The sequence below is a fragment of the Drosophila sulfurigaster genome, chromosome 3 (assembly GCF_023558435.1).
Source record: "Drosophila sulfurigaster albostrigata strain 15112-1811.04 chromosome 3, ASM2355843v2, whole genome shotgun sequence".
NCBI lineage: Eukaryota > Metazoa > Arthropoda > Insecta > Diptera > Drosophilidae > Drosophila > Drosophila sulfurigaster.
In genome coordinates this window covers 6,751,354-6,868,921 of record NC_084883.1, presented here as the reverse complement: position 1 = coordinate 6,868,921, position 117,568 = coordinate 6,751,354, and the positions used below count along the sequence as shown (strand labels likewise).

The 117,568-nt window shown below is 37.9% G+C and overlaps 26 protein-coding genes, 1 long non-coding RNA gene and 1 other non-coding gene across 48 annotated transcripts; 10 read left to right on the top strand and 18 right to left on the bottom strand.

Annotated features, from left to right (window-relative positions):
• The first annotated feature begins 278 nt into the window (after nucleotides 1-278).
• Nucleotides 279-26,510, top strand: LOC133842684 (protein dissatisfaction). 3 transcript variants are annotated; one of them, XM_062275885.1, is made up of 6 exons: nucleotides 279-398; nucleotides 2,093-2,538; nucleotides 23,020-24,074; nucleotides 24,135-24,568; nucleotides 24,646-24,737; nucleotides 25,488-26,510. In XM_062275885.1, exons 2-6 carry the CDS (start codon nucleotides 2,389-2,391, stop codon nucleotides 25,611-25,613), a joined length of 1,857 nt encoding a protein of 618 aa, XP_062131869.1. In that variant the 5' UTR covers nucleotides 279-398; nucleotides 2,093-2,388; the 3' UTR covers nucleotides 25,614-26,510. The 3 variants fall into 3 exon arrangements, with proteins under 3 accessions (XP_062131869.1, XP_062131870.1, XP_062131868.1); XM_062275886.1 differs by lacking the exon at nucleotides 279-398 and adding an exon at nucleotides 414-681; XM_062275884.1 differs by lacking the exon at nucleotides 279-398 and adding an exon at nucleotides 796-832.
• Nucleotides 7,652-8,615, bottom strand: LOC133845292 (uncharacterized). Its single transcript, XR_009894724.1, has 2 exons — nucleotides 7,966-8,615; nucleotides 7,652-7,909 (listed from the first exon to the last, which is right to left on the bottom strand). It is a non-coding gene; the product is annotated as an uncharacterized LOC133845292 (long non-coding RNA).
• On the bottom strand, nucleotides 15,763-20,164 carry LOC133844763 (pancreatic lipase-related protein 2). Its single transcript, XM_062278965.1, has 6 exons — nucleotides 19,819-20,164; nucleotides 17,320-17,419; nucleotides 17,103-17,257; nucleotides 16,556-17,029; nucleotides 16,346-16,499; nucleotides 15,763-16,284 (listed from the first exon to the last, which is right to left on the bottom strand). The coding sequence occupies exons 1-6, from the start codon at nucleotides 19,868-19,870 to the stop codon at nucleotides 16,101-16,103; spliced, it is 1,119 nt and encodes a 372-aa protein (XP_062134949.1). The 5' UTR covers nucleotides 19,871-20,164; the 3' UTR covers nucleotides 15,763-16,100.
• On the bottom strand, nucleotides 26,019-27,876 carry LOC133842686 (lysozyme 2). Its single transcript, XM_062275887.1, has 3 exons — nucleotides 27,773-27,876; nucleotides 26,872-27,048; nucleotides 26,019-26,814 (listed from the first exon to the last, which is right to left on the bottom strand). Exons 1-3 carry the CDS (start codon nucleotides 27,858-27,860, stop codon nucleotides 26,558-26,560), a joined length of 522 nt encoding a protein of 173 aa, XP_062131871.1. The 5' UTR covers nucleotides 27,861-27,876; the 3' UTR covers nucleotides 26,019-26,557.
• Nucleotides 27,877-28,096: 220 nt separating this feature from the next.
• LOC133842687 (lysozyme) lies at nucleotides 28,097-28,711 on the bottom strand. The gene is made up of 2 exons (XM_062275888.1): nucleotides 28,468-28,711; nucleotides 28,097-28,366 (listed from the first exon to the last, which is right to left on the bottom strand). Exons 1-2 carry the CDS (start codon nucleotides 28,709-28,711, stop codon nucleotides 28,098-28,100), a joined length of 513 nt encoding a protein of 170 aa, XP_062131872.1. The 3' UTR covers nucleotide 28,097.
• Nucleotides 28,712-28,946: 235 nt separating this feature from the next.
• On the bottom strand, nucleotides 28,947-29,679 carry LOC133842688 (lysozyme-like). Its single transcript, XM_062275890.1, has 2 exons — nucleotides 29,541-29,679; nucleotides 28,947-29,483 (listed from the first exon to the last, which is right to left on the bottom strand). The coding sequence occupies exons 1-2, from the start codon at nucleotides 29,608-29,610 to the stop codon at nucleotides 29,125-29,127; spliced, it is 429 nt and encodes a 142-aa protein (XP_062131874.1). The 5' UTR covers nucleotides 29,611-29,679; the 3' UTR covers nucleotides 28,947-29,124.
• A 1,095-nt stretch (nucleotides 29,680-30,774) lies between these two features.
• LOC133839905 (invertebrate-type lysozyme 3-like) lies at nucleotides 30,775-31,522 on the bottom strand. The gene is made up of 2 exons (XM_062271542.1): nucleotides 31,378-31,522; nucleotides 30,775-31,314 (listed from the first exon to the last, which is right to left on the bottom strand). The coding sequence occupies exons 1-2, from the start codon at nucleotides 31,457-31,459 to the stop codon at nucleotides 30,899-30,901; spliced, it is 498 nt and encodes a 165-aa protein (XP_062127526.1). The 5' UTR covers nucleotides 31,460-31,522; the 3' UTR covers nucleotides 30,775-30,898.
• A 260-nt stretch (nucleotides 31,523-31,782) lies between these two features.
• LOC133839906 (invertebrate-type lysozyme 3) lies at nucleotides 31,783-34,939 on the bottom strand. The gene is made up of 3 exons (XM_062271543.1): nucleotides 34,735-34,939; nucleotides 32,261-32,431; nucleotides 31,783-32,184 (listed from the first exon to the last, which is right to left on the bottom strand). The coding sequence occupies exons 1-3, from the start codon at nucleotides 34,814-34,816 to the stop codon at nucleotides 31,952-31,954; spliced, it is 486 nt and encodes a 161-aa protein (XP_062127527.1). The 5' UTR covers nucleotides 34,817-34,939; the 3' UTR covers nucleotides 31,783-31,951.
• Nucleotides 34,940-35,070: 131 nt separating this feature from the next.
• On the bottom strand, nucleotides 35,071-36,013 carry LOC133839904 (probable elongation factor 1-beta). The gene is made up of 2 exons (XM_062271541.1): nucleotides 35,837-36,013; nucleotides 35,071-35,723 (listed from the first exon to the last, which is right to left on the bottom strand). Exons 1-2 carry the CDS (start codon nucleotides 35,914-35,916, stop codon nucleotides 35,132-35,134), a joined length of 672 nt encoding a protein of 223 aa, XP_062127525.1. The 5' UTR covers nucleotides 35,917-36,013; the 3' UTR covers nucleotides 35,071-35,131.
• A 352-nt stretch (nucleotides 36,014-36,365) lies between these two features.
• On the top strand, nucleotides 36,366-38,178 carry LOC133839902 (protein preli-like). Its single transcript, XM_062271540.1, has 4 exons — nucleotides 36,366-36,703; nucleotides 36,795-36,975; nucleotides 37,033-37,246; nucleotides 37,335-38,178. Exons 2-4 carry the CDS (start codon nucleotides 36,875-36,877, stop codon nucleotides 37,764-37,766), a joined length of 747 nt encoding a protein of 248 aa, XP_062127524.1. The 5' UTR covers nucleotides 36,366-36,703; nucleotides 36,795-36,874; the 3' UTR covers nucleotides 37,767-38,178.
• Nucleotides 38,179-38,633: 455 nt separating this feature from the next.
• On the top strand, nucleotides 38,634-42,685 carry LOC133839901 (chromatin-remodeling complex ATPase chain Iswi). The gene is made up of 6 exons (XM_062271539.1): nucleotides 38,634-38,814; nucleotides 38,949-39,166; nucleotides 39,225-39,479; nucleotides 39,536-41,648; nucleotides 41,724-41,884; nucleotides 41,949-42,685. The coding sequence occupies exons 1-6, from the start codon at nucleotides 38,767-38,769 to the stop codon at nucleotides 42,220-42,222; spliced, it is 3,069 nt and encodes a 1,022-aa protein (XP_062127523.1). The 5' UTR covers nucleotides 38,634-38,766; the 3' UTR covers nucleotides 42,223-42,685.
• A 1,073-nt stretch (nucleotides 42,686-43,758) lies between these two features.
• LOC133841708 (proton-coupled amino acid transporter-like protein CG1139) lies at nucleotides 43,759-52,969 on the bottom strand. Of its 2 annotated transcripts, none has more exons than XM_062274390.1 (7): nucleotides 52,543-52,969; nucleotides 47,236-47,342; nucleotides 46,938-47,166; nucleotides 46,033-46,154; nucleotides 44,979-45,459; nucleotides 44,794-44,921; nucleotides 43,759-44,542 (listed from the first exon to the last, which is right to left on the bottom strand). In XM_062274390.1, the coding sequence occupies exons 2-7, from the start codon at nucleotides 47,340-47,342 to the stop codon at nucleotides 44,194-44,196; spliced, it is 1,416 nt and encodes a 471-aa protein (XP_062130374.1). In that variant the 5' UTR covers nucleotides 52,543-52,969; the 3' UTR covers nucleotides 43,759-44,193. The 2 variants fall into 2 exon arrangements, with proteins under 2 accessions (XP_062130374.1, XP_062130373.1); XM_062274389.1 differs by lacking the exon at nucleotides 52,543-52,969 and adding an exon at nucleotides 49,562-49,711.
• A 3,319-nt stretch (nucleotides 52,970-56,288) lies between these two features.
• On the bottom strand, nucleotides 56,289-57,784 carry LOC133841709 (methylglutaconyl-CoA hydratase, mitochondrial). Of its 2 annotated transcripts, XM_062274392.1 has the most exons (3): nucleotides 57,363-57,784; nucleotides 56,625-57,223; nucleotides 56,289-56,402 (listed from the first exon to the last, which is right to left on the bottom strand). In XM_062274392.1, exons 1-2 carry the CDS (start codon nucleotides 57,694-57,696, stop codon nucleotides 56,646-56,648), a joined length of 912 nt encoding a protein of 303 aa, XP_062130376.1. In that variant the 5' UTR covers nucleotides 57,697-57,784; the 3' UTR covers nucleotides 56,289-56,402; nucleotides 56,625-56,645. The 2 variants fall into 2 exon arrangements, with proteins under 2 accessions (XP_062130376.1, XP_062130375.1); XM_062274391.1 differs by lacking the exon at nucleotides 56,289-56,402 and having other exon boundaries at nucleotides 56,432-57,223.
• On the bottom strand, nucleotides 57,288-57,359 carry Trnaa-ugc (transfer RNA alanine (anticodon UGC)). The gene has a single exon. It is a non-coding gene; the product is annotated as a tRNA-Ala (tRNA).
• Nucleotides 57,785-58,087: 303 nt separating the features above from the next.
• Nucleotides 58,088-61,207, top strand: LOC133841627 (proton-coupled zinc antiporter SLC30A9, mitochondrial). Of its 3 annotated transcripts, none has more exons than XM_062274241.1 (8): nucleotides 58,088-58,228; nucleotides 58,469-59,318; nucleotides 59,381-59,507; nucleotides 59,568-59,974; nucleotides 60,031-60,359; nucleotides 60,421-60,495; nucleotides 60,557-60,670; nucleotides 60,734-61,207. In XM_062274241.1, exons 2-8 carry the CDS (start codon nucleotides 58,493-58,495, stop codon nucleotides 60,776-60,778), a joined length of 1,923 nt encoding a protein of 640 aa, XP_062130225.1. In that variant the 5' UTR covers nucleotides 58,088-58,228; nucleotides 58,469-58,492; the 3' UTR covers nucleotides 60,779-61,207. The 3 variants fall into 3 exon arrangements, with proteins under 3 accessions (XP_062130225.1, XP_062130223.1, XP_062130224.1); XM_062274239.1 differs by having other exon boundaries at nucleotides 58,106-58,376; XM_062274240.1 differs by having other exon boundaries at nucleotides 58,106-58,391.
• A 269-nt stretch (nucleotides 61,208-61,476) lies between these two features.
• On the top strand, nucleotides 61,477-65,558 carry LOC133841628 (arylsulfatase B). 2 transcript variants are annotated; one of them, XM_062274243.1, is made up of 7 exons: nucleotides 61,477-61,761; nucleotides 62,537-62,704; nucleotides 63,244-63,403; nucleotides 63,466-63,553; nucleotides 63,984-64,375; nucleotides 64,426-65,164; nucleotides 65,220-65,557. In XM_062274243.1, exons 2-7 carry the CDS (start codon nucleotides 62,570-62,572, stop codon nucleotides 65,416-65,418), a joined length of 1,713 nt encoding a protein of 570 aa, XP_062130227.1. In that variant the 5' UTR covers nucleotides 61,477-61,761; nucleotides 62,537-62,569; the 3' UTR covers nucleotides 65,419-65,557. The 2 variants fall into 2 exon arrangements, with proteins under 2 accessions (XP_062130227.1, XP_062130226.1); XM_062274242.1 differs by lacking the exon at nucleotides 61,477-61,761 and having other exon boundaries at nucleotides 61,997-62,704; nucleotides 65,220-65,558.
• Nucleotides 65,559-66,306: 748 nt separating this feature from the next.
• LOC133843642 (pro-resilin) lies at nucleotides 66,307-69,159 on the bottom strand. Of its 2 annotated transcripts, XM_062277279.1 has the most exons (3): nucleotides 68,055-69,159; nucleotides 67,610-67,744; nucleotides 66,307-67,487 (listed from the first exon to the last, which is right to left on the bottom strand). In XM_062277279.1, exons 1-3 carry the CDS (start codon nucleotides 69,075-69,077, stop codon nucleotides 66,771-66,773), a joined length of 1,875 nt encoding a protein of 624 aa, XP_062133263.1. In that variant the 5' UTR covers nucleotides 69,078-69,159; the 3' UTR covers nucleotides 66,307-66,770. The 2 variants fall into 2 exon arrangements, with proteins under 2 accessions (XP_062133263.1, XP_062133262.1); XM_062277278.1 differs by lacking the exon at nucleotides 67,610-67,744.
• Nucleotides 69,160-70,614: 1,455 nt separating this feature from the next.
• Nucleotides 70,615-71,977, bottom strand: LOC133842119 (vitamin K epoxide reductase complex subunit 1). Its single transcript, XM_062275047.1, has 3 exons — nucleotides 71,494-71,977; nucleotides 71,323-71,435; nucleotides 70,615-71,269 (listed from the first exon to the last, which is right to left on the bottom strand). Exons 1-3 carry the CDS (start codon nucleotides 71,907-71,909, stop codon nucleotides 71,052-71,054), a joined length of 747 nt encoding a protein of 248 aa, XP_062131031.1. The 5' UTR covers nucleotides 71,910-71,977; the 3' UTR covers nucleotides 70,615-71,051.
• A 2,448-nt stretch (nucleotides 71,978-74,425) lies between these two features.
• On the bottom strand, nucleotides 74,426-76,053 carry LOC133840998 (actin-like protein 53D). The gene is made up of 2 exons (XM_062273236.1): nucleotides 75,759-76,053; nucleotides 74,426-75,696 (listed from the first exon to the last, which is right to left on the bottom strand). Exons 1-2 carry the CDS (start codon nucleotides 75,844-75,846, stop codon nucleotides 74,549-74,551), a joined length of 1,236 nt encoding a protein of 411 aa, XP_062129220.1. The 5' UTR covers nucleotides 75,847-76,053; the 3' UTR covers nucleotides 74,426-74,548.
• Nucleotides 76,054-76,138: 85 nt separating this feature from the next.
• Nucleotides 76,139-80,392, top strand: LOC133840999 (superoxide dismutase [Mn], mitochondrial-like). Its single transcript, XM_062273237.1, is given in 4 exon segments — nucleotides 76,139-76,220; nucleotides 79,435-79,497; nucleotides 79,644-79,887; nucleotides 79,889-80,392. Coding segments are annotated over 3 exon segments (651 nt in total). The 5' UTR covers nucleotides 76,139-76,220; nucleotides 79,435-79,462; the 3' UTR covers nucleotides 80,261-80,392.
• Nucleotides 76,170-77,206, top strand: LOC133841000 (superoxide dismutase [Mn], mitochondrial). Its single transcript, XM_062273238.1, has 3 exons — nucleotides 76,170-76,220; nucleotides 76,287-76,349; nucleotides 76,496-77,206. The coding sequence occupies exons 2-3, from the start codon at nucleotides 76,315-76,317 to the stop codon at nucleotides 77,109-77,111; spliced, it is 651 nt and encodes a 216-aa protein (XP_062129222.1). The 5' UTR covers nucleotides 76,170-76,220; nucleotides 76,287-76,314; the 3' UTR covers nucleotides 77,112-77,206.
• On the bottom strand, nucleotides 77,954-78,605 carry LOC133845419 (uncharacterized). The gene is made up of 3 exons (XM_062279875.1): nucleotides 78,386-78,605; nucleotides 78,160-78,330; nucleotides 77,954-78,103 (listed from the first exon to the last, which is right to left on the bottom strand). Exons 1-3 carry the CDS (start codon nucleotides 78,584-78,586, stop codon nucleotides 77,954-77,956), a joined length of 522 nt encoding a protein of 173 aa, XP_062135859.1. The 5' UTR covers nucleotides 78,587-78,605.
• An 832-nt stretch (nucleotides 80,393-81,224) lies between the features above and the next one.
• Nucleotides 81,225-82,652, bottom strand: LOC133845663 (uncharacterized). Of its 5 annotated transcripts, none has more exons than XM_062280172.1 (4): nucleotides 82,325-82,652; nucleotides 81,868-82,225; nucleotides 81,642-81,812; nucleotides 81,225-81,585 (listed from the first exon to the last, which is right to left on the bottom strand). In XM_062280172.1, the coding sequence occupies exons 2-4, from the start codon at nucleotides 82,066-82,068 to the stop codon at nucleotides 81,436-81,438; spliced, it is 522 nt and encodes a 173-aa protein (XP_062136156.1). In that variant the 5' UTR covers nucleotides 82,069-82,225; nucleotides 82,325-82,652; the 3' UTR covers nucleotides 81,225-81,435. The 5 variants fall into 5 exon arrangements, with proteins under 5 accessions (XP_062136156.1, XP_062136155.1, XP_062136154.1 ...); XM_062280171.1 differs by having other exon boundaries at nucleotides 81,868-82,088; XM_062280170.1 differs by having other exon boundaries at nucleotides 81,868-82,088; nucleotides 82,411-82,652.
• A 514-nt stretch (nucleotides 82,653-83,166) lies between these two features.
• LOC133845784 (uncharacterized) lies at nucleotides 83,167-84,242 on the bottom strand. Its single transcript, XM_062280346.1, has 3 exons — nucleotides 84,019-84,242; nucleotides 83,785-83,955; nucleotides 83,167-83,728 (listed from the first exon to the last, which is right to left on the bottom strand). The coding sequence occupies exons 1-3, from the start codon at nucleotides 84,217-84,219 to the stop codon at nucleotides 83,564-83,566; spliced, it is 537 nt and encodes a 178-aa protein (XP_062136330.1). The 5' UTR covers nucleotides 84,220-84,242; the 3' UTR covers nucleotides 83,167-83,563.
• Nucleotides 84,243-95,626: 11,384 nt separating this feature from the next.
• On the top strand, nucleotides 95,627-97,532 carry LOC133844313 (ataxin-1). Its single transcript, XM_062278242.1, has 2 exons — nucleotides 95,627-96,317; nucleotides 97,471-97,532. The coding sequence occupies exon 1, from the start codon at nucleotides 96,029-96,031 to the stop codon at nucleotides 96,275-96,277; it is 249 nt and encodes an 82-aa protein (XP_062134226.1). The 5' UTR covers nucleotides 95,627-96,028; the 3' UTR covers nucleotides 96,278-96,317; nucleotides 97,471-97,532.
• Nucleotides 97,533-97,592: 60 nt separating this feature from the next.
• LOC133844305 (kinesin-like protein unc-104) lies at nucleotides 97,593-110,870 on the top strand. 9 transcript variants are annotated; one of them, XM_062278228.1, is made up of 25 exons: nucleotides 97,593-97,720; nucleotides 98,724-98,872; nucleotides 98,942-99,024; nucleotides 99,085-99,509; nucleotides 99,577-99,832; nucleotides 99,978-100,141; nucleotides 100,202-100,341; nucleotides 101,197-101,313; nucleotides 101,368-102,147; nucleotides 102,211-102,377; nucleotides 102,435-102,625; nucleotides 103,041-103,295; nucleotides 103,595-104,004; nucleotides 104,390-104,567; nucleotides 104,633-104,723; nucleotides 104,786-105,082; nucleotides 105,142-105,504; nucleotides 105,560-105,749; nucleotides 105,860-106,252; nucleotides 106,309-106,420; nucleotides 107,651-107,677; nucleotides 107,765-107,954; nucleotides 108,018-108,154; nucleotides 108,212-108,313; nucleotides 108,380-110,870. In XM_062278228.1, exons 2-25 carry the CDS (start codon nucleotides 98,773-98,775, stop codon nucleotides 108,474-108,476), a joined length of 5,265 nt encoding a protein of 1,754 aa, XP_062134212.1. In that variant the 5' UTR covers nucleotides 97,593-97,720; nucleotides 98,724-98,772; the 3' UTR covers nucleotides 108,477-110,870. The 9 variants fall into 9 exon arrangements, 8 of the variants coding, with proteins under 8 accessions (XP_062134212.1, XP_062134206.1, XP_062134205.1 ...); XR_009894594.1 differs by lacking the exons at nucleotides 97,593-97,720; nucleotides 98,724-98,872; nucleotides 98,942-99,024; nucleotides 99,085-99,509; nucleotides 99,577-99,832 and adding an exon at nucleotides 100,537-100,578 and having other exon boundaries at nucleotides 99,959-100,141; nucleotides 101,182-101,313; nucleotides 108,380-108,698; nucleotides 108,767-110,870; XM_062278222.1 differs by lacking the exons at nucleotides 97,593-97,720; nucleotides 98,724-98,872; nucleotides 98,942-99,024; nucleotides 99,085-99,509; nucleotides 99,577-99,832 and adding an exon at nucleotides 100,537-100,578 and having other exon boundaries at nucleotides 99,959-100,141; nucleotides 101,182-101,313; nucleotides 105,560-105,740.
• On the bottom strand, nucleotides 106,896-107,473 carry LOC133844312 (accessory gland protein Acp62F-like). Its single transcript, XM_062278241.1, has one exon. It carries the CDS (start codon nucleotides 107,432-107,434, stop codon nucleotides 107,063-107,065), a length of 372 nt encoding a protein of 123 aa, XP_062134225.1. The 5' UTR covers nucleotides 107,435-107,473; the 3' UTR covers nucleotides 106,896-107,062.
• A 2,383-nt stretch (nucleotides 110,871-113,253) lies between the features above and the next one.
• Nucleotides 113,254-114,354, top strand: LOC133844959 (uncharacterized). The gene is made up of 2 exons (XM_062279253.1): nucleotides 113,254-113,711; nucleotides 113,775-114,354. The coding sequence occupies exons 1-2, from the start codon at nucleotides 113,377-113,379 to the stop codon at nucleotides 114,106-114,108; spliced, it is 669 nt and encodes a 222-aa protein (XP_062135237.1). The 5' UTR covers nucleotides 113,254-113,376; the 3' UTR covers nucleotides 114,109-114,354.
• The last annotated feature ends 3,214 nt before the right edge of the window (nucleotides 114,355-117,568 follow it).

Here is a 117,568-nt window from a genome sequence, read left to right as displayed (position 1 = left end):
ACAGCTGTCCAAATGTGATGACGTTTTGTTTACGAGACTGAGACTCACTCAGTCAGCTCGAGTCCCCATCCCCTCGATATAGTATAAACAACAAATTGGCAAGAACTTTGAAGCGGGCGCTCAACTGTTATACCAAATTGCCGGCTAACTGGCCTCTTTTTCACGTTTGCGCAGTGGCTGCTTTTGGTTTTTTTTGCTTTTTGCCAGCTGGAAGTCGTAATCCTTGCAGCAGCAGCAGCAGAAGGCAGTCTGTCGGCACCAGACAAACAGTGAGCAGTCAGCAATCGTATGCGAAGGCGCCAAGGCGAATGTTGCAACATACGCGGAACACGCGACGTATACGTAACGCTACAACGTGCCCCGTGCAGTTCGTGAGTTGAGGGCGCGCGCAAATAAAGGTCAATTAATGAAATCATTTGTCAGCGCACAGCGTGACAATAGACAAAGAATTGCGTGTTCGCACAGTCATTCAATTAGACAACAATGCAGACAACAAAACAAACGACGAAACAAAAACAATGTAACGTGTAAAAAATAAATACAGAGAAATGAAAAAGCAAAAGCAATAGTAATAAAAGAAAAGGAAAACTAAAAGGCAACCGCGTGCTGCGAAAATAAACAACCTGCACTGGAAATGCTCAGAGACTCCACCTCCGAATTGTGTTTGCAAGCATACTGGAAGTGCGTACACACATATACACACACAAACACACACACACACAGATGGGCAGACAGACACGCAGCTTCCAGGATGGTTGCGTGGGAAACTGCGAAGCTTCTGTGCGACATTCGACGTTCTTCGTTGGCCATCGACGCACGTGGCCCACGTAAAGTAACGGACTAAAGCTAACTAAGTCGTGTTTGCTCTCATTCCTCCTCCGTTTCCTCCCTCTCCTCCTCCTCCTCCATAGCTGCCTCTTTGTGTGCAGAACTTCGTGCGTGTGTCTGCGTGTGTGTGTGTGTGCGAATAATTCTTAAAGAAATAAAATTTGGCGTCAAGTCAAAACTAAGCGCAGCGTATAATCAGCCATAATTTCAAAACCAAAAACTCTGGCCCTCCTCAGACAGTTGCCAAGTAGTAATAAATGTGTCTACTATGTGTGTATGTGTGCGAGTGTGTGTGTAATTTCTAATTGAAATTAATGTGTGTCTTCGCCATGTAATTGAATGCTATGAAAAGCCCAATCATAAAATCCGAAAGTGTTATGCCATAGCTTGGCAGATAATGATAAGAGAACTTACAACTGAAAAACAAATTAAAAAGGACAGATATATGTAAATATATATCAGCACTTGAGCAGCATGGACAAAAACCAATTATCACAATTTTGTTTTTAATTTAAAGTTTGAAACTTATTCCTTTGAAATGTAAACGTTTAGTTTACATGCAAATGAAATGCAGTTCATTAAACTTTCTTGTGCTATCCAAATAATAGTAAAATGTAGATTTTGTAGACTACAAAACTTTATTTTCTATTTATTGAAAGTTGTTTTTATAACAAAAAAATTACTAAATGAAACTTTTTAGAATTTTATATTCGTCACATACGTGTATGTGATCCAAACCTCGAATACTTTATCAATTCTACTATACTTTTTCAATGTTTACTTAGGCCTTCAATATTATTCATCATATAAATGGATTTAATATTTATTATATATTTTATATTTTTTTTAATTATTTATTTTATTTGCTAACAACATAAATAGTAATTCAAAATTATTCATCAAATAGATGATGATTGGTTTTCTTTATTTGTTAACAACATAAATAGTAATTCAACATTATTCATCAAATAGATGGTGATTATCTGACAAATTGACAGCTGATCAATAATTTGCAGATGCATCTATAAATACTTGAGCGAATATGTTTTGTAGAAATTTGGGTCGAAGTCAATGTTAGAAACACAGCTCATCTGCTCAAGTGTCTGTAAAAACAAACAAACATGTGTTCATGCTGCTGACTGAACTGAACTGAACTAAACTGAGCCCTCGGGATATGAAAAACACTTACAACAGCTCTCAAAATCAAGAGAATTGCAATCACTGATACGAGTCTCAATGGTAAATGGTTTTGCATCATTTGCAGGTGAATTGCAATCGAATGCTAAGTGATTGCAGTCTATCAGCATGCGCAGAAAAAGGAAAAATACGATGAAATACAAAACTATGCGAGTCGAGAAGTAAACAAACTGCTGAATATTTGGCTACTAAGTGTGTACTGGCAGTTCTCTGTTGGCTACAAAAATGTTAAGATCATGTTCGATAATCGCTGAAATAACGAGACACTAGTCAAAACTCAATTGTGTATAATCGACAAGCAATAATTTAACACTCGCCAGTTACAAAAGACTCCCCCAAAGAATCCAAAACTGATAACCAACCATGCCCTTTGGACGCAAGTCACCTTTGGAGGCTCTCGCCCTGCCCGGCGTCATGCTTGCCTATAAGTACAGCCAGTTCCGGCAACGCCGTCGGGAGGCAGCTAGTCGACGTGTCACCGAACGGGAGCTCTCTGCGCTGCATCATAAAATTGTAAGTAAATCTCAAGCGAAAAATTTTTAAATACACTGACAAAAATAATATTACCGAAAGGTATTAAAATCCATGAATATTTTTAGAATATAAAATAGTAATATTTCTAAAAATTCAAAGTATTTTTAATATATTATTGGTGTGAAAATCACGCTTTGTGAGATGTCTGATTTGTTCAACTCTTCAATCACGATCACGACGGTTTAAATTATTCATTCGGAAGCACAGAGTCTGGTATAGAGAGTTGTCAAGAGAGATTTGTCAGAATAGATGAAAAACGCAAAGTTAATATGTGCGTGTAATCATTATTTAATAAACTTTATCGTTAAATTTAGCGAATCAAATTGTTTTCTCAGCATTGCATATAATTGTTGCTACTTCTACCTTAGAAACTTTTTCCAATTTATGATCTATAACATCATCAGTTTTTGTCTTGAGAAATCAGCAAGAATCAAGCGGCAAAAAGAACTAGCAAATTTTAATTTGTTAAATGTTATTTGGTCTCTTAGTTCAACTATTATTAAACAAATATAGAAAATTATTTGAATTCTTTTAGTATTCTAGCATTACATTTTCTTGTTTATCTAAATAATAAAATATTACCACTAAACATCAAACTTCATTAAGTGCTGCCCATTGCAAGACTCTATGCATTACTTTTCTTCAGTGTTTTCGCAGTTTTATGCTCCGCACATAAAACATGCAATAAAACCGAAGACCGATGTCCCGGGAAGCTTGCTTTTATCAAAGCTGCAGGCATCATTAGCTTTAGCTATGGCTTCAGTCATAACAACAACACAAGCAACAACTACAACAAGTCTCCTAAAAGCAGCCGAGCATTTAAGTGCCTACAAAAAAAGTGAAGGAGCAAAGCGAGTGCTCTGCTTTTGCTTCTGCTTCTGCTTCTGCTTATGTTGTTGATGTTTGTCGTTGTCCCTTTGACATTTTAAAACGCTTCCTGTTACGTTACGTTGTTGTTGCTGTTTTATTTGTTTTTTTTTTCTCCTTTTTTTGTGCTGACTTTGGTCTCCCATTTGACGACAGCAAATAGTTCGTAAAAATACGTATAAGAATCGCCAAAGGTGAGGTTTAGCTTCATTTTTACCATACACCAAAAAAAAAATCGTCGACCATAAAAAGTGCTCTAAATTGTGTGACATTTCGAATGTGTGTGGCACACATGTTATGTGGTTGTGTATAGAAAGTGTGAAATAATTTGCATATCAATGGTCTAATACTATACAACACATTTTCTTTATGCGCCATTTGCCACAGGATGTGATGAATTCAAATATTTAGTAAGATTTCAATTTGAATAATGTTGGCTAATACAATGAAACTTCCTCGATGGAAGACTCCATTAAGAAATCCCCTCCTAAGATATATCAATATAACTTTCCTGACTTTTGGACATAATTAAGCGAACTTGAACTAAAGACCTGACAGTATTAAGAGACTTGAATGAACATAATTATGTAAAAACTGAATAAACAACAAAAATTAAATCAAATTTCCCTGATAGATTTTGTACATAGAATAATAACTATATTCTACATGATACTGAAAATTTGGTTTTCAGTTTCTGTATCAGTTTTGTATAGGGAAAAACTCCTACTTACCAAGTTTTATTATTGCGGTATAATCATTTGGTATATTTTTAAATACTGTTTTGCTTTCATTAAAAATGGGAAGCGGGTATCTCACAGTCGAGCACACTTTACTTAAGCTTTCTTACTTGTTTAATTAGAATTTAATGTTATTTAGGAAAATGGGTATCGTGTATTTCACCGTCTGTAGTGTCGCATTTGTTTATTTTACTATACCCGCAGCCCATGGATTTATTACATTTTGTTCACGCCCACTTTTTCTTACACAAATTGTGAAACGTATTTTTAAAGCTAAATTCAAATATAACACAATAATAACTGCAGTGTTTGTGTTGTTATGTTATGTTTCCGGTATAATTATTTGGAATATATTAATAATATAATAATATCTCACAATCTCGAAAACTAAATTGTAGCTTTCTTACTTATTGGTATATTAATTTGGTATATGTTAACGATAATACCACTTGCGACTTTTTGCTTCTGTTGATAAATATTATGAAAATTATTGTTAAACCTTTTAAGTTTTGCAACTTTGGAAGATATTTTATAAAAATGTATACATTTTCAGCTGCTAGCTCAATAGTCCTTCAAAAAATACTACGTTATGTTCTAGTTGCTTGGACTTGTTATCAACAGCTCTATTCATAGACTTCTCTCTCGCGAAAGTCATATGCATATCGCAGAACAAGCTACTTGAAAGGAAAAACAAACATTTCTCGTTGCTCATTTACATGGCACTAGCAACAACAACAACTTGAGTAAAATGAACAACGCGACACTGGAAAATGCTAAGCTTACTTGAGATTTCGCAAGACTTGTTTGAAATTTATGACTTTCTTAAAGGCATAAGCATGAGGCACACACACACACACACACATACACAAGCACACTTCTACTTGTATAACAACAACTTGGCAATTGCGAATGCACAAAATACTTAAAAACTGAGCCCGTTCACTGTTTTGCATAAAATCTGACGCGTGACTGTAATTTCTTCAGGCGACCTTGAAAGCAACACCAACAGAACACACATATACATGCACACAGATACGCACACACACATACACGCACACATACGAGAAAGCTTTTATGTAACATTAAAAAAATAGAGAGAAAAATGGCGAGTTGCGTATTAAAATGCTTTTACAATTAAATGCGAAACTAAAATTGCCCTTTACCTGTCCGGCCTAACAATTAGGCTAATGCCGAGGGCCATGTGCCACTTTTTGGGGCCATCAAATGGATACCCAAATTTATGCGCAACGCCTCAAAGTGTACACAAATGAGGCAGCTTGGGAATGGTTCGTAGAAAGCTAGTTGAAATGCCAAATGGGATGTGAAAGGAGGCTTCTTTCTAGCCAAAACAGTTGGGTTCTTTACTGAACTGCCCATTTAATCAGCTGACGACGAGACGTGGCAAATGGGCTGGGCAAACAGTGTCCAGTTCAGCAGTGAGCTCATTATGGCTATCTAGATACTTATATCATAACGTTGGCCAGAATATCCCTCTGCTAGAAAAGTATATTTCGTTTTCCTGCTTGTAATGAAATCTTTCTAAGGTCACAAGCAGTAAATAAACAAATTTTTATTATATCTGCTTATCTGATTAACTTAAAATAACATACGTAACCAGATAATATGTTAATATACTTGCTTTTATGATTCATATTTGTCTGCTGTGCTGAAAATTGTTTTTCTTTTTATGGGCTTCACATATCCAACTTTAAAAATTGTAACCTTGAAAACTTGCTTGCTGTCCCACTAGAGACCACTTTCATAATGATATTCAATATAAATTCTGTCAAAATAAAACAGCAATTTGAGAAAGGCAAGACAATAACTTAAAAAGCGAGAGCTCGCAAGTGTCATTGCCGCTGTGCTGTTAATCCCCCAAAGTCTGAATCGTTGCGTATACGACATGTTGAGCTCTGTGACTGTCGCTTGACATGGCCTGAAATTTGTTGTTGGGATAGTAGTAGAGACGCAGCTGATTGCCAGCGTTCATGTTGTCTAATTAGGAGATGCTCATGCGAGATATGCATAAAAATGTACTGTTACACGCGGCGTATGCGCGATGTGTTATTAATGCTAACTCGCATAAAATATGATGAATATATGTGACGCCCAGTGTGTGTGCATCCTCGACGAAAGCCCTAGCCATTAAATGTTGATTAACTAAGGGGCGTGGGCGTGGCGTGGCGAGAGCGCTAAACGTTGCGAGGTGGGCAAGGCCTATCTGCCTACTTAAAAGCAGAACGCTGTCAAATGTTAACAAGCTACGGAATTTTATGTTTGCTAGTCGCGTGACATTGAAACATAAACAATCAGAGACAGAGAGAGGCAAACAAAAACAAATACAGCAACAACAACAACAAGAGCAGCAAGTAAAATAATAATAATAAAATACAAGAAACACGCTTCACACAAATATTTTCCATACATTCTTCGGACAGCTATAAAAGCCTGAAATTTATAATTTAGTTGAGCGGAAGTTGCAAAAAAACCACGAGGACTCGACTTGACATTGAAAATGGCCTGGAGAATTAATGATTTGCTCATTTCAAAGAATTGTCCTCGTCGCCTTTGACGAATTGCACACGAAAATTGTCGAGCCATCATTGCTGATTATTATTAGGCGTAGTTAAAAAATTGCTTCGTCCTATGCAATTTGCCAGTGGCCAGCTGAGCAGCAGTTGCTGCAGATGCTTTTATACAAGTCTTGCCAATAAATGACCACACAATTTGACTTGGCACCAGCCACTAGCCACTAGCCAGTTGCCAGTTGCCATTCAGCAGGCATTTTGGGCAAAAATAAGCTTAGTCATCCAAATGCCAAAGCATTTCCCAGGGCTTGGCCAGTGTCAAATGCGAGAGTATGTGTTCTGCGAGTATGTCCTAGGCCTTACCTTGCTTCGCCTCGCTTTTTTGTGGTCTGGTCTGGTCTGGTCCGGTGCACAGACAGTCAAATAAATCACACAAAGCGTTTGAAAATAATTTCGTTTTTAGTACCGACGTCCTCACATCTACTGCAAGCTCCGCCCGCATAGTTTTCCTAGAATGTAGTACAACGTTATAAATGCGATTTTGATGTCTCGCTTTGGGTCTTCAAGTGTTCTTTTTTTTCGTAGCTGTTTACGTAAGTCGCTGGCGCTTTTTAGCCAGGTTTTGGCAATAAAGCAGACTGAAGTTAGCCGTTTGACGGCTGCTGAACAGCAGACGCGAATAAATAAATCATTAAAATCAAACATTAATCAACTTGATGACCGTTAAACACGGTCTCTTTTGGCCGCGCCATGCGGTAAAACACACGCAAACTAAACCGGATATCCGCATGGCGGCCATTGCTTTGTTACCCAGCCAACGCCAAGTGGTTGAACCTTAGTGTCCTCTCATCACCGCCGCGTCGCACGCAACGCAGTCGCACAAAGGAGCATTTAACTTTACTTAAATGCTTCTGCACTGAGAGAACGTGCGCGAATGCCTTAAAATTCAGATGGCATATTATGCGTAATAAAAAATGTAATTTATTAATTGATTTTAATTGCACAATTAATCTATGAATTTAACATTAAGTTAATAATATAATTGCTTGCCATTTAGAAAACACTTTGAATGTATCTTGTGTCTTATTTCTGCGAGTGTAAAGTTTAAAATTGCGCTTTGATGACGCACTTTGTCGCTTTGTCGTCTACTCGCTTCCGTCTAGTGTAAAACTCACCACCTCTTCCCACTTCCCTCTCTTGGCACTTTTTGTGCAGCCCCTGCAATTAGAGTGCATTAAACTTTAGTGTTTACGCACCGAGTTCAAGTTGCAGACATTTTTGTGTTGTGTTGCTGTTGTTGTTGCCATGGTTTCATTGTTGAATTCCTTTCACAATCGACTTCGCCATCGACTTTGACTTCACGTGCTGCACTCGACGCGCGAATATAAAAAAGGATTACACCCCATGCCTCCTCGTCGACTCCTTGGCCTCGTCAACGCCCGCTCTCATAGCTGGGTGTGGCAATGCATTAGCACAACTCACGCGATGTCTGGGCCATTATATCGTAGTATATATAAGTATAACACGTATAGCACATATCCATATGAACATGCTCGTTGTGCAATTGTTGTTGTGCATTTACTTTAATTGCATTGATTGGAGAGTTTAGTGTGGGTCCTGGCGGTCCTCTAAAATGTACTGCACTGAATGGCGTTTCCAAGGCGTGTTAAGAATCATTCCTGATAAGTTTGCTATGTGACATGATTTGTTAAGTGTGCTTCTAAGCAAAGCGTTCGAAACGATTGCCTTCTGACTACGTTCAGCACTTTTGGGAGGTATTTAGTAGCGTTGAGTCGTTCACAAACGAAAGAGCACCAATGAACTATTCAGTAAAGTGAGCAAATAAGTTCATGTTCATCATTCTTTGTTGTTAAGTTGTTCAATTTTGTTTTTCAGTTTGTTCCTGTTCAATGTTTAGATAAAATACGTAAAAAATCGAAAGATTAGCGAAATGGAACGAACGAATTGAACTACTGAACTAAGTTCACTAATTACAAATGAACAAACAAACTTATTTAGTCAATTTAACGGACTTTATACAGCACTACATAGTATTAAGTTCCGTTGCCTGCTTTCACGTGATTCAAATATAAAGCTTGTCTTGCCTGCCTTTTTTGAAAGCACTAAAATTAAATAAAAACATTTCTAACTGCGAACTTAAACTTTTCTGTTGCCATTTGCATTGTTAACTTAAACCAAACAAAATCAGTTCCATTTTATCTATTCGGTTTTCATTCTCTTGTAGCATATTGTTCGTTTCTGTCTTTTTCTGCCAAGCAAAATACAATCTGTTGTGGTAGATGTTCCCCGTTGGGCTGTCGTTTCATTATGCGCTGCAAGTTTAAAGCCACAAAAGTTGCAGCTATCGTTTAGGGCAGCATTGACAATATCGCCATATAACTCAAGCCTGCTGCACAAACTTTTCCTGTATAACAGAAACTCTACTCAGAATACCCTGTGAAACGATTGATTCTCAACTGATATTGAAATTCGATTCTAACAACGAAAATTAATTAAAAAATAAATCATTAAATTGAATTACATAATACAAATAACGTTATATTATATTGGCTTTATAGTTTAGAATTAGAAAATCTCTACAATGTATCCTACCTTACTCAGCTCAACTTATCACAGAGACTCCTAGGGTATTGAAAATCGTTGAGAAAAAGTTTACACAAAAGTAAAAGCTTGGAGTAAAAATAACAGGAAAATGTCATAAATTTGCAATGTACGCCGCCGCAATGCCCGGAAATAGGAGACGCGAAATTGGAAAAGCGCCCGCAAACCTACAAACACACACACACACACACACACACATACCCACAGCCACCCATTTTTGTAAAATGCAGAACAATAGCTGTGTACAACTTGATTTTCTTTTTTTTTTGGTTGCTTTACAAAAAATAACAAAAATGCGTTTGCTTTAGTTGGTTTTCTGTATGTTCCCCCAGCTTTGGTCCAAAGCCACATTTCAATTAAATCTATGGTTGTGTCTGCCAAAAGCAAAGAATCGAGCTACCATCGCGTTGGAGACAATTGTTTTAAATGGGATGAGCCCAACGCCTACGGAAGATTCACTTTGAGCTGCGCCCCAAAGTAGGCAACACTTTAGAGTTTTTGTTTCACTCGCGGTCCATTTAAAAGCTATTAATGCTGACAGTTGCTGTCTTTATGCAGCACTTGTCACACAAGAGCACACTTTTAACTTGTTGAGGTGGCGTCGATGTTCTCACCCCACCAGCTACTGCAATTCATCGTTTGCTACATGACTCAACACGCCACATGGCTGCCCCTAAATGCACGGCAACTGCACATACACAAAAAAAGCAAACACCACATACTCATTCTATACGTGAATTACAATTCAGGCTTTGCTTTTAGCAAGCCCCTTTCATATACCTCAGCTTTGCCTTTTACAACTTTAAAATATGCAATTTGCTGAGTCACACAGCTAACTAAGTTAACTAGTATATCATTTACACTCCGGTCCCGTTTCGTCACCTCCCCCTGGCTCTATCAGTCACTCTCACTCTTCCTGTCAACTGCTTTTCAATGAATGAACCAAAATGGCATCGCAGCGGCAATTTACACTTTTCACTTGCTCGTTGTATGTGCTAAAAGCCATAATTACGCTTGATGAGGCTGCTCTATATGTATGTGTATAAGTGTTTGTGTGAGAGTGTGTGTGTCGCGTATAAGTTGTACGTATGAATGTGTGTGTGCTGTCTGGTTGGCAAATTTGACACTTTTGTCGCAAATTTCTATGGTTGCACTTTAGTTTGCAGTCTGAATGTATGTGTGTGTGTGAGCAGCCTGTAAAGCCCACATTGTCATTGTCATTTATGTTGCTGTTGCTGTTGCTGTTGCTGTTGCTGTTGTTGTGCTGTCATTGTTGAGTATGCTGTTAGTTGGACTTAGTTTGCAATTAGCCAGCCTGCCTATTGATAAATAACAGCAACAGTGGGCAATAAATAGCATGAACAAAATGTATTATAAATGTTATATTGTCAATTTGAAAAGGTTCACTTGTTAAGTAATACTTACCAAACATTTTACAATGTAAGGCACCTGATATTTAAATTTCAAATATGCATTATTAAAATTATTACATAATAAGCATAAGTTTACTAAATTAAATTTCTTTTAGTGTTAATTATTAAGTAAAGTGCTTTATTGAAATATAAAAATTTTAGTATATTTCTTAAAATACAAATAAAAAGAAAAAAAAACAAATTTTTGGAATTTTTTTATTGTTCTGCAATCATTTTGCACTACTCAACACTTAACTATGTTATTTTTAGCGCTAAATAACTCTAAAATGAATCATTACTTCATTACTTATTCAACATTTAAAGTAAGAAAATATCGATAGGAGAAGGAATAAATTATTGAATCGCTACTAAAGCGCTACTTGTGAGTGATCCACAATTAGGTAATAACTAATAAACTTTTTAACAACTAAATATAACAAAGGAAAATAAATAAAAATAACACTTTTCAACAAGTTAAAATATTATTTTTTTTAGTTATTAGAATATATATAATATTAATATATATGTGTATAAAAATATTTGCAAGAATTATATTTAATTAATATTTTTCGTGACACGAAACTGTCTAAAATATGCGTTCTGAACACAATTAACATTGGTTCTTTCCCATTAAGGACTTCAATTAGGCGGCATATACATACATAGATTTGTATGTTGATATGGTTTTAGGTAGTTAATTGGATTTTAATGTTGGCAGCAATTAGAACGTTCTAATTGCAGCCAGAGAGTAGCCTTTATTTAAACTCTGTCTCCTCCTGGTCTCTCGCCTCGGTCGTTTTAAACATAGTTGCTGTCCGCAGTTAGCTTAAGCTTCTTGATGTCCGCCAATATATAGAGCTATATAAATAGAGTTACGTTCTGTGTGACATGAAAAGCATATTAAATGCAATAAATTCACTTAGCGACAACATCGCATAGACATACACAGCTATACCAACATACATGGATATATGTATCCATAAAGGCATATGAGAATGCTGTCACGTAAATGTAATATATGCAATTTTCATGACAATACTCCGCCCGCATGTATGCAACAAATAGGCACACAGACAAGAAATATGGCACACAAACAAAAACTAAGAGAGAGTAAAAGAGAGAGTGAGATAGAGATAGAGGCTTCTGGATGCATACTCGTTGAATAACTTAATGGAATTGTTTATCGTCTTGCTTTCACTTACTCATCCTCCATCAGATGCTCTCGCTCGCTCACTATTCTTATGCACACCCATTGAAGGCAAAATGCATTAGAGGCCCAAGCACCAAGTACAGCACAGTAGCTCAATGCAACAATGCTGAAGGCTTTCTAAGGAGATATTCTGTAAATAAATATACGAATAATGCAATCAACAGCAGTTGTGTAAATGTTGTGAAAGAATGTTTGTTTAATAAATTCCTAGAAAATTAATAAACAAACTAAGTAAAACAGCTTGTTGGTTTTCTGTAAAACAGGTTCGTTTATTTTTATACTAAATTAATAGAATTACTTAATATAAATATTAATATATAATAAAGAAGGGTAACATTTTCATATTAATATCTATTTAATATATTTTTTAATAATTTATGTTTTTCGGAATGTTATTTCTCATATCGATTGCACACAATCGACTAAGTTATCGATTCCTAATTTCTTCCTTTTTTTATCTTACCTAATGATTACTTAATTTAAGTGATGACTTTAAGTTTTGTTTGGTGCTTAAAGACTATCAGATAATGAAATAAAGTGAAGCAACACTTTAATACAAATACATATTTTTAAATTGTTAAGATATATAAAATTAAACATAAAAATAATTCTCTAATAATTCTAATACATTTAATCATTATTCAGTTCTATGAAACGCAGCTAGAATGCCTTTGATTATTGAATTTTTTCGAACTACAGTTAAACCTTAGGTTAGCAATAGCATGCAGGTAACACATAAAAGTGACGACGAAAGCCAAAGCGCAAATCCCTATCGATTTAATTAATTTTGTGAACCCTCGTCGGATCGAGGGCATTGCTATTAAAATGTAAACTTCAAAATAAACACTCGATGTCAGATTGACTGACTAAACAACTGACTAACAGGCTGAGTTAAGTAATACTTCCAAACTCATGTTTTGATTAGCCTACTTTTAGGTGTCAAAACGTCTGACACACTTATCATCGCCAACGACGAGAAAAAAAGTATTAAATTTCACGAGAGTTGAGCTATAAATAAGTTATGGATACAAGCCAAATAAGAGGAGGAAACGACAGCAATAGCAAAAACAACAATCAATTTGAACATCAATCAATCAATCAAGCAGTCAGTCAGTCTGGCTGTAAAGTGGCAGCTCGATCTCAATGCTCCCACGTCCGAGACTCCGTATTCCAAATTCCAATTCCATACCCTCAGAAGGTGCCCAAACAGCTCATTAGGCAACGCCCATGAGTCAGCGTGTCCTGCACGTCTATGTCCCATGTGAGTAAGCCACGTCCATGTGTGTGGGCTGCGGACTGTGTTCGCTTATCAGTCCGTTAGTCAGTTTCATTTTGCACGTGCCTGTCTTGTTTATAAGCTATTGTCATTTGCGACACGGTCGTGGCATGCCACACAGCAATAGCGAAGGTACCCAGACCCCAGCCTTAGACCGAGAACGAGAACGAGAACGATAATCATAAGCACAACTCTCACTCCATTGGCCTACTTAACGGGCGCTTCCATTGCTGGCCACAACTCGACCACAAGCCTGCAAGTTCTGCTGCCGCATATAATTGATATAGCAGTTAGCTAACAAATAAGGAACCTCACAAATCAAACGACTCAACGACTGTACTCGAGCATGCTTGGAATTGTGGTAGCTTAAGTAAATTAATTTGATTTCTCAATAAGCAAATTGTGCTTATAAATAACATTAATTTGCTTCCAATCACAGGCTGTAATGCATTTTCCTTCGGCTTTTGCTTTTTGCCTAGCAATCAGACGATTTTAATTTGAGCCCGCATTTAATATTATTTGCATGACCCTCGTCACAGACACGTTTTAGTTTTAGCAGTGACTCAAGCCAAAAAACCAAAAAAAAACTACAACCCAAGTAATTTAATTTAGTTGCCCGAAAGCCGAAAGAAAGCTAAATAACTATAAACTTTTCGAATACTCTACCAAATAATTATAAATTATTCACAAAACCAAACTATGTTTATATAAAAATATACTTAAACAAAATGAAGCTGATGAACTCTGAAAGTAACTTAAAGCATTTGAAGTGTAAAATTCCTTATGCCCTTTTTGTTAGGGTGTTGAATAACCAAATGTGACATGCAAAGTGCTTTGGGCAGCGACGATGACGCAACGGGAAACCTTAGAAAGCAAAAGGCAGCTGGAAATGAAGAAACAAAAAAATAACAAAAATATACATATAAAATTAAGTATACGCCCCAAGGGCAACCAGCAAAAATATTTGTACTTCGGTCAGGCCAAAAGAAAACACACACAACAGAAATTCGCCAAAGCCAAGACTCGATACTATCCCCAAATCGCAAGCGTAATTAAAACCTGATTAATTAATAACGCTGCGAGCGCTGCGAGAGGTTGCACAATAACAAATTCCAAATTGCTTATTAGCCACCTGAACGCTCCTCACAAAATGCAAGCGCCTATAATTATGGTGAAAAAAAGAAAGAAATGAATAAAAAACAACAACAACAACAACAACAAGAAAAAGCCACAAGCATTGCAGACCGGCAGGATGTGCGCCATAATGTGCAATGAGCTGAGGCAGCAGGCGATTTTCAACTCATTTCATAGGCCATCGCTTAACGAGCGGAAGCCGCGGCAAGTTCCAAAGTGTGGCGAGGGATGGAAAATGAAGCCAGTTCTTTGCCACGTGTGTATTGATGCCACCTACGTATGAGTGAATGTGTGTGTGTATGTGTGTGTGTGTGTGAATTCGCCTGTGATGTGTGTTGCATTATTAATGAGAACTTTGGCTCATGCCTCACAAATGCTTCGTTGCAGATTTGCAAACATCGACGAACGACGCAAGTCACACGTGACAGCTTTACTGCAGTTGCAGCGCCACTTTAAAGCGGCAGTTGTAGTTGCAGTTGCAACAACAACATCACCTAGAACAGTTAGCGTTTGCAACATTTTTGCAGTTTTGACTGCTGGGCAAATATAATCCGTTCCATTTGAATGATTTGTGAATTTTCTTTGCCAACTCTGCTTCAAATTTTACTGGGTCAGCACTAAGGAAGAAAAAAGCTGTGGAGCAAACGATGAAACGAGGTAGCTGGCATCTGAAAGCCTCATCGAATTTATATTTTATGTAGCAGGTGCCGCCATTGCGAATGACTCTAAAATTGCTGATGAAGGATGTAAATATTCTTGAAAATCGATACAAGCCTGCGAGGAAGGAAATAAAATCAACTTGTTTATTTTACGGCTACTTTTACGGCATTCAAAAGAGCATCGATATTTAAGAGAAGAAGCATTTGCTGAAGAAATATTTCTTGATATTAAATCGAGAAATGCTTTAATAGTTGGCTATACCGAGTTTAGACTGGGCTGAATCATAGAAATTTCCGTTAAGTAGAACGTTCCGCTTTTTAAATGCCCTCAGTGATGCACAAATTATTAAATTGTTAATTTCCGGTTGTTGTTTCTATTGCTATTCTTCTTTCTGAGTTTACCTCTTCTATCCCTAAACAGCTCTTCACGTGATGCGGTAATAGAACTGCATCATTAAAGTAGATTAGTATTAGAATGTGTTGTAAATCATAATTAGCATAAAACAAACTTACAAATACGTTCTATAAGTTCATTATATATATTTAAAACTAAATCGATATTGTGTATTTTGTTTGAAAACTGATATGGACAATTAAATAGAATGTTAGTCAATAAACCCATAAAAACTGTAGTCAAGTGCATACTACAAAGAATTTTAGACAAGTGACACTTGAGCAACGAAAAAGTATTCATAACAGTCCAATTCCCATTCAAGCTACTTAAGTGCTGCCACTGAAGAAACGCCCAATAAAACAGCTTATGTTTAATACTATTTGCTTTTTATGTGCGAAAAAGTGAATAGAGAACAAAGAAACGCTGCTTACGTGCTAACAATACTTATAAGACAGATCACAAGAGAACTTACAACAACTTACATAAGTTACAACTACGACTACGAGTTACAACTACTACAACTAGAGAGTTAACTGTGGGGAACCTTCAACTTTGCGTAAGTGAACGTCCAAAATCACGCAGCTCACATAAATCTCGTGTTGAAAGGGCGTCTGAGGAGGAGTCGAAGGAGCATGATGAAAAGATAGACACTGAATGGAGGGAAGGAGGTGCAGTTTCCGTCTGGTTGTTTTCGACATTTTGTCACGTCAATGCGATGTTGTTGCTCAGCATGTTGTTGTCATCCTCCTGCAGATCCCTTGTGGTATTCACTGGCATTTTATACGAGATGGGCAGCTGGGGCGCAGTGGATGCTGCTCCTGGGCTCTGCCTGTGCCTGCCAAATGGCTTGGCATCGTTCGTCTCCAGATAAAACTTGCCGCGCAGTCTGTCAAGTAGTTGACATAAATGTGTCAAAGTCGCTTCCATATATATCGCCTTAAACTCACCTCGGATCTGCGCCGTAGCCCATGTAGGCACGTTCGTAGCCAGTGCCGCAGTTGGCAACATTTTGCGATGGCTCACAGCGTTCGCTGGGAAAGGCCAAAGGTTGCTGGATGCTCTCCTCAAAGTACTCCCAAGCTCGCTGATGACTGCAGCCAACTACAATGAGAATCAAGTATTATTCCCGATAACATTTGACTTTACGCTGCACTCACTAATAATGTTCAACCAGCGATTGTTAGCGATCTCCTGGCGCGCACAGCCCGGCTGCAAAGGTCGCCCGCCATTCGGGTAGAAGTCCGCATGTCCCATGGCCGTGGGATTGCCCAGAATGCCGCCATCAGTGTGTATGACATCCACGAAGCGAGCATCCTTTGGACTCAGTCGGCGATTGGAACTGTTGCCCTCGAAGAGCGGCAATGCCGGATCCAATGCCGTAATCCTAGTCAGCTTGATGCCCCACTCCTGCAGCTGCTTGCCAGCAAAACCTGCCACCTCGGCGCCCAGGCTGAAACCAATCAAATGAATATGCTTCACGGCATACCCACTGGTCACCAGATAGCGCAGGAAGCGGGCCAGATAGCGTGCCGTCACGGGTAGATTCTCCACAGCATTGGAGTACCAGGGCACTGTCACCATGGCGCTCCAGTCGACGAGTATCACATTGTAGTTACCGCGCCGCAGAAAAGCTGTGGCGAAAGCAAAAGGATGCTAAGTGCTAAGTGTGTGTTGACAGCGCCTGAGGCATTATGAGCTACCAACCATCCTTTAGCTGCTGACTGCTCTGCTTATCCCCGGTGGCCGACTCAGAGAAGCCGTGTAGATAGATGGCCAGCGGGTAATTGAAATTGAAATTGCTTCGCGCCAGTCGCGCCTCATCGCTCAGTTGTAGCTGCTGTGGCGCGTTGCGGTTTTTTCTGCAAAATGTTGCATCAAAAATGATCCACTAAATATGCATGAGATGCCAGCCAGCACTCACCTTGTGTATAACAGAAACTTGATGTCCTCACGTTCGCGTATCGTGCAGCAGCTGCTGCAGCTGCCACGCGGTGCGGCACTGTAGAAGATTGGAGAGCCCGCTGCAAGCAACGCAATTAGAAGCTTCAGAAGATGCGAATATTTGATTGAAAAATTTGCAATTTAGCATGTGAAAATGTGTGAGAAATACCTGTAATTATTTAGAGCTAGCTAATTGTGTTATTAACGAGCTAATAAGCTAAGCCACAGCAACAACAACAATGGCTTCGAATAAAACCAACTCCAAATGAAACCAGTCAAGCGTCGCTTTGCTTGGCTTAGCCGTGAACTTGAATCATATACATTTTTTTTGTGTTTGTGGCCACCATAAAAAACACAAGCGACAACAGCAACAAAAGCAATAACAATAACAACGCTGACAGCTAAAACCAGCAGCACGTGACGTATACGCAGCGTGTTACGTCTTTGCAGTCACTCTGTATGTTAAAGTACACAAAGGCCGAAAGCTAATGAACTGCGACAACTTGTGCATACTCTTTGTAAGCATACTCGAAAACTAGCTCGTTATGGTAATTTAATTTGATGACTACAAATTGAAATTCAAATACTTTGCGAAACATGGCAACAAGAAATATGTAAAATTTATATATTGGATTTGGCTATTTATAAATAGAAAAGGGAAGAAGCGTATTATAACTTTATGCCTGTAGGAAATATATGTAACACACATATACCTCTATGAATGAAGTATTATACCAATATACCAAAAATAACGTTCTGTATGTTTCAGTATTTTTACGGTTTTATTTGATATATTTTAAGAATAAGTAATACCCTAAAAAAAAGATTAATGATAAATAAATAAGGAATAGAAAAATTTTTAATGATTTATTTACGAAAATTGCAAGATAAAAATATAAATTTTAAACAATTCAAAGTGATATTCTAATTTAACAATTAAATTAAATTTTAAGCCAACATTTTTATTTTCAAATTTTCTTTTTAATTGCTTACCAAGTTAAATCTTTAGTTTAAAATCAAATTTTTATTTGTCATTATTATAATTATCTTCACAACAATAATAATTTCTTCAATTAAAATGTTCGTCGAATTTATAAATAATATGATTTAACAAGCATTAGCTCCACTGTATTAATTAAAAGTCCGCAAATTGAGTTACTATCAAGCTATTCTCGCTGTCAATATGTTCAATAAAACTCTGTAATGGGAGGCGGGGCACTAGGTCAACAATGCAAAGTCAATGACATCGCAGTTACTGCATATGAATGTTTTCCTCTTGCTTTTTGTTTTGCTACACAAGTTTAGCGTTGATTTTGAATTGATTCCACTTGATGAGATGCCAAATGGTAGCAACTAAAGTACAACAATAATAATATCACGACCTTCGGCAAGGACAAATTAGTTTGCAGCTTATGGTTTGGTCAACACTTTCCGTTTCGCGGTTCAGACTCAATTTTATGTATGTAGTTTAAATATCTTTTATTTATGTAAATTTACTACCAGTTTTTTTTTGCTTTGTTGCTGGCTGCAGAGCGGAAGACTTTTTACCTTATGCTTATGTTAAGTATGTTTTTTTTTGTCGTAGTTGTTGTTGTTAGTTTTCTTTATTTTGTTTTGTTCACTTTTGCTTCCACATTTGCGTCACGTTGTGCATTTTATTTAATTATTACGTTGTTAACTTGTTGTTGTTAATTTAAATGTGTTTTAATTTTTTGGCTCGCACTTATATAACAGCCTTTTTTGTACTCGTTCTTTAATGAATTATCACATCGTTATATGACAGATTTATATACGAATAAAGATTCTTGATATGATTTGTTATGGCATTGATGCGACGGAGCTATCAAAATGATGTTAATAATGAAGACTGCAGTTGAAGGAAGAAATGACAGATGATATATTTGATTAAACTGATCATTAACTACTGTTTTTAAGTAATGATGACATAAATATATAAGTACTATTTGGTAGTAATCAATTTTAAATAGAGTCATTTATCTTTCAATATTTAATGCGCTGAATTTTGCAAACTCTTTTTGAGCGGCAACTTGGCCCATATTTTATATAAACCTGACATCAATCGAGCGAAGGTAAATAACTCAGCCTTGAATTGTTGTACAACTTAATACAAGTACGTCGATCAGTTGTGCCATTGTTCAATCGGTTGCCGGGTCGGTGCCAATGAGACCTTACTTCATGGCTCAGTAAGCTCTCAAGCCCAAAGCAAATTCATGCATCAAATGTCAACAATATATCCACATGTCTTATCCACAAACAGATCTTGCACTATTATTTACAACCAACCCACAACACCTTGAACTTATGAACAAATTTGGAACTAAAAGCAAAAGTAAACATTTTTTGATAGCAAGAAAAGCAACAGCTTAGTGCTAAGTTATGATAACAAGCGCTAATTGTCGAAGAACACAAGAAAAGGTCTGGGACCACAACCATGTTATATGTTCAAACACAAACTTACCGAGCAAAAATGTAAAGACATTGCACAATGTTGAGGCAGTTGGTAAAATCATTGCAAATTCAACTTGAAGTTATATTTATCACCGGTTTGTTGATTTGTATCAGGCAGGGCCAGTTGATATAGACGTTCAATGAACTTCACACATTAACAAAATCGCAAAATATATATCGCACTTTGATAACTATTTAAATTTCGTATTTGATTTTGATAGACGCTTCCGCATTGGCAGAGCAATAAAACAAACAGCAATAACACATTCACTCTTATTTGGGTGCCGCCTTTCGCATTTACTTTGGCATTACCGACAACAACGCTCTGTTCTGGCCGAGTTCCGTAGACGAACTGAACGCCGCAGCTCAAGCTGCTGGCTGGGAACGTTGCCTAGAAGTTGTCGAGTTTCGCGTTGTCTTATCGTGTTGTATGCGTAATGCTTGTTGACTGTCGTCGGCTGCCGTCAGTCGTCTGTCCGTCTGTTTGATAAATCAATTCGCACGACCCTATGCCAAAAACAAAAGACTGAGGCAACGAACTTGATCGCCAAGTGTTCCGCCTCCAACATGTGCCAAATATTTAGATTAGCTAATCATGCATGCCAACCATTCGTTCGCAATTGCTGGACACATTTAAGGGACGCAGTAGGCGGGCGACAAATCGTAAAATTGTATTTTAATTTCCTCATGTCGCGCGCCTGTCGCCTGCAAAGCATACAAATTTAGTCAACTACTCAGAAGATCCCCGGGAGTAATTACAGTATAGGGCCGATAACCACATAGCTGTCTCAGACTCAGCGAAACTGTTCATTATTTTCTGGTTGACGAGCCAGATGGAGTTGCGGTAAGATAAGATCACTTTTATGTTCGTATAGAAACTACTAAGCGAAGGAGATGTGGGTCACCCTGGAGTGGACAGAATGGAAATTAAATTAGTTTCAAAAACATTAAAGTAGTTAAGTAAAATATACAGCTCCGAAATAAAAATATTAATTCTTTCAAAATTGCTACGCAATAAACAATAATCACCGGCTTAACATAGCATCACAATTTAACTTTTACTACATTAAAATAAAAAAAAAATATAAATAATACTAGACAAAAAAGAACAATATATAAATTAAAGGTTTTCGTAATTTCACAAGTGTATATAAAAAAATACATAAATGTTAAAAAATACTATAAATTAAATATAGAATACAATTTGAATTCCTTTTTTTAAATTTAAATTGAATAAACAGTAAAATTATAAAGATACAATACACAATTATTGCTATAATTAAGTGTATATGGCTAGTTCAAAAATTTCTCTAAATAACTGAAGCAAAGTGACAAATTTAATCGCACCTGAACTTTCTTTCAAAAACAAAGCTCAGAATCTAACATAGCTTTATGTTTCAACAATATTGATTAAAAATATTAATTTAATTGAATTATTGACAATTCAATTATTGATTATTAACTTAAGACTGGAATGTTTTGTATTTTCTACGGTGTATAACTTCCAGCCTGCTCACCTTGACCGAATGCTGACTTTTGGGTTTCATTATGCCAATAAAATGCTCTCAGTTTCAACAGCTAGTGATGCTTATCGCCTTTCGTTGACCGACACCACCAGCAACAAGTCGGAACAACACCAACAGCAACAGTGAAAATACATATTTATACACTCAAACATACTTGTGTATACTAGTATTTATGCTTCAACCGATTCTGAGTCTGACCATCCTCAGTGCCGGGCTCTTCTCTGGTTGCGGGTCAATTAGTGAGGCGACGAGTTTAGCATTTTGAGCGCATTAATCATTCAAAATCATTTAGCAAAGTTGCGGGCGTGCAATTTAGCGGTTATGGGTGTATTGTTAAAGCTGCTTGATTTATGCAAAGATTGAATCTGATGTTGAATCTCAATCTGGCAAAGATAAGTAGTCGGAGCAGTCAGGGTCGTAATGATGCACAGTCTACGACTGCGAGTAAATGCCATGCAGTTTGGCATTCGAAACTCGATTGCGATGCGAGAAACCTCAACTCAGTTGTAAAATTAATATCTAATTGGCAATTGCAAATGCGCTTGTATAATATTGGGCACCTTGAGCCTAGCGCTTATGCTGTTGGCCATGAAAGCCGCCAAGTGCAAGGTCCATTCTGCAAAAGTTCTAGTCCATATGTTGCTCTGAAACCCGTCGAACAACTTTAGCTTGAGTCATAGCGCGTTCTTTTACGACTTCCTCGAACCTTGAAAATTGATGACGATCTTAAAAGTACATTGCACAGCAATAATGCAATTGTTTATCAACGATTTAAATACAAGCACGAGCTATCTACAGTTGTTTAAAATTAAAACCGGCAACTCATACAACAATAATACATAATAAAAAGTTGCTGAATCACAACACTTAATGACCCACAAAGCAACAAACAACAAACAATAATAACTGTCAAGACTGTTGAATGAAACAATTCTTAAAAATTGAATAAAATAGCCTTTGGTCTCGATGAAATTATAATAAAAAAGAGTCTGAGGTCGAACACCCACCCAGTTGCAAATATAAACAAATGCAAACAATAAAGCGAACTGACCTGCGCCATTGGCCAATTCTCATTTCAGCTCAGTTCAGTTTATTATCAATCGAAGCTGACAACACAAATCGCACAAAATCAGCCATCAAACTGACTTGAAAGAGGCTAATTTGCATACCATATAAATACAGTTAGTCAATACGCAGATTGTTCGTTGCATTAATTATTTATCCAAATTGTCAATATGAAAATCTCAATTTTATTGACTCCAATAAACAGTGTTATATTTATAGGCATGCCAAACGGCTTCTGACTGCGTCCTTGGCCAGCCATCAAATTGCCTCCGTTTGTAATGCGGTTTCATAAAGTGTTTTATATTCACATTATATTGCCAATATATTTGTGCTATAATTAATGGCATGAGGAAATTAGATTAACACTTGAGCAATAAATCAGCACATAGGAAATTTGAAGACCAAAAAATGTTCCCACAATAATTATTCAGTTTGATCTTAAAAAGTTGAATACTCAGTTTGTAAAAAAGTGTAGCATACTTTTAAACAGACTACTAATATTCCTTACGTGAGCTGAAGACACAGCTAGTCAATGGATTTTAATAGTTAAAAAGTATTGCATACTTTCAGGCCGAAATTAATCACTATCAATACTTATGAATACTTATTTGAACTTGCAGGACAAGCTGTTGAGTAAGCTGGAAGAGGAGAGCGAACCGGATCCTCCAACCTCACAGGAGGATGAGTGTGTCATCTGCATCAACGCACGTGCCACAATGCAGACATCGCCCTGTGGCCATCGAGTAGTCTGTCGTCGCTGCTTCGTCAAGACCATACAGAGCGCGGTGGCCCAGCGATTGCTGCCACTGCGATGCGTGATCTGCAGGGCACGGGTGAACAGACTAACGTCATCATCGGGCAGCTGGCGCATACAGGAATCAGCCAGTAGCTACTCCATGGGTGCCAAAAGCTGGGCCTCAGCGGGCGTGCACGCCGGCGGCGTGATCACCTCGGCCAGCTCCTACTCCATGAACGATGCGCACAGCGAGCACCATGCATTCCATCAGCCAACGTTGCACACGTCTGCCGCTGCTCGTCATCACTATGCAGCGCCACGTGGCGCCCATGGTCGGGTGTCGCAATCGGACAGCCTTTACTCGATGAGCTCGACAGGCTCAGCGGGATCGAGTCTGTCGGGTTACTCGCATTATTCCAAGACGTCTTCCATATCGAGCAGCGGACCCTGCTCGCCCGCCTCGCCAGCGGCGATAACCGGGACAGCTGCTAGTGCCAATCACCTGGCGCCACCATCGCCCAATGCACACCATCATCAGCATCATAATCAGCATCAGTTGATCTCACCCTCTGGCTCCTCCTCGTGTTCCTCGGCCAGCGTTGGCTCGCTTTCGCCGCGTGACACTGGTGCCCATCATTCCCATCATGGGGGCTGCCCCAGCGGTTGCTCTGGCGCAGTGCCACGTAAACCGCTGCACATGCTTAGCAATTCCACCTCCGCCTCTGCCTCAACATCCTCATCCAGCAGCAGCAGTGGCAGCGGAAGTGGTAGTGGTAGCGGCGCCATGACGCCGTTGCCCACCCATACCTATCCAGGGCGGCGACACGTGAAGAGCCGCCTGCTGGATCTCCAGAATCGACTGCCACCCATCAAGGAGTTTCGCAGTCCTGCCAAAGTGCCACATCCTTCGCCCGTGCACGTCAGTAATCCACGTTTTCGGTGAGTACAGCAAAATGATCAACGATCCGTTCCTCAATAATTTCAAGAATTATTTCACAGCTACGCCTCGTATACGAAGTCAAGCGGCCATGAGCTGGCACCGCTGCTGCGTGAATCGGCATCGCCGCCTCCTCCACGTCGGCCCAGTCCTATGAATATACAATTGAGCTGCACGGCATTAGCACCGCCGCCACTCAAAGCGGGCGGCGCCAAGATTTGCCCGGTAACCTCCAAGAATTCGCTGCCCAAAAATGCCTATGTGATGCCCAAGGATAAGAAGCCCCAAAGTGCGGGAGGAGCAGCCAATAGCAAGGCGCCAGGTAGCAGAAGCGCACCATTGGGTGGCAGCAACAGTTCCGCATCGAAGGTCACATCTGCAGGTGCGTCGGGGAGCTCTGGCGTCAGCTCTGTCGCCGCGGGTGGCAACTGCAAACCACATTCGAGCGCTTCCAGTCGCAGTTTTCCCTTATTCTCTAACAGCAGCAATAGCAGCAGTAAGTTGATCTCGTTGCCTGATAGATGGCGCCAGGGATGCCAGAAATTAATTAAGTTCCGCTCGACAATTTTACAGAAGAGAAAGCGGACAACAAGAAGAACGAGTCTATGGAGCGCAAGAAGAAGGAGGAGAAGCTCAAGATGAAAGCTGAAAAGGAAGCCAGAAAGGTAACGCCATCACTCTTCCACTCACTTAATCAGTGCATAGCTCTATCTTGCTTTCACATGCTGTTATGCGACTTTATTGTTTTGCCACCAGGGGGCGCCACACGGCGCCCATTCGCATTGTTTGTAATTGGCCTCGTTTGCTTCCGCTGCCTGCAAAGTTTTTCATTAAACGTGGGCCGAGCGCGTCTTTTGTGCTGCGGGGCATAAATTTCAACAACCCACCGTCTCATCCCCCTCCTATCTCCACAATCCATAGAGGGTGGTGCTGGGAATTGCTGGTGCAAAACAAAAAGCAACTCATAATCCGCAACCTCTTTTTGCATTTGATGCACTTTTTAAGCTTTCTATTTATTGCATGTTAAACAAGCAAACATTCCGTAATCACAGGCAGACACTTCTAAATACTCTAGGAAAAACTTTGAAATTCAAAATTTTATTCATTAGGAAATAATTTAAAGTTGTCTATTTATAATCATTTCGTTTTTACTATTCATAGACGAGAGAATTAGGATGTGTTTATTATTAGCAGATCTTTTTTCCACTATGTGGAATAAAATTTATCCTTGGTACCAAAATAAACTTTAATTCAAATTAAAGTACAGAGAGAAACTCTATTCAGTTTTACACCTTAAAAATAGAATTACGTCATTTCATTTATAAGAAGTGAATGGACCCGCTTCTAGAGTAGATATCATAATCCAACTAAAATAAGGAAAATAAACTTTTAATATTCGCTTCATTTCATGACAGGAGGAGAAACGGTTGGCCAAGGAGGAGGAGCGTATGGCCAAAATACTTGCAAAGGAGGAGAAGAAACGCGGCAAGAAGGAAGCTAAGGAGCTATTATTGGCTAACGACGGCAATAATAAGAAATAAAGTTAATTAATGTGCAATGTTTAAGTCATAAGAAAGAAAAGAAGAATATATTGCATATGTATTATATCAGAGAAACACAAACACACACTAACACATGCATACATACCATAAGTAACGAGCTTGATTGTATTTATGAATATTTGTTTAATTATCCGTATAAGTAATATGAATAAATTAATTTTCTCAACACAAGAACTAACTTAAAAGATGAAACACAAACAAAAAATTGTTTTTTAGTACAACACATTTAAAGAACAAATTTTTTGTTGTTTTCTTTAATAGTTTTATTTTTATTAATATCTCAAAAATATATTTCATCAACTTTCGTGACTCTGCTTAGATACAGAGTCTCATAAAAAGTTACACTATTTTATAAAATAATTTTTGAATATCATTAATACGAGAAAACTCTCATCTGTCTCATAATTTGAAAGGTTGTTTTTAAAAAACATAGTATGTACGAATAATGAATAATATGTAAACAGTTTAAGCAGTTTAAAGTTTAAACAGATTCTAAACTTAAGATTCAAGTTATACAATGAAACAAATAGAATTCGTTTCATTCAATGATTTCTTCAATGCCTAATAGATTTTAATACCAAACCAAATCGTATCTGATATGAAACAGAAGCTATATAGCAAATGGGAGCACCAATAATCGGGTTATACTTATGTACTTAAGAACTCTTTGATCCAATAAAAAAGTATTTAGAGAACGTTAACAAATTGTTGAAAGATTCTAAAGTAGTTTTCATATACCTAAACTATATATTACTTAATTACAAACATATATATACTATACTATATTATGTATTGTACTACAACTACAACATCTATATCTATAGAATCTATATTGGAAACAGTTCAGATGCAAACGTAAGCAATGTGTATTAATAATTGTTTTCGAAAAACATTCCCAACCAAATAAAGACAAAGTTATTTAGTTAGATCTGTGTCAGATCCGATGATCCATTTTTGGTCTTTGCTTCTTGTTGCTCCTTTCGTTTTAGGCATTTATTAAATACCTTGGCGAAACTGTACGGCAAATCAGCACGACAATTGAGATTGCCCAACTTATGCAGTGCTCCGAAGTCCTTGCAATTGATCAGATCATCGCCATTGCAATCTTGGCCATATTTATGCATATAATTCTGAATCGTATTCGCGGCACAGTACGGATCATTCACGCAGTTGATAAAAGCTGCTCTTGGTAACACAAACTAAGGATACGGATTGATTGATAGCTGAATGAACTTACCATCCACGGACAGAGAAGTGTCGTTGGGCAGCGTCAACTGGCCTGCCTCGATCCAGAAGCCCAAGGTTATCCGAAAGATGCCACACGCCCCATTCACACAAATCTTTGAGGCATTGCAACCGGTCTGCGTCTCGCATAGACACTCCAGGCAGTCTTCCGTGACGGGTTTGTTTACAACTAAGCGAAAATACATTGAAGGAGGGTGCAGAGGAAGTTGTTGTTGTTTAGCACATTCTATTGAAATCGTCGAATTCTATTGAAATCGATATACTTAGTATATAAACTAGCGAGTACTGCAGCGAAGCTTATTCACATTATCATAATAATAGACTAGATAATGTGTCTAGCAATAATTATCCCACTCTACCGCCGCACAGTGATACGCAATGCAATAAACTAAGATTAAATTAAATTTAACCAACTTAAGTAGTACTAAACTAATCGAAAAGAAATTTAATGAAACATGTAAGAAAGCTAGAGTCAAGTCTATCAAAATAGAACATTTACCGAACAAATACTAAAATATACGATATTGCATTGCACTGCATTAAAAATATACCACAGAGTACTCAATATACCAGGTTGTCGACCAAAGCTACCAAGATCGGACAGCAGCAGACAGACTGATTAAAACTTTATGGAAATCACTCCTTTTGCCTTTTACATGCATTTCCTGAAGTCAAAAGCAATAATAATCTTCTAGGGTTAGAAAATATTTGACATAAAAAAAAAATTAAATAAGATCCAAAAATTAAATAATTTATTTTGTAAAAAAAAAAAAAATATAATACAACATGAAAATAACTAATATTCTACAATGTTGTAATTAAATAGGTTTAAATTAAATCCAATCAAATCCAAATTTTCCGCGATAGACAATCTAAATTGTAAAATCCCTTACCATCCTGTGCTGTGACTCCTCTCCAAATACATAGGAAACTCCACAATCCAAGGAAACTAAACAACAAAATGGGACGATAGGCAACCATATTAATCAACTTTCGATTAACCGAACTCGATTTTTGAAAAGCTCCGAGATGCAGCCTTCCCTATGCTGGAAGCACAACTGAGCCAAGTAAACAGATGTTAAGATTTTAAATGCAGCACTAACTGGAAATGCGGAACTTCATATACTACTTAGTAGTGTTAGTAGTGAAAACTATATTCTATGCAGCCAATCGAGCGTACTTTCCTAGAATAAATAAAAACTATTAAATCTAATTAATTCAAGCCGGTTGTTTTTGCTCTTGTTGTTGTTTCTGCTGCTGCTGCTTCTCTTCTTCCTCACGTTGCACTTGCTTGATGCACTTTTTGAAGGTGTGCTCATAGTTAAAGGGCATATGCTTGCGACAACTGAATGGGCCCATGTAGTGAATGGCATTATAGTCCAGGCAATCCTCCTTGTCATCATTATTGCAGTCCTGGCCATACTTAACCATATAGTTCTGCAGGGAGTCCGCCGCACAATGTGGATCATTTGCACAGTTTATGAATGCTGTGGAAATTCCATAAGTATATTTAATAACTCAATTATTACAAAACATTAGCATATTATTATTACATGCAAATATAATTCTAGGTATTTTCCCTACTTACAGCTTTCTGATAAGGGCGATTCTCCGGCCAGTGTCAAGCGTCCACAATCGACCCACTGATCCCAGGTGAGTCGAAAGATTCCACATGCTCCATTCACACAAATCGCAGTATCATTGCAACCACTTAATGCCTCACACATGCAGGTCAAGCAGGATTCTGTGATGGGTTTCTTATCCACAGAATACGCAAATATTGCAGTCAAAACTAAGCAGCCACTCAACATAAAGCTTAAGTTTCTCAACATTTTAAATTTAGTTTTTGTATGCACTTGTATTAGATTCGATATGTTCAACAGTTTCAAAGCAACTGAAAGTTTTCCACGATTGTTTATTCATTTTTATTCGCTGTCGCAAACGGAAACAAGCTTGTCTATTTATAGAGTTTGTTAATAGTGTGCGATCCGGGGAATTACATCGGACAAATTATTTAACCGGTTTAAATTAATGCTGTCTAGCATTGACAAAGCAAATGGCTTTGTAAAAAACGATTTATTTCCGATTTAACCGTTTGAACAAGTGCGATTAACAATACTTAAATTAAGCTTGAAATCAAATGAAATAAACAACAATATCTGACTTAAAAGGGACCATCTGCTCTTTTTACTCAAATCCTTGATCCTCGTAATTCTCAATGCATTCCTCGAATGTGCTTTGATAATTATAGGGTAGATCCCCCCTTGCAACTATAAGCACCCAGCTTGTGTATTCTCGCATAGTCAAGACAATCCATTTCACCATCATCATTGCAATCCTGATTGAACTGTTTCATGTAATTCTGGACAGTGTTTGCTGCACAATGTGGATCATTGGCGCAGTGGATAAACGCATGCTCTGACTCAGGAAGTTCCCCATTAATAGTGAGTTTTCCGGCATCCACCCAATAGGCCCACGTTATGCGAAAGATGCCACAAGCGCCCTTCTCTGGATTGATGCAAATGGCAGTTGCATTGCAGCCACTGATTGCTTCGCAGATGCAGTTTAGGCACAGCTCAGTGACGGGTTTATCAAGCACATGACCTTGAAAATAGTTATTTGATTAGACCCGAGATGAATTAAAGTCAAATTTAAACTTACCCTGCCCACTCACCAAACTTGGCCACAAAATGCAAACAAAGCAAATGGAAAAAAGCCCAGATATTTGCATTTTAGCAACTAGATAATTCAAAGCACGTTCTAGCAGCTTCACAATTGAAACGTAAATGCAACTAAACTCAAGTTGTTCAGTAGAACGCAGCTCGAAAAGATTTGTTATACCGGTTTCTGGGGAAAATGCGACAGTTTAAAAAATATTGTAAACAGACCTATTTCTAGCACCTCGACTTTTAACTGAAGCGTCATATTCACGGCAATAAAATAACATTAAATTAATACTACAATTCTCTTCAATATCAAATTTAATCTTAAGCATATTAAAATCTATACAAATACATAAATATGTATATTCTAATCGCATATATTACTTCTCAAGAACATAATTTCAATTGCTTTGAAAACGTTATTTTATTCGCGTGGAACTTGTTCCGCAGCTGTAGTAAAAGCTTTTAGTGGTGACACAAACCTATCGACTTCAAAAGGCAAACCGTTATATTTTAACCATTATATACTTCACATTTCCGATATATAGTTCACATTTATGATACATAAAACATAAAGTTATTATTATTATTATTTTATTGATATAATCAGCCAGAGCAATTTAGCCCTTCAGGATGAAACATAAAGTGAAAAAAAGTTAATCAGAGTAATAAACTTTATTTTGGATAATGCATTTATTACAGCACGTTGATCCCTGTTTAACTGGTCCATGTATTCGGGGTGATGGGATGTAAAAAATGTTGGAGCATTAAAACAAATTCATGTATTAAAACAAGCTATACAATTAATAAAGATTGTGTGTTTAAGATTGACATAAACAGCTGCGAATTTCCAGTCCATATTCCATACCCTCAAACCGAATAAATCAACTAACATATATTTAGTATTACATACATATACATATTTAATAATCGATATAACAGAGAAATCATATTATACGATGAGAAATTTTATTTTATTGAGTGAAAACAAATGTCGGATGCCTCAGAATCAAACGCACTTGACTAACAGCTTTTATCTTGTTATAGGTCACTTCAAAACGGGATTTTTGAATTTTAAAAGCTTGTTAATATGCGAATATGTAGAATATAGATTATATAACCGGTTTAAATAGTTGCATTTAGATAGTTATGTAATTACCCAACGTTAAAAATTTTATTTCTATGTTAGGACTTTATAATCGATTAGCAAAAGATTTTCCACTCATCAGAGATTTATTGCTGGTTTTATTTTAAGACAATTAGCACAAAGAACAAGTTTGCAAATTATCTAGATATTCCACATTAATTTTTATACTTAAAAACAATTCCAATAATATTAATACTTCGTTATTGCTTTCACTCGAATCCCTGTTCCTGATAATTCTCAATGCACTCCTCAAACTTGCTCTGGTAAAAGTACGGCAACTCCCCCTCACAACTAAAGCCGCCCAACATGTGAATTCTCGCATAATCATGACAATCCATTTCGCCATCGCCATTGCAATCCTGATTGAACTGTTTCATGTAATTCTGGATTGTGTCGGCTGCACAATGCGGATCATTTGCACAGTTGATGAAAGCATATTCCGTGTCGGGATGTTCCCCATTGATTGTTAATTTTCCGGCATCGACCCAATAGTCGTTGGTAATGCGAAAGATTCCACAGGTGCCAATCTTTGGATTGACACAAATGGCAGTAGCATTGCATTCAGAGAGCGCTTCACAGAGGCAGTTAAGACAGAGTTCCGTTACAGGTTTATCTAGCACATAGCCTGGTAATCCGAAATCCGATTAAATTCATTTTTGAATTACTTTTAAGTTTAACTTAAGCTCACCATTTCCATTACCAAGCACTGCACTTGGTAAACAAACACAAATGCAAAGAAACCAAATGAAAAATAGCCCAGGCATTTTCATTTTAACTAGATCAGCCAGAGCACGTTGTAATAACTTCAGCACTAGAACGCAAATGCAACTACCTGAGACCGGTAAGTCAATCATAGCGCGAAAAGATCAGTAATACTGGTTTATAGGGCATCAGCGACACATCGGAAATAGAGGCAAGTGTTAATAGCAATCAAACAAAACTGCATGAGATCCATCTAATCAATGCAGCTACTCGTAACAAATTTATTGAGACCCGCGCATACATTAACAGGGTATTTAATTGTCATCATCTTTGCAGCAAATAGCAAAAGCTTTTAGCAAAGACATGAACCCAAACAATGAGCTACAATTCGTTACTTTTCAAACGTAATTTTATTAATATATATCAAATACGTGTTATTTTATTTTCAATATATTTCGATTGTTAATAGTTTAAAATCGATTTTGCACAATTCAAATGATTCAATATAAGTTCCAACTCAAAACTGCATATAAATAATTAATATATATAGAGCTAAGCGATTAGAATGAACCGCGAACATCCAGACCCGAGAAGGTTGCTAGGCACTGATCGAGTGTATTCTTATACTGATAGCTCAGTTCGCCCTTGCACCCGTAACCACCCAGCTTGTGAATAGAAGCATAATCATAGCAATCGACGCCGCCATCTCCATTGCAATCCTGACCGAACTTGGTCATGTAGTTCTGAATCGTGTTGGCAGCACAGATTGGATCGTTCACACAGTTGGCAAAGGCTGAACATATTAAAAAAAAGAAGATTAATAATAAAATAAAGATATTAATTATTTATTGCTATAAAAATATATTTACCCTCCTCAGATTGTGGACTATCGTTGCCCAGGGTCAACTTGCCGCCATCCGCCCAGTAGGCCCAGGTAATGCGAAACAGTCCACAGACGCCGCCACCGCAATAATGTGTCTGATTGCAGCCGCTGATGGCCTCGCAGATGCATCCAAGGCACACATCGGTCACAGGCTTATCTGTAGTGAGGAGCAACAAGTCGAATCATATAATAATATGCGTAATACACGTACGTAATGTATAGAACTTTTGCGTAGCCTGATAAGACATTTGATTAAATGACCTATAAATTCACGACTACGATGACGATTCAATGCGAAACAAACGAGACAAGCTTTTGAGTGTTTCCAGAACCTCAACAAAACTGGAATTTCGTCTCACATATTTGACTACACATGTCATTATTTTAATTTGGATTTGGAAATAATATTTTAATTGTAAACAAACAAATAAAAATGTGAGAGATGTAAGTCGAGCCAATAAAGTATAACGTATGAATATTTTTAAAGATTATACTAAATGAAATACAAAAAAAAAATATAAAAAAAAGTATTATTGAAACCCATTCTGATGCGTGTACGCCCATGAACCTTAAGATCCGTTCCGTTCCGTTGTATAGCATCTGTCATCTCACAGCCAACGCCGAACTAGTTTTGCAACTTTCAATGGCAACATTGAGGCTTCTACATTTTATAAGATCTCTGTATTTTGATACCCTGTGTTCACATTATGATGGAGAGTCTGTCTGTATTTATGGTATTTTCGATTTAACAAGGAGGTAGTAATTAAATTTATTACAAAGAAATCGTATTCCGGTATGCTGTAATTTTGTAATTACATTGAACTTCCTTTAAATTAAACGGAGTAATCATTTAAAATTTAAGTTATTATTTATATTTATACCAACTATTATTCTGTCATTTATTTTTACGCAATTTAAATCCGGGGTATCTGTTGGTCGTAGCATTTTGAATGTCTTGGTAGTGTTCGATGAGTCAATTCTGTGTTATCAAAGCCCACGGATTCAAGCGAATCGCAATATTCTCTTCTTATTTTAACTGTTTCTCAATTTTTGTTTTTTTTTATGTTTCTCCAAGGTTACATCAGGGTGCACGACAATGTTTCTTTTTAAGTGGAAAAATTAATTTTAACACTAAAAAGCCATATTTGTATGCAAAACGCAAATCGAACCGGCTTGTCAAATGCCCAACTTGATGGATGTACTCTGGACGTTTCTGTTTGGAGTGTGATTATATTCATATTTCTGTAATACTTTCTACACTAAGCAAAATTGTATATTAAAAAGCAATTTCAACTTATTCTTAATTTTAATTTTTTAATGAAAAATATTAAAAAGCAATTTCGACTTCTTTTCATACCCAAGATATTAATAGACAATTTACAAATTCTTTTCAATTTTATTGTTAATTTAAGAATATCGACTGTTTTGTTGTTGTTTTTTTCGCCTTCCCTTTATTTTCTATTCGCCCACGCCCGAAGTTTGACTGGACTTCTCTTTGTCTTATATTCTTTTGTCTTAGGGTTCAACAAACTACACATCTTTTTGCCATTAATTGGGTCGAAATTTGAATTATCAATCTATTAACTAATTAGCTGATATATGAAATAATAGTTGGGGAACTACGATGACTACCTGATCACTTTAATAATTATCAATCAATTAGCAAATTTATTTAAAAAAAAAATACTATAAACAAAAACTATTCCTGAAAACTAGCAAGATCAGATAATAGTTGTCACGAAGGGTATGTCGCAGAGTACGTCATTAGAAATTAGGGGTATTTTTCAATGATCAGTGTCACACAACATATCCGTAAATTTCCCCCGGATTTAATAAGAATTTCACCCAAACAATAGTAATAATATATTTATCGCAGATAGAAATTCACGAAGTGTAGTTCAAGTATTAGGTACTATACAAATTCACTTATCAGGTTTTTGTTTAAGCTATCTGCGTAATCTTAACTTAATCGATGATATAAATTGTTTATTTAATAATGCGATTAATTCATGGCAATTGAACAAAGTTATTCAATTTGTTAAAACGCAAAAAAAAACTATTTATTTCACTTAGTTCCGCTTCATGAGTTATCGGAAGTGCATAGCAAATGCCCGTGTAAATAATGGGAATCTCTGTCTGTCAATGCCCCTAAACATCATTATGTTGCGAGCACCACCTCAATAACAATAGTCAATTAAATGAATTACTGAAACCCACTATATTTGTATAACACCTAACACCTAACGCATCGTAAGAATTGTCTAAAAATGGAATTTCCCATATGCTCGGTTAAAATGGCTCAATAAAAGAATCTTGTATTCGCTCGATTGCTAATTAATGTTAATTAAATGCACGAATCTGGTGGACAGGTATTTCCATTTCGCATTTGAAACAAATTTGACAAATTGTATGACGGAATCTCTGACAATGAAATTCACTCATTCCAAATGTTTCACTTACTTTGAGCTTGTATCAGCACCGCAAATCCCAGACAGAGAATGGCACCAAACGCCAAAGTGCAGCTCAATTTGTTGGATGCCATTGAAAATGTATTGATTCAATATAATTTGTTAATAAATTTCTAGAGAAATGCAACAACGCGATGAGAAAAACACTTTGTGGAGACAACTATTTCTCAGTTGAACCAAACGCTTTCGCGATTCGCGAGTAACTAAGCTTCAGTTCGAATAACAATGCTCTTATGTCGAGCTCAAGCTTTCGCTCAAACAAATAACTATGGACACGAACTTGAGCGAGCTTACAAGCACAGAAAAGCACGACAAAAAGAGATGGGTATAGTGGTTGCTTGAGTTTTATTAAATTTGCATCGAGTTATTGGTTGATTGGTACAAAATGCTTAGATCTTGTTGAAGGCAGCAATATCGACGGACTGAACAAAGTCCTCGAACTCCTCGATCTTCTCCTGCAGCAAATCGATGGAGACCTTGTCGTCTTCAATGACACACATAATCTGCAGCTTGTTGATGCCGTAGCCGACGGGCACCAATTTGGATGCACCCCAGAGCAGACCGTCCATCTCGATGGTGCGCACATTGTTCTCCATCTCCTTCATATCGGTCTCGTCATCCCATGGCTTCACGTCCAACAGCACAGACGACTTGGCAATCAGGGCGGGTTTCTTTGACTTCTTGGCAGCGTAGGCAGCAACACGTTCCGCCTTTAGACGCTCGGCTTCCTCATCCTCCTCATCATCGGAGCCGAATAGATCGACATCATCGTCATCGTCAGCAGCTGGCTTAGCTGGAGCAGCAGCCACTGTGGTCTTGCCACCAGCCAATTGGGGCAGAGCAGAACCGCCCCAGGCAGAACGCTCGCCGGCTTCGAAGGAGGCGATGTGACGGTACCAGCGTGCAATATGTGCGTATTCACCAGCTGGTGCCTTGGCCAACGCTTCGAACACGGACAAATCGGCTTTGGAGGGCGAGTAGCTACAAATTAGAAAATAAAAAAAAAAACAATTTATATATAGAGCTTACTTCACATGCCGACGTGGTTTCTGCACATAACCTCACATCGAGTGGCGCATGGTGATAATGCTTACCCGCTGATGTAGCTGTTGTCGGCCAAGAAGTTGTTCAGCTCCTTGAGTCCCTGTGGAGTCTTGACATCACCGAAAGCCATTTTAATGCGTTTACTGTTATTAAATTCGCTTTAAAATAATTTGTACCGTGCGCCGTGCTGCGTCTACGATGGGAAAGTCTGTGGAAAAGAGCTTCGGACCAACGTGACCGCAACTTGAATTTCAAACTGCACTTTCTAGTGCGTCAAAATATACCAAAAATGTTTCACACTTTGTTTAATTTTTTTTTTTTATGTATATGATATAAATATACAAAAATGTGAGTAGTAAACAATTTTGTGATTGCTATTTTTTTTTTATTTTATTAGTGATTTAAAAATGCGGAACTAATCAAAAATTATTTGTACGTTTGAAACAAATAATACCAAACTTTTCGATGGAAGTCACCCATCTCTAATAATTGTGTGACCAAGAAGATTTATGATTTATTTCAAAAACGAGAACAGTATATTCATATTTGCAATACAATGTTATTTTTCGCAATTGAAGCTGCGGGCACGCTACTCAGTAGTTAAATTGGCTTAATTCGAGAAATTACATATAGCAAAATATGTTGCAAAACAATTAAAAGACAATAAACATAGTAAATGAAGGCTAACTCCAGAGTCTGCAGAGACGTGTAATTCAAAAAACTGCTTCAATTGGCAATTGTAGTAGCTCATCAGGCACGGGAAGCACCCTGTGCGTGACGCAGTTACACAACGCAAAGAGAACACAAAATTCTCAGTCTGGACGAATAGGCCTCGAGGGGGGCAACGATTGGGGCGCAGATACAACACAACGGCAAGAACAACAGTCTATTGGAGCTGTGCAGGCGCTTCAAAGAAGGTACGTTTAGTGGTACGACACACCCGATTGCTATTTATAGCAATCATGCGAGCGGCTATTGATTTGTCTTCGGGTTTCATTTAAATATCAGTTCAGGGTCGCGGTGCACATGCAGTGATTTCACTTTCATTCTGGCAACACTTCTAGTATTCTTCGATCAGTGTTGTCATCATGGTTGTGACCGCATCAACATGCCGCACGGAGACGGTTTTCGACTACAGTTGGAAGCATGTGGTTAGCGCCTACTGGAATCGATATCCAAATCCGTCCAGGTGAGTACAATTTGCTTATCTTATCAACTCCAATCATAATACCATATCATGTCATAGCACTCATGTTTTAACCGAAGACACCATTAAGCGGGAGGTGCGGGATGGAAAGTTATACTCGCGTCGCTTGCTTTCGAAGACAAATCCTGTGCCCAAGTGGGGTGCGCGGTTCTACAACAATGTGCCGGTCAAGATTGTTGAGGACTCTGTGCTGGATCCAGTGAAAAAAACATTTACGACATTTACCCGTAATTTGGGAATGAAGAAAATAATGGTAAGTGAACTTTGGAACACAGGGTGATTCGTGCATAGCTCATATCTTTTGTTGCCCATCATCATGATCATCGATTTTTGATTTGCAGAAAGTTGACGAAATTGTGGTGTACAGTGAGCAGAAGGACGGACGCACTTTGGCTGTACGACGAGCGTACATCAGTTCTCAAGTTTTTGGCTTCTCTCGTGCGATTCGCGCCTTTGGCATTGAACGCTTCAAGGCAAACGGCAACAAAGCGTCCAGTGGCTTCAACTACGTGTTGCGTCGCATGTTCCCACAGCATCAGATGGCGGCGACGTCAACGCCAACGACGACATCCCAACAGAGCACACAACCAGCCGTAACAACATCAGCATCAACTCAATATAGTGACACGGCTGTGGCAGTTAATCATAGCAGCACTAATAGCAACAGCAGCAGTAGCAAAACGGAGGCACTGAAAAGAACAGCGAAAATCGGTTACGAGTTTTGCAAGTGTCATGCTAGTAAAATTACACAACTGTTCTCCGTGAGAAACTAAGCTGTCAATGAAGTGGATTGTTGGAATGCTGCTGGTTTTATGCTTCTGTTGACGTTTTAACTGTGCCAAGCGGCCGTATATACATGTATTCCAAAATACTATACAATTTGATGCATTTCATTCCGTGTGTGTTGAGTTAGACGGACGGACGAAAGGAAGCGGAGCATGCACAATGCTCATCACATACATACATATGTAGATGTAATCACAGAAGAAAATGTCATTAATTTTAGATCGTATTATGAGTACCAATTTCATAGCAACACACGCGTGTAAAAATTTGGTTTTTATGTAACATACTGTAAATACATACATATATTTTATAAAAAATATATATAAATATAATAATTTGTAGGATAAAGGATGATTATATATAATGGTCATTATCACCTAATAAATAGTTATTACTGGGTTGAAAACGGAACTAAAACTAAATCATTTGTGTTGGATACAGTCTTCATCAAATCAGCAGTTGTGCCGCCTTTTCGGAACGAAGTAGCCAGGTGTTCGTTTAGAATTGGCGCGAAAAATGTTGTTTACATTTTTTTAAAATTACGTCGAACTATACCGATAGCAGATAGAATTGATCGATAAGCCGGCAAATACTAATGGGTAGTAAAATACCAAAGAATTTTCTAGCACCTGCATATAAAATCTTCGAAAAGGCTTAGGGGATTTTTTTTAACAAAATAAAAAAGTCTTTTAATTTAAAACTGAATAAGTTGGATAATTTTTTACAAAATCTCACCGTTCTCAGCACAAATAAAGTGTGACCAAAGTAGTCATTGTGAATGTTGTGCGGGTCGGGATGGTATTTTTCGTGGTAATAAGGTACTATATTTGGAAACTAATCGTAGCGCTGTCCCAACGCCACTTTTTCCCGCTGTCGGTACACTTACTCACACAGACGCAACAACGCACAACGCTCGTGTAAAATAATTTGGAAAACTCAATAATTTATAATTAAACCAACAAAAAGCAACCTTGCGACATTATAAATATGTCGAAAGCTGAAACAGCTACAGTAGAAGCCACCGAGGAAAACTCGGTAAGTCTATATTCTGCGAATTAAAAAAGCTGCAAATTTTCCAGCACAAAGCCTGCAAAAAAGACGCCGCATGCCGCTTGCGGCAATTAGGCAGATGTTAAATGCGAAATTAAAACAAATACAAATTTTTGCAGAATGAGACTACCTCGGAGGCGGCAACCAGCTCCTCTGGAGAAAAGGAGGCCGAGTTTGATAACAAAATTGAAGCCGATCGCAGCAAACGCTTCGATTTTCTGCTAAAGCAAACAGAAATTTTTACGCATTTCATGACAAACAGCACAAAGAGTCCCACGAAGCCAAAGGGGCGCCCTAAGAAGATCAAGGACAAAGACAAGGATAAGGATGTTGCTGAGTAAGTCGATTTAAAAGAGAATGCATAGGTAATCCTACAATGTATCATCTCATAATAGTCATCGTCATCGAAAAACGGAGCAGGAGGAGGACGAAGAGCTACTCGCCGAAGACTCTACGACGAAAGAGATCATTCGCTTTGATGCATCGCCAGCATATATTAAGAGTGGCGAAATGCGAGACTATCAGATTCGCGGCCTCAACTGGATGATCTCGCTTTATGAAAACGGAATCAACGGAATTCTGGCTGACGAAATGGGTCTGGGTAAAACGCTGCAGACAATCTCATTGCTGGGCTACCTCAAGCACTTCAAGTAAGTTAAATCACTACAGCCATTTTATTAGTTTTAATATGTCATCTTGCCCATAGAAATCAGGCTGGTCCGCACATTGTTATTGTGCCCAAGTCAACGCTGCAGAATTGGGTTAACGAGTTCAAGAAGTGGTGTCCCTCGCTGCACGCAGTTTGCCTCATTGGTGACGCTGATGCACGTACCACTTTTATACGCGATGTGCTGCTGCCCGGTGAGTGGGATGTGTGCGTCACTTCATATGAGATGTGCATTCGCGAAAAGTCCGTGTTTAAGAAGTTCAACTGGCGCTACATGATCATCGATGAGGCGCATCGCATCAAGAACGAAAAATCCAAACTCTCGGAGATATTACGTGAATTCAAAACGGCAAATCGTCTGCTTATCACCGGAACGCCGCTGCAAAACAATTTGCATGAATTGTGGGCACTGCTTAACTTTTTGCTGCCCGATGTATTCAACTCTGCTGAGGATTTCGATGAATGGTTCAACACAAACACTTGCCTGGGGGATGATGCTCTTGTGACTCGTCTGCATGCTGTGCTTAAACCTTTTCTGCTGCGTCGTTTAAAGGCAGAGGTGGAGAAGCGTCTGAAGCCCAAAAAGGAACTGAAAATCTTTGTAGGCTTGTCCAGAATGCAGCGCGATTGGTACACCAAGGTGCTGCTTAAGGATATTGACATCGTCAACGGTGCTGGCAAAGTGGAAAAGATGCGATTGCAGAACATTTTGATGCAGCTACGCAAGTGTACCAATCATCCATATCTGTTCGATGGCGCCGAGCCGGGTCCACCATACACAACTGATACGCATTTGGTGTTCAACTCCGGCAAGATGGCCATTCTGGACAAGTTGTTGCCGAAGCTGCAGGAACAGGGATCGCGTGTGCTGATTTTCTCGCAGATGACACGCATGTTGGACATATTGGAGGATTATTGTCATTGGCGTAATTTTAATTATTGCCGCTTAGATGGTCAGACGCCGCACGAGGATCGCAATCGTCAGATACAAGAGTATAACATGGAGAACAGCACGAAATTTATATTCATGTTATCAACACGTGCTGGCGGTCTTGGCATCAATTTGGCGACAGCCGATGTGGTCATCATTTATGACTCTGACTGGAATCCACAAATGGATCTGCAGGCTATGGATCGTGCCCATCGTATTGGCCAAAAGAAGCAGGTGCGAGTGTTCCGTTTGATCACCGAAAGCACCGTCGAGGAGAAGATTGTGGAGCGTGCCGAAGTGAAGTTGCGACTGGATAAAATGGTCATTCAAGGTGGTCGTCTTGTTGACAATCGTGCCCAGCTCAACAAGGACGAAATGCTTAACATTATTCGCTTTGGCGCCAATCAAGTATTCAGCTCCAAGGAGACAGACATCACTGACGAAGACATCGATGTTATTCTCGAACGAGGCGAAGCGAAGACAGCTGAGCAAAAGGCACATCTGGACAGCATGGGCGAAAGTTCGTTGCGTACCTTCACCATGGACACCAACGGCGAGGCTGGCACATCTTCTGTCTACCAGTTCGAAGGCGAGGATTGGCGTGAAAAGCAAAAACTAAATGCTCTGGGCAACTGGATTGAACCACCCAAGCGTGAACGCAAAGCTAATTATGCTGTAGATGCTTATTTCCGAGAGGCGCTACGCGTGTCTGAGCCAAAGGCACCGAAAGCTCCGCGTCCACCGAAACAGCCAATTGTTCAAGACTTTCAATTCTTTCCGCCTCGCCTCTTTGAGCTGCTAGATCAAGAGATTTATTACTTCCGCAAAACGGTCGGCTACAAGGTGCCCAAGAACACGGAGCTCGGTTCCGAGGCCAGCAAAGTACAGCGCGAGGAACAACGCAAAATTGATGAAGCCGAGCCGCTGTCTGACGATGAGATTGCCGAAAAAGAGACACTACTGTCACAAGGCTTCACCGCTTGGACTAAGCGAGATTTTAATCAGTTTATCAAGGCCAACGAGAAATATGGACGCGACGATATTGAGAATATTGCTAAGGATGTCGAGGGGAAGACACCCGAAGAGGTCATCGAATATAATGCGGTTTTCTGGGAACGCTGTACCGAACTGCAGGATATCGAGCGCATCATGGGACAGATTGAACGTGGCGAGGGCAAAATTCAGCGAAGACTTTCAATCAAAAAGGCTCTCGATCAAAAGGTGCGTTTTATCAATTCAAGGGCAATTATTTTAAAGATTTCTATACTTATATTTAATTATGTTTTTTTTTATCAGATGTCACGCTATCGTGCGCCATTCCATCAGCTGCGCCTGCAGTATGGCAATAATAAGGGCAAAAATTATACAGAAATCGAGGATCGTTTCTTGGTCTGCATGCTGCATAAGCTTGGCTTTGACAAGGAGAATGTATACGAGGAGCTGCGCGCCGCCATACGGTAAGCTTTCTTATTACGAGACTATATCATGACTAACAAATGTATATATATTTTTTGGATATAGTGCATCGCCACAGTTTCGTTTTGATTGGTTCATAAAATCGCGGACGGCGTTGGAGCTGCAGCGTCGTTGTAATACGCTGATCACTCTCATTGAACGCGAGAATCTCGAGCTGGAGGAGAAGGAGCGAGCCGAGAAGAAAAAGAAAACACCCAAGACGTCTGGCAGTAGTAGCAGTACCAGCACCCCGGCCCCACCCCCGCAACCTAAAGCGAATCAGAAACGCAAGAGCGAAGTGGTTGCCACCAGCTCAAATGCTAAAAAGAAGAAGAAGTAAAGAGATGCAAATGATTAAGAAGTGAACTCATAAAGCAAAACAATGACGTCGCGAAAGACGAGAAGATAATAATAATAATGAGATATAATTAATAACACACTTTTCATATGAGATTCAGCTCCGTACAGCATTAGTTGGTATTCAAGCACATAACACAATAGCAGTACACACATTTAGACCTTCAAACTTACACACACACACACTCAGAAACACAGTTTATATATTTAATAATCAAATGTGTTTGTAGCTTTTAGTTCATCCAGTTGCATCTCAGTGGAGCGCAATTATCCAAACAAAATCGATTTATTTTATTGCATACTATTATTAATACTATATACTAAATGCGCGCCGCTGTATTCTATTCCACTTAATTGTACTTCGTTTTTAAGTTCCAATATTATATGTACCGTATATGTATGAAAAATAGTGCTACAAAACGAAAAAAAAATATGTTTTACTTTTACTTGGATAATTACTCGTAACTAAATGCAATTCTTATGATCAGTTTCATTTTGGTAATGGATCACTAAGTTGCACATTTTTAATACTTATCTACAGTATCTATGTACATACTATATACAAAAATATAAGAAAAATGTAGGGTCCTTCCTAGGTATTTTAGAGACATTCATATCGCAAACAGAAGCTTTTCCTTTCGAAAATGCATTAAATGAAGAAAATACACGGTGTTAATCCTTAAAATTGGGTTGCGTTGATCGTCAAATCCAGTCAAATTCTAACCATTATTTTCAGTATTGGTACTTTCTTATTCATAAATTATGAATGTTTTAATGCAGGCGGAATTTCATTGAATTTAATTTACTCAGAAATTTATAATTAACTTAGTAAAGGTTAATACTACCAAAATAGCGTGACATTACGGTCCAAAATAATTAAAAAATAATACGACTACTGACTGAATATTGTTTAATAAGTCATTTCAGATTAGTAGACCCATTCAAAATAAAAATTTAAAGCCTTTTGGACTGAATCAAAGTTAGAGCCAAAACAAGGAAAATAAGAGTTGTTTAGGTTTTATTTTTTCCTACATCTATTTTTCTCTGAGATCACAGAGACTATAAGAGATGAGCTGTAATTTTCGACAGCATTTGTTATAACAAGCGTAATTTTAAAGCCAGGTTTGGTATATACAATAATAACTATTGGCTTTGAGATTCCTGAAAATTTGGTTGAGATCAGATAACAATTGATGAAGTTATTAAAGAAATACTTTTGGATGGGCAAAAAGGCCTATTTACAGGCATCTTAGTTGCTTTCAAATGTGGTTTATTTTATTAGTATTTTTGTACAATTATATATTTGTAATATTTTGCTCTTATTCAAAATCCGTAGCGGGTATCTCACAGTCGAGCACACTCGGCTGTAGCTTTCTTACTTGTTTGTCTTGTTTTTTTGTGAGGTGTGAGATGCTACCTTCTACTTGTTAGATACACACAAAAAAGGCATCGTGTATAAACAAATTAACCAGATTAATTATAAAAAGTTTCTGCTGAAAAATTGATGACAATTTTAAAATTTATTTTGTAAAACATTTTTAATTTATTATGTCAACTCGTAGAAAATAATGTGTTTCTATTTGTTTTGCTTAAAATGTAGTATTATAAATTCTATGGATTGCGTTCTCATTAAAATAGCACATACAAATACATATTTATGTTATACCCATAAATATTTGTAGATATGGTACAGTTGCAGGTACTGATACTTACTAAGCACACATAAGACAAACATATGTGTGCGTGTGTGATCGGTGTTAAAGCTTAAGAATTAATATCATCTAGTTAATGCAGTCCCAGCGGCAGCTGCTTAGCCATGTTCAACATAGCACATTTTTCAAAGTTTGCTGCTGTTGTTTGAATTCTATTCTCGCTCCCCAAATGGAGCACCTGCATCTCAGTTAATACTACTTAAGTGTCGTGGCAGAACTTCTTTGTGACAATAGAATTACATTTAATTCTCTGTCTTTGGATTAATCATTTCATCAATACTGGCAGCAGCGCCAGCGATGAGCGCCAGAATGGCGAAGATGCCAAGCAAAATGTTCTTGATCAGCTTCCATTTGCCCCAGCCAAGGCGATCAGGCCACAGATAAACGGTCTCCACAAAGCTGGGCACAAAAATGCCGAGCAGCGAGAAGAAGACGGCGCCCACCAAACTAATGAATGGTTCCAGATTGGGAATGCCAGCTGCGATGCCACCACTGACAAGGATAATGCCGCTACGCAACAGAATTTGGGTGATGTTGTGATTCTCAGGCTTGAATTTGTGTTGAATCTTGCGCCACAGAACCTCATTAGGTCTAAGGGAGAAATGGAATAATAAACGCAATATAAATTTAAATTGTTGATGAGAAAACAACTTTCGTTTCTAAGTTATAACTCGCTTAACAACCACTGATGGGACCAAAAAGCAGTTCCTCAAACGAAAAGAGATTAACAGAAGCAACAGAAATTTTAACCTCCTTGCTTTTCGTAAGTTGCGTAGTGAGTGACCATTAAGCGAGTAATTTAAAAAGTAGCCGTTAGGCGCAATGATGTAAAGTGAACTTACACGTAGAACTGCAGACCGTAGGTGAAGAGAATAGCAACCGCCATCAACAGCTTGGCACAATCAGCAAGCCAGTCTCCTTCGGGAAGATTGAGTGTAATGCTGCCTCGCACCTCATCGCCGAATCTCACCTAAAAGCCACAATCTCGATTAGCATCAAAACAATAGGAAAACAAGCAATTACTTACATATCCAAAGAATCCAATGACAGCGTACAAAAGGACGACAGTGATCATAGCAGTATTGAGCACACCGGGGCAGCCAAGGAACTGCTGAGGCTTCTTCATTGAGTTCTCGACAGGCATAACTGCACCAATACCCTCCATGGCAAAGATCACCGTAGCGAAGAAGAGGGGAATGTGCGCAGCTGGCGCGATCAGTGGCTTATCAGAGTAGACCAGAGGCTCGTCGAACATGTAGTACAATGTGATGGCAAAGGTGACCACAATAAACACGTTGGCCATGAACGAGAAGGGAACCAGCCACTTGAGGCTTCTGATCTGACCGATGAACAGGCAGGGTATCACAGTCATTGCGATGTAGATGCGCACATCCCAATTGAGTCCAACGTCATAGTTGATGACATCGTGGAATGAGGTTGCTATGAAGACCATGTACACACAGGCGGCTGCATAGTAGGTTGCCATCAAGCTAATATCCACAAATTGCCTGTGAATAGATTAGATAATGCATTAGAATCTAATGTCAATCAATCACAAATAAATTATAGCGTTCCTATTGGGGGTCGGATAAAAAAATTCTTGTCACGATGTGTGGAAAGTTTTTTAGATTCTATGGATGTAAAAGTTTCAATGGATAGATAGATCATCATTATGTTGATAAGGGAGGATTATCAAAAAAAGTAAAAAATATGGTTAGATTATCAATAAGTTGATAAGAGTACGTTCGGCTTTCTAAAATGGAAGTAACAGATTAAAAACCATTCAAAAAGCGAATTAATGGATTTATGTCAACAAATTTCAATAAACTCGTAAATTCTTTGCGATTAGAAATACATGTTCTTTGACCAGGAAGTTTGCTTAAGCTTACTTAAGCTTTTCTCTTCAAATCAGTTATCTAATCTAATGGAACAATTATGAGATAAAAAGTATTTTGAATAATAGGATATTAATGTGAATATAAGCTTAAAGTACAATTATCAAATTTCCGAACAAAAGGAAATGAACATTCATATGCTAATTGATATGCCCCGCACCCCTTGAACATTGAGTTAGTACTTACTTGGCAAAATTTGAGTAGCGGCGGACTCCTTTAGGTCCATACTCGAAGACTTTTTCGGCAGTTTCGGCAAAACCCAATGAAGGTACTTTGGCATCTCTGCAAATGTTGTGGGATGTTCTCACCTACAAAAAAAAAAATCGAGTCGAGAAATTAGCATATTTTCTCATATGTCTGCTATGTCACTATTTCATTTTTTTGCATTGATGTTCTTGAGTGCGCTGTTTACTTTCATTTAGTAATTGCTCATATACACGTAAGTACTTAGTACCCGATTATCAGACGTCGATCGAGATTACTTTGTCAACTGTCTGGCATTGTGGAACATGGACTTGACTACGTAATAAGTACGTCTCACTAGGCAACTCTTTCTGATAACACCTAACATTGAGTGCATGAACATAACATATATCTGCAACTATAAATATACGTAGCATAAGTAATCGCTGCCATTACTCTGCTTAATCCGTAAGTGAGTCGGCTGAAATTTAAGCCATAAATCAACGACTAAAGTGCTTCCATATTTATAATAAATATAGAAATGCTTGAAAACGAGAATAATTTATAATGTCAGTTTTTATGGAGTCTGAAAGACTTGCAGTTTCTAGGAAAAAACTTTGGAGAACAGCAAGTAGATCGGTCATAAATACAGACATACTGTTTAAACATACTGTACCAATTAAAACTTCAGACAGTATTTAGAAAGAAATGCGCTTTGCTCACGTTTTAAGACTTTGTGGTCCCCTTATCAAGGCCTTTGGGTCTGCACATGCCGATTGCTTGCAAATACTTACACGATTTTGCATTGAAATCGGAAATGAGTGTCTGCGGCTACTAAGTAAACCCCAAAAATCCCCATACGATTAATTTATGTCAATAGCAGCGTCAGGTGCTAAAAAGCCACTTACCAAAATGTGAACACAGTGGGTGCAAAGAAAGCCCACGATCAGGGTCATTACAGAGCCAAAGACCAGACCAGCATTATGGAAGGCCATAGGCATGGCCAGAATTCCAGTGCCCAGAGAACTCTTAAGCAAATGCGCCAAAGCGCCGCCAGAGCTGGAGCCATTAGGATCACGATTGTCAAAGGGGTTGTAGTCCGCATTCTCCAGTTGATCCTTCTCCGTTAAATTGGCTCTGCAAGTAAGGAAATCATTTTTTAATTTTATCTAAACCAACCATAATCAGTGCAACTGTTAAACTCACTTGGAATTGAAGTCATTCAAGGATCCGACAGAGCTGGTGTAAGCTGGTGGCTGGGATTGCGTTGATGCCGGTTCCGAGTCCGGCGTATACGCCTTGTTATCGGTCATCTGCAGTTCAAGAAAGTGAATTGTTTAGACATGGGTGTTGAATTTTTTGCATTTTTCATGAGACTTGTGAGAGATTTTAGTTGCCATGGCTAATCCACTCGTGCGATTGGCGAGACGCATGCCAGCATTATCTTATCGAGGCAATTTTGAAGTGCCCAGCTTTACTATAATATTACACCCAGTTGGGCCAGTTTCCCTATACCCATACGATCGTTATCGCCACGGTCCGGCTAACTACAACAAGCCAACTGACTGTTTGGACTGCATTCATAAATTTTATTTAATGTTTACGATTCGATGAGTGTAATTCCGATATTGAAGTCATAAACCCCACACAGAATTCGCAGTCTAAAATAACCGTGGGGTATAAATATATGCTATGTATGAATTGGTCGCCCGATATCCGAGTGCATACGGATTTTTCATGGCCACATGGTCAAAGATTCAAAATGTTTTCAATCTAACATAATTTTGGGGATACACGTCATTTTCACTTTGATTAGTTAATCGCTTGAAAGTATTATTTATGGGACCCCTCGAGTGGTATATAGAATTGTTATATTGTATTTATACAGGCAGTTAACTTAATTATTGGGTTATCCACACTTCTTACATTTGCGGAGCGGACATTCTAAACCTGATTAGATTTTAGTCGCACTTAGCTTCACGTGGTTTCTTTATTAGATTAAATTATCATTAGTCAAGGTCCTAAAGTCATAAAATTCTCAGGAAATAATAAAAACAATGTAAAATGCTTATCAGAAATGGAAAGTGGTAAACTCGAGCACGTATTCGTTGTGATTGCGAAAAAAATTCAATGAACAACATCGCTGCATGCAGTAAATAACATTTATTTTTCTAAGTATTTATGAATACACAAAAATTCCATCCACTCCACACTTTATAGTGCCATAGACCTCTGTTTTCAGTGTTTTTTTTTCAATTCGTGTCTATTTTACCAGAGTTATGGCAAAAACAGTATTGAAACAATACTTTTTACAATATGAGTAATTCTCTGTAGGAATTTGTCGCGTGTGATCTTATTTACAGTGAACAAACATAAACTGAAACTATTTATTAAACTAAATAAGTAAACGTTTTTCCTATAGTTCAGGATTAGCACTATGTTTAGAGATTGATTTATATATTTTAATATTGATTTTAGGAACTTTTTCTGTTATATGACATAGTATAAAAATTATATAAATTTTTTTGGTCATCTGAATCATCTTACAACAGAAAAATATTCTCAAAATCATTCTTACCTATATTTAAAGTGCTAATCAAAAGCTATAAGTTTCATCTTTACACAAAATACAAAATTTTGTTGGTTTAATTTTTTTTCCATTCAGATAGTGTCGCACGCGACATTTTCCAAAAACAATTACACATACATATGTAATAAGCTATACTAATCCGTTAAAAGTGTTAAGTGTATTATTAAAAGTTTAACACGAACATGAATGTATTTTTTTTCTTAAGAAAATGTATGTGTTGTGTCTGCATTTACATATACAATTTGACTTAATTGCAAATATTATTATCGAAACGATATTTCTACACGTCTAAAATATTGACCCGTTTATGTATAAGATTGTCTAATTTAATTCAATTACTTATCAAAATTCCTTAACTCCAAAAATGTATGTAGAGATTTTATATCTCTAAATTATTTATCCATTCATGTATCGTTATTAACTATGAGATTGTCTACGCTAATGTTTATATTTGTGAAGAACCAACCAACCAACCAGTTTAAAATTAAACTTTTTAAAATAAATAATCATACGCAAGATTAAAAAATTGAACTTTGAATTTCTGATCGAATTACTCAAAAATAACCAAATACTAAGTAAAAATAGTAATTAATTCGAACAAATTTAAATATTATAATTAATTTAATTAAATAATAAATAATTTAAGCAAATTTCGTTCAGATAAATGCAATTAGTTTTAATTTAAAAGTAAACAAATTAAAATGCAGAAGTTAATTGACTGGATTCAAGGAATTTCGTTTGCTTCAAACGGGTCATTTAAATTGTAATCATTTGTATAATTCAATGACGTATGAAATTTAATACAAAAGCGAGTTTAATATATTCGAATTAACCTGAACTGAATCATCTTGCGACTTTATTGAGCTTGATTTATACACTTCAATTGTAGTATTACTTTTTATTGAGAAAAACATTCCTAATTGGCTAATCGAGTTAACTTACATTTCAGCCAAGATGATTTAACGATCGAGAGGAAGTTTTTATTGGTCGAACCGAACGCGTCCTCAGGCCAAGAGCAACTGAAATATTGGTCGGCGCCACTGACACGAATGAGGCTCGAAGACGAGAAATGGTGTCGGCCAAGTGATAAGACTGTTAAAGGCAAATGCCAAGCAGTTGTAATTAATAAAGCAAGAAGCACAAACAACAAGCAGCATTTTGAAATACTCGTTATAAATACTCAAAGCTACCTTTAAAATCAATTATAACACTACTGATAACTGATAGCCAAGTGATAAGCGGTTATTGGTAACGCCTCTAAGCCGAAGTGCAGAACTGATTTATGTAGTGATCGCCAAGATGTCAATATATATGTTTTGTATATATTATATGAATTGTTTATTTTTGAATAATTGGCAGTATATGTTTTATTTGACTAATATGCGATTAACAAATTCGACGATTATTATTATGTGTTGTTAACTGATTAGATTGGTCGTGGTCGTGGTTGTGGCCCAAGTGTCAGGCGATTACAGATAAAGTTGTCGCAAGTATAAGATATATAATTGATACATTAGAGTGTAAAACCCAGACTGGACGACATTGACACCCTTTATAATTATTAGTTTTGGCTGTAAAAGACAATAATAATTATTGGTATCTATCAGTCTTCAATTTCAATAGATGGGAGTTACCTAATTATTGGAAATTATGGCCCAATCTTTACGGCCCACAATTCAAGCGTAATCGTAATTTATGAAATCATGACTGCCATTTAGTCGATACTGTATTTTTTATTATTTTTACTGAGTTTCTGGGCAGCCAGCGATTGTGATTACACTCGTCGATTTATACGATGGTTCCTATCACGCGCACGACTTTGCTCGTGAATCACAACGAGCATTTGATTAGTTTTCTATGTCATATCACTGTCCACATATATAGATGTATTATTTATGCTCATTAGCACTTAATTGGTAACGTGATTGGACACATAATTTAATTAAAAGTTTGCCCAAAGTGCGTCATTAGTTTATGATTATGCTAATATACGAAAATCAGTAACAGCTTTTGGCTGGTATTTCGCGATACTTGTTAACCAACCAACAGGATATACTTAAGACTTGTTAATGGAGTGGTAATTGGCGGAACAATCGCCATAAATAGAGAAAAGATTTATACAATGAGAAAAGTTAACGCTTTTAATTTTATTGTGCAATAAGATGACGTTTTTACTACATTACAACCGCAAGTGGATCAAATTAGGGATTAAACTGTAGTTTTTCGATTATACAATGAGACGCAGTAAATTAATTATAATTTTTTGAATTATTTAAGCTCTAGACGTGTTTCTGTATTTCTAATGCATACAAAACAAGTCCGGGGTTAATGTTTGAAAGTGTCGGTAATTTATTTTCCCCTAAATTTATATTTCAGAATCCTCGTTTATAATATAAAATTTCAAATATATATTCATCTTCATTACGGAACTGTTTTATCTGATTTATTGCATTGTCAAGCACAAAAGTTGAGGTTCATTTCCCTCTGTATTTTACATTCCATCCTTTCCTTTTCTCCATAAACCTGATCCCTTCGCTTCCTTTCCCTGCATTATGTAAAAAACAACCTTCATTAAATCAGCACAATATCCATTCATTACTTTCGACTACACTTGACTCGTGAGTTATGAATACAATTAAGTTGAGCACCATTTTTTCTTCCTTTTCGTTTACCTACACATTAAGATCTTAGGCAACGCCCTACTATATAAGTGGGTCCCGTTAAATGTTAATTGCTAAGTGAATTTCAATTAAGAGCTGTCGAACAAATGAAGTTTTGGGTCAATGCATTGCATTATAGCCAAATTAAGTAAAATAAAAGAAAACCAGCTTTTTGTTTCGCTTCTTTGCGAAGATCTTCAACATTTCTTGTTTGGGTTTTTGCTTGCTTTTCATCTTTTTTGTAACTTGATTAATTCACGTGATTTCAACTGTTGTCTACTGCGTATGAAAGGAGCTGATCAATAACGCAATTCGTCAATTCTCGAGTGGCATTCGACGACTTCGTCTCTGCTCTTGATGGGGACAGGTTCACTTTCGATATGCAAAAATTGATTGACGCATGCGTCGCATACATAATGAGGGATCTGGCGTAATATTGAACTTGCTTATGCCATTATATCTCATTATCATTGAACTGAGGATAGCCTTGTTGCACTCTCATTATGTAAGATCACGGAGAACATTCAGATTAATTGGGTTTATTGCGCCCTTTAGTTGGCATTTTAAAGCTAAGTAGCTGTCAGATAAAGCTAAGTCAATAATCGTTTACGATACCAAATGAACTTGTTGACGCCTCTTATCTACATATTTCAAGCATTAGAGGCCACTGACTTGCGTTTCGAATTTGTTAAAAAAAATAAAACTGCACCTCTCGCTTTTTTGGCGAATCTCCATCTCAAAATTAATATTATTTGTTTCATACGATTATCGTGATTGGTTTCTCACAAGGCATTAATGAGAAATAATTAATGAATTAATTCATCACGAACGAAAATATTTTGGAAATTTTCTTGTCAACAAAAAAATACGTCCCTTGTATTCTCGATATATTTCATATTAATAGATTTATATTACACGAATTTAAGCAGAATTGTTCTATTTTTACAGCAATTTTAATAAATTACATATATATAAAGATTTGTATCAGAGTAAGGGTATTCCACAATTAATTGAAGTGGAAACTTTTCCTATTGATTTGTTGACAACACATTTGACTTACACAATATATAATTATTTTTGTAGTTTTTTTTTAATGGTTGCACTGTATTTAATTACAGCGTTACATTTCCCATACCATTTAGAGTAATCGTGTACATCTGTTTCTAATTTATTAGAAGTTTAGCAAATTATTTTCAAATTTAAACATCCCTCTGAGAATTACAACGCTTGTAATTATTGGTTATAAGATATTTTCGTAATTACCTCTGAAAACTGTTTGTTAATTTGACTAAATATTCAATTTATATATTTATTTTTTTTTTTTTTGCAAAATGTTTGGCTTTATTTGATCATGCGTTGACCAATTTGTTTGATCTTAACATTGACACAATTTGATTTTTGGCACCTGTTCGTTAATTATCACCAACAAATCGCACGGACTAAAATCGCCGAAATCGCGCGCGCGGATTGCAAGTAATCAAAAGAACTTACAGCAATTAGTAATAAATATTAATGGTCATATGGCAATTGCTTAAATGATGTGGCATGTGTGTTTAAATAACTGTTGCTTTGTCACTTAATAGCGGCCCGAGGATTTGAAATTATTTTGAGAAACGCGCGCGATTCCTTTATGCTTTGTTGTTTGTTGTTAACTCTCTGGCGATCACTTAGTGACTGATATTAAGCCAATGTTTGTGCTTGAATTTGTGCTTGTCCGTCTACGACAGCGGCTGCTGCCAACGACAGCAGCAAACTGCGAAGCCCGGCTATAAAATACACTCACATGCACACCTGTCTGATGAGAGACAAGGGGACAAATCGGAGCGGGCAATTAGCGCAACTGACAATAAACACCAGCGTGACGCAGGTGGGGCGAAGTCGGCCTCTCTCTCTCGGCATGTACTTGTGTATTTGAGCATGTCTCTCTGTGCTTTCTATATCAACTCAATTTTAGGCCTATTTTGCCAGACAAGTCTGCCAATGGTTCCATTGCTCATACGCGGTGTTGTCGCTACTCAAAGCAGGGTGGCCAAGCAACAAATGCAGTGACAGACACATCAACACAAAAAAAGTAATAGCTACTTATAGCAATTAAGATAAACTACACAGGCGGACTATATTTATATATATTTGTGTTCATAAAACAGAGTATTGAAATTATAACTGATAAGTGGCGTCTTGAATTAAGTAAACCACATAACAAAGTTACGTTATCTATGCGTAGTAACAATGTACTTAACAAAAATAAAAAGTCATTTAGTTACTAAAAATATCAAATTGTGAAAATAATAAGACTCTTCTAGTTAGATTGATGACGAAATCCTTTGACATATACATTTCTTTTTTGATTAAATTATAGACTGCAAAATGTTTTTAAATAAATAAAAATAAAATAAGTGATAAAAGTTAACAAAAAAAAAAAGTTAAAAATAAATAAAACCAAAAAATGTAATTAACGAAATATTATTTTCTTTTATTGGCAAATAGTGTTCTTGAATTATGATTGCTTAGTTAGTTTTAAATGTCATAATTAAAAGAGCTAATTAAAAAATCAAATATTCATAATTAAAAGAGCTAATTAAAAAATCAAATATTCTTTAAGTCAATTCAAAAATGAGCACCCTGTATACCTAAGAGACATTGTGTCTACCATCAGCACCATGATCACAACGATCATCATGATCGATTGCTGTTGCTTTTTCACCATTAATCCAATTTGGTGAACTGCAAAGAGCGGAGAGGCAAGCGAATCGGCTTTGGAGTGCATTGAACATTGCATCTTAAGAATTTGTCAGCCACCTTAAGCAGCTGGTTGTGCTGGTGCTTGTGGCAGTGTATGTGATTGTGAATGTGAATGGGGTTGGGTGGTTCCCTGCCAAGGCACCGGCCAACAATCAAGAGTACTTTAACATGGCAATTACTTAGTGCGTGTACATTTTTGTTGTTGTCGCTGGTGTTGCACTCGCCTTGAGGCGTCTCTTTAACTCAGATCATGGAGTTTTGTGATTAACTTGTTTCAAGCAGTCAATTGTTTTTTTTTTTTGCTATTACTTTAGCTGTTGTTGCACTCGATTGCTCGATTTTGTTGTCTGTCCATAAATATTGAACGTTTAAAGTGTGGTTGCCTTTATTTATCATTCAGTGGGGCAGTGGAAAATTTATCCACACTAATTGAAATGCAATTTTCACGTGCTGCGCATTTTCAAATTTATTCGAGTTCAGTTTAGCTTAGCGCAGTTTAATGAATGCCTGAAATCATGTCGCTTATCTATCGTTGATTTATGACACTCAGTTTTAACTATTTAATGTAAACGAGTAATTACACTGAAATTATAGAAAACACAAAAGAGATTTCTAAACTTAAATTCGATGAGAAGGAACACGAGAATTGTTAAATCTAAAACTGACGCAATCGCACAAATTGATTTCTTGTTAATTTGTTACTTGATGTTTCTTTAATTAGTGCTATGAAAGATAATGTTCTATACAAGTGTCAAATGAAATGCGCAACACATGACGTATACGCAATGTTAAACCCTTTGAACAATGTCATTCACGCTTTCGTCGCTGAAGAATGCAATGCCACGAGATATGTGTATCTGGAAAATGCCATCAAAAGGGCACTTTTTATCACACAGTTCAAGTGCTGCGATATTGACCAAGATATCAAGTATTATATGGATGTTATAGGATAATGTTTATAAATCAAATGAATCATATACCGCTTAAGGGTGTTTGTTTTATCAATAAAATCGCATCGGATGTCGTGACTGGATTTTGTCGTTATTTTGTTGTTAAAGTGTTTTGTAATCTCATCAACGGCAAACACTTGACATGTCTCGTTTTTAACGTGCTTAATTCCTGGAAAATGTTTCATTTGCGTGAATTGTAACTGTGGTCTACAGGGTGCTTCCCATTGCTCCTTGATTGCAATGCAAATCACGGAACAGCATATATACTTGTATTTTGCCCAACAAATCGCGTAAAGATTTTATTAAATGCTCAAAACTCGTTTTGTGCTGGATTTTTTTCTGTTTTTCTTTTAACGCGAATTCCTCAACGCGTAATATCGTTATTGTTTATAGTAGCATTAATGTATATAAACAAATTGATATGCTTCCGCAATTGGTTCCGGAATTGCCTTCAGCTTCTAGCCATAATCATTCCACATAGCAGTGCAACGATGTGGGATCGGGTTTAGGTCACTATTCGAGTTCAGCGTTAGTAATTAATTAGCTAATTGATTAGTATGCAAAGTGTGCTCTTTAGATTGTCGCATCAGATTCTCAGATCTATATACGTATGTATGTATGTATGTGTTTGAGACTGAGTCAGCAGTGTCATGTCTGAAATACTTAAAACACAAATACTCGTACACCCCGACGATCGAGTCAAGACCCCAGCCACTGACCTTGCATGATGTCAAATACTTATGATGTGGCATGTTAATTAAATGGGCGTTCGGTGTTCTCCAGTGCTTACCCAATGGGCGTAATGGCAATACAAAATCAGGGCGTGTGGCAAAATGGGTCATCAGCCATAGGAGACACTCGAATTGATACTCGCGATTCCTTGACAAAACAGAGCCGAAGCGGTTTTGTTTTGTTTTAACTACCAGTTAACGCCTTCCATTCAATAAATACATTTCATATTCACTTTTATTTATTACTGTTTTGTCTATTTGTTGTTTTCAGCACCCACCTCAAAACAAAAGGTCTTTGTGTGAACTGACGCCCAAAAGAAAAAAATTAAATGCAAATACGAGTAATTTGTATGTATTTTTCAACAGCATAAATCTTTGGGTAAGGAATGCTAGACACTCATATGTAGATAGTTATATCCGAGTATCTCGTGAATGAGAGCTTTCTAAACACATCTGACAAGAGTTCTATGAATATTTGTGTTTCCGCATAGTTGGAGGTGGTTTATATTATATGTTTGTTCCGATACCAGATGAGAAATTAAATCACGTGGAGAACTCAACGGGGTTTTAATTGCTGTAATTAACATTTGGCATGACTAAGTGCAACAACAATTTAGAGCTGCATCGCCTTTTATTTGAATACATTATACTTACATGAACATATAACAATGACTGTTGACAGCTTGATTTTCGATCGCATCTGTGAGTATAGAAATGATTTACAATTGGTTTTATGTATATTCCCCATACATAGCACTTAAAATGCAGTATTCCGAATCGCTTTATTCATTCTGTTATTCATATTTCATCTAATGTTCCTCTACTTCTATGATCAGGTTTAAGTTTTCTCTTAAGTTTTTTTTTTTTATTTCAGCGAAACAATCTAAATTCAACAACTAATAAATGCATTTATGTAACTTAAGATTGAACAAGGAAATTATGTTTATTCGCCCTTATAGACAGGCTTACGCTTCTCAGCGAAAGCAGCGAGACCTTCCAGACGATCTTTAGTGGGTATAACCTGGGCATAGCAGACTTCCTCGATAGAATAGCCAGTATTAAGATCCACTTGCATGCCCTTATCTACCGCCAATTTGGCCATGCGGACACCCACTGGTCCATTTGGTAAGATCTCTTCGGCAATTTTCAATGCCTGCTGATAGGCGGCATCTTTGGCTTCGTTTTGTTGCACCACATGATTGACTAGACCCAGTTCTTTGGCTTCGGCACCATCAAATACACGTGCTGTAAAAATCAATTCCTTTGCAAGTGCTGGGGAGAGAATACGTGGCAATCGCTGAGTGCCACCCGCTCCTGGTATAATGGCGAGGCGCGTTTCCACCAGACCCATTTTCGCATTGTTGGCAGCTGTGCGAATATCACAAGCAAGGGCCATTTCAAGACCACCTCCCAAAGCAGCTCCATCGAGAGCTGCAATCACAGGCATTGGTAATTGTTCAAGGCTGATAAGCAAACCTCGCAGTTGTGTCACGAATTCGCTTGTCTCTTCCGTTGTCATGCCTAAAAATATTGTAATTTATATAAAAAATAAATAAATAAATAAAAAAAGCAAAAAGTAAGCTGCTGGAGATGCCGGGGATTGAACCCGGGGCCTTTCACATGCAAAGCGAACGCTCTACCACTGAGCTACATCCCCTACCTTTACGTTCTTTTAAATCTGCGCCAGCACAAAATATCCCTGGTGTGAGACTGCGCAACACAACCACACGCGACCCATTGTCACGCTTAATATCTTGCAGGATATCACTGAAGGTGTTCACGAGACCACGACTGAATGAATTCTTTGCAGCCGGCCTGTTGAGACCCAACACAGTTATGCCCTTTTGCGGGCCCTCCAGACGTTCGACAAGAACTTCAGTGCCGTCGCCTAAGATAGGGTCGGCCTCAACAGAGTAGCGACATCTACTGGTTGTTGTAAGTGGCAGCACATTACGACTAATAAGTTTCGCAGCACGTTGTAATAACAGAGACATATTTAATTATTTAAAAACCAAAACAACTTAAAGAGGTAAAAATTGTGATTACAAAACCGGCCGCGACAACTAAAAGCTCAAGAAGATAAGAAGAAGACAAACCATTGTTGACATAGTCGACGAACAAATTCCCTCCTAGGCGCTATGTATAATATACGGGAAAAAATTAACATTTCAATAATTTTTAATGAATATTAGTCAATAACTAATTATGCATTTTATATATATAGTGCTAAAAAAAGGTATAATAAAAGCGTATATATTGAAAAATGTTGTTGCACAACATTTCTAGTGGCTGAACTCATGGTCCCTAGCTAAGAAAGAGTAAAAATCAGCTGTTTCCCACTAGTGTTGACTAACAGCAGTAGCACAACTTGCAATTATCGATAACGATAAATTGTTCGCCAAACTGTTCGAGTTGCGTTTTCGGCTAAAGTTGCCACTCTTAGTTTGTTATTCATTTCAATTCGTCAATATGACGCAGTAACTAAAATTGCAAGTGCATATTTAAATTGATATCCTTATACTAAAGGTATTTTGATATCCAAACCTACATCCGATTGTCCAGCAGCAACTATAATTACAATAATTGCCCTATTCGCATGACGTAGTCCGGCTAAAAAGTGAAACCGCAAACCAAACGTTGGCTGACGAGTCGTGACATCAAGTGATAAAAATCTGTGAGAAGTGCCTGTGTAACCGACAATTTATTATCACTATGAACTCGTAACACCATTCATACTTATGTTAATGTAATTTTATTCTATTTTAGTGCGCGCTTGCCACTGATGTCAGGATGTTGCTGCGCTGCTCACATCATCAGTTCAGTCGGGTATTGTGCCGGCAGTGGAGACATCTACATAGCTTGAATGGAGTCGGATTCGGTGCCCTGCAAATCAACAAGTGTGCTCCACTACGGTTGCAGGCACGCAGCCGTCTTGGTGGAGGGGAACTAGCTGGCAATTACAAATGGTTGTGGATAATGCCACGTCGTTGGAGTGCAAGTGATGGGAAGGACACCAAAAACCCGGCGTCACAGGTTACGGTCGAAAAAGTTGGCCAAGCTAAAAAGGATGACACCGGTGGCACTCAGACGAAATTCGAAGTGAAAACGCCTAAAGGCATTCTATCCATCACAACCACTATCGAGGACTCGAAGATCAATGAAATTGTATTCGAAAAAACCGATCTGTCACCAGTAGCCAAGTTAAATGAGCCGGCTTTAAATATCATTGGTACGGATACCATTCCACAGGTATCTAATCCTCCGCCCGTATCCGCAGCGTCCGTGCTCCCGACAACTCGGAAGGAGAACATTGAAATGGAGGCCACTATACCTCCCGTGGCAGCGGCACCAAAGCGACCTCGCTTCGATTATCGAATCTCGCTCGAGCGTAATTTTGTTACACCCGCCCGGGCCATTTCCGATTTCATGCTGTCAGCCTCGGATTTAGAGAAGTTGCCCAAGATTAAACGCCGATCGCCCTACGAGCAGGAGCCACCTATGACCGTTTACTGGCGGCGAGATGTTGAGGCAAAAGCCTTGGAAGTCTGGGGTTCGCGGGAAAGCATTGTGCGAGAGCGACTGAAACGGGAATTGGAACGCAAACAGTACCAGCAAAGTAAGTTCATCATGATTTAAATAAATTATGTTCAAACTATGCTTAAATTTTCATCATCTAAGATGTGTTTACGGTAAAGCGCCGCTTGCGTGACTACAGAAGGGAGATGGGCTCGCGCACCAAAGTGATGCTGGAAAATAGCAAGGATGCTGAAAAGTCTGGTCAAGTGGTTGCCACCGCAATTGCCATGTAAGATTGCATAGGATAATTTATTGACTATACTCAAGTAATAAATTTTATCTTTCTCAGCAATGCTGCTAATCTTCTGTTTAAAGCAGGCGGTTGGTTATACAGTGGCTCTCACAGCATGTTTGCCGAGGTCATACACTCGCTGGCGGATCTAATCAATCAGCTAATCCTGGCCTTTGGCATTTACAAGTCATCACAGGTGCCGGACACGGATCATCCGTATGGCTACATGAACATGCGCTATGTATCTTCCCTTATCTCTGGTGTTGGTATCTTCTGCGTTGGCAGCGGATTATCCATTTACCACGGCATCGAAGGCATCATTCATCCGCAGCCGATTGCTGATCTCTTCTGGGTCTACTGCATATTAGCAGGCTCGTTAGTTTCAGAAGGCGCCACTCTTGTAGTAGCCATTAATGAATTAAAGCGATCAGCTCGTGTCAATAATATGAGCTTTAAGGATTACGGTAAGTTTGCCTTTTGAGTCATTGATGGTCAACAATAAACGTCCACAATTTTATAGTTATTAGCGGTAAGGATCCTTGCGTAAATGTGGTGCTCTGCGAGGATGCTGCAGCTGTTGCTGGCGTCATGATAGCTGGCACTTGCATGGGACTGAGTAGCTATACTGGATCACCGCTCTTCGATGCTGCCGGGTCGCTGGTCATTGGAGCTCTATTGGGTGCTGTAGCATCATTTATTATTTACACAAACGCCAATGCGCTAGTTGGAGTTTCCATATCCATGGAGCGCCTGGAAAAAATCAATACTGCGCTTGAGGCTGATGTCATGATTCGTGCTATTTACGATGTAAAGGGCATTGACATTGGTAATGGACGTGTGCGCTATAAGGTAAATTCAAATTGTGTTTAACTCAATCTGAAAACAAACTAAGAATTCTTTCCGGTTTCAGGCTGAGTTGGACTTTGATGGAAGAGAATTGACGCGTTCTTATTTAGACAAACAAGATCTTAACAAACTGCTAACGGTGAGTTTTCATATACAATTAATAATAAAAATAAATCATAATATGTCATTAATTTTTGCAGACTGTACGAGGCTTTCGTAATGTAGATGATCTCGAGAGCTTTTTGTTGGATCAAGGGGAAAACATTGTTGACCTAATGGGCGGTGAAATTGATCGCATCGAAATGAATCTGCGCGTGAGTACAAACGATTCCTATTGTTGTGAATGAATCCAACGAATGCTTTCTTTATCATTGCAGACACAATTCCCAGAAATTCGTCATGTCGATCTTGAAATACTCTAAAGCATTTGTGGCTGGCTTTGTAAATTAGTTGGCGCAATCAAAATTACCCGTGTAGATTCTATTTATTCCGATAGTCGTTATAGTTTTCAACAATAAATTGCAGCTGTTTTTTGGGGGTTGATACTTAATTAAGCTTAAATGTGTAGCCGTTGAATAGGATAACATTAGATTGGCGCTCACTTTTTTGATTATTGTTTTTTTCTACTTGTCAATGTAAACGAAATTCTTGTTAATAACTGGGTATTGAAAATTGTATCATAATGTGATCGAGATCTTCTAACTCTTGTTGGCATAAGGCAATGAATCAATCACTTGCCTTGGGCTAATTTGCGTCAGAAGATTTTGAAGAGTGAAGAGAACAATCGAAAATAGCAGCTTTGTATTACTGTAAACAATAAAAATTAACACTGTACAAATTTGTTTCATTCATTAACCTCTAACGATAAGCTCTCGTATATCGTAAACAGCTTTGCTCTCCCGCTCACTAAGTTTTCGGTTCTCTGTTTACGCTCTCGCTGTTGACTTCGCATTATCGATTCATCAAGCTGACATTTAACAGCGCACGCGGCTTTCCCTGTTATCGCTTTGCAGAGAGGCAGCAACGCCGGCGCAAATATGCCGCTAACAAACAACACAACAAGGAAAGCGGAGAGCTTTAAAATTGGGCTTGTCGAATCGTTTGACTGCTGGTCACTTGGCAGTCTTCGTTGGCGCGCGCATTGCATCGGACATAATCTGTGCGAAAGAAATGAATTGAATTAATAAATGAAATGCATACAATTAATATTACTCTTTGAGTGCATGCATAGTTAGTAAATTAAATCAATTTGCTGGCACGCACTCATTGTAATTAGTAATAAATTAAAAAGAAAGGCTTTAAAAGCTTGAAATATTCCAAGATCACACATATTGCTTGTGACTGTGTTTTGCAATTAAAAATAAACATAAATGCTGATAAGTGAAGCGAATATAATTTCAAAAGTGTGAGTGAATTACAATAGTCAGCAACGAAAAGAAAAGTAAACTTAATGGTGCAAGCTTTTGTGTACATACATTTATTGTGCAAGATTTGTTTATTTTCTACAACGAGGTGCAGGGAAATCCATAGAGCTGTCACTGTTATTTGACCCATTAATGGGCTAGGGTCGACAAACTTGACGATCAATTCGCATGCTAATTAGTTGTCTCCGGCTCTGACTATGGCTCTGGCATATCCAGTTTTGCCTGGTAGCATGAATAATATGATAAAGACATTCCCCAAAATGTTTGTTTATTGTTGACATTTTCAATGGGTCTCTAGAGTGTCATCTAGAATTGAGACGATCGATTCAAACATACATATACATACATATATGAGTATATTTATGTACGTAATGGCGTAATCGTTTTGGAATCGCTTAAAGTGGTATCGCTTACAAATTGAGATCGACAAACTTGACATCGAAATCGTAATAAAGACGAACGATGCCGCATTCTGCTGATACAGTTCCACTCTGAGCCCACTTACCAATGTGAGTCGGCACTTTTATTATTTTTAGCGACTCAAAATGTTGCTGTAATGGAAATCAATGTCAATCGGATAGACAAAACCCAAATGGGCAATCAATTGCTTGATGCCGCTGACATTACATAAATACGAGAGTATTCTTACGTAATAGCTAAGTCTCGACATTGTGCAGCAATTAGATTGCTAATGAGCTCTAATCGCAGCATCCCATAATCACCCATCTTCCCTCCCGCTATCATTCCATGTTGCAGTTCACAGGCAAAGCACAAGCAAAACCAAATACAATGCAAATGAGTCTCTTGCAACCACCCACAATTCGAATGGGTCTGTTGCTCATTGTCGTCAGCTTCGTTGGTATATGTCAATCAGCGGATTCACAAAGGCCGCCGAACATCATCTTTATTCTTGCGGATGATCTGGTAAGTAGGCATAACAAGCCAATGGCTTAGCTTTCCGATTTAATACCCTAACTTAAAGTTTATTGCACCTATCGTTCGAAAGTAGTCTCAATATTGAAAGTCGAGTCCATTTCAAAGATTTTAATAATTCAATAAATTTAAACTAAACAAAATATTTTAGTTTTTATGTTGATTTTTTAATTATTTACTAAGGTTTTCAAAGTTGTGATTTATTCAACTTTTGATTTTATAATTGTATATTATTTTATTGCTAGTCAGTACGTATTTACCAACTAAAGTCAGTAATTACTTACATTCAAAATTTTGTAAATATAATTTAAAAATTTAATAAATTTCAATGTTAAAAACTGTAATTAAAAATATTTGAAAATTAATAATTGAAAATTATATTGTTTTAAGTATAATTGTTGATGCAACAAGATCTCTAACTAACAATGGACAAAAATGTATACTTCATAATTTAAAAAGAGTATTTAGGCATCGGCTTCTCGTTAAATGATTCTCCCACTTATTTTGAGTTTCCCTTCAATTCCGTGCAGGGTTTCAATGATGTTGGCTTTCGTGGATCGGCGCAGATTCCCACGCCGAATATCGATGCTTTGGCCTATTCAGGTGTCATATTGAATCGTTACTATGTCAACCCAATTTGCACGCCCTCGAGATCAGCTCTCATGACGGGAAAATATCCGATACATACAGGTACTTACTAACAATAATATTACTACTTGACGGTTAATCTTTTTGATGTAATCCTTGTGCAGGGATGCAACACACGGTGCTTTATGCCGCTGAACCGCGAGGCTTACCACTGGATCTAAAAATATTGCCACAATATCTAAACGATTTAGGGTAAGTCTGATCAGTAATATATGTTTTAATTCTTATTATTATTCTAAAATAATATAAAATTAATTATATGAAAAAAAGTTATTAAATCAACTGTCCATATAATCTATTTTATACGTTTTCGCAATTAATTTGAAGAAAATTAATGCTCTTAAAACAGACCCAATTATGAATTATTTAAATTGCTTTACAATAGTGTTTTAGCTAAATAATCATTATTTAGCTAAGAAATCGTATATCATAAATAATCACATTTTGTTTACACATGAAAAAAACCAAATGGTTTTGCTAATAATTAATGATTATGGTCTTAAATTTATTTGACTGTTAAAGCTAATCATTATTGTTGAGAAAAACATAAAAATTATATTATAATTATATACTACTGTACCATGTAATTTTGATAATGAAGTTTCATCTGCTACACTTGCAGCTACACTTCGCACATTGCTGGCAAGTGGCATTTGGGACATTGGAAGAAGGTTTATACACCTCTTTATCGCGGCTTTAGCAGCCACATAGGTTTCTGGTCGGGTCACCACGATTACAACGATCACACAGCAGTGGAGCACGGCTACTGGGGCCTGGACATGCGCAATGGAACCGATGTAGCCTACAATTTACACGGCCAGCCGACCACAGACGTAATCACAAAGCATTCCCTCAATGTAATTGCTTCGCATAATGCGACAAAGGGTCCGCTCTTTCTTTATGTGGCTCATGCGGCGGTTCATTCAGGGAATCCGTATAATCCACTGCCAGCCAATGATGACATTGTCTCCAAGCTGAGTCACATTACGAAATACAAAAGACGAAAATATGCAGGTGAGTGCATTAAATAAATGAATGCAACGCGTCATTAACTGATATCGTAGGTCTTGTCGTGGAAATGGATGATTCTGTGGGCAAGATTGTGGCCCAACTTCAGAAATATCAAATGCTCGAAAATTCCATCATCGTCTTCTCCACGGACAACGGAGGTCCAGTTGAGGGATTCAATTCGAATTTCGCCTCCAATTTTCCCTTACGTGGTACCAAAAATACTCTCTGGGAGGGTGGAGTACGTGGTGCAGCCCTGGTTTGGTCTCCGCGACTTACAAAGCTGCCACGTCTAGCTGAACAAACTATGCACATCTCGGACTGGTTGCCCACATTAGTCGAAGCTGCCGGAGGAAAGCAAGCACTTGGCAATTTCAGTGCAGCAAACTTGGATGGAATGAGCTTGTGGTCCGCCCTGGTCAACGATAGTATATCACCACGCAAGAGTATTTTGCATAATATCGATAACATCTGGGGCAGCTCGGCAATCACAGTGGACGAGTGGAAGCTGGTGAATGGCACCAACTACAATGGGGCTTGGGATGGCTGGTATGGAATGTCAGAGCTACGCAATCCCAGCGACTACAACTGGGATCAAGTGACCAAATGTGTAACAGGTCAGGCTATGCAAAAGTTGAAGATGCTACCCTCTAGAGCCGATCAGATTCGATTACGGAGAGCAGCTACACTCCCTTGCCAGAACGACAAACGTGGAGCTGTTTGCAATCCTTTAATTGCCCCATGCCTCTTCCATTTGGCCAAGGATCCCTGTGAGAAAAATAATCTGGCAAAGCAGTAAGTAATCGTCGAGTGATCGTTGATCCATTTAATTATTAATTGATTTACGTAGATATCCAAAGGTGCTAGAGCTATTGTTAAAAGAGCTGCAATTAGCTAATGCTACAGCTGTGCCACCATCAAATAAACCCGACGATCCTCGCGGTAATCCCAGACTTTGGAACTATACGTGGACTAATTTCGGAGATTATTCTGATAGCAAGAATAACATTATAACTAATTCTCCAATCCTGCTTCAAAATTGTATATGATATGACTAAGTAGTTCCCAATTCTCAAAAGAGAAAGAACTGAGTTTCACAACATTAAGCAATTAGATCATAGAGAATTTTGGGCATTGGTAATGTTAGGACTTAAGATCTTTTGAAACTTGTAACATACGAGTATTATATATTAACTACAAAACGATCACTTGTTTGGTTTTTCTTAAAAATCGAAAAGTTCGATTTTAAGGTAAGTGTGAATAGTACATTACTAGAGCTTGAATATTTGTCTTTTTTAAAACTGCAAATGGTGGCTTACTATTAGTTATTATATATAAATAACTTGATAACTGAGAAAACATGATTATTTGCTTCCGTGCATTTGTTTGTTTTTCAAATTCCAAACACCAAGAGATTAAATAAATTGAAACTTTTTCATATCGCATTCCACAAGTGTGAAAGCTACAGTCGAGTGTGCGAATAACCAACAATAACCCATTATCAATAAAACAAAATGCCAAAACGGCTCTATAGTTAAAGCTAAATAAAGCAGATACAAATATTGTTGAGAAATATATAATTATATATTTTATATATATGCATTATATCAAAAATACCTCCATTGAATACAAGTTCAGAAAAAACATTAAGTTCTCTGAGTTACATACGGTTGTCGTCACATAAAAGTATTTATTGAATAACTTCAAAGTTTTTCATTTAATTACACCCAAAGTTGTTTGTATTCTGAGAACAGACGAACTGTCAGACTATGGCTATATAGTCTAGGCTGTTACTCTTGGGTATGGCCAAGAAAGCCTTGTACCCTATGCAAAGAATTGTATTATTTATATTATTATCTCCATTTTTTGAATATATATATATATCAATGCCATCATAAGTAGAATATTATGAGTTGTTAAAGATAATGCAGTAGATATTTATAAAAATATGTCTTTATTACTTCACATACTTAAAGGCGAACAATTCTTAAATTTAACAAATCTATATCTTTTGCTTGCGCATTATTTTGTATTTTTTTCTTTGTTTTTTAGATTCCTTGCCACTTGTGAGCAGAATATTTTTTGTGATTTGCAACATGTTTAAACTTATACTAAATGGAGTTGGATTTGGGATTATGAAATATGTTTGTGACCAAAAGATAGGATGAGATAGCGTGAAATGTGTATAGAGAACATATATAGTCAAAATGATAGACCAAGATAATGCTTTGAGGGCAACTGTATAGGTTAAGATAACGGGAATTGTTAATGGTAATGGTATGGTAATGGTAACTAGTTCATAGTTCTAAAGAGTCTTAAACTTCTAGATATTGATCTACGTCTTCCTATATTTCGTCTCAAATGCTAGCTAGTGTGTGTATCGGAGTCAGTTTTGCCGTATCTAATATCTGTAGCCGCTGCCGTCGTTATCACCATTCTGGCCACCGGGTCCGAAGCCATTGCCATGATGACCATTTCCATTGCCATTGCCATTGCGTCCCTGGCCAGGCTTGCCGCTGGAATAACCTCGGCCATCAATGTTGTCCTGTCCAAAGCCACCATCCTGGCCATCGGGACGACCGTTTGAGTAACCCTGACCATCACCATTATCCTGACCAATGACACGGCCACCGATAATCACGCGACCTCCGTCAGAGCCACCATTTCCACCTGGGCGACCGTTCGAGTAACCATTCTGTCCCAAATCTTGACCACCGGGACGACCGTTCGAGTAACCATTCTGGCCTAGATCTTGACCACCTGGACGGCCATTGGAGTAACCATTTTGTCCCAAATCTTGACCACCTGGACGACCATTGGAGTAACCATTTTGTCCTAAATCCTGACCACCGGGACGTCCATTAGAATAACCATTCTGACCCAAATCCTGACCACCGGGGCGACCATTGGAGTAACCATTTTGTCCCAAATCCTGACCACCTGGACGACCATTGGAATAACCGTTCTGGCCGAGATCTTGACCACCGGGACGTCCATTAGAGTAACCATTCTGGCCCAAATTTTGACCACCAGCGCCGCCGTTGCCGTCAGCATTAGCATCTCCTTCATAACGAACCTGTGGGCGATATCCTTGTTGATCGGCCTCATACTCAACGATCTGAAATTGAATTGAAATAAGATAATCAGTTACGTTCGAAGTGACATTATATATCCTGCGTGGGTAAGTGTGTGTGGGTTGCCCCAATGTCCAACTTAGAGCATCTAGACCAGCTCGCTTACTTGCTTCCTTCCATCGGGCAACAGAACATTGTACTGGCCGGTGGTGAAGTCACCGTCGCGCATCTCTGAATGACCAAATGAGAGCCCACTTGGAGCGTCCTCAACTTGATAATTAAATTCGTATTTAGCGGGTTCCTACAGGTTAGCGAGACAGCGTGTTGGAGGATGAAATAGAGAAAGAAAGAGAGAGAGAGATAGGTACAGATAGAGATAGTTCAAGATAAACTATTGACAGACAGTGCGAGGCAGAGAGAGATAGATAGATAGAAAGTGAGAGAGCGCGGGTGAGCGAGAGATAGAGAGGCGCAAGCAAATCTGAGCGGTGCAAGAGATCTGAGGTGCTGTGCAGCATAGACAATTGAGATGGAGGATTCAGCTCTTAGCGTGGAGCCAGCCAATCCTTGATTATGTGTGAGTGAAAACAGCCAGCCATCGTGCTACTTACGTCGTTGTCATAGTCAGCGCCACCACCGGCACCACCAGCGCCGCCAGCACCGCCAGCACCAGATCCCGAAGCTGGGGGACCATATGAGTCGGAGGGTTTGCCACCGAATCCACCCTGTCCTTGGCCCTGTCCAGGAGCACCGTAGCTACTAGATGGACGACCGTTACCATTGCCATTGCCAGGAGCGCCATATTGATCCGAAGGTTTGCCACCAAAGCCGCCGCCCTGTCCTTGACCAGGAGCACCATAGCTGCTAGATGGGCCGCCATTACCCTTACCATTTCCTGGAGCACCATACTGATCGGATGGTTTGCCGGGGGCGCCATATTGATCTGAGGGCTTGCCACCAAAGCCGTTTTGGCCCTGACCAGGAGCTCCGTATGTGCTTGATGGACGACCATTTCCATTACCACGGCCAGGAGCGCCATACTGTTCCGAAGGTTTGCCGCCGAATCCATTTTGGCCCAGACCGGGAGCACCATAAGTGCTGGATGGACCACCATTGCCCTTACCGTTACCAGGAGCACCATATTGATCTGATGGCTTGCCAGCGAAACCGTTTTGGCCCTGACCAGGAGCACCATAGCTGCTTGAGGGGCGACCATTGCCATTTCCATTACCATTGCCTGGAGCACCGTACTGATCGGAGGGTTTGCCACCGAAGCCGCCCTGTCCCTGACCGGGAGCACCATAGCTGCTTGAGGGGCGACCGTTGCCATTTCCATTACCATTGCCTGGAGCACCGTACTGATCGGAGGGTTTGCCGCCGAAACCTCCCTGTCCCTGACCGGGAGCACCGTAGCTGCTCGAGGGACGACCATTGCCGTTGCCGTTGCCATTGCCCGGAGCACCATACTGATCCGATGGTTTGCCGCCAAAGCCGCCTTGTCCCTGTCCACCTCCCTGACCCGGAGCTCCATAGCTGTCGGAGGGCGAGGGTGGCAGGTAGGAGTTAACTGGCGGCTCAGGGCGTGCCAGCACCGCAGCCGTCAATAAAAGCGTTAGGCCAAATAACTTGAACATATTCCTCGAGTGCTTTCTTGCTAGATGTCTTCTTCAAAGTCTTTTGGGTGATCTCTCTACGTTTGCGCCACAGAGCAGCGCCAGATTCTGACTGATCTCGATGTGCAGCCACCGCAGGTATTTATATGAAACGCTTGCAAGTTGGCGCTGCTCTCCAATCGCGAAATGAAACTGAAAGTCTAGGATGCAAACACACACACAGACAGACAGAGGCACAGTCAGTTATGAGTTGTTGTTGCTGGTGGCGGCGGCGGTGGCGGCTGCTACGTGTGGCAACCGCAGGCAGCTGCTGCCACATACGATCATCTTCAAAGCGCCAACTCAGCTGCAGTTGTACTCGTAGTTACATTTTAGAGTTGAGGCATTGTTGTAATAGTTGTTGTTGTTGTTGTTCTATCGCCGCCTGCCAGAAAATCTCAATCTCAATCAACGCGCGCGCTCTGGCTTCAAGCTTGAATCGTCGCAATTGTTTGTCGAGCTACAGCAGCAGCAGCAACAGCCTCGACTTCAACTCCAGCTCAGCCTGTGTCATTGCCGTTGCTGCCACAGTCTTGTTGCCACGCAGCTGAATCGCCTTCTTTTTGGTGGTGGCACATCATTTTCGGCTAGAGATTGTGTTGCCCCTTTTGGGCTCTGCCTCTGCAAAACAAAGTAACTCCAGAGTTACATACGTTGGCGCAAAGTATAGTAAGTAGTCTACTCGGTCGCGAGGTGAATGTTTCAACGTTTTTTGCCACACAATGCTGCCACAAAGCTCTGCAGATTTTGCGACTCTTTTGTGACAAGCTCGCAACGCTTTGCGTTTTGTTTGCCTTGTCAAAAAAATACAAAAAAATAAACAAAAATTGAAGAAGATCGTGCCACATGCGACCCCAATTGGGAGTATGGAGCTCTCACTGTCTCACATATGTGCACCGATCACAATCACACCGCATCGCATCGCATCGCATTGCATCGATGGATAGATGTATAGATAGATGGATCGTTCATGAGGGCGCAATTCAAATGCGTTTGATGAGTTTCTAGGAAACAATTTGTAACGCCTTGCAACAAATCGAACTTCATGACGATACAACGATCTATGTGAAACGATTTATTTTGCTGTCAATACGTTTGGCATTACTTGAGCAGTAGTGAATTGATTGTTTTGGCTATAGACTGATTGATTATTGGTAAATCATTTATGGCGGTTTTCAAGGTTCCATATGACAAAGTTTTCAAAATGCTGCATTGAAGGGTTCTCTATGCTACTTTTCAAAATAAAATCGTAAGTTGAAAATATTTAATTAACTTCGAAATTATAATACATTTAAAGCATTCAAAAGTTTCTGAAGTGCAATGCATTGAAAATATGATATAAAATAACAATAACATATATTTAAGTACAAATGGATTTATAAATAAATTTCAGAACTCGAAATAATAACTTTAATATTTTCGATTGATACCACTGTGTACTGAAAACGATGAGCTAATTGATCCATACTTGCCATGCTATCCTGACTTTACGATTTATGTCAAATTAATTGCGTCCAATTCTCACCTCCCACCGACTACCATGCAACAAAGTAGTTTGATTTTGAGTAGCAACATCAGCAACTCCCACACGCACACTCACACACTCTCGTAGACAGAGTTGGCAAATTAATTGCTCGTGTACGTGATGATGAAGCTCCGCCTCTGCGTCTAGTCGCAAATGTGGGAACGTGATGGGTGACGGGTTGGCAACTCAAGTAGGGTCAAAAGTAAGCGATTTGCAGACAAAGCCCAATACAGATGCAGTTACGGATGCAGATATAATTGCAGATACAGATACAGATATGCGGATACGGATACAATACAGTTGACAGTAGACTTTTGGAGTCACGTCCGTGTCGGCAGCTTAACCCAATGTTGACCCACATAATTCAGGTAGTAGCAGCATCATATTTATCTTGAACTCTTTGGCAATTAACAACTTATACTTATAAATATTCATTTGGTAGCTGCTTTGGCTTTTGTTGTATAGATTCGCCTGTAGCGTCCATAAACCTCCATAAGGAGCAACGTATGAACGGCATAAATGCAGACGCAGACCACACAGCAATCGTAGAGCACCAGGAGCAGTAGTCCCCCAAGATAGATGCATAGCAGAAGAGATACAATCGCGGATAGCAGCTGTAGTTGGCAAATCCAACGTCGTTCATAAAAAGCTGCGGAAAAATTTAAGTTAATCTATACCAAATTAATGAGTTCATTTACTTACAGGATATGAAGAGCAACACATAGAAGACGACACCAATGGAGCCATTGGGCGGATTTAAATACGTTGAGGAAGCACCAAAGATTAGCTGCGTCAAACCAAAACCACGCCCGTACCTTCCAGTAAAGGATTAGTTAATTGGTTACCTCAATAATTAAACGATAATTCACTTACTCCGATTTGAAAACTGCGGTGCAACTAACTTGTTCCGCCAGATCACACATGGCTGCGTAGCTATCATCATAGTCCAGCTGAACTTTTACGTATAACGAGTAAATAGAAATTACCAGACCACAGATGCACAACACTCGCAAGCGGGTGTAATTGGGCGTGGCTGTGGGCCTGTCAAAAAAGGTCCTTTTCTCCAGATTACCTCTGTTGCTACTGCACATCTTCGGGCGGGCAGGAATAATGAGCTCAGACCTGGTTCTATTCTTTTGACCAGCTGTGACTACCTGTTGGCTTACACAGTTGCCAAGCTGCCAAAAGAAATTCATATCGAGATTTCCTATAAGCAATGCGGTGATATCTGGCAACCCTGTTTGCAGTTGCGCAGTGCAGAAAGGATGCTGTGCTCGCATGGACTTCATTGAGTTCTATTTTTAGCTGCGTAAATTTGTGTTATGCTTTCTCATTTAATTTGTATTGACAGAAAAGCAACAGGTGGACTCCAAATTTACATAATACAATATATGTATGTATTTTCATGCTTATTTTCCTTACAACTTTAATATTGGGTCAAAATATTAAAGGGCTAGAAAAAAAGTGTAAAATAATCAATGAACAAATTTTCAAATTATGTTCCAACTTATGAAGAGTTAATTTATTTTAAAAATAAATTAAATTATGGAAATTTATTGACATTATAATAAAATTAACATACTTACCCTCTGCAAAATGAACAGAAATTAAAAAAAAAAACAATTTTCTATTCGGTTTCAAGTCATGCCAGGCCCATTCCCTCATCCAAATGGCAAATATTTCCAACACTCCACTTTCCGTTACACTCCAATGCATGCATGTAAAATTAGCAGTCGGGAGACATATTCACATACTATAACGGCCGGGAGAGACAACCAGATGGGAGACAAAATGAAATAGACATGATCATCTTGTCTTTCGTATTCACGACACAATGATGCACCGCTTGGCTGATGGTTCACCATCTCCAACTCTTCATGCTGCCCAAATCTAGAGGAATGATTAGAGTGTGTTTTTTGTGTGTGCATGTCCCTTTTTAATTTATAGCGTCACGAATTTAAATTTATGTGTGTTCGAGGCTGTACTTAAATGAGATACCAACTAATCTCAAGCTTAAGTCGCTGTTGTAGATAAAGATTTTGTCATATTCAGAAGCGCAAATTATATCCTAAATTGCAGTAGCCTCCAGAAGGCTAGAACAAAAGGTACGATCTCTTTGAGATGGCCAAGCAGGCGCCCGTTGGCAAAGTGAAGTGATAAATTTACGCAACCTTGGATCGGGCGAGTGACACACACAACGAACAGTCACCGCACTTTACTGTGATGAGGCAGACATGACTTTTAAATACCTTACACATACATATGTATGTACATATGTAACTTTGAATATTCATTTACATGAAGCGATGTTTCATAATCTGAAGTAGAATAAGAATGCTCCAACAAAGAATGATAATAAAAATAAATTCTATAAATATTATATTCCAGTTTTTTGCTAACTTAATTTTAACTATGTTTATGAGCCACTAATCATTAACATAAACTCTAAATAAAAATAATTCTATAATTTTATTTAAAATCTAGTTTACAACTTTATTAGACTTTTTTGTAAAATACGATATGTTACAAGGACTAAATTACCTATGAATATACATTTTCTTGACTTGTCGTAAGAAGTGAACTTGCTTGGCAGACTTTTTGGTATTGCAGTGTATAACAACTTGGCACAGTTAAAAGCGCCCTTCGCAGCTGTCAGTTGGGCTTAGATTCCACTCGCAGTTGACTGGTTAACTGAAATGTGCGCAAATAAGTTGACTAAAATGGAGCAGAAAGTTTATTGAACTTTAAACTTCAAATTGAAATTCAAAAAATGCGAATTGAGATCATTGTTGCGTTTAGAAGGGCTAATGCGAATAATGGTAATGTTAAATTAAAGTTGCTAACGCAGCTGCGAGACGCCAAAAGAAGTTTGCTTCAAGTGCGCCACGCGCGACCCTCGAGTGTTGCAGATCTTGCTCTCGCTCGCAGATCCGCGATCAAAATTGTATAACTTTGAAGTGCACAAACAAAAGCACCGTAAGTGCAGCTGACGATGGTTACAACAAAAACAAAAACAACAACAACAACAACAGCTTTAGCACAAGCAAGATGATAATAATGACGATGACAAAGTCAATGATTATGTTGCTGTTGAAGGTAAATGCGTTGTCATAAGATTCGAATTCGTATTCGTATTCGTATTCGGCTTTTGTTCTGCTTCTCGCCCGCTGCACGTGGCTCAGAGATGGATCAGTGCTTGGATATGGAAGGAAGGTTACATCAACATGAACGGCACTTTAATCGTTGTTTTTGTTGTTGTTAGTGATTTCGAGTTCTGCTTGCGTGGTGTTGCAATTTGGCAATTGCTAAGCGCCTCATTTGTATGCATTACTAGCTTAATAAATTCCCAATTAATTATGATCAATATTGTCACCGGAATATAATGCTAATGATGTACATTGTGCATTTATGTCGCATTATTAAACAAAACATTCAAGGAATTAGGTCTTGCACATATGTATTTGCTTAACTAAAATTTTCCTTATTTCTAATTAGACTTGCATTACATTATTTAAGTGTTAATACATGCACAAAATTAACAATTTTATAAACTTTTCGAATATCGAACAATGTAGCTTTTTAATTTAAAACACCAACAGGATGTGAATTTTAAGAACAATCAAAGCATCTCGAAAAAGGACATTTCATTTTGATTATAGTTTCTGTTGTTTTATTTATGTTGACAAATGGTACCATTAAAATCATACGTACAATCACCCTCATAATTCATATGATTGTACTGTAAAACTACACTATTGTTATAATCTTCATGCAGATTTAGTTTAATTTTAAAAATGAATGAATTATGTTCACATCGTTTATTAAATTATAAATTTTTTGGCCTTTTGTAATTTAAACATATGTACATATATATAAAATATATAGAGAACTAATAGAATCAGTGTAAATAACATTCGAATTAAATTTCCTAGAAACACTTGCGGTGTATTATGCTCGGGCCAACCTCATCATATTCTGATGCATCGATCCACATATTTTGGAAACTAGACAGCGACGCCAAAACTGAGCCACCCGACCAGACAGCAAAGCAACGCTCAGGGTTGGCTGTAATTTTGATGCGCATTGTTGACGGCGCCATTGTCGAAATGTCCTGCTGCAGACGCACCTCGATGTTGCGGAACATGGTAGTACCACCCGAAAGTACGATATTAGAATACATATCCCTGCGCAAATCCATATCACACTTGATAATCGAATTGTAGATGGCCTCATGGAGACCCGGCGCCTCTTGGCCAAGCATGCTAGGCTTAAACAGCGCCTCTGGGCATCGAATGCACTCGCTGCCAATGATTATCTTTTGGCCATCGGGCAGCTCGTATATTGTGTTCAATTCACTCTTGTTGATTCCGAACTGTTGGAATTCCTCATCGAAGTTGGTGGCTACGTAACACAGTTTCTCTTTAATTTCCCTAACGATTTCACGCTCAGCACTGGTGCTCAATGTGAGACCGCGTTCCATAAGTAATTTGCCCATGTAATCCGTTAAATCACGACCAGCCAAATCCATGCGCATGCACGCATGAGGCAAAGCGTAGCCTTCGTAGATGGGCACAGTGTGAGTAACGCCATCTCCGGAATCAACAACAATGCCAATAGTACGACCAGTGGCATAAAGTGAAAGCACGGCTTGAATGGCCACGTATAATGCAGGTACTCGAAAATTCTCAAACATAATTTCGGTCATTTTTTCTCGATTCTTTTTGGGATTCAATGGCGGCTCAGTGAGAAGGACGGGATGTTCTTCAGATTCGACACGTAGTCTCTCGAATGTGTGATTCCATATCTTTTCCATGTCGGACCAATTAGTTACTATGCCATGCTCGATTGGATACTTTAGCGTCAAAATTCCTCGCTTCCTGACCGCATTGTCGCCAATGACGCAATCATTGATAGCCGAGTCCAAAATGACATTTAAATGGCGTGGCCTACCCACAATTGATGGAAAGACAATGCGGGGCGTCGACTCAGTTGAGAAACCGGCCTTGCAAATCCCAGATCCATTATCGATGACCACTGCGTTTGCTAGATTGTCTTCCGTATTCATCTCGGCAACAGCTGCAGGTGCAATATAAGATTTGAAAGTAATTCTGACCTAAAAACCAGTGCCGAAAACTTACGAGGCGTTAGAGATTTGAACAGAATTTGTAGTGCCCTTTGGTCAGTTATATTAATTTCAATTCGAGAAGGCATAAAAATTCGAGACATATTTTGCTTTGTTCCCTGGACATCTTTAGTTTATTTCAAATTGTAACTACCCAGAGCATTATGCACTGTTGTCGCACTAGTGTTAAACGATTTTACTGTTAACGCGAAATGTTAAACTTGCAACTTGAGCAGCAATCTTTTAGTATTTTCTTATATTGATGTTTATGTCGTGCATTAATTGACTGTTAAAAGCAATGTCCAATATTGGCCGAAAAAACTGATTCACTTAACAGAATTTTTAAAAAATAATACAAATAGTTCACAATATTTATAAAACTATGTAAACATATATCGATTATAAATAATCAGATGTTAGCAAATTTATCGATGTTTCCCCACGTCTATTGTTGATTTGCTGTCACACTAAACGTCGGGTAAGCGAACGAACTGAATAAAATTATTTGTTTTTCTTGAAAATAAATTTATTGTGTATTTTTCAGTTAGATTTTGATAAAAGCAATTCGAATAATGTTTTTGGCACGCAACATTACTAAAGCAGCATGGTAAGTTCAATTATATATTGCTACCAAAGAATACCGGTAAAATTAGTATTACATAAATTGCAACAACAGCAAATTGTATGTAGTATAATGGCGACAATGAACTTCAATTATCTATTTTTGTACCAATGTTTTGCTTGTTGTTGCAGGGCCACTGTGCGCTCTAAGCATACGCTTCCCAAGCTGCCATACGATTATGCAGCACTGGAACCAATCATTTGCCGTGAAATAATGGAACTCCATCATCAGAAGCATCATCAGACCTATGTCAACAATCTAAATGCCGCCGAAGAACAGTTGGAGGATGCCAAGAGCAAGAGTGATACTACTAAACTGATTCAGTTGGCACCCGCCCTGCGCTTTAATGGCGGTGGTCACATCAACCATACCATTTTTTGGCAAAATCTTTCTCCAAATAAGTCAACGCCAAGCGATGACCTGAAGAATGCCATCGAATCCCAGTGGAAGAGTTTTGAGGATTTCAAAAAGGAGCTGAGCACTCTTACCGTTGCCGTTCAAGGTTCCGGCTGGGGCTGGCTAGGCTACAATAGAAAGACTGGAAAGTTGCAGCTTGCGGCTTTGCCTAACCAAGATCCATTGGAGGCTTCAACTGGTCTAATTCCTTTATTCGGCATCGATGTCTGGGAGCACGCTTACTATTTGCAGTACAAAAATGTGCGACCATCTTATGTTGAGGCCATCTGGGATATTGCTAATTGGGATGACATCTCATGCCGTTTCCAGGAAGCCAAGAAGCTCTTATAGATTTCTTACTCCAATAAACTCTATGTTTAATGTAATGCGAGGGCCTTAGGCTAATGCTATAGTCTGAAGACTAATAAATTGGTGATCCCTAAACCAGGCTGCTTAACTATTTTGATTCTATTTTATACTAATGAATAAGCATAATATGACATGCGATCTAAATTCAATAGTTAGACATGGAGGATAAGATATTATTTATTTATTTATAGAGATTATTTATCGCAATTGTGCATGTGAACATATTAACAACACATTAAATGACTTGACAAAAACGCTTACTTACTAGTGATATTAGTTGCTTTAGCCGACAATCTGGTATATTGTGCCGTCTATGGTGAATGTGAATGTGGTACTATATCGATATGTCAAATATACACTTTGGTATATTTTTAGTATTTTAGGCATATTTTGAAAATAATACCGCAATATTTTGCTTTTATTCAAAATGGGTAGCTGGTATCTCACAGTCGAGTACACTCGACTGTAGCTTTCTAACTTGTTTTTATATTACATATTTGAATATTAACTTCTAAAATTTTATTGTTATATATAATATATGTTAGGCCATCGAAATACTATTAGTTAAATAATAATTGATAAATTGCATGAACGCTCCAGCTCTATGAAATATACAATAAGTTATTAATCTGATTCTCATTTATAGCCTATTGCCACTGCCACTCAGTTTTTTTTAAGTTTCGAACCGACTTTTTTTATGGGTTTTTACATAGGGCAAACGTAACAATCGACCTGAACGGAAAAAATCGATGTTTTTTGGTGCAGTGCAAATAGGCTATTAAGCTGTTTACTAAGTTAAGATATGATCAGACAGTGTGGTATTTTCATTCCTCTAATAAGCCCGTTACATCAACTTTAGTTTTCCATTCATTATCCGTAGCTGCAATTATTTGAATTTGATACTCCCCAGATGGTAATGGCAAGAACTTCAAAAAATCGTTCTGGATTACCAAATCACGCACCACAATTTCCTTCTGCAATGTATTTACTTTAATTTCTTACTTTAAATGAATATTTTAAATATAAATACCTCATATGGACAAGAGTGATTTAGATTTGATTGCGTAGAGAGAGCATCCAAAAATATTTTTTGAAATGACAAGGCGGCATTCGATTTTAGCATAAATTTGCAAAAATCAAAGGTCACATTGAACATAAATGGACGAAAACCATTGAATTTACGCCAAAGACTGAGGTTTACCTAAAATTTCAAACCATTAACAATAAATATATGTTAATAGACCTATGGTACGAACCTTCGCATTATTAAAGGGTCCTTTTAACAGTTTTGCATCCACGTTTATTCCCACAATTCCTCGACCAAGTATTGTAAGGTGACACTTATCATATACGCAATAGGATGGATCCAACACTTTACACTTTAGGTTTGTAAAACGCGTAATTTGGGTCGAAAAGCCGCCGTTGAAAAATAATATAAGAATAAACGGAGCCCACATGACGTGACCAACTTCAAAATCTACCAGTTAATAAAATGAGATCATTTTAATAATATGTAAGACTAGTAAAATTTGTATTGTTCAGAATGACCGACTACAAGATACCTAATATTACTATTGATTTCACGAATTACTTTCGAAGTTCACTACCTATAGAGATACGGATTAATTTCATTTTCTTAATAACATAGCTCTTTCTACTCATTACATTTATTTTAGCTTTCCACAAAATCAAAATAACCTATTTTTCCATTTCAATTTGCTATTATAATACGACAATAGCAATCTGACAAATATGAAAATACTAATTTTTATCTTTACGGATGATTGAATATACAAAATATTTGAAAACTAATATAACGTTGAGAAATTAATAATTTAAAATATAATCAAAAATATTGTATGTATTTATTTTTGAGAAATTATTTTTGTAATTTATAGTTTGAGTTTGTTTTTGTTACGTCACGAATTTTGTTAATGTGTAAAATTAAATCGGTTCGGTGACACAATAGTGCTAAGGAATCTAGAGCATAAAAAAGTTGTACAACAAAATTTGTTTAGGTATTTGTTATTTTATTAATATTTTGATATCAAATTTTCAAAATTTTCATATGGAAAATGTCTGAAATTTAAAATACAATATCTATTTGTTTGCTATTTATTAGGAGTGTTTGAAACCCATTTAAAGAGAATTATTAAATTACCTATCTTATACTGATAACAATTGCAGAGATTCTAAGCTATTATTAACAAAACTTGTTATGTAAACTTGTAAAACTTCGGGTAAGCGAACGAACTGAATAAAATTATTTGTTTTTCTTGAAATACATTTATTGTGTGTTTTTCAGTTTGATTTTGATAAAAGCAGTTCGAATAATGTTTTTGGCACGCAACATTACCAAAGCAGCATGGTAAGTTCAATTATATATTGCTACCAAAGAATACCGGTAAAATTAGTATTACATAAATTGCAACAACAGCAAATTGTATGTAGTATAATGGCGACAATGAACTTCAATTATCTATTTTTGTACCAATGTTTTGCTTGTTGTTGCAGGGCCACTGTGCGCTCTAAGTATACGCTTCCCAAGCTGCCATACGATTATGCAGCACTGGAACCAATCATTTGCCGTGAAATAATGGAACTCCATCATCAGAAGCATCATCAGACCTATGTCAACAATCTAAATGCCGCCGAAGAACAGTTGGAGGATGCCAAGAGCAAGAGTGATACTACTAAACTGATTCAGTTGGCACCCGCCCTGCGCTTTAATGGCGGTGGTCACATCAACCATACCATTTTTTTGGCAAAATCTTTCTCCAAATAAGTCAACGCCAAGCGATGACCTGAAGAATGCCATCGAATCCCAGTGGAAGAGTTTTGAGGATTTCAAAAAGGAGCTGAGCACTCTTACCGTTGCTGTTCAAGGTTCCGGCTGGGGCTGGCTAGGCTACAATAGAAAGACTGGAAAGTTGCAGCTTGCGGCTTTGCCTAACCAAGATCCATTGGAGGCTTCAACTGGTCTAATTCCTTTATTCGGCATCGATGTCTGGGAGCACGCTTACTATTTGCAGTACAAAAATGTGCGACCATCTTATGTTGAGGCCATCTGGGATATTGCTAATTGGGGTCACATCTCATGCCGTTTCCAAGAAGCCAAGAAGCTCTTATAGATTTGTTACTCCAATAAACTCTATGTTTAATGTAATGAAAGGGCCTTCGGCTAATGCTATAGTCTGAAGACTAATAAATTGGTGTTCCTTTAACCTAGCTGCTTAATTATTTTGATTCTATTTTATATGACTGAATAAGCATAATATAACATGCGATCTAAATTCCATATTTAGACATGGAGGATACATATTTATGGAGATTATTTATCGCAATTGTATCTGGGTAATTCCATGGCGGAATTTGTCCCGTGCGAGACGCTTTACATTGAAAATAACATAAACTGAAACAATTTTGAAAATAAGAAAAGTTTATTTTTATAGCTTTAGATAAGTTCTTTAATTAGAGCTAAGAATGGTTTTGGAATTTTCGTTCTGTTTTGTTTTCTGTTGTGATAATTGCAAAAAATTAACCAATTCGTACGCAAAACCAAAAAATAAACGAAATTATATATTTTATCGGATAACAGATCAAGTTCCTAAAATCAATCTTAGCTCTAAATATAGTGCTTATCTAGAGCTTTAAGAATAACATTCACTTATTTTTAAAATTGTTTCAGTTTATGTTATTTTCACTGCAGTGCACTGTAAAAAGTCTCGCACGGGACAAATTTCGCCATGGAATTACCCATATGTTAACATATTAATAACACATCAAATGAATTTTTTTTGTTTTGTTTTATGTCGGACCCAACTGATTAATGGCTTCCGCAAGCAATCAATAGCTCTACACATTTTATTGTCTTCACTGGTACACCAATTTAAATGGAACTATCATTAATGAAATAGTTTTTTTTTTTTTTATATGTACATATATGTATATTACCTTCTAAAATTTAATTGTTAGGCCATCAAAATGCTATTAGTTAAATGATAATTGATAAATTGTATGAACGCTCAGGCTCTATGAAAGATGAAGTTATTAACTTCATTTTCATTTAAACTGTTTAATTTTGTATTTAATATATTTGGTTTTAATATTGATACAACAAATGTCGTTATTTTGTTCGTATCCTCAATGGCATATGGTTTTAAATTAGCTAGTTTATGCTGATAACTACTTAAAATTTTCTAAGCAATTGTTAAGAAAACTTGTATCCTTAGTATTGATAAGTTAAGATATGATAAGACAGTGTGTTTTTTTTATAGAGGATTTATTCTTTAGTAATGCTTAGTGTTCATTCCTCTAATAAGACATTTACATCCACTTTAGTTTTCCATTCATTGTCTGTAGCCGCAATTAATTGAATTTGATACTCCCCAGATGGTAATGGCAAGAACTTCAAAAAATCGTTCTCGAATACCAAATCACGCACCACAATTTCCTTCTGCAATGTAATTACTATTCTTTCTTAGTTTCAATGAATATTTTAAATTAACATACCTTATAAGGACAAGAGTGATTTAGATTCGATTTCGTACCGACAGCATCCAGAAATATTTTTTGAAATGACAAGGCGGCATTCGATTTTAGCATAAATTTGCAAAAATCAAAGGTCACATTGAACATAAATGGACGAAAACCATTGAATTTACGCCAAAGACTGAGGTTTACCTAAAATTGCAAACCATTAACAATAAATACATGTTAATAGACCTATGGTACAAACCTTCGCATTATTAAAGGGTCCTTTTAACAGTTTTGCATCCACGTTTATTCCCACAATTCCTCGACCAAGTATTGTAAGGTGACACTTATCATATACGCAATAGGATGGATCCAGCACTGTACACTTTAGGTTTGTAAAACGATGCATTCGGGTCGATAAGCCGCCGTTGAAAAATAATAAAAGAATAAACGGAGCCCACATGACGTGACCAACTTCAAAACCTTCCGGTTAATATATGATAAAATGAGAACATTTTAATAATTTGTAAAACTAGTAAAATTTGTTTTGTTCAGAATGACCGACTACAAGATACCTAAAATTACTATTGATTTCACGAATTACTCTCGAAGTTCATTAACTGTAGTTTCACAAAAAAAAAATAAAAAGAAACGCAAAGCATATACGAATTTCATATGAAATTCTAATTGTAATTGTAAAGAATTAATTCAATACTAACGTCGATGGACGATACGGATTAATTTAATTTTCTTAATCTTTCTACTAATTACATTAGTTTTAGATTCCCACACAAATCTAAATAACCTTTCATTTCCATTTCATCTTGCTATTATAATACGACAATATAATAATAATTTTTATATTTACGGATGATTCAATATATAATATTTTTGTAAAACTAATATCGAAATAGTTACTAAAATCATCTCTACAACTCATTTAGTTAATTGGAATTAAGTGACATCAGTTACAATGAATGAACACTTGCACAGAGAGAAAAATAAGAATGAATTGTAAAATAGGAAAAAATTTCTTAATATTTAGAATTGGTTATCATATCGTTGTAGTAAGGAAAAAAGTTAGGAAATAATGACAGGGCATGCTTTTTATTAGATTATTTCCATCTGTGTAATTACTAATTTAAAAAATAAACACAAATATTATTTTTATTTCATCTAAAAAATGTCTGTATAAAGTCTTATAACCTGTCTTTGACATCTATGCGTTCAGACAAAACAAGTAGGAAAACTGCAGTCAAGTATGCTTGACTGTGCGGTACTATTCCTAACATTTGTAAAATTAATACACTAAAAAAGGTCCTAGAATATACCAAAGTTTACAGTTGGTATATTGATAAAATATTACATTTGAAATCAAAGTACAGAATATGCTAAGAACCAAAATTATTTATTTATATAATATGTTAATTATTATACAAAATAATATAACAACTAAAAGAAGGGAGTGCTAGCTACTAAGGCCATTGACTAATTTATTTATTTATTTGTATCTGATCGGAACCAAATTATTTACAATAGGCGTAACAAAAATCTAAAACAAACTTAATCTGCTTGCTAAAGTTATTAGAGCTGCCCAAGCTCTATCTCTTATAGTCAAATAGAAAGACAGACATCCTCTCGGCTGTTAACGTTGATTAAGAACATATATGATATATTATATTTTATGAAGCCTCCTTTTGTTTGTTACATTCATTCCGTGCAGGTAAAAATTTTTAATATCCTACTACCGTACGGGTAGCGGGTATAAAATTGAAATTATAAATACAATTGCTATTTATTTATAAGGAGGTGTTTTACACCCATTTTAAGAGAATTATTAAATTGCCTACATATCTTATGCACATTTGCAGTGATTCTAAACTATTATTAACAAAACTTCTATTCCTAACATTAACACATGATAAAAGAGTGGTTTATAAATTAATTCAATAGTAATTCTAACTGTTCTTATAATTTTCCTCTAAAAAAAAATTTACATCCACTTTAGTCTTCCAATCATTGTCCGTAGCCGCAATTAATTGAATTTGATACTCCCCAGATGGTAATGGCAAGAACTTCAAAAAATCGTTCTCGAATACCAAATCACGCACCACAATTTCCTTCTGCAATGTAATTACTATTCTTTCTTAGTTTCAATGAATATTTTAAATTAACATACCTTATAAGGACAAGAGTGATTTAGATTCGATTTCGTACCGACAGCATCCAGAAATATTTTTTGAAATGACAAGGCGGCATTCGATTTTAGCATAAATTTGCAAAAATCAAAGGTCACATTGAACATAAATGGACGAAAACCATTGAATTTACGCCAAAGACTGAGGTTTACCTAAAATTTCAAACCATTAAAATTCATGTCATAAAAATATTTTAATATACCTATTACACAAACCTTTGCATTATTGAAGGGACCTTTTAAAAGTTTTGCTTCCACGTTTATTCCCACAATTCCTCGGCCAAGCATTTTAAGGTGACACTTATCATATACGCAATAAGATGGATCCAGCACTTTACACTTTAGGTTTGTAAAACGAGCCATTCGGGTTGACAAGCCGCCGTTGAAAAATAATAAAAGAATAATCGGAGCCCACATGATGTGTCCAATTTCAAATACATAAATGGTAGGCTGAATTGCTTTTAATAATGTGTAAAACTTGTAAGATCATTTTTGTTAAGAATGCACGACTGCAAGATACCTTGAACACGCTCAATATAAGGCTTTTATTTTCCCTCCACTGAAAATATTTACATAGATGGGACATGAACAAGGCAATATTTAGTTTTATTTTAGCTCCTTTAACTGATTACATACATTTTACCGTCCCATTCTTTTTTTTTTAATTCTAACAGGGTATTCTACTACGTCAATAACAATAATTTTTGACAAATATAATTTATTGATTGAAGATTAAAAATACGAACTATGTTTCAAATCAAATGACAAAATAATCATTGGAACTTCATGATTAATTAAGTGAGTTAATTGTGGTATCAGCCAAAATGAGCAAACACACTGAGAGAAAAATTTCGATCTAAAAACTATAATAAATTTCTTAACTTAAGTAATATTTTGTTCACAAAAATAAATTCTTGAAATAACAGTTGACTTTTTTTTTAATTCTAGAAATTCAATTTAATTTGGTATTGAAAAACATATAATTTTAAAAGAAAATTAAAATATTTTATAAAAACAGAATTAAAAAAAAATAACCTAAAAAATTCGAAAAATTAGTTTTGAAATTAATAAAGTTACATAAGTAGCTAAAATGCCATTGATGTCATGATGATTTTCGTGATTTCTTGAGAAAAATTCATATTTGAATTTCGAGGATGATAAAATATGAGTTGAAAATTACATTATTTTGCATAAGTCAAAAGCTTCATTAAACATCATGAATTTTTTTTTTTTAGCTTAAATATAACAAGCTACAGTCGAGTGTGCTCATAATTTCGTGGTGTGGGCGGTCGATTTTGAATCATTTGTGCCGAAAAAATGTCAACATTTTTCAAAATCCAAAATTTCGAAAACGAAATTTTTTTCGAAAAACTAAAAGATGGGCAAACATGGGCAAACGATTTTAAAGCGATTTCCGCAAAAAAATTTTGAAAAAAAAAATTTTCAAATTTCTGAAAAAAAATTTTTTTTATAATTTTTAAACTAAGGGTGGGCAAAAAAAATTTGTCCCTGGGCAAACATGGGCATACGATTTCAAGCAATGGGCACCAATTTTTTTTGATTATCTCAATGCACTGGACCCAGCTTCTCTGAGCTCATATATAGTACTAAGAGTTGCACATATTCCATTTCCTACACGGTACACGGTATATTCGTGTGGCATTTCTTGATTACAATTTTTTTTTTATTTGAGACTGGTTTTCAGATTGCTTTTATCATCGATTTAGAGTTTGAATTTGACTTTGACTTGGTTTGCATGGAATCAGCCGCGTGAGTTCTCCGATTTGTTGCAGAACGTTCTGGTTGAGGCTTCAGCAACAGCTGTAATTATAGCAGCAGTCATAGCTACAAATGCACCAGCGACTGCTCGGTGGCATTGGCCAGCGAGTTTCATGCCTGAGTAGACATCCATAATAGTTGACTGTGAAGTACACAAGAATCGAATGCGCGTCAATTACATACGCTATGATCCACTCCATATATATTATTTACTTTATGCAGTTATGAGTAGACGGCCACCACGACCAGCCCATGCATATTGCTCCTGATAGTCATAGACCTGCAAATAGAAGTGCTCGCTATGCGTAAAGCTCTTGAAGAGCAAAAGCGGCGGTTGTGGTAAACTGAATTTCATCTTCTGTGAATCCGACACCTTAATCACCAATGCTCTAATAGCAACTTCAGCTGAAGGTGTTGGACCTTCCGCTGGTTGCGAGGCAACAACTGCTTAATCGTGTAACGGAATTTTATATCGTGTGACCACAGACCATAAAAATAGTAGCCATAGGTAAATCCTTTCCGATAACAGTCGGCGATACGGCAATAGATACATGCGCGTTGTTGTGCCGCCTCCAGTAGCAAATGTGTTGAGAGAACCAAACAAAAATAATTACATATTAATTGTGACATTATATCTTGTCTTCCAATCGCAATAGAGTAGGACATCGTCATCTTCGCTTACCTCCACAAGATTGCTTGAGAAAAAAGGCAAAATACAATTTTTTTATTTCTATTTTCATACCTTGGCGCACTTAATTTTCAAGTGTTTGTTGAGTGGTGAGCCTATTTTTCGTTGTCACATCGATAAGATATCGCGTGATTACTAAAAAAGTGTGTTCGATATTTCTCCGTAAGTTATCGATATTTTCATATAGCTCGTGAACGTAGAAAAACCGAGTTTTTTCTTATGAGTTTTTACATGGGGCGAACGTAACATTCGAACGAAAAAGAAACGAGTTTTTTGGTGCGGTGGAAACGGAGCATAATACATTATGTGAGGTGTGACATGCTACACCCTGTACCAGCTGTTTTTACACTGCTGTTAAGCAACACTGTTTCCTAATACTCATCAAGATAGCGTCAGCTGTTTGGTGGCCACAACAAAAACAAACTCAGGCTGGCCGACGCCTGAGTGGGCGGAAAACTCACTTAGTGCGGCTTTTCCTAGTTTTCCCATGCCCCGGTGCGCAGCTGCAAACAATTTCCAGCACGCGTAACATTTGGAACATGCACGCATTCAGAGTCTCTTGGCGTGCGTTCGCGTTCGGTTCGCCATTGCGGAAAATTGCAATGCAATTGCGCTGCAAATGAAACAAAGACTAATCAATTTCAACATGCAATCGTTTTAAACAAATGCAATACCAAAAACTGTGCAAACAAATTGAAAAAAAAAAATTGTAAAGGTGTGTAACAAACATTGGTGCTGAGTGTGACAAACTACTGCGACAAGGATTGTCGTCGAGTCAGCGAGAGTAATAGAAGAGGCAGCAGCTGATTAATTTGCATTGAACGTGAGTAGCGCGTTAATTTGTTTAAACTTTTTTCGTTTTATCGATGGCATTCACTTTTGGTGACGGGGTGACTAAGCGGCCAACCGTGAATATGTATTCAAAGTTTTCTGTGAAAAATCAATATTCCAAGGCAGGACTGTAGCAGAGTCCTGATGTGCGCATACGCATGAATCTGAGACACACACACATACTGAAAGAACTCACAGACACACACATACAAATTGTGATTCCTTATCCTGTTGCTGTTGTTGCCAGCTGTTGTCCTTCCTCCCATTCCTTTTGGCCATCCTGATTTGCGAACTCCTTGCGACGGACTAAAAATAAACGCCTCTCACATTTTGTTTTTGCAATTTGCCATTTGCCACCGCGAGCATATGGTGCAACCTGTCATCAGCATCATCGTCAGCCAACAGAGAGACAACGAAGCTGCTATCAGACGCTTTCACATTTTCTGTTGCCCACAGCCAGGCGCTGCCCACGCGTTTCTCTGTGTGTAGATTTTCTTTTTGTTGTTGTTATCGTTATCGTTATCATATTGCACATTGACCGCGTGCCTCAACTGACAATTGACGTCAAGCGAACGCATTGGGTTGCAAGTGTTGCGAGGCGAGTTTTAACTATTTGCCACTCTGGCAGATCATTACGAGAATGATTATTACCTTATGATTGTTTCAAATTCATTATGGCAAAAGTTGACAAGTTATTGTTGCATCAATTAAAGAAATCAGAAGAGACAAATTTTCATAGCCTAGACTTGCAAATAAATATATGAGATACACTAAATTGTCTGAGATTTTGACATTTTTATAATATTGTTATACGCATTTAGAAGTAGGTTTTGACATAATCGATTCTTTCTTTAGGGATTCCCTCTAATCATACACCTATTTACTAGGGCACAAATTCCGGCATTTTTGTTATTTTGTAATCACTCCATATAGATATGACTAATATCACAATCTAGAATGTATATTCTAGATAATAGATATTGAATCGATTTTATTTTATGTTTTTTGCTTATCTCGTTACAACAATCACCGCAAATATATTAATTGCTATATAAAAATGTATGTATATCTATATCCAATTAATTTTCTATTACATTATTAATTCTACACTGAATGCATGACCTTACTGTACTTATTTACCCTTTACCTTTTTACGACGTAAAAAGTAATTTGCGCTGTATCGCACAGAAGTATTCTTCACTCTCATGTCGGTGTCCAAGTTTCCTTTCCATCTGTCCGACATTGTGTGGGCGATCTGTTTCCTATTTGCGCATCAGTTGACAATGCAAACTTTCCAAGTGTGCGTCAGAAGAACAGTTTTTGATGGGGTGCGGCCTGGGGTATTTTATATAGTATATACTTCTACCTATTTAAAAAGTATGTAACACTTATTTCTAATATAGAAAAAATGAATTCCACGTTGATATTCCATAATATTATAAGTTGTTAGTTCTGGTATATTGCTAGATTTGGTTTAAAATATGAAAATCTCCGCAAAATTTAAAAGATATGCTTCCAACTATTCCTCGAATGACCTAAAATCGAATTACTGTAAACTTATATTTATAATTTATGAAATACTTGTACACATTGTATTGTGTCGCACGCTACTAAAAATTAAAGTATATTTTTTTATGAAAATTTTTAACATTTTTAAATAAAAAACAACTATATTTGATTTCTAAGAAACTTCAAAAAAAATTACCTATTGTAAATTAAATAAGTATTTAGTTTTTATTTAGTAAACGAGTTAACGCAAAAGTAGAACAATGTGTAGTGCAGGTTACATTTTTCACCCGCCTTGTGATTTAAAATTCTTTGTTATTTTAATAAGAGGGTTCGTAGGAAGGGATCTACATACGAATATGTATTTTGCACAATGTAAGAAGACGAAGATGTGTAATGCACAAAAATAATGTAAAACAAATTAATCGAAACAAGTAAAATTCTATTTTGTTTCCGAATATGTTTGAAAAGTACTCCTTCACCGATAGAAATATGACGTATAACGTTTAGTGAAAATAATTTTAAAGAAAGTAGTAAAAAATGTTAGAAGATCTTAAAAAAAAAAATAAAACATGAATTTATCACAAGAAAAAATGAATTTTTGCTACATATTTTCTTATTTTTCTATTAACAAAAATATATAATGCAATCTTTACTTTAAGTTTTCAGAAGAAAAAAAAATTTCAGATAAAATGGCTAAAGAAATTTAGAGAATTTAATTTTTTTATATCCCTTTTTTTCTGCTAGTCTTTAGGTTTACCGCAGGGAGCCCATATTTGTTTTTAATGCCACAGAATAAGTGGCTGCTAAAAAGCATGAATAAGTGAAAATATATCTGAAACGGGAGCAAAGTGAAAAACAAAAAAGGAAAGAATGAAAAAGACTGTGAACTTAAATAAAACAAGTTGAAGCGCTTTGAGCTGAAAATTCTCGGCTATGTTATACTCTATTTCAATTATTTGGTAAAAGATTTTGGATTTCCTTTTTTAATTCTTTCGATCAATACATTTAAACAATAATGGAGATATAGTAAAATTGCATATATATTATATTTATATATTATGGTTATTGATTATTATCAAGGCGTTTCGATGTGCTTAGTTTTAGTTAAATCATAGAATGCATTTAAAGTGTACTAAAGTCATCCATTTACACGTAATAAAATAGGTAGTAGATAGTACTGTGGCAATTGCCATGCAAAATGTAGAATACCCTGATTCTTTTTGGTTAGGGTAAAACAAACAGCGAAGCAATAAACATAAATTTCCGCTGTGCGGACGAAAAGTATAAAAAAAGGAGAAGAAATGGAGGAATTCGAGTTGTGCGCAAACCGCACGCAGTTGCCTAGCTCACCTCACCTGGCCGAGCACTTTATGAAACACAGAAGGACATAAAATGGCTTCCTGGTGCACACTTTTTGTGGGCATTTTGTTTTAAATATTGCTGAATCGTATTAACACCCGTTGGCGAGCCAACGCTCTGTGCGCTATGTGGTTTTTTACTCCACCATCATCACAGCGCCCCACTGCATAATTTGGGAAGCGACGCCACATGATTTATGGGTCCAGCACTTTTAAGTGTTCTTAATATTCGCCACGGGAACAGCTCATTTTAGTCGAACAGGTCGCCCCATTTTTGGGGGGGGTTTGTACTAAAATTGCAGTTGACGTTGCAGCTGCTACTTGCAGCATACTGCATGTTGTAGACAGATGCATTTAATGGCAATGGGGCGTGGCTAGTCACCATGTTTTTAGTAGCCAGCCCTGGCTTGGACAACTTTCGCTAAGTTCAGCACGCGCGCCTAAAAGTATGCTCATATTTGCACTCCTGCTGCTGTGCGTGTTTTGACTACACACACACACACACACATACGTAGAAGAAGTGGCGACAAGTCGGCACCGAAAGTTACAACATTTCTGGCAGCACTGCCATTAGGGGTATTCGTGATAAAGAAATGACACAAAAAAAGAAAACAGGGAAACCGTAAACAGACCTTGAAATTATGAGTTGCTTATGAGAAAAACTAAAGCAAGTGCCAAACAACAATGTTGAAGTGGCAACTATTTTAGATTGAGTTGGCTACACTGTCAGAAATGTTTCTAATATTTATCCTTAACAGTCCATTTTCAACTCTATTTTGAACGTTTGAAGGTACAATTGATTTTGGCGTACAAATTTAAAATCAAGTTGTTAACTTTAAGCTCTGATCAAGATTGCTACAATATTTGATTCGAAATTGCTTCTTTGTGTAACTGGCAGACGCCAGTTGGTTATTTGCCTCATAAAAACCGAGTGGCAAACAAAGTGTGAGTTGCTTCTGTGGGGAATTCGTTGGGTGGGAGCTGGGCAGGAAACGCGCGCGCGCCCAAAAAGATGATTCACCAGCTTGACTGCTGCTGCTCCTGCTGACTTGGTAGGTGCCAGTTCAAGCAGCAACTGTGGCAACAACAAACCAAGCAACAACCAACAACTTGGCACGAACATGCGCCTTTGTGTGAGGACTCGTTGAATGAGTCATCCGCTTCACTGTGTGAACTGTGAACTGTGTTCATGTGTATACATAAATACACATATATACACTTATGTATGTGTGGCTGTGTGTATGTTGTGTTCTTGTTTTTGCGTGGGACTTAGCGCTGTTTGCTTCTTGCTGGCACTGCGATAATTTAAATAACAAATCGCATTTGGTTTATGTACTAGACTTAATGGATAACACAGACGTCGCCATTTGCCGCTCGCTGTGCGTATGACGCTTTAAGGAAAGCATTTTCGGTCTGGGGACGTGTTGTAGATACCTTTTAATTTGAGCTTAATTAAAAGCTGACAACACACACTTCAGATTAATTGAATAGCCTCAAAGCATCAAATTAAAACACAATTTCAATTCATTTTAAAAATGCGCCTCAAGCTGTGCTTTAGATTTTCGCTAACAATTTTGAGGTAGTCAAGTGCGTCTTTTTAATAGCTTGAATGTCAGCGAACCTGCAGCATGACGCTGCCACAAATATCTCTCATCCTCTGTGGCGTACACCCTGCGTACAACAAGTACATGAACTGTCATTGACATTGACGCAGTATGTGCTCGTTTGGCACTTGGAATGGGCATGCGAATGTGCTTTAAGTCAATGGCTGTGTGAAGAGTATAAAACATAAAGAACCGCCCACGTTCTCTTCGAAAGTTGCTCCTGATGAAGCTGCTCCTACTACAGAATCCTTCACTGCGTCGTCGTTTATTTTTTTTTTATTTCAAAATCCGTTCGATATTATTTGGGTTGGTTGCCGCCCCTACGTCGCTACGTTCGCGTGTCCTGTGTCCTTTACTGCGCAGCAAATAGAATTTCCATCATCGCCCCGCCGTAATTTACACACATGCCACAGTCATAGCCGTAGCCACACAGCCAAAATGCCACGCACAATGCTTAGAACGAGTTGCTATAGCGAAGGGAGGAGGAATTGAGAGAGAGAGAAAGAGTCGGAGGCAATCTGCGTGTGGGCGACGCGTCGCTCGCAGGATTCATCGTTCAAGTTTCGCAACAAAAAAATTCAATGGCTTATAAAGGATTTTGCTGCAGTTGTTTGTTATTTTTAAGACTTTATCCGTTGTTCGGCTCGTGGGATTGAATTGTTATTTTTACTTGTAATGCGTCGTGTTCTAAGTAAAATGAATTTTTGCTTTCATTTTTGTTAAGACAATTTAAATACCAATTATTTAAAATATCAATCAAACTTGGCAAATTTATTGTCAACATCTTATATATAACAATACATAACAATGCTTTGCAATATCAAATCAGACATTTTTATACCCGCTACCCATAGGGTAGAAGGGTATTATAACTTTGTGCCGACAGGAAATGTATGTAACAGGTAGAAGGAGGCATCTCCGACCCTATAAAGTATATATATTCTTGATCAGCGTCAACAGCCGAGACGATATAGCCATGTCCGTCTGTCCGTCTGTCCGTCTGTGTGTCTGTCCGTCTGTCCGTATGAACACCTAGATCTCAGAGACTATAAGAGATAGAGCTATATTTTTTTTTCGACTGCATTTGTTATGTTTGCACACAGATCAAGTTTGTTTCAAATTTTTGCCACGCCCACTTCCGCCCCCGCAAATCAAAAAAATCGAATAAAAAGCGTAATTTTAAAGCTAATGTTGTGAATTTTGATATATATAATAATAACTATAGTAGTTATGATTCCTGAAAATTTGGTTGCGATCAGATAAAAATTGTCGAAGTTATTAAAGAAATACTTTTGTATGGCCAAAAACGCCTTCTTACTAGGGATCTGAGTTGCTTTGCCTCACAATCTGGTATATTGAGCCGTCCATGGTATATTTTGAACGCGGTACTATATCGATATACCACATATACCATTTGGTATATTTTTAGTATATTTGCAGTATATTTGGTATATTTTGAGAATAATACCGCAAAATATATTGGCTTTAATCAAATTGGGTAGCGGGTATCTCACAGTCGAGTACGCTCGACTGTAGCTTTCTTACTTGTTATATCCGTTTGCGTTGGTGTAAAAGAAAAGAATGGCCATATCCGTTTTGGAGACTTTAATAACTATTTTTGCACAAAAATTATTATTAGTACTCATGATTTAGATTGTATAAGAATTTGGCAACACTTAAGAAAAAACATTTTGAAGCTATATTCTCACAATAAAAATTTTGGTCGGTGTACAGATTAAAATTATTGAAGATTATTTATAAGCCATTCAATCATTTAAGTTGTGATATTTTTTTCATTTTGCTCACTTAAATAAAGGGAACCGAATAGTATTTTTTTTTCAATTTTTGATCAAACAAGTAAGAAAATTACAGTCGAGTGTGCCCGACTGTGAGATACCCGCTACCCATTTTTAATAAAGGCAAAATATTGCGGTATTATTTTTAAATTATACCGAAAATACTAAAAATATACCAAATGGTATGTTTGGTACACCATTCAAAATATACCATAGACGGCACAATGTACCAGATTGTCGGCCAAAGCAACTAAGAGCCTTAGTAAGTAGACGTTTTTGCCCATACAAAAGTATTTCTTTAGTAGCTTCGTTATTCGATTTTTATACCCGCTACCCATAGGGTAGAAGGGTATTATAACTTTGTGCCGGCAGGAAATGTATGTAACAGGTAGAAGGAGGCATCTCCGACCCTATAAAGTATATATATTCTTGATCACCGTCAACAGCCGAGACGATCTAGCCATGTCCGTCTGTCCGTCTGTGTGTCTGTCCGTCCGTCCGTATGAACACCTAGATCTCAGAGACTATAAGAGATAGAGCCATAATTTTTTTTCGACAGCATTTGTTATGTTTGCACGCAGATCAAGTTTGTTTCAAATTTTTACCACGCCCACTTCCGCCCCCGTAAATCAAATAAATCGAATAACAAGCGTAATTGTAAAGCTAGAATTGCGAATTTTGGTATATACAATAATAACTGTAGTATTTATGATTCCTGAAAATTTGGTTGCGATCAGATAAAAATTGTCGAAGTTATTATAGAAATACTTTTGTATGGTCAAAACGCCTACTTACTAGGGGTCTAATTTGCTTTAGCCGACAATCTGGTATATTGTGCCGTCTATGGTATATTTTGAATGCGGTACTATATCAATATACCAAATATACCATTTGGTATATTTTTTAGTATTTTTAGTATATTTGGTATATTTTTTATAATAATACCCCAAAATATATTTTTAGTATTTTTGTAGTATAATTGGTATGTTTTGAGAATAATACAGCAAAATATATTGCTTTTTAATTGCGGGGGCGGAAGTGGGCGTGGAAAAAATTTGAAGCAAACCTGATCTGCGTGCAAACATAACAAATGCTGTCGAAAAAAAATTATAGCTCTATGTCTTATAGTCTGTGAGATCCAGTGTTTCATACGGACAGAGGGACATGGCTAGATCGTGACGGCAGTTGACGCTGATCAAGAATATATATACTTTATAGGGTCGGAGATGCCTCGTTCTACCTGTTACATACATTTCCTGCCGTCACAAAGTTATAATACCCTTCTACCCCATAGGTAGCGGGTATAAAAACATGTTCTATTTCAGATTCATTTCATGTATATTTCCAGTCTTTCAATGCTCAAACAAATTATTTGCTAACAATTTTAAAACAAATTGAATTACTTAGTAGTTGATATCATAGAAATTGACATATCCATTTTTATAATTTTTATATCAATTTTGTATTTGGCAACCAATCTCTTCGTCACATTTATTATTTATAATAATAATTTAGATGTTCAATCAATATTCCATGAAAGACCTTTCCATACTTTAGATTTAGTTGAGGCATATGCAATCGGTCAGATGATTAATTGAGACAAGCTTGCTGCGTTTCAGATAGTTTATCAACTCACCAACTGGTTAACTGTCTTTGACAATATGCAGTAGTTTTGTTACCACCATTAACCATTCGACTGCGGTCGCACATGTCGCCAATTTCAATGTCAAAGCAATTACAATGAAACTACCAGGCTAGAGCATAAAAAAGGCTCTCTTAGGCAACCATCATTCTGCGTCAGGCTGGCTCGAGGTTCCCGACAATGCGATGAGAAATCAATAGGAATTTCATTTTACGTCATCGGACTGTGAAACCGGCAGCGGTACCGTAATAAGAAATACAGTCCATATACTATTTACTGCCACTGTATGGTGGGGGACTTGAACAGTGGCGGGCGCAATAAGCGTGCCGTCTGGTAGGCTGACAGCATAATGAATTTCATTATGCTCAGCTTGTGACAGGCAATGCGTTTTGTTATTATTGCGCTGGCTCAACTACGTACCTACATATATATGAAATTTTTAGCATTGCTGTCGTGCCAATACGGTATTCAAACCCACCTCCCCCAAAAAAGCAGCATTCCCAATCCATACCCCTAAAATATCCCTCGACACACACACACACACACACGAAGTTGCGGCGCATGCGTTCCACTTTAAGGGCTGCTCGTAGCTCCTGCGGTTGGATTTTGTTAGGTCGGTAGCTCGGCAGTTCGAGCTCACTGCGTCGTCTAGCCCCAACGGGTGCAGTTGATTTTTGTTCCGAAACGCGCGCGTTCTGTCTTGGCCCGAGCCTCGATTGGCCATCGATTTTGTGCAGAATATACCAAAAGGTTGTCCGTGGCAAGAAAATTGTGTAAAACTCAACCTTAACTAATACAAAATGCTATGAAAATCAATTTGAAATGCTTGAAATAATATAACACAACAACAGACAGAGTCTGTTCAAAGGAAACCAGAAAGTTTTACGTTTTGTGAAAATTTTCGCTGTTATACATAAGAAAACGTTATACATACATCTCGACATAGTATATATGCATATATATGTATATCTATTGACTATTTAGAGCTCCTACGAAAAGTTTATGAATATAAATCGCGAATGTGCGCTTTTGGTTATTTATTGTTTTTCGCTTTATTGCTGACAACAATTTTGGTGCTTTCGATAATACTTGCGACCTCCTCGAAGAGATCCATGATGGATAGTCTTATACTAGTTTTCAATTACACTCAGAATGTGCAGCAGTTGCAGCAGCAACAATACGACGAATTTCTACAGCATCAGCAACAACAACAAGAACAACTCCAACAACAACAGCCACAGCATCTATATAAGCCCAAATTATTTTGAGTTCTTGATGTTTTATTGTGTTTGACCCGCCCATCAATTGGTAAATGCTTCAAAAATATCTCCAAAAATATTTTGCAAAATTTCATCCATTCGTTAACGAGGCATTTCAAAATTCAACTGCCAACAATTCCCATTTTTCATGCTCTTTTTCATTTCATTTTATATAAGTTTTTCGTCTACTTATTTATTATTCTCTATGTACAAGTATTTTTACAGTAGCCTCGAAAATAATGTGCCTGGCAGCTTTTGTAGAGTTTTATAAGGTGTAGACTTTCATGTCCATGGCGAAGGCAACATGGAAATTTATTAATAAAGGTCAAGACGACCCAACCGAAGGATATGCTCAAGTATGGTTGCATGCTTGCCACAGTGTGTGTGTTTTGTGGCATGGACTTGGAACTTAATGGTCGTGGGGCTTGAAGTGCTCGAAACCATAAAAGAGCCACAACATGACGCACGGCAATAAAGAAGTGAAATGTGAAGGATTATTCTTTTTTGTTGCACGTGTCTGAAGGACCAAGAGGGTAACAGACGACTCAGGACTGGCAAAAGTTCAAGAGCTTATCATGAGGTGACTTAATTGATGGGGATGTGTGGTCAAGTTGCTATAGGGCTTCTTCATTGTATACAAATTCAGGATTTTTAGCTGCAAACCTGAGTATTAAAAAGGGATTTTATTTAGTATTACAAACAAATTGAGTCTAGAGCTTAGTATTTTTTATTGTGCTCCCGTGAGAAAGTCTTAGTTCTATTTTATTTATTTTTTGCATTATATTACATTAATTTTTATTATTTAAAGCACACTCAGTTCGCGTCAATAAACATAATAACATTAAAAATGAAAATTATTATGGTCTTGCTCACTCCTTGTCCTCACTCTCTGTCTCTCTTTGCCCCAACTCTCGATTGCGAGTGCGCAATGTTTTTGTAGACTTTTGCCCAGACTTTACGCAGGCTGTTGCATTCTGCTGAAACAGCCTTAGCAAAAATATAAACAAAGTATTTTTCGCCAGGTAAACAGAGAGTGGCAAAGAGAGAACAAGTGTCTCGAGGCATTGAGAGAGTCAATTCTCTGCAAAAGTAAGAGAGAGTGCAGTTTTCTCACAGTTGCGCAAAAGACCTTAATTGTGCTTCTAGGCTAACTCATTGGAAGTGTTTAAATTTTTCCCTTATCCTACGTCACAATATTCTAGGACTTCACTGTGCGCGAGTGAAAGAATTTCCGTTTGGACGTCAAAAAAAAACTGCGTGCGGCCTTAAAAATTAAATATGTTGACAAAATAAAATATAAATAAATTCCTAAAATTGTGAAAATTTCGTTTGTTAACGAGTAGAAAGTGAAAAATTAAAATTAAAGTTAGTGAAAATATGACTCAATCGAAGGAGCTTTCTTAACTGAACTTCAAGTTATAAGCCAGCATTAGATTGGTTCACAAACAAAAGGTAAAAATCAAAAATTTATGCTTATATTATGCTTATCGCACTGCAATTTTATTTTCTTATGTGTCAATTGGGTGTGGGGGGAATCAAACTTTTTTTTCCCCATTCTTTCGCCTTGTATTTGATGATGACTCATTCGAGTGCCTGACACTCGGCTGCGCTTTTATTGGAAGTGTGGATTGTGGAATTTTTTCTAGTATGTGCTCGTGTGTGTCTATGTGTGTGTGTGTCTGTTAGGTTGTGTGAGTGGTATATACCTCCCTAGCATAAACTGTAAGTCAGCAGGGTAGCAGGTTATACAAAACTATTTACATAAAGTTACGTTTCCTAGAAAATATTCATATCACAGTATAAAATACTCTTTAAGTTAAGTCATTTGATTCTCTAACAATTTAAAGCTATAAAATTGTTTTTAGCCAAACATTGTGGTTAAATCTAGTGGTGAGCAGAGGTAAAAGAAGATTTTTTATATTATGTTACTTCCACTATTTTGCGAGCTTATACTGTAGTATTTCCTTTGCTTACACATTCGAGACGAGGATTTATATACTTAGTTGTCTGTTGTATATAGAAGCAAATATAAATTTCATTAATTTCGTCAGTCATTAAGAGAGATATGTTATTTTTTCTTCTTGGCAACCAAATTACTTAAAACGTTTTATAGATCAATAAAAACGATTTTATAAATGCTTTGTAATTACTTGAAAAATACTGGATGGGGATAACGATTTGCTTTTAGCCATGCAACTCCATTTGCCAGTTGTAACCTCTCTTGCCCGCAGCAATCGCATAAATTTGATTCAAACCCCTTGGCGATTTGCATGAGTCACACAGTTCACACAGAACCACACTCACCCCAACACATACACACGAGTGTGATGGGCCAATTATAAAAGACCAGAGGAGTCGGTGCAGCCCTGGCTGCAGGATATTTATGGACCAAATGTCTCGCATATCGTTACAGCAAATTCATTGTATTTGTTTACTATTATTTCGTCCACTCCAGTTAACCGCAACCTAAGGCAAGCCAAGCAGCCATCTGAGCCGGGGCCAAGATGTCGTCGGTTAAGGTAGCGGTGCGTGTGCGCCCGTTCAACTCGCGGGAGATCGCACGGGAGTCGAAATGTATCATCGAGATGAGTGGCGCCACCACGGGTAAGAAAACGAGAACGTTCTCATTTGGAGTACATTTCAAGCCCTCTCTTTCTGTCTTTCTGCTTGCAGCGATTACTAATCCTAAGGTGCCGCCCAACACAAGTGAGTCGGTGAAGCGATTCAACTTTGATTACTCCTACTGGTCACACGATGTATGTCATTAAACATTTCTGCTTTGAATAGCACATAATAGCATTTCTGTTTTTCCACAGCCACGTGATCTTGATTTTTCCACACAATCCATGGTCTACAAGGACATTGGCGAGGAGATGTTACAGCACTCCTTCGATGGCTACAATGTGTGCATTTTTGCCTATGGCCAGACTGGTGCTGGCAAGTCCTACACCATGATGGGCAGACAGGAGGAGCAGCAGGAGGGCATTATACCCATGATTTGTAAGGATTTGTTTGGTCGCATTCAAGATACCGAAACCGATGAGCTCAAATACTCGGTGGAGGTCTCTTATATGGAAATCTATTGTGAGCGCGTCAGAGATCTCTTGAATCCCAAGAACAAGGGTAACTTGCGGGTGCGGGAACATCCTCTCTTGGGTCCCTATGTGGAGGATCTTTCCAAATTAGCCGTCACCGACTACCAGGATATACACGACCTCATTGACGAGGGTAATAAGGCGCGGTAAGCACTCTTGTTACTTCCCTCAACCCTGAGACGCAATCTTCAACTGCCCTTCGATTATTCCCAGTACGGTGGCTGCCACCAACATGAACGAGACAAGCTCGCGGTCCCATGCGGTTTTCACCATCTTTTTCACACAACGTCGCCACGATACTATGACCGACTTGACAACCGAAAAGGTGTCCAAGATAAGTCTGGTGGATTTGGCCGGCTCGGAACGTGCTGATTCCACTGGAGCTAAGGGAACTCGCTTGAAGGAGGGCGCCAACATCAATAAATCACTGACTACATTGGGCAAAGTCATTTCTGCTCTAGCGGAGGTGGTAAGTGTGCTCCATCGGTGTTCTCAGTTTCTTATTTGATTCTAATTATATTTATTTTTCTTTATCGCTTCATTAATCGACAGTCTGTAAGTATTGGTGCTGCATATACTTTATTTAGATTTAGCTAATTATTTGTTACCACTAGGTTTCAAAGAAAAAGAACTCAAAGAAAGCTGATTTTATTCCGTATCGTGACTCGGCCTTGACCTGGTTGCTTCGTGAGAATCTAGGTGGCAATTCCAAGACGGCTATGATCGCTGCTATCTCGCCAGCTGACATTAATTACGACGAGACCCTCAGTACTCTACGGTAGGAATTGCTTTAAATTAATCCCATACATATCGCAATCATAACTGTTGCCATTTACAGCTATGCTGATCGTGCCAAGCAAATTGTCTGCAAGGCTGTTGTCAATGAGGATGCGAATGCAAAACTTATACGGGAGCTCAAAGAGGAAATTCAGAAACTTCGCGACCTGCTCAAGGCCGAGGGCATTGAGGTGCAAGAAGGTGAGTTGTTGGTCCTCTGGCGCGTTTAGAAGAGGTAGCTGCTAAGTTCAGAGATCATTTACTAAGCTTAAACCTAAACTCTCTTGACACACCAGAAATTACATTCAAATACAAAACGAAACAATAAGTTAGTCGTAGTCTAGTAAACTAATAGAGTTAATAGAGTTAAAATCCCCCAAACCTATTTCCATTTAGGACCCGATGGCAAAGTGGTGTGTGAGAAGCGCGATGCGAATAGTAAGTAAAACAAACAAAAAGGCAAAATACTCTCAACAGGCTTCACATGCAACATGCAACAATGCAAATGCAATTTGTATTCGTATACTCTATATTATAGTGTACCAACGGTCTGTGTATTTTTGTGTGTAACGCTTCTTGTATAAACATAAATTCGCTTCAGGACGATTACAAAAACAATCGTACATACATACATTAAATATATATAAAATATAGTAATATTTTTATGATAATCTGTGTTCAATGTCCTATTTATGTTGCGTTTTTATTCTAAATACGTGGTGGGAGAATTGTCCCCCACTGATGAGTTTTCTTTGTGTTGCCCAGTCAAAAGATTGGCACATACTCCTTGCAGTCCGCACTGCTTCAGGGCTAGACGTGGACACGCCAGAGTAATGCGAAATTTTCGTAACTGTTTCGAAGAGTCACCAACAACTGAATTGGCAAACGCTTTGTTCCACATACTCAATAATCAATTAATAAATATCATACTCGTACTTTAATCAAATATACTTACATATTGTATATCCAAAATCTTAATCTCAGCACGCTTATCACTGCGCTTTTGGCTAAGTCCCTCAGAGTGTTCTAATGCTAACTCAGATTCTACTCTTACAGAGGACGAGATTACCAAGTCGACGGTTATTAAGTCGCCCACCAAAGGACGCAATCGTAATGGTTCCACCACGGAGATGGCAGTGGATCAGCTGCAAGCCAGCGAGAAGCTTATTGCAGGTAAGCTGTCAATTCCGGTATCATTTTCTTTTTAATTAACGAAAATCCTCTTAGAACTTAATGAAACCTGGGAGGAGAAACTCAAACGCACTGAGGAAATACGTTTGCAGCGCGAAGCAGTCTTTGCCGAAATGGGAGTGGCCGTTAAGGAGGATGGCATCACAGTTGGAGTTTTCTCACCCAAGAAGACCCCGCATCTGGTGAATCTCAACGAAGATCCCAATTTGTCAGAGTGCCTGCTCTATTACATTAAGGATGGTTTAACGCGTCTTGGCACACATGAGGCTAATGTGCCACAGGACATTCAGCTGTCTGGTTCGCACATCTTAAAGGAACATTGCACTTTTGAGAATCGAAATAGCACCGTTACTTTGTTGCCTCACAAGGATGCCATAATTTTCATCAATGGACGCAAGTTGGTCGAGCCAGAGGTGCTCAAGACTGGCTCTCGTGTCATTCTGGGCAAGAACCATGTGTTCCGCTTCACCAATCCGGAACAGGCTCGCGAGCTGCGCGAAAAAATTACTGAAAACGAGGCCGAGAACGAGGTAGAAAAGGCCGATACACAGCAGGTGGATTGGAACTTTGCGCAGTGTGAACTCTTGGAGAAACAGGGCATTGATCTTAAGGCTGAGATGAAGAAACGTCTCGACAATCTTGAGGAGCAATATAAGCGAGAGAAACTTCAAGCCGATCAGCAGTTCGAGGAGCAACGCAAGTCCTACGAGGCTCGCATTGATGCTCTGCAAAAGCAGGTGGAAGAACAATCCATGACCATGTCCATGTACAGCAGCTACTCACCCGAGGATTTTCATCAGGAGGAGGACGTTTACAGTGAGTATCTCTTGGTCACAAAAACACTCACTTATTGTGCTAAGTATATATCCATTTCCATAGCTAATCCGATGTACGAGTCCTGCTGGACAGCACGAGAGGCAGGGTTGGCGGCTTGGGCTTTCCGCAAGTGGCGCTATCATCAGTTTACTTCACTGCGTGACGATCTTTGGGGCAATGCCATATTCCTTAAGGAGGCAAATGCCATTTCCGTGGAGCTCAAGAAGAAGGTAGGAGGGGAGTCTGTTTGTTGAGTATACCTAAGACACAGATTTTTCCTCTGGCAGGTACAATTCCAATTTACCCTTTTGACCGACACTCTGTACTCACCGCTACCCCCGGAGCTGGCCTCAAGTGTGGCGCCTCTGCAGCAAGATGACGAGTATGGAGCACCACCAGTTTCCAAGACTCTGGTCGCTGTGGAGGTTACTGACACAAAGAATGGAGCTACACATTATTGGTCACTGGAGAAGCTACGGTATTAATTTAAGCTGGGTTTTGTAGCCTCTTCACATTCATTATTCTCTGCACCTTTGTTTAAAGTTTATTCGATTTTGGTATTATTGGTTTATCGTTTATCGTTTTTGGTACGTGCATGGTGGTTGTAATTCTTGATTCTAGTTATCATACATAATTCTAGTACTTGAAACTATAGAATTGCTTAATTTTGACATTTAAGAGCCGCTCCAAGAAAATTTAACGCTAGTGGCTACTTGCAAAATTCACCGCCACCATTTACTTATCGTCTTAAGTCTCATTGCCATACAAAAGCACACTAGCTGGTTAGGCTTTAACAGATGCTGATTTTTTACTTCTTTGGTTCTCTTACAACCCAAAAACCAAATAACAAATCAACCCAATGCCCCTTGTCCATAAATCCCAATCCTCATAAGCTATCGCCTCGAGTTGATGCGACAAGTGTACAATGTCGAGAGCCCGCCATCATCGATGCTATTCGATACGTCCAGCATTGAGGCAAGCGGCAATGGACTCACTCTGACCGAGATGCCACCACCACTTACCCTTTCCATGCAGTACACACAGACTCAGCCCCAATCTCAGATGATGTTGGAGCAGCCAGAGCTGAATGTGAGGGACCGTCAGGCATCCCCATCGCGTTTGACATTGGCGAATCTGATACCTTCTAGGTTTGCTTTCCATTTGAGGTTTCATTTGTATGTATTCGTAGATGCTTTCGTCATATTTGCATGCATGAGTAACTTTTCATTATTTAATTCTTTTCTTTATTATATCTACCCCATGAGTAGTTAATCCTCCTGAGGCTTTTTAACGTCAATTTCAATTAGTTGACTTATCATATGTTGATTCACTCTAAGCTCTCTACTATGCTTCCTGCTTCTCTGTGCACTATTGCTCACTGTTAATTGTGCTTTAAATTGATGTGTCCTTGAGCACTGTGTGACCCAAATTCATGTTATTATTGCAGACAACGATTAGAGCTAATGCGTGAAATGTATCACAATGAAGCGGAGCTGAGTCCAACCTCACCCGATTACAATGTGGAGAGTCTAACTGGTGGCGATCCATTCTATGATCGCTTCCCCTGGTTCCGCATGGTCGGTCGGTCGTTTATTTACCTGAGCAACTTGCTCTATCCCGTTCCATTGGTCCACAAGGTGGCCATTGTTAACGAACGCGGCGATGTGCGCGGATATCTTCGTATTGCTGTACAACCAGTTTTGGATGAGGAATCGATTGAATTCAACAATGGCGTCAAACAGTCTGCTCGTTTAGTATTCAATGAGGACGATGCCAAGCCCAAGTATCGTGCTCTCAATGAGAAGGATGATGTGCAGCGTTATATTGACAATGGAGGAATCGACAGCAAGCTTGAGGGTAAGTGTTGAATGCTTTAACTTTATATGAATGTTACCCATAGAGATTATAGAATATGAAAACATCAACTGCAGAGTCAGTACTTCATATGTTTGTAGTTAGATCAAGTATATTATAAAATTTGTCATGAAAAGAACTGAATAATTAACGTTATTTTAGGGACGCAACAATAAATATTGATTAAATATGGAAAATGTATTTTAAAGAGTTAAAATCATAGAATATATTGAAGTAACATTTTGAATAAGTCATAAAGGGCTAATGCTGTATTTATCAGTTGTAGTTTTGATTAATTGTAAAAATCCACGATTATGTTAACATATTTGATAACTAGGCTTTCTTTTTTACTTACTTTGTTTTCGCAATATTCCCTTATCCTCTGCAGAACTTGAAGATGCCGACTCTGGTCGCGGTATTGATTCTAACTCGGCCTCCGAGTGTCAAGAAAATGCCGAAGAGCCGGGTGAGCACTTACAGGTGGGCAAGGAGTTCACTTTCCGAGTTACCGTGCTGCAGGCAACAGGCATTGGCGCGGAATATGCAGACATTTTCTGTCAGTTCAAGTAAGTAAACAATATATGGTGTTTGGAATTTCCTCAATATATTTATGTGGTGTCACTTGATTTAGCTTTTTGCATCGCCATGAGGAAGCTTTCTCGACGGAGCCTGTAAAGAACTCGGCATCTGGAGCTCCACTGGGTTTCTACCATGTGCAGAATGTATGTTTATTTCATTTGTCCGTTTTAAAAAGAAGTTTATTAATAGACTTGTGCTTTTACAGATTACTGTGCCCGTGACAAAGTCATTTATTGAGTACTTGAAGACACAGCCAATCATGTTTAAGATCTTTGGACATTATCAGACTCATCCACTGCACAAGGATGCCAAGCAGGAGTTCGTTTCTCGTCCACCACCAAGACGCATGCTGCCACCAAGCATACCAATAAGTCAGCCAGTGCGCAGTCCCAAATTCGGACCGCTGCCCTGTCCGCCATCCTCGACAGTCTTGGCGAAGCATGATGTGCTGGTGTGGTTCGAGATCTGTGAGCTGGCACCAAATGGAGAATATGTGCCATCGGTAAGTTTTTTTTTACTTCTGCAAAAACTGCAATCTATAATTGAAAATGCAATCTCTAGGTGGTCGAGCACAGTGATGATCTTCCCTGTCGTGGACTCTTCCTGTTGCATCAAGGCATTCAGCGTCGCATTCGCATCACCATTGTGCATGAGCCCACACCCGAGGTGAAGTGGAAGGACATAAACGAGTTGGTCGTTGGTCGCATTCGCAATACACCCGAGTCCTCGGATGAGCAGGACGAGGATGCTTGTGTGCTGTCGCTAGGCCTCTTCCCCGGCGAGGTCTTGGATGTGCCTGGCGATGATCGCTCATTCTATCGCTTCGAGGCTGCTTGGGATTCTAGTCTGCACAACTCTGCGCTTCTCAATCGGGTCTCGCAAGGCGGTGAAACCATCTACATTACACTCAGCGCCTATTTGGAGGTACAATCTGAAAAACTTCTTAAAGCACATTAATTCATTGCCTTACTGTTGATAGCTGGAGAACTGTGCGCGACCTGCCATCATCACCAAGGATCTGAGCATGGTTATCTATGGACGTGATGCACGCACTGGACCGCGCTCATTGAAACATCTGTTTTCGGGACAATATCGCAATCCGGAAGCCAATCGTCTGTCAGGCGTCTATGAGTTGTCGCTGCGCAGAGCATCCGAAGCAGGTAGTCCAGGTAGCAATTCTCATTGTAGTTGTACTCGGTCTTTTCGCACTCATTCAAGTGCTGAATCGTCTACTGATCCCGCTTGCCTTCTTGTTGCATCTCCCACACTCCATCCCTAGGTGTACAACGTCGTCAGCGTCGTGTGCTTGACACCAGCTCCACATATGTGCGGGGTGAAGAGAATCTACATGGCTGGCGGCCACGAGGCGACTCTCTGATCTTCGATCATCAGTGGGAGTTGGAGAAGTTGACGCGTCTGGAAGAAGTGGGCCGTATGCGTCATTTGCTGTTGCTGCGCGAACGTTTGGGCATGGACACCAATCCCAATCCGACCACTAAAACTGAAAAGGATGTGTGCAATCTGGCGGCACGTGCTGCTACCTCGCCAGTGCACATGGTCATACCACAGTCGCCGCAGACTCCCGTCAAGGATCCACAGCAGATCATGCCCGAGCGCGAGTACAATCAACGTGAGCAGGAACTTATGCTCAAGTGCTTGAAACTGGTGCAAGGTAAGTACTCTCGGACACACCTCTGCCATCACTTAACTAACGAATTTATATTACAGGCCGTTACAACAGGGTTGACCCGAATGAACCACAGTCCCAGACAGATGTCTCTCCTAGTGATGAGGGCTGTGCTGACATGACCGTTAGCTGTATCTCTAGCAACTCCATGGAGTATGTACCTGTTATTTTTATATAACGCATGCCTTATTCATTTCCATCTTGGCTTTATTGATTTATTTAACACACACAATTGGCACACAACCCAGAAAGACACACGCTTCCACAAGTGAAGGCATTACTAGATGAGTTTATTTGAAGCAAGCAACAGTTTTGTTCAATCCTTTAAATGCGCGATAAGGATATTACCTTAGTACAATAAATGTATTTAGCATGTAAAAGAAGACAGTAAAAATAATTAGAATTGTCCGATTATCTGAACATCTGAATCTTGCAAACGACAATAGTTTGTGAGAGGGATTATTTGAATAACACTGCAGATAATGCTAAATTTAGCTTCGGTGGCAGTAACAGCCATTTCACCGTCAAGCATACTCATCGCCCTTGTTAATTTGATGAAGAATGTAATCTAGAGTTTATTGCAAAATTCTTCAAAAACGACTATGAGTAAACAAGACACAGGTCTCAATTTCGTTGACACATTTATTTATTTCTGCGAATAATGTGACTGCAAAATAAGAAATTCTGTCCTAGCAGAGCTCTCATTGCAGTTTATAGTTGGTTTCTAGGCAAACTAGTGAATACATATATTATACATCAATATAAGTACCATAGTTGAAATTATTCCAAGTGTTCTTACTGGAACACACGATGTGTTTGCACCTCCTGTTGTTGGACATTGGTGGGGCAATCACTACGTAGAATGCATTTTAGTAGACTCTCACTGAAGACATAGCCGGAACGACATACGCAAGGTACACCACAGTGAGGTAAACATTTAAGGGATTTGTAAGCGCAGGTTTCGGGGCAAACACCGCCGCAATTCACAGCTGTGGCATTGCGGCCACAGAAGCCGGGAAATGGATTCCATATAAAGTTCTTGCGGTCCGGCTCTGGGTTGGTGTAATGATGCAGAGTCTCGTAGACCTCATCGGCTAATGTGCTGTAGTTTAGCCACCAGCACAGCAGCAACAACAACAACGGCAACTGTTGCAACAAGCGAAACATTCCGCGTTCTAATTACAACTGATTCAAGCTCGCATTCTGAGCTGACTGCTCGATGAACAGAAGCGATGTTGCTGTTGCTGTTGTTGGAGAGAGCACGAACTCATAAGCTAACTCATTTGCGCAAAACTAATACTCAATCATGACTTCTGCTCAAAATGAGCGACTCAAAAAACAATTTCGAAAATTATGTTTTCCTTTGTTTTTTTACACAATTAGAAACCACAAATTTGTAATTCGACACAGGTAATTTTCTTTTTTAATATTATTCCTAAAAGTCTACCCAGCACTCAAAGAAAGCGGTTTCTAACGGTATCTTACTGTAATTCACAGATTATGCTCTCCAGATCGTGCCGATGCACCAAATGGTTGGGAAGCTCCTGCGCCGGCAACTCAGCCGGCACTGCCTTTGCGCTTATACGTTCCAGAACTGGAGGAGATTCGTGTTAGCCCAGTCGTAGCACGTAAAGGTCTATTGAATGTCCTGGAGCATGGGGGTTCCGGCTGGAAGAAGCGCTGGGTGGTAAGCATACTTGTGGATTATATTGATATATCATCACTGATTAATTTTCTTAAATCAAAATAGATTGTACGTCGTCCTTATGTATTTATCTATCGCTCTGAAAAGGATCCCGTTGAGCGGGCCGTCTTAAATCTGGCCACAGCTCATGTGGAGTGCAGCGAGGATCAGGCGGCAATGGTTAAGATACCCAACACATTCAGGTGAGTTCTTGACGGACAGTTAAGAATTCTGGCGGCTAACTCTTTGCATTTGTATAGCGTGGTGACCAAGCATCGAGGCTACCTGCTGCAAACACTCGGGGACAAAGAGGTTCACGACTGGCTCTATGCCATTAATCCATTGTTGGCCGGGCAAATCAAGTAAGCACAAATTATTGAAGCCCTTAAAATGATTTTTTAATTCATTGAAATTATTTTCTCTAATAGATCACGGCTGGCGCGTCGCACTTTGGAGCCGGCTTCGCAGACAGCTTCACAGATTCAGGCCAGCAGCGTGGTGAATCAAAACGCAGCGAATAAATGAGATACAATTACGATGGAATCCGTTTTGGTTTACTGAAACGCAGGCTATGGCTGGCTGCAGCGACTGGGCATGACCAGGCGACTGATTCGCCGGCAGACAAATGATATGTAGCAGCAGGATTCCATCGTTCAACGATGTATTGTGAAAAGTGAATGAACATAAACAAAAACCAAAAAACAGAACAAACAGTCAAAACAAAACAAATCCAAAAAAATGCAAAGCGTACGTAATAATTAAGTAGAACAACATGATTATTGACAATTGTAATTTGATTGTAATTATTTTTTTAGTCTTCAATTTGCCAGACAGGCGAAAAGTAGGCAATGGAAAGAACGCCAAACGGCAACCGAATAACAATGCCACAGAATTTGTAGCATATTTTCAGGCGCAGTATGTAAACTGTCTTACTTATCCATTGGTATTACGTTTTAGTACCATTTTTATGTTACAGACAGATCATATGTTTTGTAAATAGCTTACGTTTCTGAATTGTATAAATATTATCATTAGTTATCTAATTATTTGCCCAACACATTATTTATTTTCCAAGTGATATTATGTTGAATACAAACAAAATTCATAATTACTCTGTTAGTCTCACGGTAAATGCTTAAAAGACGAGGACAACAAAGACACACACACATACATACATATATGAATTTTAAAGGAGCAACTTAAGCAAACATATATACTTCATATTATATATAAAGAAATATATATATTTACATAAATATATATAAACAATATTGTATAAAACATATATATTTGCTGTTTATACACAAATTTTCAACAATCTACAATGTATGTTTAATTAGTTACACAAAGGAAAAATAACAAAACGCAGACAAGCAAATATATGAAATTGCAATTACAAACATATATAAGGACATCTATTTATATAGTAATATATATGTGTGTTAGCGAAGACCGTTCAGTATATAGGATGTAGTGAGAAGAGAGATGACAAAGGTGAGGTTTAAAGTAAGCGTAAGCTCAGCAAAATTGCGAAAACCGATTATGATTACGATTAATTTGATAAAGAAAACAAAAAACTTTAGAAATACTTAATACTCTATATGTATGCAAACAACAAGATCGCCACGAAAAGAGTTATAAACAATGTAAATGGCACTGCAATATATACAACAAACAAAAATGAAGCAGAAACAATTGAAGAAAAGAAAAACAAAAAATTATGAAAAATCCTTTAAATGATGCATGTAGTAAAGTCAATCGAAAATTGGCTGCTTTGAAGCTTTTCAGTTTAATTTACCCCTTCTCTGTCATTATTGATGTATCTAACTGTTGTTATGCTTTTCTCGATTACGATTAATATTTCGTATTCAAAAGAACCACCTGCAAAATGCTTAAAGCGATCAAAAATAATTAAATGTAGTTTTGATAATAATTGTAATCGAAAATGCAAGGCCACCTGTAAATTTCTAAGAAACTTCGAAAATGCAATGCGCTTAAAATGCAATATATATTCGCAATACTATTATCAGATCCCAAATCTACTAACATACTTACTAAAAACAAAATCCATAATTGAAATTAACGTACGACATTTATTTGCATTTGCTTCGAACATGGCACGAGCTTAAGTCGGGAAGGACGGCGGGCAAAATATGTAAAATATACGTATGTATATTGCTGAGGGGCCAGAACATTGGGATGACTTGTCACCAGTGATAAGTGATATCCCAGATTGTTGGATGAGCTCGCTTTCGTTTGTTTCCATTGAAAAGGAAACAGTTAAAGGTACGTTAAGCGGGCTGGAAGGGTCAAGTTTAAGTTTGTAGCGAAATGTAAACATTTGTTAAACTATTATTAATAATTATTTCGAATTGTAACATATTAGAGAATTGTAATTACAATAATCATACATTTACTTACCACACTATTCGCTGATTAATGTAATACCTTACATGATATGCACATCCAGTAAATGCGATTACGGAAAAGCAGCAGAAAGAGAGCTAAATTTATTAGCAAATCGAGCAAACACTTCACTTATACTGCAAATTCGAGTACAATACTTACTCGAAAAATATATTTGAAATTCAATATGAAACTATATATATATAAAATATAAATATATATAAATGAATAAATATATATATATATATATAATATATATTTAACTCGGGTACGTAAACGGAAAACAAATACAAAAAAAAATCAAAGAAAATTAAACACGGAACAAAGTAATGTAGCAAAGGAATAACGTTTATGGATTCGGTTTATCAATGCGGAGATGTACACCCAATGAATGCGGCAAACAATATGAATTCTATGCTATCTGTATGTATAACCCAAACAAAAATGATATATGCCAGAGCGTATCAATATTAAAGAATTATAAATTAAAACGGCTTTAAATAAAAACTGTAACTTGATGGTTTTTCAATGGTCTTTGGAGAGGGATGCAGGTAAGCAGGTTTCTGAAGTCATAGAGTTGCAATTGATATCATATTGCACACATTTAAAGTTCGATCATAGATAAAAGATTTAATGTGTCACAGAACATTGAATTTGTGAGTGAATGATAGTACATATAAATAATATGTTCATTTAAATTGCTATCATGATTTTAGATTATTTAAATTTTATTTTCGTTTATAGTTGATTTTTAATTATAACTTTAGCCTACTGACGTCAGAACTCGAAATTAAATATAAAAATCAATAGGTAAATTCCCCTTTATGAAATGGTTTACCACGACAAAATAAAAGTTTTTTTTCGTTCTATGTTATACAGTATTTATTTATTGCATTGTAAATATAGGGAACAAATAGGTGTAAAGACAACAAATGTTCGTTTGCAATTGGTTTTCGCCTTAGGTTAAAACTACTCAATTTAGAATCTTTGATATTCTTTTTGTTATGAGATATAGTTTTCTATATTCTTTTGCTTCAGATTTGCAAAAAAAAATTTTTTGAAAATAAAATTTAAAATATGGAACATTAAAAAAATTAAAGATGCATTTGTGCACAGCATCCTAAAACTAGACGGTTGGAATTGTCGCAGGTTTCTCAAAAATTTGCGTTAGAATGGATGTTCTCAAAAATTATTTTCGAAATGAGGAAGTTTTTTTTCATATATCTTAAAAATGAAAATTGCCCAAAATCCGACGTAATGAAGACTAATAGATAATGCCAATTGTTAGGAAAATACCTGTTTTTATTTTTAAAAATTTGTATATTTAAGCATGGTAATGTTCGCAAATAGTTTTAACAATTGTGATGAAAGCGAATTTACAAAAATTGCTAAATATTTCCTTTTTTAAGTGAGTCTTTCAAATCAATCTATGAAATTGTGACCTACATACACCGCGTATGCGTTATATGCTAACGGCAAGCCATTGGTTGCGGAAGAAAGGCAACTACTAGAAGCAACTCTCAAACGAAGCGAAGTCACTTGCAGCTTAGCAATAGTAATGGAGGAAACAATTGCTGCAAACAAATATTATGTGGAATTTTGTTAGTGAGAGGCGGGACAAATTCACTTAACGCTTACAGAATCTCGTCAACTGTTTTGTGCTGTTGTAATTAGGGAACTTGTCATTGCCGTTTGGTATTTGGTATTTGGCATTTCCAGCTACTACTTACCTGTGACTGACCATCATCGCATACACCTTTTTATGGCCTTTTGTTGGCTTGCCACAAAATGAATAATTCAAAAGTCGACAGTGAGAAGTCGCCAGTAAAATCCGTTTTTGCCTCTTAGTCGATGTCTCAGTCGGTTCTCAGTTTTCGTCTCGCTGTTCAGTTGCAATGGCTTTATGCCCTGCAATAGAGTAATCGGGTTTAGTCAAGAAAAGTGCAACGCTTCTTGGCTTATTTTAAATGTATGGACTTCACATTGATCAATCTTGCAATTTAAAGCATTAATATATGCCTGTAACAGAGGCTAGTCGCTACACAATTAGCTATCGGTTAACATTAGAAGGTCGATAGGCACGAATCTATAGATTACAAACAGTCAAAATCGGTAGCACCAGCAGCAACTACATATGTACTATATGGAACTAAACTAAATCGTATTGATAATATATACATGTAATATATTGTTTTATATCTCATATAATTTAAAAGTCTGAGACTATCTATACAACCAATCTTACGTAATCAACAACTTTTTTTTTAACCAACAACTTCAGTTTATTTAAAGGATTACTTTCATAAGAAATATAAAGAGTATTGAAGTTTCGGCAACAAAGTGCATTAATGTTGTTGTTGTTGCATTGCCATTGGCTCTGATTGAGGTCAGTGAAATCAAATCTCTTGGACGTTCACAACTTGTTAGCACTTTTAAGAACGGCCTGTGGAGTGGGCTTAGGTGGCTAGTTGTTGTAAACGCCGGTTTTTTATTGTTATTTGTTGTTGTCTGCTGATGTGCAGCAACGTGTGCGAATACTTGAGTTCGACTTGGTTGGTTGCTCCCTTGGCTCAAGCGGCTCAAGACTTTCAATGACCAAATGCAGCAGTGGCAAATGTATTTTGGCTTCCTTTGCAGCGACGATACCCAAAAGCCAACACACAATCAGTGCGATGAACACGGTCAGTTTCCGCCTCATCTAAAAATAGCAACAATTAAATGCAAATCGAAGGCGGGCCAAAAGGTTCAATTAACTTGGCAAACAACAAAACGCATGACAGCCTGCGAGAGCAACATTGACATTGTCAATGTCTATCGATTGCCAAGTGTTGCTTGCAACGTGTTGCTGAGGTGTCTTCTAAAGACAGCGGATGCTATAAAAGCAAGTAGCCAGCATTGCCGAAAGCCAGAAGAAAAACGTGTGAAGAGGACGTGAAGTTGTCGCGTCAGTTTTGCCACACGGCTTAGTTCAGTTTTTTGCGTTGAAGGGACTTAAGAGTTTTCTTATTGAAAGGCAATCATGTTCGACTCGAAGATTAAAGTGCCCAAGTATGACTCCGATGCATTTGACAATGTCGAGTACGAGCTGCAGATGACCTACACCCTGGAGACGGATCGTCGCATCATGAGCTTTTACGATGCCATGTGGGGCATTGAGGTAACTGGCGGCAGCGATCAGTTCGAGCCGTTGACCATTGTTAATGTCTCGCCCACTGGCCTGGCCAAGCGTGGTGGCATGCGTATCGGTGATGAGATCACCCAGATCAATGATGTGCCCGCTTTGGAGATGACCTTCAATGAGGCGTTGCAACTCTTTCGCAGAAGCTCTCGCTATGTGCGTGTTTTTGTGCGCGGGTAAGTTGACAGACAGTTTTGGTCATCGAAGAGTTCTGGCTGAGATATAATTTGTCTTTGCAGTGATGACGATGCGCCAGCTGAGGAGGATTGGACCTGTGACTGCTGGTTCAAGCCCAGGAAGCCTTGGAAGCGTGACTTTACGCCTATTCAGTGGACATTCCCGTGGAACGATCGTCGTAAGCCAGTGTACAAGGAATCCAACTGCTTCATGGTGCCCAGCAAAATGGAGGAGAAGATTCGCGCAAGACGAGCGGCTACCTCAGCGGTGCACAAGAAGGAAGATGCGGCGCCACACACCCGTTCGTTAACCCCAACGCCTAGGCCCAAGAATCAGCCAGGACCCAATCTATTGGAGAGTGTGCTACGTCCACGGGGCCCACCACCAAGGGACTAAGATTAGATGAGAAACTCAACCAAAATCTGGACGAATCTACTGTGCAGCAGGCAGTGCTGAATCCGCTGCAGTGCATCACAATCTGTCGAGTGTCAAGTGCCGACTGGGAAGCAATTTTAATTTGCCAGACACAATTAAGTCGAAGTACCAAGTAGCATTCCAAAGATGGCATTCACGCAATATGCCAGAGTTGTTGACATGAATAAATGGTACTGACTTTAAATAAGTTGGCATCGATTGAGCAAATTTTGATCCATTTTTTATTTCGCTTATTTATAATTATCAAAAGTTCAATGGAGTATCGTTAAAATAACCTTATTAATATATACCCGCTACCCAATTTGAATAAAAGAAATATATTTTGCGGTATTTTTCTCAAAAATACTAAATATACTGAAAAATACTAAAAATATACCAAATGTTATATTTGGTATATCGATATAGTACCGCATTAAAAATATACCATAGACGGCACAATATATCAGATTGTCAGCCAAGGCAACTAAGACCCCTAGTAAGAAGGCGTTTTTGTCCATACAAAAGTATTTCTTTAATGACTTCGGCAATTTTTTATCTGATCGCAACCAAATTTTCAGGAATCATAACTACTATAATAATTATTGTATATACCAAAATTCGCAATTCTAGCTTTAAAATTAGGCTTGTTATTCGATTTTTTTGATTTGCGGGGGCGGAAGTGGGCGTGGCAAAAATTTGAAACAAACTTGATCTGCGTGCAAACATAACAAATACTGTCGAAAAAAATTATAGCTCTATCTCTTATAGTCTCTGCGTGCAAACATAACAAATGCTGTCGAAAAAAAAATTATAGCTCTATCTCTTATAGTCTCTGAGATCCAGTGTTTCATACGGACGGACGGACAGACACACAGACACACAGACGGACAGACGGACATGGCTAGATCGTCTCGGCTGTTGACGCTGATCAATAATATATATACTTTATAGGGTCGGAGATGCCTCCTTCTGCCTGTTACATACATTTCCTGCCGGCACAAAGTTATAATACCCTTCTACCCTATGGGTAGCGGGTATAAAAATCTCAAAATATATGAGGTATAATGGTATACTACTATCTCTAACCCTAGAGATGTAAGTAACTAGTAACTGGTATAAATATGTTCTATCACATATAGTCGGAACGTTTATGGATCAGCATGAACACCCGTAATGTGTACATTATTTTCCATTCTATTTGGTTCTCCAAATAATCATTAAATCTGATAATAACCTTAGAAGGTACAATTTAAAAAGCTGAAATAAATTGTGTATACCCGCGTCCCATATGTAGGATAGAAGGGTGTAATAACTTTACGCCTGCAGGAAATGTATGTAAAATGCAGAAGGAGCATCTCTGACCCTATATATATATTTTTGATCAGCGGCAACAGCCGAGAGTATATATATATATATATATATATATCGTATATTAGTTTTTTCTTGCGGTGTAATATTCTATATTTTATTTGATCATATTGAAGACTGCATTGCAGCTTATCTGTTGTACCGATTACGGTAAAGCTGTCCAAGTTCTTATATATCGTAGCAATGTCGATATAGGAGCAGAAGACTGCAGGATACGAACTATATACTAAGTTTACCTGCATCCTGTACTTCAGTATTTGCTGAAAACAAAACGAAACAAGTTTTAAATACATGGAATGAGCTAAAAATCACGTTTTGTGGGTAGATGCAAAAAAGGTAGTAAATTTTTGCTGACAATTAACAAGCCATAAACACATGCTGCCAAGGACAGCGGAAGCTTTGTACCTTAGCTAAGAGGGCACAGCTTATACTTAAACACACAAATACACTCTAACATTGTTAGAAACTCTGACAGTAGCTTTAATCAGTGCTGTCGCCACAAAAAAAAGCTAGAACAAGTGCGCAAGCTACAGTCGAGTGTACTCGACTGTGAGATACCCGCTACCCATTTTGAATAAAAGAAATATATTTTGCGGTATTTTTCTCAAAATATACCGAATATACTGCAAAAATACTAAAAATATACCAAATGGTATGTTTGGTATATCGATATAGTACCGCATTCGAAATATATCATAGACAGCACAATATACCAGACTGTCGGCTAATCAACTAACAGCCCTAGTAAGTAGGCGTGTTTGCCCATACAAAAGTATTTCTTTAATACTTACATATTACTTATTTCGACAATTTTTATCTGATCGCAACCAAATTTTCAGGAATTATAACTACTATAGTAATTATTATCTATACCATTCGCAACTCTAGCTTTAAAATTACGCTAGTTATTCGATTTTGTTGATTTTCGGGGGCGGAAGTGGGCGTGGCAAAATTTTGAAATAAACTTGATCTGCGTGCAAACATAACAAATGCTGTCGAAAAAAAATTATAGCTCTATCTCTCGTAGTCTCTGAGATCTAGGTGTTCATACGGACAGACGGACAGACACACAGACGGACAGACGGACATAGCTATATCGTCTTGGCTGTTGACGCTGATCAAGAATATATATACTTTATAGGTTCGGAGATGCCTCCTTCTACCTGTTACATACATTTCCTGCCGGCACAAAGTTATAATACCCTTCTACCCTAAGGGTAGCGGGTATAAAAATAAAAATTAAAATTTGCAATAAAAAATTGGGCAATTAATTCATATTATGTCTTAAGATATTTTTTTATTTGAATTAAAAATTAAGAAATTTACCCAAATAAATGCAGCTGATTGCATTTGATTAAATGTTTACACCAAATACCTTAAGTAATTGCATCATTAATAATCTATTTGTCGCTTAATAATGTTGATACTGACAAATAAATATAATAACATTAACTTATTCCGTAGTTTCTTCAAAAATTGTCTGACTAAAACACAGATATAACCAGAAAAGGCTTTGTGGGCAGCACTGGCACCAACTGAAACGCGCAAATAACAGCGCGAAGTTGGGAGCGCAATTTGAAAAACAGTAAATAAGTCGCGACGGATGCGCAGCGCCGCAGCGAAGGGACGCGGGGAATGTGTCGCAGCCAGGACACGTAGCTGGCAGAGAGTCACGAAAAGGCTTTGCATACGAGCTAACGTGTGTGGTTGTTGTAGTTGTTGTTGCTGGTGTTGTTGTTCCCAGACTACTGCGAACTGTAGTATCCTGTGCTTCTACATCAAGGATATATGAGCAGGCAATGACATGACTTGGCAGCAATTTCTATTTGTGCATGGTCTTAGCACCCCTGCATCGTCTCAGTCGCCCCTTCAAAAACGAAATGAATTGTGACAAATGGGTCAGACCAGCGACAGGTCGAGAGGCAGGCAAAGAATGAGGGATGCAGAGAGAGATAAACCAAGGGGGGCGTGGCAGGACAGGTGCAATGCTGTAAATGGCGAAAAGGTGTGATATTGCTAGACCATGACCAGAGCGAGCCGAGTGCTTCACCTGCAGCTGCAAATTTATGGGTTC

Coding starts and splice junctions, on each gene's coding strand:
- LOC133844305 (XM_062278228.1), top strand. CDS start 98,773: ATGTCGTCGGTTAAGGTAGCGGTGCGTGTGCGCCCGTTCAACTCGCGG. Junction 100,142..100,201: donor GAGACCCTCAGTACTCTACG/GTAGGAATTGCT, acceptor TGCCATTTACAG/CTATGCTGATCGTGCCAAGC. Junction 107,955..108,017: donor GCTGGAAGAAGCGCTGGGTG/GTAAGCATACTT, acceptor AAATCAAAATAG/ATTGTACGTCGTCCTTATGT.
- LOC133845419 (XM_062279875.1), bottom strand. CDS start 78,586: ATGTGGGCTCCGTTTATTCTTATATTATTTTTCAACGGCGGCTTTTCG. Junction 78,331..78,385: donor GACCCTTTAATAATGCGAAG/GTTCGTACCATA, acceptor TTGAAATTTTAG/GTAAACCTCAGTCTTTGGCG. Junction 78,104..78,159: donor ATCACTCTTGTCCATATGAG/GTATTTATATTT, acceptor AATACATTGCAG/AAGGAAATTGTGGTGCGTGA.
- LOC133839905 (XM_062271542.1), bottom strand. CDS start 31,459: ATGAAAATGCCTGGGCTATTTTTCATTTGGTTTCTTTGCATTTGTGTT. Junction 31,315..31,377: donor AGTGCTTGGTAATGGAAATG/GTGAGCTTAAGT, acceptor TCGGATTACCAG/GCTATGTGCTAGATAAACCT.
- LOC133842687 (XM_062275888.1), bottom strand. CDS start 28,711: ATGTTGAGAAACTTAAGCTTTATGTTGAGTGGCTGCTTAGTTTTGACT. Junction 28,367..28,467: donor ATCGCCCTTATCAGAAAGCT/GTAAGTAGGGAA, acceptor GAATTTCCACAG/CATTCATAAACTGTGCAAAT.
- LOC133841627 (XM_062274241.1), top strand. CDS start 58,493: ATGTTGCTGCGCTGCTCACATCATCAGTTCAGTCGGGTATTGTGCCGG. Junction 59,508..59,567: donor GTTGCCACCGCAATTGCCAT/GTAAGATTGCAT, acceptor TATCTTTCTCAG/CAATGCTGCTAATCTTCTGT. Junction 60,496..60,556: donor ATCTTAACAAACTGCTAACG/GTGAGTTTTCAT, acceptor TAATTTTTGCAG/ACTGTACGAGGCTTTCGTAA.
- LOC133841709 (XM_062274392.1), bottom strand. CDS start 57,696: ATGTCTCTGTTATTACAACGTGCTGCGAAACTTATTAGTCGTAATGTG. Junction 57,224..57,362: donor AGATTTAAAAGAACGTAAAG/GTAGGGGATGTA, acceptor CAATATTTTTAG/GCATGACAACGGAAGAGACA.
- LOC133842688 (XM_062275890.1), bottom strand. CDS start 29,610: ATGCAAATATCTGGGCTTTTTTCCATTTGCTTTGTTTGCATTTTGTGG. Junction 29,484..29,540: donor AAGTTTGGTGAGTGGGCAGG/GTAAGTTTAAAT, acceptor ACTATTTTCAAG/GTCATGTGCTTGATAAACCC.
- LOC133839904 (XM_062271541.1), bottom strand. CDS start 35,916: ATGGCTTTCGGTGATGTCAAGACTCCACAGGGACTCAAGGAGCTGAAC. Junction 35,724..35,836: donor GACAACAGCTACATCAGCGG/GTAAGCATTATC, acceptor TCTAATTTGTAG/CTACTCGCCCTCCAAAGCCG.
- LOC133844313 (XM_062278242.1), top strand. CDS start 96,029: ATGTGCGCTTTTGGTTATTTATTGTTTTTCGCTTTATTGCTGACAACA.
- LOC133844763 (XM_062278965.1), bottom strand. CDS start 19,870: ATGATTTTACCAACTGCCTCAACATTGTGCAATGTCTTTACATTTTTG. Junction 17,030..17,102: donor CAGTCAGCAGCTAAAGGATG/GTTGGTAGCTCA, acceptor CTTTCGCCACAG/CTTTTCTGCGGCGCGGTAAC. Junction 16,285..16,345: donor GGCTACGGCGCAGATCCGAG/GTGAGTTTAAGG, acceptor ACTACTTGACAG/ACTGCGCGGCAAGTTTTATC.
- LOC133845663 (XM_062280170.1), bottom strand. Junction 81,813..81,867: donor GACCCTTTAATAATGCGAAG/GTTTGTACCATA, acceptor TTGCAATTTTAG/GTAAACCTCAGTCTTTGGCG. Junction 81,586..81,641: donor ATCACTCTTGTCCTTATAAG/GTATGTTAATTT, acceptor ATTACATTGCAG/AAGGAAATTGTGGTGCGTGA.
- LOC133844312 (XM_062278241.1), bottom strand. CDS start 107,434: ATGTTTCGCTTGTTGCAACAGTTGCCGTTGTTGTTGTTGCTGCTGTGC.
- LOC133839901 (XM_062271539.1), top strand. CDS start 38,767: ATGTCGAAAGCTGAAACAGCTACAGTAGAAGCCACCGAGGAAAACTCG. Junction 39,167..39,224: donor AAGGATAAGGATGTTGCTGA/GTAAGTCGATTT, acceptor ATCTCATAATAG/TCATCGTCATCGAAAAACGG. Junction 39,480..39,535: donor GGCTACCTCAAGCACTTCAA/GTAAGTTAAATC, acceptor TCTTGCCCATAG/AAATCAGGCTGGTCCGCACA.
- LOC133840998 (XM_062273236.1), bottom strand. CDS start 75,846: ATGTCTCGAATTTTTATGCCTTCTCGAATTGAAATTAATATAACTGAC. Junction 75,697..75,758: donor GTTCAAATCTCTAACGCCTC/GTAAGTTTTCGG, acceptor TTGCACCTGCAG/CTGTTGCCGAGATGAATACG.
- LOC133841708 (XM_062274390.1), bottom strand. CDS start 47,342: ATGACCGATAACAAGGCGTATACGCCGGACTCGGAACCGGCATCAACG. Junction 46,155..46,937: donor CCCACTGTGTTCACATTTTG/GTAAGTGGCTTT, acceptor TTTTTTTTGTAG/GTGAGAACATCCCACAACAT. Junction 44,922..44,978: donor TCATTGGATTCTTTGGATAT/GTAAGTAATTGC, acceptor TGTGGCTTTTAG/GTGAGATTCGGCGATGAGGT.
- LOC133841628 (XM_062274242.1), top strand. CDS start 62,528: ATGTTGCAGTTCACAGGCAAAGCACAAGCAAAACCAAATACAATGCAA. Junction 62,705..63,243: donor TTATTCTTGCGGATGATCTG/GTAAGTAGGCAT, acceptor AATTCCGTGCAG/GGTTTCAATGATGTTGGCTT. Junction 63,404..63,465: donor AAAATATCCGATACATACAG/GTACTTACTAAC, acceptor ATCCTTGTGCAG/GGATGCAACACACGGTGCTT.
- LOC133839906 (XM_062271543.1), bottom strand. CDS start 34,816: ATGGCATCCAACAAATTGAGCTGCACTTTGGCGTTTGGTGCCATTCTC. Junction 32,432..34,734: donor GGTGCTGATACAAGCTCAAA/GTAAGTGAAACA, acceptor TCCTCACTACAG/ATAAGCCTGTGACCGATGTG. Junction 32,185..32,260: donor TAGTCCACAATCTGAGGAGG/GTAAATATATTT, acceptor TAATATGTTCAG/CCTTTGCCAACTGTGTGAAC.
- LOC133845784 (XM_062280346.1), bottom strand. CDS start 84,219: ATGTGGGCTCCGATTATTCTTTTATTATTTTTCAACGGCGGCTTGTCA. Junction 83,956..84,018: donor GTCCCTTCAATAATGCAAAG/GTTTGTGTAATA, acceptor TTGAAATTTTAG/GTAAACCTCAGTCTTTGGCG. Junction 83,729..83,784: donor ATCACTCTTGTCCTTATAAG/GTATGTTAATTT, acceptor ATTACATTGCAG/AAGGAAATTGTGGTGCGTGA.
- LOC133843642 (XM_062277279.1), bottom strand. CDS start 69,077: ATGTTCAAGTTATTTGGCCTAACGCTTTTATTGACGGCTGCGGTGCTG. Junction 67,745..68,054: donor GCGCTGACTATGACAACGAC/GTAAGTAGCACG, acceptor GCTAACCTGTAG/GAACCCGCTAAATACGAATT. Junction 67,488..67,609: donor TGCCCGATGGAAGGAAGCAA/GTAAGCGAGCTG, acceptor ATTCAATTTCAG/ATCGTTGAGTATGAGGCCGA.
- LOC133842119 (XM_062275047.1), bottom strand. CDS start 71,909: ATGAAGTCCATGCGAGCACAGCATCCTTTCTGCACTGCGCAACTGCAA. Junction 71,436..71,493: donor ACCGCAGTTTTCAAATCGGA/GTAAGTGAATTA, acceptor CTTTACTGGAAG/GTACGGGCGTGGTTTTGGTT. Junction 71,270..71,322: donor TGTGTTGCTCTTCATATCCT/GTAAGTAAATGA, acceptor ATTTTTCCGCAG/CTTTTTATGAACGACGTTGG.
- LOC133841000 (XM_062273238.1), top strand. CDS start 76,315: ATGTTTTTGGCACGCAACATTACTAAAGCAGCATG. Junction 76,350..76,495: donor AACATTACTAAAGCAGCATG/GTAAGTTCAATT, acceptor TTGTTGTTGCAG/GGCCACTGTGCGCTCTAAGC.
- LOC133842684 (XM_062275885.1), top strand. CDS start 2,389: ATGCCCTTTGGACGCAAGTCACCTTTGGAGGCTCTCGCCCTGCCCGGC. Junction 24,569..24,645: donor TAACAGCAGCAATAGCAGCA/GTAAGTTGATCT, acceptor ACAATTTTACAG/AAGAGAAAGCGGACAACAAG. Junction 24,738..25,487: donor CTGAAAAGGAAGCCAGAAAG/GTAACGCCATCA, acceptor ATTTCATGACAG/GAGGAGAAACGGTTGGCCAA.
- LOC133844959 (XM_062279253.1), top strand. CDS start 113,377: ATGTTCGACTCGAAGATTAAAGTGCCCAAGTATGACTCCGATGCATTT. Junction 113,712..113,774: donor GTGCGTGTTTTTGTGCGCGG/GTAAGTTGACAG, acceptor TTGTCTTTGCAG/TGATGACGATGCGCCAGCTG.
- LOC133839902 (XM_062271540.1), top strand. CDS start 36,875: ATGGTTGTGACCGCATCAACATGCCGCACGGAGACGGTTTTCGACTAC. Junction 36,976..37,032: donor CGATATCCAAATCCGTCCAG/GTGAGTACAATT, acceptor ATCATGTCATAG/CACTCATGTTTTAACCGAAG. Junction 37,247..37,334: donor TGGGAATGAAGAAAATAATG/GTAAGTGAACTT, acceptor TTTGATTTGCAG/AAAGTTGACGAAATTGTGGT.
- LOC133842686 (XM_062275887.1), bottom strand. CDS start 27,860: ATGGTTGCCTATCGTCCCATTTTGTTGTTTAGTTTCCTTGGATTGTGG. Junction 27,049..27,772: donor AGGAGTCACAGCACAGGATG/GTAAGGGATTTT, acceptor ATTTTCGCTTAG/TTGTAAACAAACCCGTCACG. Junction 26,815..26,871: donor CACTTCTCTGTCCGTGGATG/GTAAGTTCATTC, acceptor TACCAAGAGCAG/CTTTTATCAACTGCGTGAAT.